This window comes from Sinohyriopsis cumingii, chromosome 10 (assembly GCF_028554795.1).
Source record: "Sinohyriopsis cumingii isolate HCF-2022 chromosome 10, ASM2855479v2, whole genome shotgun sequence".
Taxonomy (NCBI): Eukaryota; Metazoa; Mollusca; class Bivalvia; order Unionida; family Unionidae; genus Sinohyriopsis; species Sinohyriopsis cumingii.
Window position 1 is genome coordinate 90,621,462 of NC_142970.1, and position 144,179 is coordinate 90,765,640.

The 144,179-nt window shown below is 37.8% G+C and overlaps 1 protein-coding gene across 1 annotated transcript; it reads right to left on the reverse strand.

Annotated features, from left to right (window-relative positions):
- Positions 1 to 76,329: 76,329 nt before the first annotated feature.
- LOC149790570 (uncharacterized) lies at positions 76,330 to 116,879 on the reverse strand. Its single transcript, XM_089972641.1, has 2 exons — positions 116,759 to 116,879; positions 76,330 to 83,792 (listed from the first exon to the last, which is right to left on the reverse strand). The coding sequence occupies exon 2, from the start codon at positions 77,507 to 77,509 to the stop codon at positions 76,349 to 76,351; it is 1,161 nt and encodes a 386-aa protein (XP_089828767.1). The 5' UTR covers positions 77,510 to 83,792; positions 116,759 to 116,879; the 3' UTR covers positions 76,330 to 76,348.
- Positions 116,880 to 144,179: the final 27,300 nt, after the last annotated feature.

Genomic DNA, 144,179 nt, shown 5'->3' on the forward strand with positions numbered 1-144,179 from the left:
AAACCAAACCAAACACTTTGACAAAGTGACAATAGTTCAGTTTTTTGACATGGCGTCTGTACATCCTCCAGGTTTTGCGTGCATCCTGTGCCGGCAATACAGTGACTTTGTGGACTTTTGCTGTAGTGTGCAGACTGATGTATTAAGTGCTAGTAACAAAAATGTACTTTTATTTTCATTCATATTTTATGGCACTGTTATATCGTGCCTAGGCAAGTAAAACGCCTTGCCCAGGGACACATTAGGGCAGCCGAGTTGGGCTGATTTGAGCCTGCACCCTGAGATCGGATTGACCCTTACTAAGTACTGTTGTGAAAGTATAAGTGGTTTACCATTAATCTGCGGTACATAAAACTCAATCAAAACACTAACGTAAACTGTTTGTATTGCTGTTGTTTGGTTTTTACGGGCACTTTTAAGAAATTATTAGCCATATTGTGTCGAAAACAAGAAGTGCCTTTCCCAAGGGCACATCCAGGAGTGGGCAAGCGGGTATTGAACACACATCATTAATTTATTTAGACTAAGAATTTGACACGTATTTCCTAAAATGTCAGAAACACCATGATGAAGTTGGGTGAGTGTGTAGGGTGTGACGGGTTGGTTATGGGTGAGTGTTAAAAATACGCTGGAATGGCTGCTACACACCTAATACGCCCTGAACCCCGCATATTTTTTTTTACTAACACGTCACCCGAAATCAATCGGTCTATGTACTTTCAGGAATGAAGTTCCTGTGGAATAATGTACTCAGATGTGTATCTAACCCAATGATTCGTAGACAGGTTATACGCTGTATATATTCATTCCTTCATTCATATAATTCTGACGGATGGGGGACCAGTCCAGTACAGATAGCTTATCTCGACCGCCATCGACATAAATCAGTCAACGCTCTAATCATTCAGCGCACTTTGGTATGTAAAATGCACCCACATTTACATGCCTCGAAAGCTGATAACATAAAAACGCCTTACAAAAAATGGCTGTGATCCTTTAAAATATTATAAAATACTGGATGAATGGAGTCAAAATTTATTCCGTGTTGAATTTCAATTATAAGAAATACAGCACCAAGTTTGGATCTCTCTCTCTCTCACACAAACACACACACACACACACACACACACACACACACATATATATATATATATATATATATATATATATATATATATATATATATATATATATATATATATGTTCACACACACCTTATTTTTTCTTTGATCTTTCTGCAATCAAAAATCCATTCAATGATTCAATGTCTTTTCACAGTTAACACATATACGATATTCAGTATATACCATATGTATAAGTTTATGAATACTTATAAGCAAGTAATACAGACAGTTATGAGTGTCTGGCTCCCTGCCCTCCATAAACTAATAGGCAGCCGATATGTATTAAACATCGTCTTCTGTCATCATGTAATCATTAGCGATTGGCCATTTAATTTTCGTGGGACTGCGGGGGTGGGGGGTGGGCGGGGAGGGTCTGGGATGTTGGAGAAATAATTCCCGGCTCTCAACTAGCTTTAAAAACATATTCTTAATCTGACTTCATGCACAAAGACAGCAAACAACAAACGACTAATACGTCCATTATGTGGTTTTAAGACAATTAATTAACTTGTGGTAAAAGGAAAACGAATGTCCCGGTTAGATAGAAAATAAAACGATCGGTCATTTAACACATACCATAAAGCTATGTGACAAATAGTATACAGTCTTATACTGGGCAACATTTTACAACAGTATTGGTCGCTTTGGAGAGAGAGAGAGAGAGAGAGAGAGAGAGATTTTAGCAAGCTCATTTACCTTATTTTGGCGGAACACCCTTCAATTTGGTACACGACTATACTGGTGTATTCCTTATTACAGAATATCATACAATTTTATTGTTTTCGTCTTATTCTATCTGACGATAAAAATCGATCTGAATTTTCATATTTTTCACCTGTTGGGTGCCAGGTTCACATAATGTAACATGTGCTGGTAGGCACGGCCAGTTGATGAGCACTGTTGTCAAGTACAAATGCACACGCTATGCAAAGTCACTGTATACGTACATTTTCCCCTCGATATCTTCGCAGGTTCTTATTGACTACACGCCAGTTCAAATAAGCGCGTGGTTCTACAATTGCACAGATACCACAAGACAAAACACCTGTCCTTTGATGTGTGTATTCTAATGGTTAACATCCACATTTTCATTTAAATCTATGCGTAAATACACTAAATAAATAATAATTAATGAAATGCCAACCTTGTAACATTTAAGTCTCATAAATGAATGATTTGTATCAAGCTTCTTCTAGTACAATAAAAACATTAAATCTGTTTTAAACACTTTTCAGAACGCTTATTACCTGTGCTTTGATAGGAAACGTGTTTCAATGTACAAACAAGCAACAGCTGATCTCTCATGTAGTCCTTAAGACTTGGTCAGATTATACAGAATAAATTTGTCACTAGACAAACCTTAAGTCCTTTGTGAATAGCAAGGGCGAGATCCAAAACGGCTGATCATAATTACTATTATGAATGACCGTTCGAGCACTCCTTACTATGTATGAAGAACTTAAATATCTACCTAGGTGAGATAATTTGTTGTGGAACAACCCTGTTATAAAATGGTACTGGCCAGAACATTATACTTCGATTTGAACAAGGGTTTATATCATTCGTGTAGATAGGGGAGGCGCTTTATGTTGTAAATCAGCTGGTTGAGCAACTGATGTTTGACATACGCTAGTATTTATCCGATTTATATGTTTTCTCAGTCTTGAGTGGCGAGGACGTATAAACAACAACGTTATCAAAGGTTGCATTTTGACAGATTTTTTAAAACCATTAGGGGACTTGCCATATTTCATTACTAAATCGTGTTAATTGTGAAGTATAGATTATACCGTTCACGGAAGTGTTTAGTTAGGACAAAGATTTGCACAGGTCTTCTCAATTTTCTCAGTATGCAGGAAGATGAGGGAAATAAGAGAGAGAGAGAGAGAGAGAGAGAGAGAGAGAGATTAATGGCACGACGTCAGCACAATCAAAGTTGTATAGCACCAAGGCAAGAATATGTCACGCTTTTACGGGACTTATTCCTTCTTGTTAATAGGGTCAACGAAAGACAATTGTCACTGTTTTATACAGGTTGCAGAGAAAGTATATTCAGTAATAACGCGAATGTTTGAAAGATGGACGCAAATCACAAACTGATAATGCTAATACATCGTATACTACTACTATTACTACTACTAATAACAATAATAATGTTTTTCTTTTGAAGGTCATGTATACATAAAACGACTGATTATCCCGGGAGAATGAAACGGAACAGATGCATCCTTTTCTCTGTTCTCTTGTCAACATGCCATTAACCCGAGTGCTTTTTTCATTTGTACATGTGATCTACATGTTTACAATAGTCGCGTGAAGATTTTCAAATACGAGTACAGCAGGGGAAACTTCTGATCAGTTGTTTACGTGTACATATATGACTTATGTCTGAAAGTGGATTAATTACTCTTTCGTGAATGTCACTATACCTGTCAGTGCTGATAACATTCATTTTTGAGGGGACAAAATGGATCCTCACTGCAATGGGGTATGATATTTTACACTCCCCTCATTCTTTCATACTCTAAGTTTATTAATATAGAATACTGATCTTAAAGCCAACGTTGTTTATTTGAGGTTATTAATGCCTGTAAAGTGTTTACGTGTTTTTATGATCTTACATCAGAGTCCAGTGGTTAGAAACTTGATTAATTTTTACAGGAGTAGCAAACATCAGTTGATGCAGAATAAAGCACAGCAGTGAACTCAGATAGAGAATTCCATTTTTTTAATTAAATCTTTTGGACCTTTTCTCCCACATTTTCAAGACACCACATTTTTGGAAGAGCAACACAAACCTATAAATTTACGGAACCCTCTGCGCGTATAAGGGAACCTGAAATAATTTTGCTTCAGCATAAATAGCGGTGATACATTTTCTCCAACTGTACATGTCTGAATGTTCATTTTACAGAGGCGGTCGTGATAACCTTTGACCTGTACACGCTATCGTATGTTGAGTCATAGTGTTAGGTACAGATGGAAGGTGACATGGATCTTCGTTAACAGTTCCTGGTATAGATAGTGCAGAATTGCACATTTGATTAATAAAGCTGCACCTAGTACAACTGAAATTTTAGCAGCATGCATACACGTAGTCAGTAAATCGATCATGGTGTAGCCATTAATCGATCACAGAGGTATTCAAACTGACACGATCACTTACACTTATTTTCTCTCTCTCCTGAGAAGGGAGGATGTTTGTAATATAACAGACCTTGACAACGTCCAACCCCTATGTATGCTGAGAAAGGAGGATGTTTTTATAAATAGACTTTGACAACGTCCCATCCATATGTATACTGAGAAGGATGGATGTTTTTATATAACAAACTTTGACAACGTCCAATCCCTTTGTATGCTGAGAAGGGAAGGTGTTTTTATATACAATAGACTTTGACAACGTCCAGTCCCTTTGTATGCTGAGAAGGGAAGATGTTTTATATAATAGAATTTGACAACGTCCAATACCTATGTATGCTGAGAAGGGAGGATGTTTTTATATACGATAGACTTTGACAACGTCCAATCCCTTTGTATGCTGAGAAGGAAGATGTTTTTATATATAGTAGACTTTGACAACGTCCAATCCCTTTGTATGCTGAGAAAGGAAGATGTTTTTATATAACAGACTTTGACAACGTCCAATCCCTATGTATGATGAGAAGGGAAGATGTTTTTATATAATAGACTTTGACAACGTCCAATACCTATGTATACTGAGAAGGGAGGATGTTTTATATAATAGACATTGACAACGTCCAATACCTATGTATACTGAGAAGGGAGGATGTTTTATATAATATACTTTGACAACGTCCAATACCTATGTATGCTGAAATGGGAGGATGTTTTTATATAATAGACGTTGACAACGTCTAATACCTATGTATTCTGAGAAGGGAAGATGTTTTAATCGTAACTTTATCTGGTTTATTAAGATAGATCAGTGGCAATAGATGCTGACAAGAGTAGACTTGAATTTTTCTAGGGGTCCAAGGGTCAGCTAATTAGATATTAATGATAGCAAAACATTGTGGGATCCTGTGGCCTGTTAATAGCCCCAACTGACAATATAAACACACCAAGGTCATGTGATAATAGTGATACATCATGGGATCGATGGATCTGTTATTGGATCCCTGTAGCAAAAACAAAACGTCATGAGATCAATGGATCTGTTATTAGATCCCTGTAACAATAATAAAACATCATGGAATCAATGGATCTATTATTAGATCCCTGTAACAATAATAAAACATCATGGAATCAATGGATCTGTTCTTAGATCCATGTAATAATAACAAAACATCATGGGATCATATGATCTCGTATTAGATCCCTGTAGTAATAACAAAGCATCATGGGATCCAGAGAACTGTTGTTAGAGTCCCGTAGCAATAACAACACATCACGGGGTCATCGGATCTATTATTATATCCATATAGCAATAAGAAAATCATCATGGGATCATATGATCTCTTATTAGATCTCTGTAGTAATAACTAAGCATCATGGGATCAATGCATCTGCTATTAGAGCAATTTAGCAATAACCAAACATCATTGGATCATACGATCTGGCATTATATCCCTATAGCAATAATAAAACATCACGGGATCATACGATCTGTTATTAGATCCATGTAGTAATATCACAACATCACGGGATCATATAATCTGTTTTTGGATCCCTCTAGCAATAACAAAACTTAAAGGGATCAATGAATCTGTTATTAGATCCATGTAGAAATAATAAAACATCATGGGATCATAGGATCTATTATTAGACCCCTATAGCAATAACGAAACATGTATGGATCATAGGATATGTTATTAGATTCCTGTAGCAATAACAAAACATCAATGGATCATAGGATCTGTCATTAGATCCCGGTAGTAATAAAACAACATCACGGGATCATATGATCTGTTATTAGATCCCTGTAGCAATAACACAACTTCAAGGGATCAATGAATCTATTATTAGATCCATGTAGCAATAATAAAAGATCATGGGATCATATGATCTGTTATTAGATCCATGTAGCAATAACAAAACATCACTGGATCATTAAATCAGTTATTAGATTCCTGTAGCAATAACAAAACATCAGTGGATCAGTGGATCTGTTACTAGATCCATGTAGTAAGAACAAACCATCGATTGATCATAGGATCTGTTATTAGTTTCCTCTAGCAATAACAAAACATCATGTGATCATATGATCTGTTATCAGATCTATGGAGCAATATCAAAATAGCATAGGATCAATTGATCTGTTAAAAGATTCCTGTAACAATATCAAAACATCATAGGATCAATGGATCTGTTATTAGATCCCTGTATCAATAACAAATCATCATGAGACCATGATGTCGTGTAATACTAACAAATATCATGTGTCCATGGAGTCTGTTAATATACCCCTGTAGTAATAACAAAACATCATGGAATTCTGAAGTCATGTAATAATAACAAAACATCTCGGTGCCATGGAGAATGATAATAAATCCCATGTGACAATAATACAACATCATGGCAGCATGAGCTTTATTAATAGGTCTATGTGACAATAACAAATCATCATGGGTCTCTGGAGTCTTTAAATGGGCCCTGAGACAAAAGCGCAGCATCATGACACCTTTCAATCTGATAATATGCACATGTGACAATAACAAGACATAATGGAACATTAGATTTGTTGATATGCCAATATGACAATACGAAAACAGCATTGGAATATGTTAATATGCTCCAGTGACAATATGACAGTATCATTTGACCACTTGTGTCTGTTCATATGACAATGAAAAAGATCAACGTTGAAACATTAGCAATTCACTCCAGAAAATGTATTTCTCATTAAATCCACCCCCTTCCTCCCCATGAATTATGGGTCCGCTCCCTGTTTTCATTAAGTCCACAATTCATCTATAAAGTATGGGTACATACCCTGTTTCAGATTCACACAGAAATCGCACGGGTTACAAAGGATGCTAAAAGCATGATTAGAACTAAAATGACCTCAAACACACACACACACACCTCTACCCCACCCCACCCCAAAAACGTTCCATGTGCGATTCCTGTCGGAAAGGAATGCAAGTTATCTAATCGATTTTAAGTCGCCTTTAACAGTGCAGAAACTCAGACTATGGTACGTTTGTTTCACAACTGAAATGAATTGATGTCTTTACTATTTTAGAGTGGGATTTTAAGCAACTTTTGATGTCAGCTATTCACACTTTTGCTGGTTACCCGTCTTGAATTAAACACTTTAAAAGAGATACATTATTTGTGACACAATAAAATCACCACTTAAAGACAACCTATATCAATGGCTTTCTCGCCGTTGACAAGACTATTGCGTAAACCCTTTCAACAGAAACTACGCTACTGAAGTTTGGCCCACTTTTTTGCCAGCCGTCAGAGCTACAGCACCTAAAGATCAATTCTGTGTCAGATTAATGCATGTGCGCTGACGTTTCTCTCAGACACGACCTTGGCACAGTGTCGTACATATCTTAGACTGTTCTTCTTAAAGAGAAATAGTATAAATTATGAAGATTACGCCACTGTATGTAGATGTTTCCTGCTGGTGACCTTTTGGTATGAATCACCACAACCCCACCACCCCACTACACCCCACTCTCTTTATCCGCCATTGCAACTGAAATGGGAATTATGAAGGACTAAAAGAATTCTGTGCCAGATCATCTACTGTGGATATTGGCATTGTACTTTAGTTGCTTCGACACGATATAACCTTTTTGATGTCACTCTCGTACCAGCTTGACAAAGTCTAACCATTCCTGTCAGATTTAAGATGGCAATACCCTGGTAAAAGCGTTCTCGTCATACAGTGCATGCGGCAGATATGTAATCCTATGTTAGAAAACTAAACCTGTACCGTTTGCGTTTGGTTAACTTTCATTGGACAAACAAATTAAATTCATTGTCTCACTATTGTCGTTGAAAAAAAATATCAAGTTTCTTATCTGAGTGAAAAGTTATGAATACTGCAGTGTTTAGATGTTCATCAACTATTTTTTCAAAGCGATCAAGGCAAAACAAACAAAGTTCTACAGTTGAAAACGTCTAAGGTTGATCCTAGCCTTCTTATATAATCACCGAGCCTCTTCAGAATAGAAGTTCTAAGTCTGGCATTTGCTTAACGAAAGTAAGGGGCATGCCCTTTTGTTTATATCATTGATCATATATAGTGATTTTTTGGTAGGGGGATTTGGAGAGTAGTTCCAGATTTATTTAATCTATTTTCCAATGCTTGAATAAATTTGTTTATCTAAGAAGAATTGTCATATTTGTTAGGTATCAAAACAGTTAACTTATGAATAAAAGTATAATTAAAGGTTGCATGAAATAGGAGTGATCTAGGACAAAATATTTACATTGCATATAAAGTTACATACAGGAACTGTGGCCTTGAATCACATTGTACTACTTGAGCAGGCTGTCATATCTCGTCTTCAATAATTCATGTGTCTGAATATTGACATTTTAACCTAGGATCTATAGGTCAAGCCAACAAGCTCGTTAACTTGGACTGATTTGTTTGTTTAACAGTCAAATATCGGGGTTCACACTTTGACGTAGCTTTATTCAGACGATCCCCGTATATAGATAAAATACTTCTCGAAAATTACTGTAGAACGAATACCTTATGTTCTGCTTTTTAGAGATAATATTTACTTTGACAAACAATATCCGATGAATACGCATCGCCATATAAAGCTCGCCATCGGCACGAGAGAGAGAGAGAGAGAGAGAGAGAGATACAGTGGATAATAAAATATTCGCTGCGCTATTATTCCAGTTTCTACGTATTCCACACATAACAGTTTCTGAATTCATGAAACTTTCTACTCCTCTTCCATATTGTCCAAAACTCAGTCATCTAGGCCATAACGTTCAACAGTTCTATTTCGAGATAATCAGACAGTCTGTTACACAAGTGCCATAAAGTGAATTTTGTAAGGACAATAAAGAAACATAGCAGACGGTATGGGAAGAGACAAACAGTATCGTTATCTAGTGTCATTGCATTTTACGCCGGTTAATTCCATTTTCATTCGATATATGTACATTAATGTACATTAATATTCAATCGAATTTTATTTTAATATATTCTTTCTTATTAGTACATCATGAGTAACCATTCAATGCTAAGCGCCTCCATATTACAAAGTTATGATGTTATCACTGAACATAGTTTCCATTGTACAAAGATATGATGATATCACTGAGCACCAAGTGTTTCCTTATAGCAACGTTATGGTGATATAAATAAGCACTAAGTGTTTCCCAATGACAAAGTCACGATGATATCACTGAGCACTGTTTCCCTTGTACAAAGCTGTGATGATATCACGAAGCACTGTTTCCCTATTACAAAGTTATGATGACATCACTGTGCCCTGTTTCCTTTGTACAAAGGTATGATGATATCACTGAACACTAAGTGTTTCCCTATTACAAAGTCACGATATCACTGAACTCTACGTGTTTCCCTATTACAAAGTTATGATGATATCACTGAGCACTATGTGTTTCCTTATTTCAAAGTTATGTTGATTTCAATGGGCACTGTTTCCGTATTACAATGTTATGATGATATCACTGAGCACTAAGTGTTTCCTTATTTCAAAGTTATGATGATATCCCTGAGCACTAAGTGTTTCCCTATTGCAAAGTTATGATGATATCACTTAGTACTAAGTGTTTCCTTATTTCAAAGTTATGATGAAATCAATGAGCACCAATGCTTCCCTATTACAAAGATATGATGATATCACTGAGCACCAAGTGTTTCCTTATAGCAACGTTATGGTGATATAAATAAGCACTAAGTGTTTCCCAATGACAAAGTTATGATGATATCACTGAGCACTAAGTGTTTCCCGATTACAAAGTTATGATGATATCACTAATCACTAAGTGTTTCCTTATTTCAAAGTTATGATGATATCACTGAGCACTAAGTGTTTCCCTATTACAAAGTTATAATGATATCACTTAGCACTAAGTGTTTCCTTATTTCAAAGTTATGATGAAATCAATGAGCACTAATGCTTCCCTATTACAAAGATATGATGATATCACTGAGCACCAAGTGTTTCCTTATAGCAACGTTATGGTGATATAAATAAGCACTAAGTGTTTCCCAATGACAAAGTTATGATGATATAACTGAGCACTAAGTGTTTCCTATTACAAAGTTATGATGATATCACTAATCACTAAGTGTTTCCTTATTTCAAAGTTATGATGATATCACTGAGCACTAAGTGTTTCCCTATTGCAAAGTTATGATGATATCACTGAGCACTAAGTGTTTCCTTATTTCAAAGTTATGATGGTATCAATGATCACTAAGTGTTTCCCTATTACAAAGTTATGATGATATCAGTGAGCACCAAGTGTTTCCTTATTTCAACGTTATGATGATATCAATGAGCACTGTTTCCCTATTACAAAGTTATAATGATATCAATGAGCACTAAGTGTTTCCCTGTTACAAAGTTATGATGATATCACTGATCACTAAGTGTTTCTTTATTTCAAAGTTATGATGATATCATTGAGTACTAAGTGTTTCCCTATTACAAAGTTATGATGATATCAATGAGCACTAAGTGTTTCCATATTACGATGCTACGTTGGTGTCACCCACCCATAAGTATTTCTCTGTACTTATTTATGATGATATCACTACTAAGTGCTTCACTATTGCAAAGTTGATATCACGAACATCTTTTATTTCTATTCCACATGCATATGGCTAAAATAAAATCATCATTTCGAACGCACTATACTTTTTGCTACAATTTCACGTGTTGTTCTTTTAATTTTTATTGTTTAATCTTTTACAGAATTTCAACAATTTTATTTTATTCGTCATGCTTATTTTATTTGAAAGCTATCATATAAAGATATTGTAGAATTGTTTTCTTTTTATCGTTTTTAACTATACCTTTACTTTACACATATATCCATTATTGTGCTTAGGTGTCGTAAAAACTCTTACCTATCTACCTACTTACCCACACATACCTACCTACACAAATACATACATACATACATACATACATACATACATACATACATACATTCAAATGCCTCGCTGTGACAAACGATTTATATTCACTCGAATCTATTTGCTGTGGCAAAAATCTAGGATATTTATTTCCCTCTATCTTTCTTGGATCTTAATGTTTTAATCAATTTATTATGTAGGTCTTGCATTACAAAATGTTATGTTACCTGCGACCTATTTTCAGCAGGACATAATGTGAAAAGTACAGATGGACTGTGTTATAGGGAAAGGTACGGTAAAAAAAAATGGCAGACACAGACTTACTAGGCCAAAGAATTCATTGCTAGCTACCCTCTTAAGTCAACACAAGCCTTCATGTTTGCCTTAGCTATCTTTATTTTGAAAATAGTTTTCCTCTGGCTTGGTTTTGCGACCTGATCAAAAAAAAATGTACACACTTGCCATAATTAGGTAAAATTGGATATCTTAACGATTGTTCTGAGTAACCAATCCGAACGTTCTATAATTTGCAGTATTAAATCAGGAGTATAGCTGTGAGTTTTATAATTTACAGTTTTAAATCAGGCGTGCAGCTGTAAATTATATTATTTGCAGTATTAAATCAGGTGTATCTCTTTGAGTTTTATAATTTACAGTATTACATCAGGTGTACAGCTGTGAGTTTTATAATTTACAGTATTACATCAGGTGTGCAGCTGTGAATTATATAATTTGCAGTATTACATCAGGTGTGCAGCTGTGAATTATATAATTTGCAGTATTAAATCATGAGTATAGCTGTGAGTTTTATAATTTGCAGTATTACATCAGGTGTGCAGCTGTGAATTATATAATTTGCAGTATTAAATCAGGTGTACAGCTGTGAGTTTTATAATTTACAGTATTACTTCAGGTGTGCAGCTGTGAATTATATAATTTGCAGTATTACATCAGGTGTGCAGCTGTGAATTATATAATTTGCAGTATTAAATCAGGTGTACAGCTGTGAGTTTTATAATTTACAGTATTACTTCAGGTGTGCAGCTGTGAATTATATAATTTGCAGTATTAAATCAGGTGTACATCTTTGAGTTTTATAATTTGCAGTATTAAATCAGGTGTACAGCTGTGAGTTTTATAATTTACAGTATTACATCAGGTGTGCAGCTGTGAATTATATAATTTGCATTACTAAATCAGGTGTACAGCTGTGAGTTTTATAATTTACACTATTACATCAGGTGTGCAGTTGTGAATTTTATAATTTGCAGTATTAGATCAGGTGTACATCTTTGAGTTTTATAGTTTGCAGTACTAAATCAGGTTACAGCTGTGAGTTCATAATTGGCACTATTCAGTCAGGCGTACAGCTCTTAGATTTTAATTTATAGTATTACAACAGGAGTACAGCTGTGAGTTTCATAAGTGTAACCAGGGTTATGAAGACTCTGTATTGAACGTACAGTAAGAGACAATTAAAATCAGAAAACGTATTTCATGTTAGAGTTACTGTTAGCAGCAGGGCTACCTTATTGGTACGCCTATCATTAGCGTTACCATTGTTGTAAGTGATGGTTTATGAAAATAGCATATATTATAATATTGGCTTAGGGAGGCGGGTGGGGGTCAGGTGGCGATAGGGGGTGGCGAGGTATAATTTTGTTTGTACAAAATAATAGTTTATTTCTTTATCTTGATTGTCCTATTTGTAACAACGACATTATAGACTGAGTGAAGCTTAAAGAAATTTAGTTATACTAGAAACAATATGTGCCTGATACTCTTTTTCACATCACCCTTCTCCTCCTCATCCTCTTCATCATCATCATCATCATCATCATCATCATCATCATCGAAGTCTTCATTGACAGGACTATTTAGAAAAGGACACCCATAAAAGCTATTCAGTACATTTTAGTCTGTAGCGTATCACTCTGACACTTTTCTATGTAAAGGTCTAGAATATTGTAATACATGTATATACCGGTATATATATATATATATATATATATATATATATATATATATATATATATATATATATATATATATATATATATATATATATATATATATATATATATCCTTATCTGTGTTGCCAATTATTATTTGTTAGCTAGCGTCATCTGTCTCTGTTAAGGATTCTTAAGACTGGCCGGTTTCTTTGACTTGCTGTACTACCGTGCTTTGTAATGACTTGTTTGTTTCCTGTATATATTGTCCTTAGCAAAAGCAGTCTGGAACTGGTGGGGGTCAGAAGACAAATATATAAAGATATTGTATGACAGGTACAGATGTAATTCTTTTCTGAACATTAATACGTGAAGGCAATGACAGGAAATGACGGGCAGGAAATATAGTTGTTCCAGGACATCGCCTCTAGTTTATTGCGCTTGAGATTGCGTACCTGTTTGGTGATCAATGCAAGGAAAAATAAATAATACTGTATGTTATTTGCCATAGCTTGAAAATGGGATTCATTAAGCTGTGGTTGTAGCATGTCAGTGTGGTAAATCATCCTTACCACAACAATATGAGATAGAGAAACATCGCACTTAGATAACTCTTATACAATATTCCCATCACAACCATTGGGGAAAAGATGGAAGAAGATCGCACTAATCGCTAAATTATATTTATCAGTGTTTATTTTTACAAATGGCACGAACACATCTTTTCATGTGTTATTTCCATAAATTTTGGACGCCATAATGAAGTGATCAATACATAAAATTATTTTTGTAGTTATGTTCTGAAAACATTCATAAGCAACCCTCCGACTCTAAACATGTATAATGTCCCTAACAGCCAAGAGCAATACACCCATCTTGCTGGCGATTGGACAGATCAGATGTTCATTTTATTTTATTTCATGCGTTAGGTGATGGGCAATAGCTGCTGTAACAGAAAAATTCACGTTGGCTTCGGATTCCTTAATTTTTCAGTCTACAGGACATATATGAGACACAACTAAAACTTACACGGTACGCGTTAGTCATTGTGTATAGTTGGAATGAGTTCGGTTATACACTGATTGTGAATGTAAATTTCCAGTGTCCATTTGTAATATTTCCCACCCCACCCCCATCTGACAGTTTTAAATATGAGGATGAGTAAAAAGGGGTGGGGGGTGAGTAAAAACTGTAAAACCCAATAGGTCCTACTATAATCGACCATCAGTTTTATACCTTTGGGGAAGAAAACTGAAAGGTAAAGAAAAACAAACTCCAGATGTTTGTCTAAATTTGGAAGTTTTGCTTGATATAAACACCAGTGAACCAAGAATTACACCCACTTCCACTGTAATAGTTTGTGAAAACTAATTACATCTGGAATTGATTACTCAATGAACATGTTTTATTTTTTGTGCAGGCCGAAAGATTTAATAGAGTTAATAGGAGACAATTCTTATTTTCATATGCCATCTCCATCATTTTAGGAAATTATGTTAAGTGCTTATAACTTTCCAATTAATGAATCAGTTAACAAGCTATAATTTGGCCAAGAATATGAACCATGCCAGTTATTGATTTTACCTTCACATGACCTCCTGCATAGTTAAGCAATAATGTTAGCTGTGTAATTTGATGTAGATGTTTCAAAGTATCAAAGTTCCATGCATAGTTAAGCAATAATGTTAGCTGTGGAATCTGGTGTAGATGTTTCAAAGTATCAAAGTTCCTATCATAGTTACACATAATGTTAGCTGTGTAATTTGGTGTAGATGTATCAAAGTATCAAAGTTCCCTGCATAGTTAAGCAATAATGTTAGCTGTGTCATTTTGATGTAGATATTTCAAAGTATCAAAGTTCGCTGCATAGTTAAGCAATACTGTTAGCTGTGTAATTTGATGTAGATATTTCAAGGTATCAAAGTTCGCTGCATAGTTAAGCAATAATGTTAGCTATGTAATTTGATGTAGATGTTTCAAAGTATCAAAGTTCCCTGCATAGTTAAGCAATAATGTTAGCTGTGTAATATGATGTAGATGTTTCAAAGTATCAAAGTTCCCTGCATAATTAAGCAATAATGTTAGCTATGTAATTTGATGTAGATGTTTCAAGGTATCAAAGTTCGCTGCATAGTTAAGCAATAATGTTAGCTGTGCAATTTGATGTAGATATTTCAAAGTATCAAAGTTCGCTGCATAGTTACGCATTGATGTTAGCTGTGTAATTGGATGTAGATGTTTCAAAGTATCAAAGTTCCCTGCATAATTAAGCAATAATGTTAGCTGTGTAATTTGATGTAGATGTTTCAAAGTATCAAAGTTCGCTGCATAGTTAAGCAATAATGTTAGCTGTGTAATTTGATGTAGATATTTCAAAGTATCAAAGTTCCCTGCATAGTTAAGCAATAATGTTAGCTGTGTAATATGATGTAGATGTTTCAAAGTATCAAAGTTCCCTGCATAATTAAGCAATAATGTTAGCTGTGTAATTTGATGTAGATGTTTCAAGGTATCAAAGTTCGCTGCATAGTTAAGCAATAATGTTAGCTGTGCAATTTGATGTAGATATTTCAAAGTATCAAAGTTCGCTGCATAGTTACGCATTGATGTTAGCTGTGTAATTTGATGTAGACGTTTCAAAGTATCAAAGTTCCATGCATAGTTAAGCAATAATGTTAGCTGTGTAATTTTGATGTAGATATTTCAAAGTATCAAAGTTCGCTGCATAAGTAAGCAATACTGTTAGCTGTGTAATTTGATGTAGATATTTCAAGGTATCAAAGTTCCATGCATAGTTAAGCAATAATGTTAGCTGTGTAATTTGATGTAGATATTTCAAAGTATCAAAGTTCGCTGCATAGTTAAGCAATAATGTTAGCTGTGTAACTTGATGTAGATGTTTCAAAGTATCAAAGTTCGCTGCATAGTTAAGCAATAATGTTAGCTGTGTAATTTGATGTAGATGTTTCAAGGTATCAAAGTTCGCTGCATAGTTAAGCAATAATGTTAGCTGTGTAATTTGATGTAGACGTTTGAAAGTATCAAAGTTCCTTGCATAGTTAAGCAATAATGTTAGCTGTGTAATTTTGATGTAGATATTTCAAAGTATCAAAGTTCGCTGCATAGTTAAGCAATAATGTTAGCTGTGTAATTTGATGTAGATGTTTCAAGGTATCAAAGTTCGCTGCATAGTTAAGCAATAATGTTAGCTGTGTAATTTGATGTAGACGTTTCAAAGTATCAAAGTTCCCTGCATAGTTAAGCAATAATGTTAGCTGTGTAATTTTGATGTAGATATTTCAAAGTATCAAAGTTCGCTGCATAAGTAAGCAATACTGTTAGCTGTGTAATTTGATGTAGATATTTCAAGGTATCAAAGTTCCATGCATAGTTAAGCAATAATGTTAGCTGTGTAATTTGATGTAGATATTTCAAAGTATCAAAGTTCCATGCATAGTTAAGCAATAATGTTAGCTGTGTAATTTGATGTAGATATTTTAAAGTATCAAAGTTCCATGCATAGTTAAGCAATAATGTTAGCTGTGTAATTTGATGTAGATATTTCAAAGTATCAAAGTTTGCTGCATAGTTAAGCAATAATGTTAGCTATGTAATTTGATGTAGATGTTTTAAAGTGTCAAAGTTCGCTGCATAGTTAAGCAATAATGTTAGCTGTGTAATTTGATGTAGATGTTTCAAGGTATCAAAGTTCGCTGCATAGTTAAGCAATGATGTTAGCTGTGTAATTTGATGTAGATGTTTCAAAGTATCAAAGTTCGCTGCATAGTTAAGCAATAATGTTAGCTGTGTAATTTGATGTAGACGTTTCAAAGTATCAAAGTTCCCTGCATAGTTAAGCAATAATGTTAGCTGTGTAATTTTGATGTAGATATTTCAAAGTATCAAAGTTCGCTGCATAAGTAAGCAATACTGTTAGCGGTGTAATTTGATGTAGATATTTCAAGGTATCAAAGTTCCATGCATAGTTAAGCAATAATGTTAGCTGTGTAATTTGATGTAGATATTTTAAAGTATCAAAGTTCGCTGCATAGTTAAGCAATAATGTTAGCTGTGTAATTTGATGTAGATGTTTCAAGATATCAAAGTTCGCTGCATAGTTAAGCAATAATGTTAGCTGTGTAATTTGATGTAGATATTTCAAGGTATCAAAGTTCCATGCATAGTTAAGCAATAATGTTAGCTGTGTAATTTGATGTAGATGTTTCAAAGTATCAAAGTTCTTATGTTACGTGTGCTCGAATAAACAGTAACACAAGAAAGAGTGGAAACAAGAAGCTTTGGAAAATATAACAAATAATTTATTTCCCTGGAAAAATACTGTAAAAATGAAAAAAATTGCGAATATATTGCGAAATAGGGGATGACGTGATCATGTTTACGTGTAAAAGTCATAGCTTCTGTATCTCCTTGATAAGAACCAATCATTTTACTCCGAGAAAATGTTGTTTACTTGACATTCAATCAAGGCCAGGAACTATGTCCAAAATAGAAACAATATTAGGTATCTAAGTTAAAACTCAAGTCAAACTGAATTTTCTGGAAAATATCAAATTTCTTGTAAACAAAATTACATTATTTTGAGATGTAAAGAAAATAAAAAGATTCCAAAACCCCAAAACAATCAAATCAATCAAATACAATTTAAGTCAAAGATAAATTAAATTAAAAAAATATGTAACACAGTTCCTAGCATAGTTAAGCAATAATGTTAGCTGTGTAAATTTTATGTAGATGTTTCAAAGTATCAAAGTTCCTAGCATAGTTAAGCAATAATATTAGCTGTGTGATATGATGGAGATTTTTCAAAGTATCAAAGGAGCCTGCATAGTTAAGTAATAATGCTAGCCGTGTAATTGAGTGTGAACGTTTTATAGCTCCAATGTTAAGGAACTTTATGTTGTCGTGGTATCATCTGCTATTTTCTTCTTCTGAGCTCACTCATTCATTCGTATGTTTCTTGTGTGCAGTCGGTGATCTTTGTGACACATCTCATGAAAGTGCTTGAGGGAATTCGAGAAAGTTCTTTAACCTGACTGTCAACCGCTGAAATCAATGGGAATATCATCCGCATTTTCTGCGTGCAGATGAGAACGAAATCTCGCTTATAATTCGCCCCAAAGTCGAAGCTACTTTTCTTCATATGGACGCAGAGCATGTTTTTCCTCTCTCATGTTGGTGGTGATAACATGAGTTAGATTTAGGCATTCTTGGTATTGATTTAAGGAAGTTGTGCACTCTTTAGAACATGAACATTGTGGCCTGCTTGTTTGAGAGTATGTTGGCGACAGTGCACAGTAATGAGGCATTGTTACTGGTCTAGAAATGAAATCTGACACAGAGTATTCTATTTTGTATGCAGTACAGCTCCTCAAAAATTACAGCTAACCTATGACAAAAACTTCACCGTGAGTTCAACCTTGAGGATACTTAAGGCTGACATATGGTGTGTTAGAATTGGATGCACTGGAAAGTTCATTGACTAAACATGAAAACTAATTGTGATCCGAGCGCACATGAAGAGCTATGGTAGCTGAAGGAGACAAAGTCACAATCGGATCATCGTCGGCCCTTCCTGTCTTCAATGATGAGGTGCACTCAACCATAGATGACAAAGTCCAGCAACGCAAGCGTGTTCCTACAGTTTTATGGACTTATTTGGCTATGCGATGTTCTGATTGCCGCTCACATCACTGACGTATGTTTTTTTTTTTTTTTTTTTCAAGTACCCGCCAATATATTGTTTTATTATTAACTAATTTATTCAGCCGAGGAATATCGGTGCATTATAGACCAAGAAGAGAAATATTTATATTTTGTTCAAGTGGGAGACAAACAAGACAAAATGGTTATTTAATACGGACTAGCGTTCTTCAGAAGAGGTTCTATACCGTTTAATAAGCCTGAACTTAATTTTGTGGCGAGAATTAGCAGTGAATCTTTCGTAGGTGCTATGTGTAGTAACATTAATGGCAGTGGGTTTACTGACTTCTCGTTTTACGAATAAATATTTGACATAGTTATTTTTTATTTGATGAAGTTTTAGAAAACATTGCTTTACTCTGGCTCAACCATGATAATTCAAAGTATGCAATGCTGGAAATGTAAATTGTTATTACATACATTAATAAATCCTCCACACAACCAAAACGGCAACAGATACCCAAAAGAAGATCGAAATAATAAATTATTTCTGAGACACTGTGTGCACGCGTAAAAATCAGAATACCATCTCTGTTATTTAGTACAAATTACAATAGAAGAAATATCATTTAGGAAGATACCTGCCATAACACCGCTACGGTGACAAGAAATATCGTTTAGGTAGATACTTGCCATTAGATAGCTGTTAGAGATTTTGCAAACTTTTCGTACACAGATATATCATTAGGACCGCTTTGAAAGTTTTGCAATAAACAGAATTAAAAAAGTGAAGTCATATGGGAAAGTCTTTCTAACTTTACACCATGAAGGTTAGGGTGCATATATACACGAGGACAAATCTACATGATGACAAATATACATGACAAATCTACATGAGGACAAATATACATGACAAATATGCATGAAGACATATATACAGGAGGACAAATCTATATGAGGACATATATACATGAGGACAAATATACATGAGGACAAATACACATGAGGACAAATATACATCAGTGAAGGAATTCAGATATAGACAGAAGAGCAATTCACATGTTTAACACTAGACAGGAACATTAACAAATTGATTAGCCAAACAAAGATCTCTTTGAACCTAATTTTATTCATGTTGCGATGTATCATGCTATTTGTTTTCATCTGCCTTCAGATAATGATGCAGATCAAAGTATCAAAACATCAGCAGGAAAACGAGAAAAAACAGAGTCTCTTACTGAAATATCACCGATATCAATGAAATCATTGTATTGGGTTTGGGGTTGGCTGTGTTGTTTACAATCACATGTCTGTTTCTGCTTTAATATCGTAAAGCTTTTACCTTGAAATAAAAGACAAACATCAAAGCAATCTTTGTCAAGCCGACGTTTGAGAATGACATAAGAGCAGTTATCTTGATCCACTGCATTATCATCCAGCCAGTGTATGTCCGTCTCCTGTAGATATCTCTTAAACAACATATGATAAAACCACTTGTAGTTGCTAGATTTATTTTATTGGTTACTGTTAGAGGCGTATTCCTTTATTTACAAACACACCTGTCAAAAACGTTTATCGGGTTATATTAGTAACCATTATCGTCTTGTCACCTTGGAGCGGCGACGTGCATCCAAACAACCTTTGATACACCGATTGCACCGATTGTTCCGCGTCCGTTATCTTGGCATATTCAGGGCTCACATACTGTCCGTAGCTTGACCTGCAGAATGCATTACTTCTAAATGCGAAATGACGGTGTTGAAACCTATACTGTGGCGAGATCGCAGAGAATAGCACTTGCAGAAAATAAATGGCTGCGAACTAAACTCGAGTGCTCCCTCCCCCCCCCTCCTCTCTCTCTCTCTCTCTGGGCATACTCACACGAGCTTGCCGGGAATTCGATCCTGATCTGTGTCCATGGAGAATAGTTCAAGTGGATATATATTTCAATTCTACTCAGACAATACGAGGCGAAGTTGTCATATGAACACACAGAACATTGGAGAAGGTCAGAAGCAGGCCTATTTTAGGAAGAAGCTGGTCTTCAGTGGGGTGTAAACATTAGACTAGCGTGACACAAGGGATGAAACACAACACATTATGGGATTAATGAAATACAACACATTATTGGAATGAAATACAACACATTACGTGATTAATGAAATACAAAACAGTATGGGATTAATGAAGTACAACACATTATGGGATTAATGAAATACAACACATAATGGGATTATTGAAATACAACACATTATTGGATTAATGAAATAGAACACATTATGGGAATGATGAAATACAACACATAATGGGATTATTGAAATACAACACATTATTGGATTAATGAAATAGAACACATTATGGGAATGATGAAATACAACACATAATGGGATTATTGAAATACAACACATTATGGGATTAATAAAATACAACACATTATGGGATTTCCACAAGACACTAAGCGTTGCACTTCTTGTATGGAAAGTGAAACTAACAATATTACCCATGGCAAAATTTTACCATGGAAGAAATAACAGACAGTTAGATGCTATATTGTATTGTCGGACATATCAATACACAAACTCATTTATATTATTATATCCTCGGACATAGCAATATACAAAATCATTTCTAGTATTGTATAATCGGACATAGCAATAGACAAAATCATTTCTAGTATTTTTTTGTATAATCGGACATAGCAATAGACAAAATCATTTCTAGTATTGTATAATCGGACATAGCAATATAATAAATCTTTTCTAGTATTGTAAAGTCGGACATAGCAATAGACAAAATCATTTATAGTAGCGACCAAAGATAGACGGTGACACTATCTTGAGGCCAATTTCTTTCCAGATATGTTTCATAAAATTGATAAAACTGTGCTAGGATTCCAAGGTAATTAAATTAACATTACTATATTATTTGTATTCGACACTTAAAATACACAAATTATGCAACTTGTGTGGAGTGTAATAGTTTCTTTCTAGACTGTATAGTTGTTTTTATATTTTGATTTTATTTTCGTTTGTTCTTTTATTTATTCAAGCGGTAATGATAGTGTTCTCTACACAGACATCAACGTACGTTTCGCATTGCAGTTTGTTTTGTCAATTATTCCAATTTGAGAATGATATAAAATATACCAAAAGGCAAGGAAAACGTTGATATGAACGGTGCCCTAAACAATATTTGTTTTCTCTGTTAGGTTTGTATTTATTCTGATGGTTTTTTTTACGTTTTGCTTTTTTTAGATTCGAATATAATTCTCTCGCTTGGTTTGTTCGATCTTTGTAAAATAAAAATCTGTTCAAATGTCAGACTATGAGCTGCAAACATTTGTCTGATTCGCAAAATTGTCTGATTCGCAAATTGTCCAACTACAATGTTTCAAAATTCCACCTGTTGTATATTCTCTTAAATTGTCTCTGCATGATATTTGATGTCTTCTTGAGTGTGATTCATTATTCCATTTCGTTAAATATTTTTCCATATTGTCGTGAACATTTGCCTCGTTGAGAGTAGGCACTGAGGAGTACTGCTCAGACATAAACACTGATTATGTAGGTAGAGAAAATATATAAGTAATTATAACAATATACAATTAATGGATTGTCACCAGCTTTCAATATCTGATTCTTACAGAATGGTTTTAGTTGTTGCCAAAGGCCCTTGTTGTCTATAAAAATTGGTTAGGAAAAAGGCAAACGAAATTTTCTTTATCCTTAGCTGTATCACAGGGCGGGAACTTCCAGATGATGATCTTTTCCATATTTGGGTGAACGTCGATAAAAATTCCTAGTAATTTTGGCTGTTTCCGTCGTATGTTATCATCATGTTTAAGTTGCGTCTACTTGTAAGTTTTACCTGTTTTCTATTATGAGTAAAATACGTTTTAATTTTGGTATTGATGCACCATGTATGGAAGAGTTCATTTTGACTTGTTACAGAAGATATATTCAATTTTATGCATGTGTCTTTAACATTTATCCTTCGCGCCTCTTCATAATATTTTGTAAACACCAAAACTGGTCGGTTGTGAGGTTGACGGAGCTGGTTTTGATTATTTAATTGAAAATCTTGTATATGTAGTAGAGACACAAAAATACAAGTTGATGTACATCCTGGTTTACAGAGCAAAATATGTACCAACTGCATATTCTCAAATTGTAAGCCATGCTAATATGCAGGGAGGAATACAGGAAAGCTTTGGCATGGATGAGTTAATATGCAATGCAGTGCAGTGCAATGTGAAGAAAAACAAATATTAAGTACAAAACAAGATATTATGTCATATAAACCATATGTTAAGACAGTTCAAGTATCCAGCGGTTGGGATATCAGACTAATGTTAGTAAACAGCAATAAGGGTATCCATACTGCTGGAGCATTATGGGTATCGTGACTGGAGCACTATGAGTATCCAGGCTGGAGCACTATCAGCATCCAGGCTGGAGCAATATGGGCATCCAGACTGGATCAGTATGGATATTGTGACTGGGCATCCAGACTGGAGCACTATGGATATTGTGACTGGAGCACTATGGGCATCCAGAATGGAGCACTATGGATACAGCAAGTCAATAAATAGGCGTTTGAGCTGATGAGACTCGTATTCTTTCCTATTACTGATTGATTGCGTCTTGCCATCTTGCTATCATGAATGATGAAACGTATTTCATTACCAATACTAAGTGCAAACGGTAATATAACATCCTGTCTCAAGCTTTCATGGATATTAGTTTTATTAATTGAATACATAAAATCGACAGTTTTATTATCTTGCATGTTATTATGTATCTCATGGAGCTTTGACTAAATTTGCTATCCAGTCCAGGCATGTAGACAAATGCAAGTATCTCTTGCTACCTACACTGTTATTTCATTTTATTTTTTTGAAACCGTTCTTTACGCAAGTTTCTATGATTTTAAAAATTAAATATTGCTGGTCTAATGCGTTTTAATTTTGCCTTTTAATTTTCTCTGATATCTATATAGGAGTTTTAATGCAACAATGATAAAAATCCCAACCAAAGTCCACCAATACTTTTAGAAACCCAAACAATTCCCCGGACAAAATAATCAAGAGCTATCTAACAGCTGCGATATGCACCAGACCAATTACCTTCAGTTTCTAAAACTGTAAAATTACCTGTAAATTTTACTAGTCAATATCGATTTTTTGTGACTTTACCTAAGTGCACCAGTGACGTTTTATTACTTCTATTTTAATTTGTCGTACACAAATATGAGAAGGTGATATATTAAATATGTGTTGTCTAATAATTCTAGTTTTGATTTGGAAAATGTTCCAAGTCTTTTTGGTCTGGTAACGCGAAAAAAGTTAATTTTGAATCATCTCTTATAAAAGTTAGAGATACCTTCCAAAATGCATGAACGCTCCTATTGTCATATATTTATTACTACATGTATCGAAAATTGTATTATGGTATAGGAATGGATATGCCGTTTGCTGATCCTGAAGTGTTCATGGAACGGTTTCTGTGATTTCGATCTCAAAGTGCCTGAATTACAGTTACTATCTGATGAAAGTCGACAAGTAGATTTATTGTGGCGGAGTTCTCTACTTGAATACGAAAGGGTCCTCCTTAACTTTGGCATATCCATTATACCACCTCGTTATCTTCATCAGTTATTGACGTGACACGTTTAGGTGTGAATCTGACCATTATTTTCCCATCCACTATCAAAGCAGAACATCAATGTGTAAATAGGAACCCTGAATGATGCATTATGTATTGATTACAAGTGTCGCGCGTGTTGCTGTCAGATGTCAGGATCATTTGATAAATCAGACCACCCGGAATATCAGGTATTGTCCCACACTACAGGCCTCGATCAACCACTGTCATATCAAATTAGCATTCAGTCATTTTGTCACACGAAACGAAGAAAGACTGATGAGAAAAGGTGGGATGTTCACCATCTTGAATAAAGCTAAGAACCATGTTAACCAACGACGACATTGAAACTTACAATTCAATTTAATATTGGAAGGGAAATGCTGTTTTACATCTACCCAGCAACATATTATTGTAACCAGAATAGCACAGGAACCATTCAATAGTTATTCAGTTTGTTGTGTGTATTGTGTATTATATCATATATGTACAGGATATGTGGAGGTACCTATTATTGGTTTTATAGTTTTCCAAAGAGCTATTGTCTTTCTTGAGATATTTCCATTTAATGTTGTTTGTATCTGGTATAACTCCAGAACCATTCATCACTTTCTGATACACCTTGCAATGGACATTGTCTCCATGAAGTACTGGTCTGTTTTATGACTTAGTTTCGTCTGCTCCATTTTTGGACGGAATGTGTCTTATCTTCACTTGAACTCGTTCAATGTTGCTTGCAAGCAGGGTATACATATGAACTATTTAAACTATTCAATCAAGGTATCCCCATGAACTATTTAAACTATTCTGATAAAATTGGGTGAGACACAGACCCGCTTTTTTTTGGGGGGGGGGGGGGGCTTTGGCTCATCTGCTCCAGCTTTGAAAGAGCTGTGGTACTTGTCAATTGACGTTAATCCATAAATGCGATGGTGCTTGTAATCACCGTAGCTAAAGAACGTTGTAACATATTCTTATGCAATTGGATGTAAAAGACGCCTCGTAGACATATGTCGTATCAACTCCATAATATATAGTTTTAGCCCTTGTTTATCAATATCATATCGCTATCTGTACACTGGGTATTGCTTGTATTAAGTAGACCTTGAAGGAGTTGGATTGTAGGCATTCCGCATCTCCATTCGGACGGGGTTATGGTCCTTGAATGCCCATTTCCACTTAATTTGGTTTCCCAGCGCACGGTCTTCTTTAAAAAGAGTAAACTGCATTGAACGACCTTTGTGGTGCACCATTGGCTGCAAGTTCTAGTTTTTCGTCTTGTTTGCTTGTGTAAGAGATAGAGTAGGATACCTGCGGATATAAAAGTTCCTGTTTTAATCAGTCACATTTAGTTGGCTGAAGAAAAGTGTTTGTGTAAAGGAAATTTATGTCAGAGATAAACTTTTAAAGACAAGGTTGAGTGTCCGTTAACCTAATGACACAGACAAATATTCAGAAACAATATTGAAGGGTTTAAGGTTGTCAGAGAGATGGATAACAACCTTAAGTGTGAATTGCAAACCACTGAAATTCGTCTGGCTTAGCACCTTCTGACTCCCGAAAGATATCATCTGAATTTGGTACAGAGTGTCTAAATGTCAAAGGCGAAACATTTTCCGAGAAAGCTAATATTTATTCGTATCTTGCAACAAGGCCAAGTTGATGTCATCGTGGTAGTCACGTGATACAGACAAAACATCTCTTATACGTACTTGCTCTATGCATCACGAATATGGCTTTCTCTAGATGCCGATGAATCCATACTTTTCAATAGCCGCTTTGCCCTGACCCCACACCCCAACATAAATATTTAAAATGGGGTGGGAAGGGTCAGATGAAACTCGGACAACGTAAATCCAAAACCAACCTGGGCCCTCGTCACACAAAGATGTGGTTAATAATTTGTTTTAATAAAATAAATTTAAAAAAAATTAATATCTATGAAGCAGAAATAGTGGTGCTTTAATTTTTATTATTTCATGCACTAGCACAATAGCACCGGATGGAGATTCGGCTTATTTCTTTGATGGCTACATGTATTGATTTGATGCACATAATATGAATGACCTCTATGATCCTCACTTTTTATGCTGTGCCAGCATTCCAATACTCTGTTTCAGTAATTTTAATGACCGTTGTAAATCCATCCTAAACTGCACGATGTCCATGTTAGCAGACTAGTGATGCAGAATTATTCCGAAATATACCATAACACCACCTAAATCCATCAAGCAGGTAAGCCGACTATTCTGCTGCCGTGCAGTTGTTGTCAAAGTCGGCGTTGATATGGGACTAAAGCCGCATGAAATTAATATATCGGTTTAAAAGACTTAAAACATACATTATAGTTTATCGGTACACGTCTAGTGGCAATCGCATTTTTCTCCGGTGCAGGGACAAATTTTACCGGTAAAAGCCTACATATATCGGAGTAAGGAAATTTCTGCTACCGTAGTCGTTCAGCAATTTTCACAATATGATTGTAGGAGGATGGCAACCCATAGCAGATTTTCCAGCTGCATGAAGGACCAGACAGGCGTTATCATTGTATGATTTAATTTTGATTGTATAGGTGAATCATTTAAGTCGCAAGGATGTAAAGAAAGAGTACTTTTGGATAATTATTATGCATTCTTCTACAGAAGAGTATTCATTGGTATTAAAAATTTCACAAAAGCCCACTCCCCCCCCCCCTTCCACGTCAGTGAAATACGGTGCTAGTCAATGATGAAAAGTGATGTATTTGAAAAATTCACCTTGCAATTTCTTAACCCAAGCAATCAATGTTATGCTAAAAGACAGGGAAATGAAACTTACCACATTTACGCCTGAGATGCCACTCATAAAGTTTGTAGTTTCAACGGGGATGCAACGTATCAGGTTCACATAGGTCAAAGGGTGACCGATTTGCTAAATGAATCAGCACCAGTATATGGAACACTGCGACTAGGCTTAGTATAAAAAAATATATTCGCCCTATTTATCTTCCATTTAATCTAACAGGTTTAAATTTAAGGCGATGCTTATTCAGCAATAGTAATGTACAATTTTTATTGAGAAAAAAAATCACTTATATTGAAATATAGAAAAGAACTTGCGTAAATGTTCATATTTGTCTTAAAATTTCACTTTACATTTTCTCACAGAACCTGAGTTTTAAAGTATGATATAATACATTTTCCTCCCTAGGTATTTTTGACTATTTGAACACGATGACATATATATTAATTAAACCACCTTTATTTTGGTGTAAGATAGATGGGTGTATTTTGTATGTAGTTTGCCCCAGCTTCATATGTAACAAAAGACTCCGTTTGGTCATTTTTACCTCCTGGATAATTAGTAAGAATATAAACTTTTTATATTTTTGCATAATCCAATTATCGCACTTTTAGAAGATATTATTGCCTGATCTGTCCAAATTCACTTCCCTATTTTAATACTCGCTACACGTAGTGTACTTTTGATTAATTCGGGCTCATTAGTCGCACACTGGATTAGCCATTTTGATGAGCTGTCTGTTTTACTGTATGATTTCCATAATTACCAGATATAAAACAATATCAGACACATTGCATGAAAGTAACATGGAGACATTTCATCATTCTCTTCGTTGTGCACATTGCAGATGCAAACAAATTCATCGTATACACGTCCGTCTTTGAGAAGTACGTAATAACTGAAGAGCGAAACCTAAGGAATCCCAGACTGGTAATCAAAACCAAGAAAAACAGCATTTGATAACCATCATCATCATCAAATATCATTGATCGGTAATGTAAGATTCATAATTAATGGAAATTTGAGAGACTACAATACTCACTGGACGGACGCTTAGATATCGCACAGGGGGCGATAATCAAATAAGAAAAACCCAAGCTAACACACATCGTCAGAGACCGACCGTAACAGTAAGGATATATTGCACGAATGCTGTATGGAAACGATACCATTTCCAATTGTACTATCGAATGCGCGTATCCCCAAGTTTTAGTCAACAAAAACTGCAAACAAATTAGACTGTCTCCAATATAATTTTGTTCGTGACAGTAATGATATTCTTTTATTCAACTTTGTGAAACACCTTTTCAGTTATCTCAGTTTCTTTTAAATTCTGGAGCCATGGAAGCTCTGATGGAAGAGTGTCGGATTCGTGGATTGCGGATTCGATACCCGCCAAGGTCTGCCCATGTCGGCTTTCGTATTGTATCTTTTGGAAACGGCAGTTAGCTTCCATTTTCGCCGCATGATATAGCCAATACCGTGCTAAAACTATCGTTAAAACAATGAACAAACAAGGGAGTAATTCTATATTATATGAACTCTATTACGAATAGAATTGCACTCATTCATAGAGATGTGATGCCTCGCTATGTGTCTAATTGAAATGTAAATATGCTCATCGGATCATGCTATTTATTCTATGCATTACTGTACGGCTCTAGTCGTCAAGATGTTGTTGAATCAACACTGTTTGATAAAGTATACAAGTATATGATAGAGATCGATACTATAGATAATATGCCATGCATGTTTCAGCACGAGGAGACTAACAATAGGACTCGCATTTCCATAGATATTCTTGCAGACGATACTAATTTTGTCAGTACAACATTTTACGACAATTATGCTCGAGATTATGTCATGCCTCGTCCATCATGTGATACTGGTGAATTGAATGAGCACAGTAATGCTAATTCACTAACTGACCCTTATGTGACAACATTTGCAACGGGCGCATTGACTGTGATATGGGTTGGCCATGATATGTGAATAGGCGAATTCACTGTCATAATTAAAAGAAGCAAACGTTGGATCGAAAATGTTTCATGCAGTCAGTCTTTTGTTCCTTCTTTAAATTCTGTACGTTTACGTGGTCTTCATACTGGTGACAATGCTTTTAGTTTGTGTTAGACTTACATGCCTTTTAAATTCTGTACGTTTACGTGGTCTTCATACTGGTGACAATGCTTTTAGTTTGTGTTAGACTTACATGCCTTTTAAATTCTGTACGTTTACGTGGTCTTCATACTGGTGACAGTGCTTTTAGTTTGTGTTAGACTTACATGCCTTTTAAATTCTGTACGTTTACGTGGTCTTCATACTGGTGACAATGCTTTTAGTTTGTGTTAGACTTACATGCCTTTTAAATTCTGTACGTTTACGTGGTCTTCATACTGGTGACAATGCTTTTAGTTTGTGTTAGACTTACATGCCTTTTAAATTCTGCAATTACTTAATCATGAATTATCAAGAATACAAAAATACCGTTGTTCGATAGTGTATCAAATGTTCTTCTGATATGATGATGCCTTTGCACGTCTGTTTATTCAATATAACCTTTGACGCTTTTGATTCCGGTCGGATAACTTGAAGGAATAATTAGATCAAGATATTGGAGGAAAAGTGGGGACACAGGCTTACCTGATATATACCTATCATGATTTTGAACATTTTCAAACAAAACGTTTTACATCTGTACCTGAATATATGCTGATAATTTTCACGAAGTTCTTAAAGACAACCGATCCGGATTCAGGCCACGATATTCAATTGCAGATCATAAAATTTTACTGAAATTTGAAGAGAAAAAAACAGCAAAGTTTTAAAATGAAACTGTGATGTGCCTTACCTGATTTTAATAGTGCCTTTGACAATGACGGATACAGATGAACTATAAGATAGCAACGTCAATTGGTACATCTTTAGAATAAGATACAGTAGGCCTATGTGTCATAAAGTCAAATCTTGTGTCGGTGTTTCTGGGAAGCAAAACGCATTCTTTCAATGCAGTAGGGTGCGAAGCAAAGAGAAAATCTTTTCCCGGTCTTATTCATTATGTAACTGCATTGAATTAGGAAGGAAACCGATGGACATAATAATCAGATCCCGAATGACAACAGTCTGCATCACTATTGTTAATGGCTAATTGGATACACTGTCAAGATTGCTTCATAAAATACTTTATTTCCGAAAAAACCGTTAATGCTGGTACCTATAAATGGACGAACAGAATGTTGTTTCTTCATTCATCTTAGAAGGTAAGATGTTAATGACATCACTTGCTGTTACAACTCTACTGTCTAAAACTTAGTAACATAAAGAAGAAAAACCAACAAGTTTAGTAAAATCAAGAAACACTTTGATTCTCTAAATAATAAAACGAATATTCAAGAAGAACTTACAATATTGTGATTTAAGTCCCAAATTATCCGAAGACTTAGGTCACAAGTCCAAAACATAGAATGATCCGCGTGAATTTCAATAGTCCTGAACTGCATGATGTGTCATACTGTCTCTGAGTTTACAATAATCCAAAAATAATTTTAATCCAATGAGGATTTTAGCAATTCTAATTAATGATTTAACTAACGCATCTAGAATTATATTTGAATAATAATTCCACATTCTGATCTTAGGATAGAAATGAATAATTTTTGTTGATTTAATACATAAGACAAAATATGATGACCATCATGTGGGTCATACGTTTTCTTCCAAAACATTATAAGGCCATAAGGATATTTTAATATGCTCACAAATTACCATAATCTTAAATTACAATCTGCAATCGTGTACAAAAGTGAAACACACCATATATTTTTGGTTTGTGTAAGTACATTATTGCCTGTTCAATCCAACTTGAGTCCTGAACTGCTGGACAGGAGATGCCGCCTAGGGATGATTTAACCATTGATGACGTTCTACAGTTCTAGGATTTACTCTGCTCGCGCTTCAGCACGTTTCCTCAGTTCTAAGTATGTAGATCCAGTATAGACGAGACTACGCCAGGTGAAACGATCCTGTGCCATTTCTTGCCAGTATTCAGGGTTAATGATGAGATGTTTCAAAGGTGACCTGAGGAAATCTATAAATCTGAAGACCCAAAGATCACGTTCACTGTTTCCACTCGCCGTATAAGATCTTCATTGGGAGTCATGTGACACCCTGCTGGAGCGGCCTGCCTATCTCATCTGTGATTATATCAGCAGAGTGTGGATGCTTATAATGCCTTTCGGTATGATCACCTCGGTTTCTGGGATGCTTATAATGCCTGTCGGTATGAGCACCTCGGTTTCTGGGATGCTTATAATGCTTGTCGGTATGAGCACCTCGGTTTCTGGGATGCTTATAATGCTTGTCGGTATGAGCACCTCGGTTTCTGAGATGCTTATAATGCCTGTCGGTTTGAGCACCTCGGTTTCTGGGATGCTTATAATGCCTGTCGGAATGAGCACCTCGGTTTCTGGGATGCTTATAATGACTATTGGTATGAGCACCTCGTGTTTGGGATGCTTATAATGCCTGTCGATATGAGCACATCGGTTTCTGGGATGCTTATAATGCCTGTCGGTATCATCACCTCGGTTTCTGGGATGCTTATAATGCCTGTCCGTATGAGCACCTCGGTGTTTGGGATGCTTATAATGCCTGTCGGTATGAGGACCTCGGTTTCTGGGATGCTTATAATGCCTGTCGATATGAACACCGCGGTTTCTGGGATGCTTATAATGCCTGTCGATATGAACACCTCGGTTTCTGGGATGCTTTACAGCCTTCCTATCCTCATCTGTGTTATCTTGCAGCCAACTTGAAAATGGTTCAGCTTTTCGGCATAGCATCATTACAGTCTAGGATTGGCAAGCAAAGGCCACAGGTGCAATATAATTTTGGCTTTGGTTTCATTATCGATGTATACTGCACGTGACTGCCACGAAATCTTGGTCATTTACTGCAAATTTAATCCCTACATAAGATGCTTATAGTGCAGGTTCATGCATCACTTCTGTCTTATTTAAATTGATTGCGAAAATGAATGCTGTATTTATGAATCTAAATCGTCTCACATTTTCTCCAAATTGTGGATACGTTTGCTCTGAATGTAAACATTCCGAATGATGTCATATGTTTCACCATAGGCTTGTAATGTCACGTTATAAAACTGCAACAGTTTTGTTTTGTTTTTTAATTTTGTTTTGCTATTCTCCTTTGCCACCTGAGTGTAGCCCGATGTTTCCTTTCATTAATTAAAGATTTGTGGTGCTTTGTTCTGATCCACCAATCTGCTGGCAATGCAAAGGTATGCTTCTCACCTGTCAAGCAACGTTTGGCGGATGAGTTTTCTCAAAACTGGAGGCACCAGATAGAGGAATCCCGAAAACATAGACTATCTGTAAATTTTGTCATTGTTTTTCTGATTAAAAAAAAAGTATTTTAAAGTTGGTGAAAATAAAAATGGCTTGAAAATCTTTCTTTCAAACAAAAAAAAAAACAAAAAAAAAAGACAACAAAAATTTGGGTATTTTATCACGTAATTTGCATATTATATTAGGATTTGGAGCAGACTACACTGCCAACTTAAAATAGACTGGGTCCTTTTGTAATGTACTCGAAGATAGTCTGTGTCGTTTTGTAATGTACTCGAACATAGGCTGTGTCGATTTGTAATGCACTCGGAGATAAACTCTGTCCTTCTGTAATGTACTGGAAGATAGGCTGTGTCGATTTGTAATGCACTCGAAGATAAATACCACTTTATTACTAACTGTGAGCGATAGCCTCTGACTAGAATGAAACATAAAGATATTGATTCTGAGTCGTGCGAAGTATGTACAAATTCAGTGGATTATTAAATTATCAGCATAGCCATGTTATCGTAAGTCTGTGTAATTTTGTACACAGTGTTTCTTACAGATTGGTCTACTGACGCATGTGTAATTTTGTATTCAGTGTTTTAACTACAGTATAATCTACTGAAGTCTATAATTTTGAATAGTGTTTGTTACAGTACGATCTACTGAAATGTGTGTAATCTTGTATGCAGTGTTTATTACAGCATGATCTACTGAAATGTATGTAATCTTGTATGCAGTGTTTATTGCAGTATGATCTACTGAAATGTGTGTAATCTTGTATGCAGTGTTTATTGCAGTATGATCTACTGAAATGTATGATCTACTGAAATGTGTGTAATCTTGTATGCAGTGTTTATTACAGTATGATCTACTGAAATGTGTGTAATCTTGTATGCAGTGTTTATTGCAGTATGATCTACTGAAATGTGTGTAATCTTGTATGCAGTGTTTATTACAGTATGATCTACTGAAATGTGTGTAATCTTGTATGCAGTGTTTATTACAGTATGATCTACTGAAATGTGTGTAATCTTGTATGCAGTGTTTATTACAGTATGATCTACTGAAATGTGTGTAATCTTGTATGCAGTGTTTATTACAGTATGATCTACTGAAATGTGTGTAATCTTGTATGCAGTGTTTATTGCAGTATGATCTACTGAAATGTGTGTAATCTTGTAAGCAGTGTTTATTACAGTATGATCTACTGAAATGTGTGTAATCTTGTATGCAGTGTTTATTACAGTATGATCTACTGAAATGTGTGTAATCTTGTATGCAGTGTTTATTGCAGTATGATCTACTGAAATGTGTGTAATCTTGTATGCAGTGTTTATTGCAGTATGGTCTACTGAAATATGTGTAATCTTGTATGCAGTGTTGATTACAGTCTAATCTGCTAAAATCTGTGTAATTTTGTATGCAGTGTTTATTACAGTATGATCTACTGAAATGTGTGTAATCTTGTATGCAGTGTTCATTACAGTATGATCTAATGAAATGTGTGTAATCTTGTATGCAGTGTTTATTGCAGTATGATCTACTGAAATGTGTGTAATCTTGTATGCAGTGTTTATTGCAGTATGATCTACTGAAATGTGTGTACTCTTGTATGCAGTGTTTATTGCAGTATGATCTACTGAAATGTGTGTAATCTTGTATGCAGTGCTTATTGCAGTATGATCTACTGAAATGTGTGTAATCTTGTATGCAGTGTTTATTACAGTCTGATCTACTGAAACGCGTGTAATCTTGTATGCAGTGTTTATTAGAGTATGATCTACTGAAATCTGTGTAGTCTTGTATGCAGTGTTTATTACAGCATCATCTACTGAAATGTGTGTAATCTTGTATGCAGTGTTTATTACAGTATGATCTACTGAAATGAGTGTAATCTTGTATGCAGTGTTTATTACAGTATGATCTACTGAAATGTGTGTAATCTTGTATGCAGTGTTTATTACAGTATGATCTACTGAAATATGTGTAATCTTGTATGCAGCGTTTATTGCAGTATGATCTACTGAAATGTGTGTAATCTTGTATGCAGTGTTGATTACAGTCTAATCTGCTAAAATCTGTGTAATTTTGTATGCAGTGTTTATTACAGTAATAACTACTAAAGTCTGTATAATTTTGTAAGCAGTGTTTATTACAGTATAAGCTACTAAAATATGTGTGATTTTGTATAGAGTATTGTATACAGTATGATCTACTGAAGTCTGTATAATGTTGTATGCAGAGTATTAATCTTACGGTATACGTTATTGAATGCTAGGTCATATAACTGAATATGTTGTAGATTTATTCTGGGTTTTATATATTTTAATAAATATTATGCTAATTAGTGTTTGTTGTACTCAAAACACTATCTTAAATATTTTTGGCATATATATGACTGATTATTTACTGTATTAACTTGGAATTAAACACGTAAGTCTAAAAGACGTATATTGATTTTAAAAACGCCTGCCATTTCTCTCTTGGAATTTGAGTTGGAAACAACATTATTTTATAGACAATTCGGTTCTGGATGTGAACTCACATATAGAGGACGGTCATCATTACGTATGCTATTAAAAGTGGTGGATGACCTGTCATAATTTCAATGCAATATGATACTTGATTTATTTATTAAATATTATATCCGGTCTCCAGTCATTAAAACTCACACCTACATTAACAGTACTCCAAGATCCCTCCCACCCTTTTCTTACAGCGACGTATCGGACGTCTGAACACCATTCACATATTCAATAATGCAGATAAATTTTCCAACACAATACTTAAATCTGGGTCAGGGGTCATCACGCTCTAATATGTGCACAACTTACTAAATGTCGCACACCTTGAACGAAAGCGCCTTAACGTCATCTAAAATTCATAAAGTGGTTCACATCTGGTTAAAACATAGATCACAAAATATTTTTTAGATGGGACACTGGGATTTACATCAGATACCATATGATGCGATAATTCTCAATACTACATATTTAGAGATGTGAAAAACAGCTGACGTAGCTGTTTGTCGTCGGCCATCCCACAGTGTGTTACATTCATGTTATCATGTTTCGCATTAGACAGTGTGTCCGTTATATACATCGACATATTCCACAGGCTTGGTTATATAATAACGTCTGCTGGATTATAATTATATAAATGGCTACGTAAATGGCTTGCTTTACTTTACCTATATCAAATGTCACTCCTGTCTGAATAAGGAATCTTAAGCGTAGGTTGTGAGTATGTACTAGACGATGAGGGTTAAAGTAAATTTCGAAAGAGCAGGCTATTTAACTACTTTAAAGGGATGACAAAACGTTTTTTATGTTGTTTAAAGTCTTTTATAACTAAGAGACATTATCCAGTATATTATATTTCTGACTGACAAAATGCCGTATTCAATAGAATCCCGATTTAACGGGCATACAACTGGCTCGGCAATAGTAGAAACATTTCGTAAAAATGTTAAAAACAAAACAATATGTACAATCTTTTAAATCAATTGAACATTTTTCTTTAAAGCATTATGGTTGGATTACACGGATCAAACGTACTTTTCTACAGGGTTAAATATTTATCTTTGTATTGTATGGAGATATAGTCTGAATGGTGTAAAACAAAGCATGAAACACTAAACGATTTTAAAGAAAGATAATTTTCATGTGTCTGAATGACTTGCCAGGAGAGAGAAAATACATACCGAAATTTTAATGAAATCCAGTGAGCATATTTAAACACATGATCGACAAATGAAAAATACTCGCGTCAGTAGTCTTTTTCACGAAAGTCGCCAATGTGGATACAGTTGTAACCATTGGCAACTTCGTATCCTAAGGATCATGCCTCGAATGTATTGCTGATACTTGCCATTCGAACAATCTTGGCTATTTACGAAAAAAGGATTGATTATAAGCTGCGAATATGTCGAACTTACTATTTCATTTGCAATTTTAAATGGAGCTGAAGACGTTTATGCTGCCTTTTGACAAATCCTCGATGTAGTCGGACTGTCAGGGGAGTTTTAAGCGTATTTAATTCTTGAAGCTAGTGTCACATGACATTTATATGCCTTGAAAATATAGTTGTGAGCACTACCCAACCACCCGTCGACGCACCGATACATGAGGTAATCATCTACTGCACGATAACGCACGCATTCTGACACTTCCTGAAGGGCATCCAATTCACACATCACTACGCGCCCCCCCCCCCCCCATTCATCCTTATTCTATCTCCAGGTGATTTTTGGCTTTAATCCCATTATAAGGGAAGTTTTCAATTGTATGAACAACTCTCCCGAAAGTGAATACAAAATGGTATTTAATGACAGGATACTCTGTGTAATATTGATAGACGTAACATATTTATTGTTTTATTAATGATTATACAATGCATCTCATGTCCATTTAGAGTTATTTGTTTTGTGTTTATTTTCGATAAAGTGGGCTGCGCGTAACGTTTGTTTGTGTTGCTTGAAGACAATGTATCATTTTTTAATAATAGCGGTTGCCTACCAAACCTTTTTTAAAAACATTCTGATAAATTTTAAAACCGTGTTATAATATATAAACCAAACATTTTCACACTAATTTTGTTTTTTATTTCTGTTTCATGGACACTTTGTTTTAGAAAAAATAACATCGAACATGGGCATATACATTTGAAATTGCAGAATATCTACTCAATTCAACAATTTTAAAATCGTACGTTTTGAAATATAAACATAGCATTAACGGATTTAAGGTTAGATTCATAACACAAGGGCCATTATACAATGATCCGTACAATAAAGATGTTTGTTTTAAACTCTTCCATATCGTCTTGTTTAACGCATGTTTTTTTCTAAATTTTTTTTTAGTCAGCACAACCTAGATTCGTACATTATAAATACATCTTGTTCAGATTATTGCAAAACAGCATTATACATATTTAGCAAAGATTTAGTGAGCGGATCTTTCCTGATATCATTATATTAATTTCAACAATATATATCAAAGTACAAGACAGCAGACTGTCTTCAATGTCATGCAGGGCTGTAAACACACTTTGTATCTTTGATCTCAGGTGAGGTACACCAGTGCTATCAGTTCCAAAGGTAACGTGGCTGCCCGCCACACATGAACCACATTGCTACTCACGCACTGTGATAATTGTGTATGGTTTTATAGTGCATATGGTGACAACCTTGACATAAAACTTGAAATAGTTTTCTCATGACTGGAATTTCAATGCTGATTCTTTAGGAACGATTCGTTAAACCGTAATATACAGTATGACACACAAATATTTACACCATCATTTTAATTTATTAAACAATGTATGAATTTGACCATCAGTGAGTAATACAGGGAAAGATTCTCAAACTGCAATGTCTTCTTGTATCTCGTTAACACATGCATACCCAGCACGTGAACATATACGTTTATACCTGAAATCATATAGGATGATGTTTATTCAGTGAGATTTAAAATGACAATCACATCATTAGCTGGTTTACTTTATGTGCAAACCCGAGTGATTGATCAGTCAAATTTGTGATCTGAACTGTTTGAGGTACACCTAACAGGAGATACAACTTTTGTTTGTTTGACGAATCGAGGAGGTGATGCAGTTTCTATATTTACATGCACATCTGCACTGCGTCTACAAGACTGTCCCAGGTGCAGAGATCCTGTGCCAAGACCCAATGTCAATGTTGAAGTTTTTCAAGGTTAACTTAAGTGAATCTTTGAAGCTTTTCCTGTAACTACCCGGAGAACTATCCATCCTTCGGCTTGCCGTAGATCTTATTTGGTAGTTGCTGTTCTGAAATCCTGGTGACGTGGCTTGCTCAACTCAACTGTGATTTCATCAGCATGATTGGAATGCCTCGGTCTCTGGGACCCTGTCCTGCCATCTTATTATCATCAGTTTCCTCCGGCAATCTATGTGAAAAAGGTTTAGCTTCATGCAGTGTAGTCTGTACACCATCCAGGTTTTTGCATACATACAGAAGGATCGGCTAGAAAATGTCATTACAGTCTTTAAGTTTTGTTTATAGACTGCTGCATCTGCACTCCCACACAATTATTTGTAGTCAGTCAAAGGCCACGCATTATTGAGCAATTCTGGCGTTGGTCTCATCGTCAATGTGGACTGCATGTGACAGTGTGATGCCAATATAGGCGAACGTGTCCATTGTCTGACCAATCAGCCATTGTCTGTAATGGTAGGCTCTCCGTAAATCATTCCTGGTGCAGGATGGTGCATCACGTCTATCTCGCTGACACTGAATGTGAGACTGAAGTTATCACAAACGGAAGAGAAATGGTCCATACTCTGTTGCATGTCGGATTTGACATTTAGAGAACATTCGTCATCAAATAGGTCATAGTCACTTTCCGTAATTTCGTATTCGCTTGTAGTTTCGAAAGATTTAAGAGTTTGCAGTCAGTATGGTATCTGATGTCAATCCCAGTGCCATAGTCACTATATAAATACGTAAGCATATCAATTTAATCTACGCCTGACCGTAAATGTAGAGTGTACTACCTGTGACTGAAAACACAGAGTGTACAGCTACATCTGGCTTTAGCCGTGAAGTACATTTTGATGAATCAGACGGCCGAGCAGATACACGTAGCCGCTGGCTGTGACGGCATGTGAAAAGAGAGGTGTGGATCGCTCAGGGGACCCGCTTAGGTGTATCCATTACATCAGGGCTTATCTCCAGACGTCTCGATATTGTTTTGCCCCTAGAATGAGACAGGCCTGGACGAGAGAGCGTGAGTGGCTGTGCCCTCTCTCTCATGACATTAATCCCCTCCACCACCAGATACCTTCTACTCCTGTGGCGATGGTCGAGCAGAAAAGCAGCATGTGTGTATACAGAGAGACTTTTGAATGAGAAACATCTCCAATACCGAGTGCTGACAGCGCCACACTGCTCATTGACAACGGAAATGTACTTCAAACATTGACAGAACACTTCAATGACACCCACATTCAACAAACATATATCAGTGAGGAGGCAACAGACCGACTCTCCAAATGGGAATGCAATGAGTTGCCGATCCTTCAGCGCTGATTGAAACTGTGAATGCGATTGACCAGATGTAAAATTGCCAATCACCTGGAGCAGATGCAATACTATCATAAGTGTACAAAACCGGAGGCTCGCACAAGTTACAGAAGATGATTGAGTTTTGTCCAATCAATTTCAACTAAGGGAACTATTTACCAAAACTAGAAGGATATATTCATCGTTCACTTGTACAAGCGGAAAGACATAAGACAATATTCTGCGACTACCATTTGGGTCACTCCTTGCTATTAATAGCTTGCAAAATCATCGCCATAATTCTGCTGAATCTTCTTGTGTATCACAGTGATCAAGGGCTCCAGCCTGAGAGTCCATGTGGCTTCAGGAATGGACTAGAGACCACATGCTTGGAGGTTGCAGCCCTTCAACTCCAGCAGAAATGCCACGAGGAGCGCTCAGAAATGTACACGACAGTCATCGAGTTGACAAAATCCTCTGATGTAGTCAGCCGTTAAACCCACTGGAATATCGTAGCTAAATTTAATTACCGAGAGAAATTCATCGCGATGGTTCGGCAATTACCGCCACGGTGCAAAATATTTTTAAAAACTCTCGGGCTCATATTTGGTAAACAGGGTAAAGTTTGCGAGAAAGAGAATTTCGAAAGACATCTTATTATTTGTTTTAATTTTAGGAACGTCGATGATAAATAAATTTAAAATTGGCGACGTGACTAAAAATTAAGTTGCATTGTCGTTGTCATCTCCCATAGTCAGTGAGTGCCTCATCTTACGGATCATAGATGTGAAAAGTAGAATCCTGACACTAACTGTGATCCAGCAAATACCATTGTGATCCAGCAAATACCATTGTGATTCAGCAAATACCATTGTGATTCAGCAAATACCATTGTGCAACTTCTCATTGGCCAAAGTTTAGATCACTGATCTACTACTAGCAGTTTAGATAATTATATGAGATATGGCCTTGGTTCTAGAAAAAGTCTGGATGCGACTCAAATATTAGCTTTGTATCTCAATGATTTAATTATTTAAGGAACTCATTTACCAATCACCCCATCGAAGCTTTGAGTTAGGAGATTCAGATAACGAACATGCAGGCAATCCAATTGAAATTCCTCCAGCTTCGACTAATGGGGAACTGTGAGTCAAGAAGTAAGATTTTGATGAATAAGATGTATTCAAATATTTTTTATTTTTTTATTTAGTTTACATTTGTTGTTGTTGGGGGTTTTTTGAGAGAGAGAGAGAGAGAGAGAGAGAGAGAGACCAATACCGGGGTGGGGGAGATGGTGATGGAATCGAATGGAGGATAATGTATCCCTACTTCACCTACCACATACACTGGCTTTCACTTCGAAATTAAACCGAGACATAAGAGATGCAACACAAAAACGACCGTCGAATCTGATAATGACTTGTTGATCGATTTGGCAATGACAAAGATATAAACATAAATAAACGACAGCACACGCCAAGGTATTGGACTCATGTATAAGCCATTGTCAAAAAGATAATGTAATAGATATGAAAAATTCTGCCTATTCATAAGCGTTTGTTATAAATATAACAAAAAGTTTTTTCAACGTTGTTTGAAGTCATCTTAAGACTAAATAAGTAGTTCCCCCAAAGTGTGATCTATTCAACACCATTATTAGCAGCATATATATTTTTTTACAGAGATTACAAAAAATATAACGTGCTCTACAATACAATTTGTGAAAGACGAAGATCATATAAAAGCAACACAAAACGGATCCACAGCTGACAGCAAGGATAACACACCCTGCCAGTTCAAAGCGACATAACTCCTTAAAATCTAATCCTCTCCCTTCAGCAGTTAGCTCCATTGGTATACAAACGGAGATATCTAATACAAAACTGACTTGTAATTGTACACACAAAATAGGTTCTACCTTCCAGCATGGCGCATACAGGAAACAAATTTCCTCAAGTGCCGCCTTATGAAAAAGGGTTTAGATAATTCACAGGTTTATAGCTTTTAACGTATGACACATTAATTTGATAAAATAATCATCGTGGAAAACAAAGAACGTCCGAATAATAATATCAGTCATATTATCACAGCAAAAGTTAAAAAAATCCGTAATACATTAAAAGTCATAAGAATCAAATAAACCAAATTTCATTTGTCAAAAACTACAAAAAAAAAAAAAAAAAAGAGAGAGAGAAAATTGATAGTTTGACCACAGTGCTTTTAGATATTAATATATTATTTTAGAGCATATACGATTTGATTTGAAATGAAGATAATGTAAACTGAAATAAAGCATTTGCAATAATTGCAACATAAAAAAGATAAAGGCAGCAGCACAGTTACGTTGAATTAACTGTACCTTTCTGAGAGCAGCTGACATGGGTATTATAAATGTGGTAACATACATAATCTTCATCAAAAATTGACACAGCTAAGAGGTAACTGACCCAACCCTTCACATAAGGAAAAAGGAATCATTATGTAGCACACTGCTTGCAGGATAAATCCATAAGGTTGAAGAGAGCGCTTGAGTCATTATGTAGCACACTGCTTGCAGCATAAATCCATCAGGTTGAAGGGAGTGCTTGAATCATTATGTAGCACACTGCTTGCAGGATAAATCCATCAGGTTGAAGAGAGTGCTTGAATCATTATGTAGCACACTGCTTGCAGCATAAATCCATCAGGTTGAAGAGAGCGCTTGAATCATTATGTAGCACACTGCTTGCAGGATAAATCCATCAGGTTGAAGAGAGTGCTTGAATCATTATGTAGCACAAGGCTTGCAGGATAAATCCATCAGGTTGAAGAGAGCGCTTGAATTATTATGTAGCACACTGCTTGCAGGATAAATCCATCAGGTTGAAGAGAGTGCTTGAGTCATTATGTAGCACACTGCTTGCAGGATAAATCCATCAGGTTGAAGAGAGTGCTTGAGTCATTATGTAGCACACTGCTTGCAGCATAAATCCATCAGGTTGAAGAGAGTGCTTGAATCATTATGTAGCACACTGCTTGCAGCATAAATCCATCAGGTTGAAGAGAGCGCTTGAATCATTATGTAGCACACTGCTTGCAGGATAAATCCATCAGGTTGAAGAGAGTGCTTGAATCATTATGTAGCACAAGGCTTGCAGGATAAATCCATCAGGTTGAAGAGAGCGCTTGAATTATTATGTAGCACACTGCTTGCAGGATAAATCCATCAGGTTGAAGAGAGTGCTTGAGTCATTATGTAGCACACTGCTTGCAGGATAAATCCATCAGGTTGAAGAGAGTGCTTGAGTCATTATGTAGCACACTGCTTGCAGGATAAATCCATCAGGTTGAAGAGAGTGCTTGAGTCATTATGTAGCACACTGCTTGCAGGATAAATCCATCAGGTTGAAGAGAGTGCTTGAATCATTATGTAGCACACTGCTTGCAGGATAAATCCATCAGGTTGAAGAGAGCGCTTGAGTCATTATGTAGCACACTGCTTGCAGGATAAATCCATCAGGTTGAAGAGAGCGCTTGAATCATTATGTAGCACACTGTTTGCAGCATAAATCCATCAGGTTGAAGAGAGTGCTTGAGTCATTATGCAGCACACTGCTTGCAGGATAAATCCATCAGGTTGAAGAGAGCGCTTGAGTCATTATGTAGCACACTGCTTGCAGCATAAATCCATCAGGTTGAAGAGAGCGCTTGAATAATTTTGTAGCACACTGCTTGCAGGATAAATTCATCAGGTTGAAGAGAGTGCTTGAATCATTATGTAGCACACTGCTTGCAGGATAAATCCATCAGGTTGAAGAGAGTGCTTGAGTCATTATGTAGCACACTGCTTGCAGGATAAATCCATCAGGTTGAAGAGAGCGCTTGAGTCATTATGTAGCACACTGCTTGCAGGATAAATCCATCAGGTTGAAGAGAGCGCTTGAGTCATTATGTAGCACACTGCTTGCAGGATAAATCCATCAGGTTGAAGAGAGCGCCTGAGTCATTATGTAGCACACTGCTTGCAGGATAAATCCATCAGGTTGAAGAGAGCGCTTGAGTCATTATGTAGCACACTGCTTGCAGCATAAATCCATCAGGTTGAAGAGAGCGCTTGAATTATTATGTAGCACACTGCTTGCAGGATAAATCCATCAGGTTGAAGAAAGTGCTTGAGTCATTATGTAGCACACTGCTTGCAGGATAAATCCATCAGGTTGAAGAGAGCGCTTGAATCATTATGTAGCACACTGCTTGCAGGATAAATCCATCAGGTTGAAGAGAGCGTTTGAGTCATTATGTAGCACACTGCTTGCAGGATAAATCCATCAGGTTGAAGAGAGCGCTTGAGTCATTATGTAGCACACTGCTTGCAGGATAAATCCATCAGGTTGAAGAGAGCGCTTGAATAATTTTGTAGCACACTGCTTGCAGGATAAATCCATCAGGTTGAAGAGAGTGCTTGAATCATTATATAGCACACTGCTTGCAGGATAAATCCATCGGGTTGAAGAGAATGCTTTATCTGGCTCAAAGTTCTATTCTGTTGCTTTAAACTGTGTTCGCATCTCCTTGACCTTAGGCACCACAGATACAAATCGTATGTGCATTGTTACAATAAGGCTAACACGATTGTATAAAGAACCATGCAATATCAGTCGTAACACTTACACACAATATTGTCAAAGCCATATCGACATACCAGCTGCTTCAAATATGATACATCGCACGTTTTCCGCATGAAGCTAGTTCCTGATCTTGAGGTACACGCACTTATATGCAACAGCAAGAGCAGAGACGCATGCAATTTTCCAGTAGGCTAATATTGAACTTATCAACCGAGGAGGCAATGATATTGTCAATTGATCTGCATTGAAAAGTGTGGGTAAAATGTTTATGATCCTGCAGAGAAGAGAATGGAGAGATCTAATTCTGCAAAATGCCATTTCTTAAAGAAAAGGGCAAACATTTACATGTTTATGCAGAACGCCATGTTTTGAAGAGAAATCAGGTGTTTCCTTTTTTAAGTTGTGAACAGACGACAATACCAAGTTTAGTATATATACCTGAGCCATCACTTGTCAGGAGCTTTGATAGCAAGTAAACAAAAAACAGATAGACTTTGGGTTCATATAGTAGAATTATGAGCATTGATGCATGAATTTAAGCCCTTAGAACTTGGAGAACACTATTATACATTATGAGAATTCGACAGGAGCTGGAAGAGTCCAATCTATATATTTCATTAAACACATGCTTCCCTATCTCGGTATACTGTATCGGTAAGTTCTTCTAGTGGCCTAAACTAACAGCTTTATCGCCTTTTGTGCCGGATTATCATTTATCACTTTTTGTGTTTGATTTTCATCTATCATAATTTCTATTTGATTTTCTTCTCTCACATTTACATTTTGATTGTCTTCTATGTCAGTTTGATGGTCATCGATGCCATTTTGATAGTCCTCAATGCCATTATGGTTGTCTTCCATGCCATTTTTATTTTCTTCTATGAACTGTTGCATTAGAAAACGCCAATTTGTCCCAACCTTTCTGCCTGCAAACACCCGGGTATTACTATGGTGACGTGTTAAAAGTGTTGCAATATGTTGCTGTCTTGATAGTCTTCCGAAAACTCCCGAATAATAGAGTGCTTGTTTGTGCACAGCAGATCACGCGTGATCCAAAATGCTGACTGCAGAATGTGTTTGCCCAGCACTGGCTGCTTCGTATTTGGACTTGCCATATCGTCTGGATCCTTTAGATTTTGTATACACTGGTATATCAGCATTGTCAGATCTCTGCGCTTCTCTCGGACTTGCCTTTCCTTTGTTTCTGACTACGAGGACGACACCAGCGCAGTTCGATTTTTTTTCTTTGTAGGTGTTGTATATGTGGCACCCAGTTTGCATCGAATAGGTGCTAGACACAAACCAAGATCCTTCAAATCGTTCCATCACGCGCTAGAGAAAATAAAAATTGTACACGGGTATTTCACAATAGTATGTTCGTTTCCAGTCGATGGTGGTCTGTTTCAGGAACAAAATGGTGGGGTGTGCCTTGAAATATAGTTCTTATATAGTTGTAGCACATGTATTCCCATTCATCGACAATCGTGTAGCAATTTACGTTTAGCATTGATTCTGCTTTCTGCATTTGGATTACCAGTACTTCTGCAACATGCTCCACCGAGTCCCCCGTTGTACTGCTGTATTGAGTGCTTCTGAAAGTTTGTATATATTTTCCGATTCCGACTCGTTTGGTAATTCTAGGGATATGTATCTTTTTCCAAACTATTTACCTGTCGTTGTAGTTGTGGAACTGTTATGTATATATAATTTGCCTTATTTGTTAGTTAGTTTGTTTTATCATTAATTGAGTATACGTTTTGGGTAATAAAACATTGCATCTAGAATGTCCTTGTCCAAAATCAATGACAGGTTTGGTAAATAACTTTTCTCTCAGAGTGAGCATCATTATCTTATGCCGAGTTAAGAACATTATATTGTTTTTATAGTTATAATTGACTACGTGATTATCGTCACGTACCTTATGGTATCAAACTTTCTCTTCCTTCTAGAACGTTTGACGTTTTGTCATACAAATTGATGTTTTACTGAAAGTCTGTTTTACGTTCTTTGACATCGGAGCAGAATCAAGTTATCATTGTTGTGTAAAGTATTTGATTTGGAATTATTCAAAAGTGCTTTAATGACATTATTGGAAATATACACCAAAATTACAGCGACATTTCAAATAAGGATTTAATTTATGGTTTGCATTATTGCGCTCTAATAATAATAATAATAATAATAATAATAATCACGAGGACTTTGTATAGCGCCTAATCTTTAGAAGTTCTAAGCGCTTTACAACATTAGACAACACCTATAAGGTAAAAAAACATATAATGATATCATTACAAAAACAAACACCATGACATTAGAAAACATTAAAAAACATGCTGAGAATATTTAAGGTAGGAAACATTATTAGGTCTTTAAGTTTGTTCTTGCAGTCGAAATAAGTGAGTTTTGAGAGCCCTCTTGAATGTGATCAATGTGTCTTTGTGTCTAAGTGAAGTGGGCAATTCATTCGACGTTGCTGAGCCCTGGTGTTCAAAAGAACGTTGTCCACATGACTAATATAATAGTATTGACCCGATCTGCACGTCTCCTAGAGGTTTTGATACTTTTTATTAATGTTTGGTGCAACTCTGCACTCTAGGGGTGTTCCCTTCAGACTAGAGATATGAGATATGTCCTTTTTATCCACTTTCGGTGCTCTAAATGTAAATGAACTGTAATGCAATAATCGTGTTAAACAATGTTGTTTCTCTGTTTACTTCACATCAGTGACCATTTTAGGCATCTATAAGTTTTGCATATATTCTCAATGCACACCTTATTACTTGTTTTATTTGATGCCATTGTAATGTACATTTACATGAATATTTTTCTATTACGTATCAATTCGAGTATGTTGCATTTGCATGCTGAATAAAAACAAAGTATTAAAGCTTTATTGTTTTTGTTGTGTTTATTTAATCTGGAAATAATAACCAGTTAACTCTTTGTTCCATATACAACAAGATTTTATGTTGGTAAATAGTTTGTATTTTAACTTCAAACCTTTTGTTTATATGTGTCTGACAAACCACTGGCTTCCTTTTCCTACTCTCTGTCGGTCTAGCAACCACGACACGGTTAAGTGACACTGGTTTTATTTTCGATCCCCTTGTCATGGTATGCTTGTGCAGCTCAGCTGGTCAGGAACAGTGGTGAAGGTACGTAGTTTGAAACCCTGTAGGAACTTAATTAGCCCTACAACATGTGAGCAATGCCCACTGACCCTGCAACAATACATTTTTTTAGATATCATACACATTGATTAGTAACATAAATGTTATCGGTGCATATATCTGAAACATACCGCTTACACCACTCCGTGAAATGCCAGAGGAAGTGTTTATACAAAAACAGTAGGTTTCCAAACAACATGGGTCAAAGTTACAATTGTATAAGTAAGTTAGTAAGTCCTCCCAGTGACATAAATAAAAAATAAAACATGTCAGATACTGAGTTTTGTGTTTGTCTTTAGTGCTGCTGCCTGAGATTCCTGACATACGTGAGCTTAGTATTCTAGTATACTGTATGTCGGCATAGTCATGTAAGTGAATTTACTCATCTGAAAATAAACATTAATTTTTCTAAAAATGAATAGTAATATAGTTTATGCAAAGTTTATTCAATCATAACTAATGAAGGCTTTTCATCTTAAATGTCATCAAAAAAGCTTCCAGAGGCCGTCCATATATGACGTTGTACACCGAGGGGTATCGAACAAGTATGATGATGGGGGATGGGGTATTTAAAAAATGTGACGTCACAAAACGAACACCAGCGACATCGACCAGATATATAATTTAGAATCCAGTGCCATATTGTTTTTCTAATGCAAATGGATTTCAAACCAATTTTAATTCTGACAATTTGTATAGGTTGGGGGTGTCAAATCTTTGTGACAATGATGGGGTAAAACAAAATCAGCTAAAATTACGTGACGTCATACATGGATGAACCCCGACTAAAATTATTGATCTTTGTTGACATTTACGAAGGTGGCCAAGTACTAAATTAGGTCAAGAGAAAAGGACATAGGGTGCAATCAACATCTAACATGATAATACGATTTTTATTTTCAACGGCTGCATCTTTCTTTGTGAGATTACAGCACGCTAATACCTTTAGGTTGACCTCATCCAAATATATCCATTTACGTAATTTAAGATTTGTTTTTGCCTAATTTACTTCTCGAACAGTGTGTATATAATGAATTTCTAAAGGAATATGAATGTATGAGGATCCAAATAAAGTGAATATACATCATTTTAAAGTATTTGCAATCAAATTGTAAAACATAAAACACATTACTGAAATAGTCAGTACCGAATGCCTACATGACGCGCATCACTTATACTATAACAGTTGCCATTACTTCAGGGTATTAAGCAGTTCAAACATTCAAACATTAAAAATAGTGCATAAAAATACAAAACATTAAATCTTACCCCGCTTTACATGAACAGTATGCATCTTCACACTTTTCCTCCGTAATTTCGATGTGCAGACGGTGCGGTGGCTGGTTCTTCTTCATAGGTGGACAGCATTTTGCTTCTACGTGAATCTTATTTTCAAACCCCGAAACGTTGATCTCGTGTATATATATCCTTACGTAAAGTAGTTCAAACCCTTCTGCAACACATTACTAGAAAGTTTCTCTTGATCAGGAAGGTATTTAAGTTAATTGGTATCGGGAATACTGGAGAGAGAATCTGACATAGTGCCTGTATTCTGTGCTGATTCAGCCATATTAACGGGAAGCTTGAGGTTCGGAGTAACAGTTTCTAAGGGGGGGGGGCGCGGGGATTATCTAGATATTTCGGATCTATGCATTACTCACCAATGTCAAGATCACAATATTGCTATATTTAACATTTGAAAAGCCAACACACAAGATGATTTTGTCTTCGACAGTTCCAATGTTTTGACAGTTAGTAGGCATCGTCGTACCGATGATGTGGACGGGAAAGATGGAAAGTGTGCAGTGTCCTCGAAAGCTTATAATTGCCCAATCACTGAGCAATGCTGCTAACTATAGCAACAAGCCATCAAGGAATGAGTCTCAGAAGGAGAGGAATCAGAGCTCATTCCTGACGGACAACTCCTGTCCTCACAGAAGAAGGATAACATATTATCCAAAAGACCCTTTTACAATTTCACTCATCAAGCCACATGAACCGAATTAGAACCATTCTTACAAATATTACTTTATATGTACTTAATAAACAATAATTCTACTTAAAATACGTTAATAAAACTTCAGTAAATAAAATCCGAACGATATAATGTAAACATCTAAGGACATCTAATTTTTTTTTATAAAAAAAAACAGTTTTAAAAGTACACTGTTTCTCCGATAATAGTCACCAAATCATCTTAGCTTTAGGGATATTAGCCTGCTACCTCACGAATCCAGCCCAACTAAAATACCAAAATCGTCGTTTTCTGTCTACTTTATATAGACATAGGGCAATAACGTTTGACATTACATCCTCCTCCCCCTTGCCACAGCCGGGTGTCGCTTGTGTTTTTTGATGAGCGATACTACTAATGAGGACGTTCACGTGGCGGTGTGGTTGGGACGGTTTTTCAGCAATGTGCTTGGGTAAGTATTCTCAGAGAAATACAATTTAATTAACTACTTGATTTCTCCTTCAAATGCGTCCCCCAACAACATTAGCGTTAGGAGAAGATATAATAGGGAGAGGTAATGCTGAGCATCCGACCTCTATTTCGGGAATACATTTAGGGAGTGATAGCTGGATTCCTTTTTTCCTAATTACGTAAGCAACACAGCCTAGGGTCACGTGATCTGTGACCTCTGCATATGGTGAAGAAGATAATTATTGCATTCTTACACAGAAAATGTCACTTGCTAATCCAGCGAAGCTAATATGCTGTATTGATTGTTTGAACCGGGTATGGTGGTCATCTGAGCCGCTTGCACCGGACCAACCAGATCCAGGTTTACCTCTACAATGCTTGAGGAAAAAAAAGCGAGAAGTTTTACTATGCATGCCAGTCAAGAGCTTCTACTATATTTCAGACCGAATTTTTACGTTAGAACGCGGGGTTCGCATGGATCGTTCTAATCTCATGAGCAGGTAATCTGTATGAGGCGACACATATCTTGTGAGACCTCCAATTACTCCGAGCGTATAACCCATTTCAGGCACGATGTAGGGGCTTGTGGGGTGATATATAGAATCTAAGATGGGGTTTGGGCCGAGACAAGGAAATCCAAGTCAATGGTTTATATTATTTGTCTCCCCACGAGGCTTGCCCGAGTGGGGAGACATGTAATATAAACCCGCGACTGGGATTTCCTTTTCTCGGCCCAAACCCCAACGTAGATTATTTTTCTCACCCAATATTTTCCTTTAAAGTAAAAAGAATTCTGCACTAGTGTTCACGTCCAATGTTTACATACGGCGCATTAATATAAATATGTTAATGAGGGCTGTGGTGTGACCGTTGCGTCCGAAGTACACAGTTTATACGCGTGAGCAAAGGAAAATAACAACATTAAACGTCGCGTAATAATGAGGTACTATCACATTTAATATATGGATGTTATATGAAATAGACAATAAATAATTTATATTTGTTACAAGAAACTGTTTTATTGTCATCAGTTCCAATTTTGAAAAGTTACATTGTAAATAATAAAACGATATTGGCTACCCAGCTCTACTGTGGTTATACTTAGTACAAGCTGTAACAAAGAGTAACATCTTTCTTTAGATTATTCATGGGTAATTAGAGATCTGTGTCACTATCGTATATAACTATTGTTTTCTTTGGAGGAGGTGAAACTGTGTGTGACATACTTGTATTAACCTTAATATTGATTGTAAAATTACCCCCGTGTATAATAGACCCTCCGAAAACGGACTTTAGCGGATAACCATGTGCTAAACTTTCAAGTTCACGGATTCTTTGAAGATTTATTTTTCTGTCCTGGAAATATGGCAAGTGCTACAGTGAAATTTGCTTATGGAAGTATGTGTTGACGGATAAATGATTCCTTCTGGCTGGTAAGTGTATCATTTGTCATTAAATTTATATTTAAAGGTAAATTTTTGATTCAACTGGGGCACAATGGAGATGCTTAACAAAATTAGAAAAAAGCATGTTTTATATAACACTTTTCTGGCTGTTATTAAGTTTTCCGTAGTTGTTAAGAGAGTTGGGAGGCTATGAAGTGTATAGCTCTATAGTCTATATGCATGGAGCAGTGTTTTCTATTATATTGTTTATTTCACACAACATTGAGAATTTTATCCTATCTGGGTAGCACAGTCATTTTCAGGTCAGCGTCATTAAATGTAGCTAACAGTATATACTTTGTTTCACAAGAAGTATTTAAAATTAGTTAGGTAGCTTTACCTACATTTAATGACGCTGATTTAAAATTGTGCTGAGTTAGGACTGCATATAGGATAAAACTGATCATGCTGTGTGGAACGAACAAGCATGATACCAAAAAACTCGACATGATATACGTTTGTCTTTGTCTCTCTCGAAATGTTTTTGTATGGTGTGTTGTCAAACATGGATTTAACTTAAGTTACTATGTTTTTGTTATATATTTGTTGCTGTTTTTGTTGTTGTTTGATTTTAGTACAACTACGTCAGGCAGAGCAGAAGACAACAAGGGTGTCTTTTTTAAACGTAGTTCTGAGCGCTTGGACACCTTGACTGAGACGACTGGTCTGAGATGACTAGACTGAGATAGGAAAAGTAAGGTTAGCAAAATAAGTAGATTGTTCTGACGCATCGGTGAGAAATTATGTTTCTCCGCTTGCACCGAACGAAAGAGGGACTTGCGATTGCCACCACATGTTTCTGTGTGCGTTTCAACTAACTAGTGCTTGAACGCGCAAAATGGATCTTGATTGGCCACTGCCCTCGATCTGTCTATGGAATAGAGCTGGCAAACAACGACTATTTGATTGCCGACCGAACTATCCGATCTGAACTGAAGATAGGCCTGGTCGATGGAAAGGGCATGTAGCTTGGTCACTATGCATGCTGAAGCTAGGCTTGTCAGGAAACATATTTTGTGTGGTAGTAACTTTAATTAAGTGTGGCTAAAGGCTCGAGTTTATTGGAATTGAATTGAGTCATCTTAAAAACGAGTACAGATTCCAGTTTGGAACCTCTCGGAGTCCGTCTTCGGGAGACGATGGCGTAGCTTCCGGTTGGGTATCCTATCTGCACCTTTGCGAGTGGCTAAAGAGTCCGACCCTAGAGTGACAGTCTCTGTTGCACTTGCTGAAACTGAGCGTTGATGCTTGTTGTGGATATTGTTGTTTTGCCTTCCTCCTGGATTTCTTTGCAGCGAAATTTGTGTTTCTAGCCTCCTCAGCTTTCTGAACACCCTGTCTGACAGCTAGGCACCAGGTGGAGCGGTTGTCAGCACAGCTCTCCCAGTCGTTGACGCTGATGATGGTCGTCTTCATGTCCTTTTTGCTAATATCTTTGTAACGCGCCTTCTGATAGCTCGCCGTATAGCAGGTCCTTAGGAATGTGGCCTGGGTCCATTCTCTTGACGTGGCCGAACCAGCTGAGGCGCCTTTCGTTGAGAATGGACAACTTGCTGTTCATATTTGCGAATTCCAGAACCTGTGTCGAGTACTTTGTCCTGCCACTGAATGTGCGGAATGCGCTGCAGGCATCTCATGTGAAAGATGTTTGAGTTTCCTCTCGTGGCTCCCATAGGTGGTCCATGCCTCGCTGCTGTAGAGAGTGTGCTTGGTCTTCTCAATGAGGTTCCAAGTTCAAATTTACATAGAACTGTCTTCGTTTATAAGTTAACATTTTCTGGTTGCTTTATAATGCTATAGATTTCTTCAGTTTAATTTATCATTGCTTAAATGGACGTCAATTAACGTCAATACCATTTTAAGCTAGTTACAATTAACGTCAATTTTGAGCTAGTTACTATTAATGTCAATACCTTTTTAAGCTAGTTACAAATAAATCAGCACAACATTGCAGTTAGTATGTTTCAACTTGATTTCCTTTTTGGATCATAGTGAAGTTAAATGTAATACAATTTTACTTGTACAGTTTAATTGTAAAAGTTTCCTAAATAACAAATGGTGAAAATGCAATGCAAAATTGTCATTAAATCAATCACCACATTTAAAGTAGAGAAACATATAAAACAAATAATGCGAATTATTTATAAATTGGAGACAACATAATACGAAATATATCAACAAATGCATAAATCAAAGGTTACTCAGAGATAGAAAATACAAAATAGTTCACTTGGCATGAGTAAAAAGTTCTAATGATTTACGATAAAAAGTCCTATGATACATTAAAATGTTTGGTGTTCATCGATTAAATTTACTAATTATAGGTTACTGCATTTGTATGGGAAATATGAACGAGTTTTGGGATGGAATACTGCACGACCATGGGAGTGAAGTATATCCTTCCTACAAAACGAGTTCATATTTTCCCATACAAATGCAGTAACCTCTTTATTATATGCTCATTTTTTTAATTCTACCTAAGGTTTGATTATATAAACAAAATACACTACAAGAAACAACGTAAATGAATGTATGCCGCATTCCAAACTTAATACACAAGCTCATATTCATCATTACACAAATCAACATTATTACTGCGCACATAACTCCAATCAATCAATCAATCAATCCTCTCTGCGCCGTCTGGTGCTTGAGGCGACAGCATGGGAGCACCATTTTTGTCTTTCAGCTGCTGTTATGGGGGCGGTCTGCAGGGTGAGGCCTCTGGTCTTGAGTTCTCGCTCCACGGTACGGCGCCAGGTCTCTTTGGGTCTGCCACGGTTCCTTTTCCCCTGTGGAGTCCACCTCAGTGCCACCCTTGGTAGTGAGTCAGGGGGCATTCTGCAGACGTGGCCGAGCTATCTCCATCGACGAGTTGCAATGGTCTCAGCGATGGTGCTTGCGCCCGCTCTGTACCGGAGTTCCTCGTTCGAGATCATGTTTGGCCAGAAGATCCTCATGATCCGTCGCAGGCATTTGGTCTGGAAGACTTCGAACTTACGTTCTATGTTAGCAGTGGTCTTCCAACACTCTGACCCGTACAAAAGGACGCTCAGCACGTTGCTCTTGAAGATACGGATCTTCGTGTGGGCGCTGAGGTTTGTTGTCCTCCAGATGGGCTTCAGCATTGCGAAGGCCTGGTTGGCCTTGCTGATTCTTGTGGTGACTTCCCTTGTGCAATCTCCATCCGTGGCGACCTTGCTGCCCAGGTACGTGAATTCGTCTACTTCTTGCAGAGGCTGGTCGTTGATGGTGATTGGGTCGCCCACTCTAGTGTTCTTCCTCAAGACTTGTGTCTTCCCTATGTTGACTCGAAGACCTATGGTGCTTGCTGTCTGTACCAACTGTTGTGTCTTCTGTTGGATATCCTGGTGTCTGCTTGAAAGCAACCGGATGTCGTCGGCATAATCCAGGTCATCCAACATTGAGGTCAGCGTCCACTGTATTCCTTGCCTCCTGCCCTCTGTGGTGCGGCGCATGATCCAGTCAATGGCCAGTGAGAAGAGGATCGGCGAGAGAACGCATCCTTGCTTCACTCCGGTTTCCACCTTGAATGGTTCAGTGAGTAGGTTGTTGTGGATAACTCTGCACTCAAAGTTCTCGCACATAACTCCGCCCAGATAAATTTGAACTTAGTCGCGCGCTCGACATAACTTTCCAAAGAAAATTGCGTGTCTACTTAACATTGAAATTTGGAGTCATATTGTGAATGAATGTGCACTGCAACAACTTTTCCATTTGATCTGGAATGAATATCTTTTGGTATTTTTCTCGATTCTAGGAAATTTCGTGATTATGGACTGGATTTGTACGTGACGATTCCACATGAAGTACATGAGATTGAAGAAGCTAGGGAGAAGCGTGTTCACATCTGCAGATATGTTTCTGTTTCTGTCATTGAATGTTTGAAATCATAATGTGGGGAAAATATGCGGTCTTTCAATTGCAATTATCAAAAAGACGCTATGGAATTTAATGCTTATTTCATTTTGAGTGCTGTAAGGAGGATGCACTTGCACTTATCATCGAAATTACAACACAATTTCGAAATGTGTAATCCAGGTTGAAAACCTGACATGTCTCATGTAATTCGGATTTGCAGAATTAAGAAAATACATTTTGAGGAAATTCAGGATGCAAAACTGTAAGTATATTTATTTTGCCATTCTTATCACCAGCTAAAGAAGAGAGTATATGACTTGTCACTTGTATGTTATTTGTAAGGACCTTATCTTGCGTATGTTATATACTTTAGCTAGCCTAAATCCGTAACATTGCATCAACGCGGAATGTGCCAAAGCAGCTGGTATGTGGCAGTCGACGAAACATCTGTTTTAGTTCACTCAGAAACAAATTTAAACAACCACAACCTAAAGAGCCTCTGAAGAGAGTGTACAAGATTTGTGTACAAATCAAAAATGCTGGCGTCTGCGTCGACTATTTGTTTACAATAGAAAGTAGTTCCTTTATGCATGTGAATGCTATATGTGTATTGACGCGGATTGAATATCGGGTAATACTGCACGATTCTGACAATGTAAAGTTAACGGAGAAAAGATGAACATATAATAAATGTATTTACATTATACAACGTGTGAAGGTGCTGATGTAACAAATCTAGAGAGAGATCATGTCATTCCATGTACATCTGTTTTCTTTCTTAATCAAGTACAACATAAATATGATTTTGCTAGTCAGCTCAAGGTATTCAAAAAACATTGGAAACATATATATAAAATTGATACATGTCATGATCACAAAGTGAAACAAAATAACAAAAGATAATGTAGAAACTCTTAAAATTGATAACTGGGAAATGTATTACTTAGTAATAAGACTTAATTACTAGGTCGTCATGCGAGTGTGCCTGCTATACACGAGTGTACATACCATCGACTAACAGCGTATATATATATATATATATATATATATATATATATATATATATATATATATATATATATATATATATATATTTAATCTATGTCACATGGCTAACACGTTAGGGTGGAGTGTCTCAACAATCTGATATTCAGTCATCTTCTTTATTACCATTCCTAACACGATCTTCATACCACATTACTATATCTAGCATCTAGATGATGAGGACGTTATTATAGATTATGATATGGTTTTGCAAATAGGTACCATAGCTTGTGGGATTTAAAGATTGATCATCAGATACATATAACAGACAAATGTTGTCTCATCTGAAAGTAGACGCGGAACCATCCTTAAAATTGTAACTAATTTTGTTTATTATAACCCATTGTTGTCATCCATACCGATAAATTCAACTAAATATCTACTTGTTGTGTCAACATTGTCAAATATCAATGTTTGACTGTCTAGAATGGTCAATGGCCTGTACACAGCATAATTGTGTTTGTCGTGTTATTGTTTTATATCTTGATATAGGTTTGCAAATTAAGTTGCGGAACAACAGTAAGTCGAGAAATTTGTTAGTTTGGATGTTTTTTTGGTAACAGTCTGAAGTGTAAAGTGCGTGTGATCATTCATAGCTATGTTATGGTTCATTTGTGCAGAGTCTATGTACAAATGCAATTCTCATCTGTACGAATGTAAGAAATCCAAACCTATGCGTGCGTATGGGTGAAGCACATATACCCTTCGTGCCTGTATTTTTATGTAGTGTCAACAGTGTGTAAGCACGCGTGTGTGACTTTGTGTGTATAAGCACTCATAGTCTCTGTGTGTGTGTGTGCACTCCTAACCTTGCTTGTATTAATTATAGCTAAACAATTTTACACCTGATTTGTCCAGTTTCAGTAAAGTCCGTGTTATTTTTAGAACTACTATGTTTACTACTATGTTTAGTCGAAGCCATGAATGTTACATTTTTCCAGATTTGTTTTTCAAACGTTTAGTGCTACTTTTAGACTAAGTCATTCGTATGTATATCTTCTTGGGTTTTCGACTGTACGCGAGTTTCAGAGACGCATTTTAGGATTACTATTAGTCTAACCGATAATAGTGTTGTTTCCTGCCATTAAGCTGTTTATACCATCAGTTCAAACTATCAGATCGACGTCACTTTTTACTGTTAAAAGGTTGAATGCTGGATGGTCATTGTGAGTAATCGCCGTCTACAATTAGGTGCTAATTCTCATTACTTTACCCGTATATCTACATCCCAGTGTTACGGATATCTGTATCTTTTAATTTATAATGTAGTTTTTTCGTAAGTAATTGGCGTTTAGGACAGTTATACTTCAAACAATTTAGTTCAGTACCTGCCTAGTAAAGTACATGTACACTACACTTTAGGAATCTCATTCATAACCAACTATTTGGGTTACAAACACACATTTAATTTGAATTTGTTCACATGGTTACATTGAAGTAAAAACATTTGGATTTCAAACTGTGATTTTGCAGTGGTGCTAACACGGTAGCAAGGTAGCGCGATAGCACATAAATGCAATAGAACATTCACTAGACAGTCAATAGGTGGTGATGTTGATCAGGAAATGTTGTGTGACTCAGTTAGTGTGTGTTAAGCCTATGACCAGTTTTGACATTACTATTCCCCGAGTATCATATTAAAAAACAATATATAGGTAGCAATGGAAAGTCATGTTAACGACAAATGTTAAATTCCCCTTGTTCGCCAAAGATCATCCTTCCAAGACGGAGGCCTATTGTAGATTTCTCTTTTATCCATACCATCCAAAAGAAGATAAGGACCTAATGTTACCCACACGGTCCTCACATACTACTGAGACTGCGTGTTATCAGTGTCATGCTACCAAAATAACAAAGTATTTCAACAATACCAATAAACAGCTGATATATTTTATTAACGGTAACATACTAACGTAGAATTTTCAAATATGCAATAAATACAAATAGTTCATGAGACAACGCCCTCATTGTTTACAAGATATAAATATAGAACAATTTTGTAAAAACAGTATGAGGAGAACGTAAACATATTAAATATGTTGCAAAACCAATGTTCAAGGAGAAAGTATGTTAAGAGAAATAATACATATTCTGTACATGTTATAATTCTACGACATTAGGTAAGTAACCGTTTATTAAATTATTCTATGCATCTGCATCAATTCGATTGTAGCAACACTTATTTTGAAAATCATAATACTCAAAGTTCTACACGTGACCAATACATATAGATGAATTAGAAACATCCATTTGACTTGGCAATATCGATGATAAAGGTTATGCACACAAGTTCATGAGGTTTATTTATTTTCCCAGTTTCAGAACACACATTCTTTCTCCATGTTCCGAACACTTTTCACTGACATACAGGGAAAATATTCATAAATTAGATATAATTCTCTAATTTCAAATCTTACAAGTAAACCTACTTTTTTTTTTATTTATTTTTTTATACAATTTCATCAAATTATTAGCTACTTGGACGATTTCTCCTTGGTTTTGTTTTGGTTTGTTTGTTTGTTTGTTTGTTTTGTTGGTTTGTTTTATTGCAACATCAACACTTTTCATTCTAAATTCTTATTTCAGCGATTTGTAGTTCATTGAAAGAAAGTGATATTGCTAAAGGTACTAGTAACTAATATTTGATTAAAAAACATTCAAACAAGTAGTTTGATAGATTTTTAAATCGAAATCTCATTGTTAAGAAATGCTTCCAAGTATAAGTGTTGAAGCGTATTTACTATGAGAAATAACATCTTTTGTACAAAACATATATTGCTGCATTTATATTAGACGTTTTTTTTTGTATATAATCAAGACCTTTCACTCGAAAAAACTAGAACTGGCACATTTTATCTTGAACATTGACAATAAAGCAGCGAGGTAGGCGAACAAACTACCGTGAAGTGCACAGTAGGGCGGCAACCTGTGGAAATCCTTTTGTTGTCCTTTTCGTTTTCATTCCTGCTAAAACAGTGTTTATCTTAAGAATAATGTGTAAGGTCTCGTAAAGCTCAGGCGTTGATATACATATTTAGACACATCTATTAAAACGCGTTGGGGGACAAAAGTTTGCCTGCGCTTTACAATGGGAAATACTGGGAGGTGTGGTGAGAGTTGTATAAACGAATACTGTAAAGTAGACGCATTTTGTCTTTGCAGGAGCAGATCTAACCCCTGCATGGATTGTAGTTATGGTGAGCGCACTTTGCAGGGGTTATGGCTCAAAGACTTTGCTTGCACGCCTTATGAAAGAAGAAAAAGGTCGGCTAATCCTGCATCTTGTTCCCATTAATATCTAAATATTTAAAAAGCTTATCTGCCAAGATGTACCCATACATAATGGCATGCGCACAATGTGCACGTGCATGTTGTAACGAGTGTAAAACATTGACCGGGGTCCTACCCCCTTACTCCAGGAGCCGTACATCACTACATCAGTTCCGGGAACAACTGGTCTGATATAATGCCTGATGAGCTTAGTCGGGGCTAGTGCGTAGCGCAGGCCCTTCAGTAGGAAGGTAACCCCTTGGGCGCTATTTAAATCAAAGAATTTTGCTACACCTGCACCCGTTTCCCTAAGAATATACCTCGATTAGTAACGTAGTCTGTTTGATGCCAATGAAGAATGTGAAATTGACACTACGCACTTCTTCAGCACGTTTCGCATAAAAAAAGAATACCCGTAAGTACTTTGCAACCTTAGCATTTTACTGCGATACCAAATGCGAGGCGATTGCCTAATCTTCAATAGTCAAATGACCGACAGCCGAATAGTGTTGTATTTGCATCATTGCATTAATTTGTCTACTATGACGAGGTGAAAGAGGTGTGGGTGTTATTTGACTAAGCTAAACCGGTAAAGAAAAAACACCACTAGGGCAAAAAGATTTTGAGATTTCGCGTAATACGAAACCTGTTCTTCTTATAGGCATTAGAAAGCCGTGTCCGAAAGACAAGATAAATCGCCATCAACGTGTCCCATCTGGAAAAATATTCTCAAACGTGCAATTATCTTGAAGGACGTCTCTGTTGGTGACATATATACCAGTGCCACCTATCACACGTGGAGGGTAGTAGTAGCACTCAACTCCTTAACTTTGCTGAAGTACGCAGCATTGAGAGCTCTTCGAGGGCGACGCCTGGGACTCTATTCAAACGGAGATCCAAAGGCAACTTGTGTTGTTGAAGGAGGAGACGGCAAAGAACTGGACGCCAGAGTTGTGTTGTTGTTTGTGCTGACCGACAGTCAGTGCTTCAGAACAGGTTAGAACCACCAGTAGATTATTGCCGACATAACCGACAGAACCAAGTTCACTGGCATTCCCGATAAATCGGCTCGGCTACTAAATTTTCGGCGAAACTTATGCCGATTCAAGTGTTACACGAGAGCGAAAAGGGTTCGAAACCGAGCCCCCAACAGCTATATTGGAGGTCATCCAGCTGTCGTGTGTTCATTATGGATAGCAGCAGAGAGGGTGAACAGACCATAGAATTCCGACAAAACAAATAAAACAAACAAATAAATCATCTCGTAGAAAGGTCCAGATTTTACAAATGAACTTTCCTTGAGATGTTTATTTTTGCAATGACCGATTGTGCTAATAAAACCTCAGTTCGAAATAGTAGCTGAAAAAAAAAAGTACTCTACGTGTTTATTTATTTCTTGTTTATTTTTTTGACGACCAACGTTGGTAGGTACCCTCTCTGCTGCTATTAATTTACCACCATACCAAGTTTGATGAATATTTTTCAACGCGTTCTCGCTGTCGTTTTTCCTCATCTGTTTCATCTTCATCTGAATCTTCGGAATTTGTTCTATGTTTCAAGTAATATTCAAGTTCTGATGGTGGGTTTTCTATTTTGGGATTTATGTTTTTTCTTTTTCTGTAATAGTTCATCAAACTTCGATATCGATCTCCACCGCAATTTTTGCAAATCTGATATAATCCTCTAACGCCGTTGTTACATCCAACACAACCTCGTGGACCAGCATGAAGGTTTTTCTTTATAAGATAATTATGTTTCTTGCAATATTCTCCACGGCACCTTTTGTTGCATTTATCTGTTGTTCCTTGACGCAGCCACGCACAGTTGTTCATTATATTAATGATATCTGTTTAATTAAATTTAATTTTATCATCACCACTGTTACCCAAATATTTTATCAATACCCACACGATATCTTGTTCTTGGATCATGTAAATTTATTGTTATAAATCCATGCGGGGTAGCTTGCGCTCGTGAGAAGAAATTTTTGAATTTAATTATATCCATGTCACCACCACACTAAGTTTGATGAATATTTCGCAACGTGTGTGTGTCTACGCCATTAAACACAACTAAAATGTTGCAGTTGTCTCTGATCACCTTCGGAATTTGTGTATATCGTTGAGTAACATAGATCACATCTGTATTTTTATGTCTCCCTCGGGAAAATATTCTGGCTGGATTTGATTGTTTATCTAGCATCACATCGTCGTATACAACTAAATTATTAATAAATCCGTCTATGGAATCTACGGATGGTGCTTCATCAATATCGGTTATAAACTCTATAACATCATTATCTTCATCCAGTAATCGCGCGTTTTCATTGAAATCTTTAAGTACATCATAACATCGCTGATCATCAACGGATGGTGCTATTAAATACAACTTATCCCATTTCAACCATCTCATTATCAGATTAAGTAATAATTGCGTCTTACCCGATCCAGATGGTCCTATGATAATCATTCTGATGGAGTTCGGTAGCGCAGGATGATGCTTAACTGGCTCTCGCTGCCGAGTTGCTGAGAAATCAATTATATCCATATATATTATAACATGAATTTATATTGTTTACGCTGTAGAGTTAAAACTCCAACTATTGATTTAGCTACAGTTACAACAAAAAACAAAAAAATAGCGTACGGTGGAAAATGTTCTGTATGCTGTAGAAAGAAATTTTCATTTTTACCTAATAAGCGCGGTGGTGATATTGCTAATTTGATGTCAAAGTTTCCAGGTGCTCCATGGGCTAAATACAGCGGAGAAAAACATCTACCAGGATATAATTATTGCGGTCCTGGTACTCGACTCGATATCAGGCTCGATAATCAAGATCAACCAAAACCAGGCGAGGAACCAATAAACGCTATCGATCGAGCTTGTCATGCTCATGATGTAGCTTATAAAAGTAAAAATCTACAAGATAGGCATATTGCAGATGTAAAATTAATTCATTCATTAAATTCTATAAAAAATAAAAATATTAGAGAATTATTAGCTAATTGGTTAGTAAGATCCTCGATGAAAGGTAAATTAGCGATTGGGGCTGGTAATTAATAATGGAATCAATTTATTATTCACCGAGAGGATACTGGAGAGGCAAAGCAGCAATTGGTAAACTCGCTGATGCAGCATCGGTTAAACATTCTACTGCTAGCGCGTGGTTGTCCAGGTAGGCAATATGGCAAATTTATCTACCACGTCCTAAACAAATTCAGTACGCGTATTTCGATGTCAGTGTTCCTAATGAAGTTCATCAAGCTGATATTCTGTTTTTACCGCATGATACTGTGCGTGGAAAAACGTACAAATACGCGCTAACCGTAGTTGATGTTGCAAGTAGATATAAAGAAGCAGAGCCGCTATCAGCGAAAACATCATCTGAAGTAGCCGATGCGTTTGAACGAATTTATCAACGAGGACTCGGACCACAAGGTGGTCTACGATGGCCGCAGCTACTACAGGTTGATCCTGGCAAGGAATTTCTTGGTCCAGTATCATCGCTGATGAAACAACATAATACCAAAATACGACGAGGTCATACTGCAATTCATCGTGATCAAGCAATTGTTGAGCGATTTAATCGAACACTTGCTGAACGGTTATTTGGATATCAATACGCGAGGGAATTTATTCAGGATAAAAGATCTCGCGAATGGGTTGCAAGATTACCAATCGTGATAGCTGCATTAAATAATGAGATCACACGAACAACCAACATGAAACCCATTAGCGCGGTCACAAAAAAAAATATACCAACACAACGAAAAGATGCTGGAAAACAAAAAATATTAGGTGACGTCACAGTCAGATATTTATATGAGCCTGGTGAACTTGAAGGTGGTAGCGCGAGAGCAACTGATCCTATTTGGAGTGTTACCACACACAAAATATCTACCGTGACAAGATCCACTGGAAGAAATGTAGGCGTTTCCAGACCTGCAATCTACAGATTAGATTCTGCTGCTCCTCAACGTGGATTTACACGTGAACAACTACAAATAATTCCCGCGGATACACAACTACCACCGCGATCACTCCGGTGATTTCGATCACTTAACTAGCACTAGTGCCAGCACTCAAGGCGCTAGCGCCTCTACGTCGATTACACTCAAGACAGGTTAACATGGTATTTTCTCGTGTATGACCGCGACTATTATCTTTTCTATCTACGGTAAATTGTCTTGAATCATTACTCGAATACCGCCATAACATTATACAATTACAACTTGCGCAATGATTGTTCTGCTGCTGTTTTAACTTAATAATAAATTCAACATCAAGATCAAAGTCACGTTTATTTTTTTTGTCAGATTGTTTGTATCCGATTAATTTTTTTCTTATTATATCATCATCGATGATGTTAAATTTATCAACGATTTCAGGAATTATGATTCTACGTAATTGAGATATATTTCTGACCCTCGATACCGCCAAATAAACTAAATTTGACCACTCGATGCGATCGTCTACAATCCAGACTCGTGTATCAGAAATAGTTAATCCCTGTGACGAGTGGATTGTCATAGCGTATCCCAACACCCATGGAGATTTGTCAGCGTGTATTGCATCTTCAACCACACTGATATCAACGGCGACAATATCATTTAATACGAGATTCTGTTTCCTTGACTCTGTCTGTCCTGGAATATCAACATTAATATTCTGTTTTCGTGTATCTGATGGTCTATAACACAACGGTACGGGTAGTTCTGAATATTGTTCTTTATGCAGCTGAAATAACTGTTGTTGTAAAGCGTCTCTGATTATTTTTCTACTTGCTACGATCAAATCGTTGGGTCTCCATGAGTTCAAAAAATCACTCATTGATGTCTCTGAGATCACTCCACGTATTATTTCACACTGAATTTTGTTTGATTGTAATCTGATTAATTTTTAAAACTCCTTCAAATTTGCATCAAGAGCTCTATGATCATCATCTATTTCTTCGTAATAATCAACGAAATTTTTTAACCAATCATGTGGAGATGGTCCAACAAAGGGCGGCGGTTGACCATGATCGCCACACATTATTATGGCGGTATTTTTTGTCAACAACCAATCAAGAAACATTTTTAATGTATCCAATGACACCGTGCATATCTCATCCCAAATAATTATTTTAGGTATATATTTTTCTCCCATCCGTTCAGGAGTCCATGTATCCCCGCGCCATCGGAAGAAACTATGATACGTACACGATTGTACTTGCCGCTGTTTCATCTCACGTGCAAGTCTATGTGTGGGTGTCAGCACGATTATATCTGAATTTCTAAAAACATTAATCGTTCGAGTTGTTTTGCCGCATCCACCAGGTCCATTGAGATATACTGTCTTATATCTGGTTATTGGATCACTCAACGATGGTGCCTTTGACATTTCTGATATTTTATTACCCTCACGATAAACATCTCTCACTGGAACATCTGCTGATACTGTATAATTGTGTAATAGTTCCTTTTTTATTCTCCACGAACCCCATCGTTCATCATTACTTGTAAATTTCATAACAGGTTCTAAATATTTACTTGAAATATAAAACGAATCCGTCGCGACTCTGACTGCGGTCTCAGGAAATCTATTAATCATCGATAATAAATTTATAGAAACATAAGCCAACATGGAAGATCTTAGATGAGTATATTGCGGGGATACGTCATTTATGTAACTAACGATCGTACCCAATTTTGTTCCGTCGGATAAATAAACACTTTCTCGATTTACAAATATATTTTTCGCTGTTGTGTCAGCGATTATAAAATCGTACTCGGCATCATCTAAAATTAATCGTGCGTGATGTCTTTTATAATCATATGCACCACCTTGAGTAAATTTACCTATAATTTTTCTGCCGAGATCTTTTGCGGTTTTGAGTTTATTAGGAATATCATCTTCGGAAATATCAGGATATTTTTCCTTAAACTCGCTAATAACTTCAGAATCTGACATGGGCAACCAAACTTTGGTCTGTGCATGATATTATATAATTGCCTCACTGACCACCAACGATGTCAGTATCGCACAATCTAGCATATATCGCAACAAAACTATAGGTGCCCAACGTTTTTCACAAAAATGTCTGCCAAACCAAACATAACAAATCTTGTGAAGATTTTCGTTAAACTCGAACGACTCAATACAAGCAAATCCAGTCAGATCAAAATCAGGTAATGGTCCATTAATTGCCACTCGCGTCATCTCGTTTGTAGGGTGACCAAATCTTTCAAAGTACACAGAACAATCTCCGTATCCCAGAAAACTTCCTGGATAACATGCAACCATATCAACCGAAATAACATCATTGTAATTGTATTTGGTATTCCATAATCCGCCATGTCCGTATTCGACGCAACTTGCGCGTACATCCTCGAGTAAATCAAATCGTGTTGGTTTCCATGAATTTCGTTCCCTGGCGAAATGAGCCGCAACAGATGGAACGGTAAAACAATTAGTTAGTAATTTGTCAGTATTTTCCGCGTGCTTGCACTGTAAAAACGTCGCAAGATTTTTCATCTCGTCATGGAGGGATTCTGTGCGATATATTTCACCGTTCGGTTTGACAAACTGATCAAATTCACCCTCCTCATTACTTTTAAATAACCATACCGATACAGGATCGGTTTTACTTATTTCGTTGATAAAATCAAACATACTATCTGTGGGGTAAAATCTAACAGTTCGATCACGTGGAAATATTGTTACTGCGTTAGTCCATGCGTGCGCGTTATGATCGATAATATTTATTGGAGCTCCTTTCGATTTATATTTCGACTGGTACAGTACTTCTCCCGTTATTGTCGCTACGGTTATTGGAAATTTTAATATTTTTCCTAACTCAGCAACATCTTTTATTGTAGCACCGGTATCCCTAACTGAATCAGCCCACGAGTTTATTTTTTCACGCCTTAAATCAGTTAATCCATTTCCACGCATCGCGTTTGTAAAGTGTTCTATTACTCGTTCAGCTACACAATTTAATCTTGAAAATTTCATCGGCGCTAGTTTATCAACGTTAGGTTTTTTATTTATCTCATAAATTCCATAAATAACCGCCGTTACAGGATATGCTCGTTCATAATACGGTTTATCAATACCAGTCAATAGACCCGGTCTGGAATTTTTACTTAATATGATAGTTTTATTATTACCAAGGACAGGATCATATTTGTCACGGATAATCCAACTATCTGTTTCTGTTAATACAATAAATTTTACTCTGAAGAAATATTTTTGATTGCCCTCGTATTCAGCGATGTAGTTAATGATAGTTGCCGCTCGCTTGTCGTTCATTGTAGCGTCCGTGACAAAGTCAGTGTTTCGTATAATCTTGAACGTTGACCATGTATGAGATGCACCATCCGTGTAAAATTCTTTCTTGGCGTCGTGAATTTTCGAGATCAAACTTTTATTTTTCGGATCAACCAGATCTCGCACTGGCAAGTCAGAAGATAATCTGTCAAGGTTGAATTTATACTTAACAGGCCTAGTTTGGGATAATCTCTCAAACTCGTTCATATAATTAAAACAAATATTTAAATAAAGAAAATTATATATATATATACAATGTTCCAATGTAGATGGTTGATGATCGGCTCAGTAAATCGATGCAACAAATCCTGTAGAAAGGAATTTTGTTGGATGCACTCACAAAACATACGACGAGGAAGTCTAGGACCAATACCATGTCTACGGTGTGGTATTGGAGTGCGAGGAAAGACAAAATTATGTGGGAAGTGCGGCGGGAAATGGTTCAGAGAACTTAAAAGATATTATGACAAAAAAAATAATAGCGGTGAAAACGCTATAAAATCCGTGGAGGATTATATATCAAGATTTCAGACAAACAATGATTTAAACATATAATATTATTATAATGGAGCAAAATATATTTGTCCCACATCCTGTCATAACAAACTATGAATCAAATATTAATGGTGTCATCAGACACTGCAAGTTGAAGAAACCAGTTGGCGTTGTTTCTAATACTGGCTATCTAAGGTTCACATGCGAGGGGGGGGGGAAGAAACATTATTTGTGTCATAGATTTACATACGAGTGTCACAAGGGTTTGATCAATGACGGTCTTGTTATTGATCATATTGACGGGGATACTCAAAACAATAATTTATCCAACCTTCGTGTTGTCACATACAGTGAGAATAATACACGTGGAAATACAGGAAGATATAAGACAATCGGAAAGAGGGCGGTAATTTCTACAAACATAGAAACCGGTAAAGAAATTATGTTTCAGTCTATGAACGCGGCTGCGACATATTTTGATATTAACTCGCGTGTGGTAAAATACGTCGCAGATAATATAACCAGATCTACTTTCTCGAAAAAATATAAACAGAAAATTATCTTTAAGTATCAATAACTATCATCACCACATTATTAACTATCATCACCACATTATTAACTATCATCACCACATTATTAACTATCATCACCACATTGAATTAATTTTTTAATTTATGTCACAGTAGGTCCTCCATACACTACTGAATTTTTGATTACATAAGGGAGATTACTTTGTAATATATAGTTTTCTTCGTAGATGGTTGGTTTTTTATGATCGTAATTAGTCAGTTTAACTAATTACATCGTATAGTGCCGACGAACCTAACTCATTAGACTCATAAGTATTATTTATGGTTTTTAAATATTTTCCCATCATACAACACATGATAATGTTATTGATCCGTAGGAAGCTGTGTGTGAAACAGAAACCGTTGCTCATTGTAATCGACCTGCAGTTGTGTGTTCACTGAACTTACATTCTGGAAAGTTCTTTGACTGGTGCATTAATGCCACTGTTATTATTGATTCTCAGTCTACTTGGGAAACCCGCTACAAATACAGAAACTATTATTCAGAAACTGTTATAAATACAGAAACTGTTATTATTCAGAAACTGTTATAAATACAGAAACTGTTATTATTCAGAAACTGTTATAAATACAGAAACTGTTATTATTCAGAAACCGCTACAAATACAGAAACTGTTAAATACAGAAACTGTTATTATTCAGAAACCGCTGTTTAGTGTAAATATTGGTTCCTTAGCTATATATTAACTTCCGAAACATATGTTCGTAACAAGGTTTGATAGCTCGATCAGTATGGTATTGGACTGTGGCGCTCGCGGTCCAGGATCAAACCCCCATGGCTGACAATTTGTCGGTGGTGCGCATAATTGCGATTTTTATAATAGTGGGGGGAACCGCAAGACCCCCCCCCCCCGCTCAGCAAATTCACAACCACAATATTGACTTGTGGTTGATACATATTTTCGTATCACCCACTGGATTAATTATTGTGGGTGTGATTTTGCTGAGCGTATATGTTTGTACTGTCCTTAGTTAAGTTATATGTTTGTTCCGTCCATGCATAATCTGAGCTCGCTAATGCACTCGATAGGGGCTCTTCATTCATTGTATATAACCATTTCATTGTATATATCCATTTCATTGTATATATCCATTTCCTTAGTTAAGTTATATGTTTGTTCCGTCCATGCATAATCTGAGCTCGCTAATACACTCGATAGGGGCTCTTCATTCATTGTATATAACCATTTCATTGTATATATCCATTTCCTTAGTTAAGTTATATGTTTGTGCCGTCCATGCATAATCTGAGCTCGCTAATACACTCGATAGGGGCTCTTCATTCATAATCTGAGCTCGCTAATACACTCGATAGGAGCTCTTCATTCATTGTATATGTTGTGCTGTCCCTGAAACATCCCGACGAACTCGCTAATACACTCGATAGATGTTCTAGGGATATTTTTTTTATTTTAAAGATTTATATATTATATAATGAACCATGAAAATATCAATGATGTAATTGTCGCTATTAAAAAATTGAAAAAAGATGGAATTAATATATCTGATGAACTTAATCCTGAAAAAATAGTTTCTGACTTTGAGATTTTACAAGAACGTAAAACCATGGGGACACACACACTATCATCTGAATACAGGCTCATGAAACGGATTCAATCGGCAATGTTTCAGTCGCTAGCTACCGTGGAAGATGATCATGTGAAGGAGTTCGTTCCTCTTTCTACCGCCGTAGAAAGAATTAAGTCGTTATTATCCCACGAGTATGAGGCAAAGAAAACGATTAGTACTCGCATAAGACTATTAAGAAAAATAATGTCAGAGAGTAACCCCGTTACTGGTGAAACGATCCAGAGTAACCTCGTTACTGGTGAAACGATCCAAGGTAACTTCGTTACTGGTGAAACGATCCAGAGTAACCTCGTTACTGATGATAATGAAAATGAAAGTTTTGGTAACTGGGGTCCATGTCAACGCTGACCACGTGTATTGGTAGTCAAAATCAAGAAAGTTCTAACCTTGTCAAATTTGTTCCTAATAAATTTTATTTATTATAAATTTTATTTATTATAAATTTTATTTATTATAAATTTTATTTTTACTGAGGATTTATTTTTTTTACTAAAATCAAGAAAAATGCACGAACTACTTGATTCTGACGGGGTAGTTGGTAGTCAAAATCAAAGAAAAATGCACGAACTACTTGATTTCTGACGGGGTAGTTGGTAGTCAAAATCAGGAAAATTTAGCAATTTCGTTGCATTTTAGTAAAAAAAAAATAAAAATCTCAGTAAAAATAATATTATTAATAAATAAAATTAATTTATAATAAATAAAATTTATTAGGAACAATTTGACAAGGTTAGAACTTTCTTGATTTTGACGGGGTAGTTGGTAGTCAAAATCAAGTAGTTCGTGCATTTTTATGTTTCTGAGGGGGTAGTTGGTAGTCAAAATCAAGTAGTTCGTGTATTTTTATGTTTCTGAGGGGGTAGTTGGTAGTCAAAATCAAGTAATTTGTACAATTTCAGTAAAAATCAGGAAAATTAATAAATATTATTTTTTTTTGTGATAGAAATTTTAATTTTACCTTCATCGACTAGCTTTTTTAGTTGCCTGGGCCGATTAATTTGTACCAAACACAAATTTGTGCTAGTAATAATAAAATATTTTTTTAAGTTGATCGAATTTGATTCTGAAGATCTACGACAAAAGTCCTTAGACGGAAGTCCTTACGACGGAAGTCCTTACGACGGAAGTCTTTACGACTTTACATACAGATTTATTACAAGCTCTTCTTCACGTATGTCAATCAAGCGATTAAGGTGGTCTGTGAGTTTAAAATTGATTCGCGTTAACATATTATTGTGACACCGCAAATACACGGGATTAGTTGGTTCTTGCACGATTAAATTTCCAGGGGGAACTTGTGGTGTGAACGTGTACAGGATGTATCCTTGTTGAGCCTGATTTGATCTTCCGAGATCTATTTGATAGCTGCCATCGATTACGTCACAAACCAGATTGACCGCGACCGTCGATGTTATATTAACGATCCGCGGGGATACGTGTCTTCCGCCGCCATGTGGATCATTATCATGTCTAAGAACAGTTGGAGGTGGAATTAATTTTCTCCATGCATCGAGTAGTTTAGGAAAAAACTCATCAATGACATCATTGATAGATTTTCTTAACTCGGTTACACTATACCCGGGAAATTTATAATTTGGTACATCGGCTTCTGTTAATTTATATTTTTCTAACCATTTATATACATCAGGATTTTCAGGTGATTTTAAAAGACTAACCGTCGCCTGAACTATTCGGTTATTAATATATTCCATATCTGATATAAGCTGATTTAATATTTCCACACGCGTGATGATTTTTTCACGCGATGACGCTGATATGTCAAAAATATGTTCGTTAAAATATTGATTTAGTTGATCTAGTTGTTTTTTACACTCTTGATTGATTTCCTGAAAATATTCAATAATCGTTTCTCGATAAAAACCCTTAAAATGTCCTGTTTCTCCCGGATTTTTAAAAAACCATGCCTCAATTTCACCGAAGAAGGTAAAATCGTGAAACATTGATTTATTTTTTATAATACGTAGTTGTTCCCCGTATGATGGATTAATTTCATGATATGATTGTCTATCCGTGACATAATCAGACTTTTTCGGTTCTGGTGGTATCGGTGTTATCGGTGGTGATATTTCAGGCCAACCTAGTACGGATCTTATCGTGGACTGATAAATATCAACGGCATAATCAGGCGAGTTTATTTCAACCGTCGAGGACAACGTCGGCTCATGAACATTAATTGATATTTTTGATTCTTTTCCTGTTATTGATTTTATTCTACGCGCAAATTCCTCACTGATCTCTTCAATCTCGTAACTGCCGGTTGGTATTCCAACAACAACCCAGTCAGGTGTTCCATCGGGTTTGTTCTTGTTAGTAAATACGAGCGAATTATTTGCTGGTGTACCATTAAATGATTTTGATCTGATATTTGGCCAGCTGTAATATACTCGTAATTGTGCTAGTGCTATTTCTTTTACTGGAATTGCAGTAGGAAAATTAATACTAAATTCAGGATTAATTGAACTTACCGAGATCATCGTTATCTTTGGCGGAGTTGTGTTGGTCACGATCTGCTGGAGTAATTCTGTCATTATTGATACTTGTTTCTTTAATACCTTCGTCGTATATTTTGGTTATCATTGAAAATTCGAAATCAGATATAATTCCATCACTGAGACTCGCTGATAACAACGAGGATAATTTCGAGTATGCTACCGTCGCTGTATGTAATTTTATTTTGTAATCGGATAATTTTTCGTTCGTACAAGTACATATTTTTTTTGTGATGATACCAAGCACACCTGCAATAGTTGTTGCTGCTGAAATACAGATAGTTACAGCTACTGGTGCCATCGTTGTCAACGCTGATAATATTACACCGGTTTCAGCAACAACAGCGGATACTGAATAAACAATCACATCAACGATAACCAATCGTCGTCGATATTTTTTTACTTTTACTGTATATTGATCAACTTGATCTTTTAGCGCCGCCTGCCATTCACGTGCTTGATTGTACCTGTATTGTGCACCGTCCATATATATTTTTATGCAGTAACCAATTGAGGTGTTTCAGCTACAAATTCCAAACACCACCAGAAGGATGTTGCGGTTAATTTCTTATCATCTGCTTCCAGAATAAATATTTCTTCGGTTCCGCTATTTAATACAACAGATACAACCCCGGAAAACCTGTCTGTGGAATGACGCCATGGAAACGTTGTAAATATTTCAAATTTTGCAGCACTGAACACAGATAGCCTGTACACGCCAGTGACTGTTGCGGTATATTTGATAGTATTATTTTGCTGCGACCATGTTGCAAATCCCGATGATACCGTGCATACGATGTTTGTGATATGCCCGGGAGTTATTGCAGCTGGAATTTTAATCAAATTGGTTTTGTTGACAATCTCAGGAATTCCCGCTACGATGTTTTGCTGTTTTTGTTTGATCGTGTCTAGGTCAGTTTTGATATCAACGAGTTTCATGTCAATGGCGCGTGGAGTACCGAAGAATTTATCTATGGTATCATCGGTTTTTTGAAAATTTCTTCGAAATCTTCCAAAAGCTCCTGCGTGAACGTCATACTCAGCCCGTAACGTGGATAATTTACCGTCTACGGTGCCATAGTTGACATCGACGTATTTTTTTGTTGCTGCGTCTTCGTCAGATGTTGGATCTCTTAAAACTACTATTTTATTTCCGTTCATGCTAAGTTCACCTGTCATTGTGTCACCGGTGTTTCTCACGCGATTAGCAACACTTTTTGCAATTTCATCTCTGATGGTTGCTAATGATACACTTGAATCTCTGATTTTGCCGCTATCAGTAAACACGGGAATATTATCTGTAACTGCACCAAGTACTCGCCGGACTATATCATTCCATTTGATATTGCTGGTTTTTAGTTTACCATATCGATCTTGAAAAATAATAACTTCATCTGGGTCAACTCCAGCAAGGTTCATAATATCAGCAAGGTCATCTTTAGTCGCATACTTTGACAGATCAACGTCGGATTTTATTTTCTTACTAGTAGAAGATCTTCCGTAAATGTCAACCATTATAATAAGATCCGTTGTTTAAAATGCTTTACGCGCAACATATCGGTTGCTTGTATAATCGTGCACGACTTTATGTGGCGGCTTGGATGATTTTGATATAGCGTCGAGTACATTAATTATTTCACGGCCGCATATTGGCGGATCTGTCATTGTTTGTGTGGGTAGCGTTGAATACCAAACTTTGGAACCTCTGGTTGTTGCGTGGAGTGGTGCGACATACTTGATAAATTCAACAGGTGGAGCTAACCCGTACGAATCAAAATAAACAATTCCACGCGGATCAATCGCGTATGATACCCAATGATCACCGGGTCCGGAACGTTTGTCAAGATTAATAATACCTGTTTCTAGTTTGTTTGGTTGTTTCGGTAATTGATCTCGCATAAAAACACCTCTAAAGGCAGATATTTTTAATTTTTTAGCAGCATCAAGTAAATCAAAATTTGATGCTGGAACGTTTAACGAAATGACCCTGGAAGCCTTAGGCCTCTCCCCCAACGAGATCCCGGTAATCTTAGACCGCGTCCCTTTTTTTGTATCCCTTTCCTGCTGCTTTCTTTAGTGCCATTCCAGCGGCTGTTCCAACAGCACCTAACGCGGCCGCTTTTGCTACGGCTGGAGCAGCTGCAGCTATTAATGCCGGAATGGCCGCAAGTAGTGGAAATATACCACCCGTTTTAACCATGTCTTTGATGGCGCTCGGGGAGAGATGGAATTGAACTCCAGTTTTTGATTCTAGGGCTTTATTGAAATGTTTAATCTGATTATTTGTCAACGATAATTTGTTTGGACCACCACTAATATGATCTCGTTTTAGTGATATTTTAGTTCCGCATTTGTTGGCGGTTTTTGATTGAAGCTTTTTTACCTGACCCGGGGTCAGAGTAACATTAACATGACTATACGACATTTTTATATAAAATATGTTTTTCTAAATAGCACGATTAAAGATTTTCCACCGGTGCATCAACGACCCTCATTCGACCACTGCCACCTTCAAGTAACATGGCCTTGTCGCTAAGTATGACCGCGATCGCTCTGTAGAAGCCGGGAACAATTGGTGGACCGGGTATATCAGGAGGAGGGTTAGTAACATGAGCTCGAAAGTGTATATCAACAACAGATTGTTTGGATAAATCAAGATGTTCTAGTGAAAAATAATAAATCGGATATAGACCTGTAAAATCTAGTTGTGATATTTGCAACCCGGTATCTATATTTTGATCACGTCCCATGAATGACATTAAACGATGATATGCGCGCGCTACATGATTTTGTGCATAATTTAGTTGTATATCCTCGGCTGGTTCTTGATGTCCATTTATCCGTAAGGAAACTTCATTAACTCCAAGGTTGTCAAATATCATATGTGAACGTTGTTGATTATTCGTCCGAGCATTATCTTGTAGTGCAATAAAAATATGTCGTGGTGCAGAAACACCCTGTTGTGATGCTATATGCCATGTAAATAAACCATTAATATTGCTTTGAGCAGCATCTGTGGTTACTGTTAACCATGATAGCAATGATTTACCGCCTTGATCCATAAAAGATAGTAATTTTTGTTCCTCAGTAATAGATGGAGTCATTACTGGCATCCACAATGAAAGTTTTGATATATTTACTTTACCCTCGGCAACACCAGCACCTCGCCAGATTGCATCATTATCATTACCTTTTCTTACGAGCACAATTGTGTGTTTAGCTCCAAAGATGACTTTTCTAACATTTCTGCAAAATCCAAAGATGTGAGATAATGGAATTGCACACGAAAAATTTCTATTATCTCCCGACAGAGCTGATCGGCGTGTTGCAAATCCCAGGTTGTAAGTCGCATTAACGCTTTTTATAATATCATAATCAGCACCTGGTCTGTCTACGTGCTCAAAATCAGCCGTTTGTGGATTAACTGCAGTATTTTGTGTTACCAGTACTTTGGTATACTGAACATGATCAGCGTTGTCAGTAATATCCTTGGCAAACATCATTGTTGGACCGGCTGATCTTGTAAAGTCGTCAGAATATCTCGCCAGACCAATTATTGTTGTAGCAACGTCGACATCATTCTGAATTGATTCAATATTTTTTCCATCAATCATGTATGTGGCGCCACTAAATAATGCCATGATCCCGTTGTTGACAAAACCAACACGCAAATTAGCAGCATATGCCGTATTAGCTACAACATTCGTTACAAGTCTACCTTCTACTTCAATAAACGCTTCAGCGGGCAAGAAATATCTACTTGTATCATGAACCTGTAATTCGATTCTCCCCTGATGATTTGGTTGTCTTGCGTCATAAGAATAAAACTGATAATCACGTACTGACTCGTACTTAAGGACAGGTGCCTCCATATCAAATGCTGGGTCTGATTCGCGCCTGAACATTTTTATTATAGTTACCATTTTTCCAAATGATGATCATCGTCGACGAAGACCGCTTCCTGCTATTAAATTTGCTGTTATATTTTTTTCTGCTTCTTCAGATATCGCCGCTAGTTTTTGATTTGCAGCCTGATTTATTATTTTACTTACGTCTGAGGGCATCACCTCAGTACTTGCCAGTTTCACCGGTGGTTTTTCGTCGCAATAATCGTGCTAGTCTTTCCTTGATCGCCGAGAACGCCTTACCAGCAACATTGACAATTGCTCCAGGAGCTTTATCACGAACAATATCAATAGCCTTCATCGATAATTGTTTTGCTACAGGTGCTACTTTTGGAGCTATCCTCGTGAATAATCCCCGAATGACATCACCAAGTCCATTTCCGTAAATAACACTATAGATTGGTAATCGTGAGTTTACCGCTCTAACCTGTGTGGGTTTACGATGATTATCATGCACAATCATCTTATTTTATTTACCATTTATCTAACAACTAGTCATCAACGAGCTCATCAATAAGTTCTCGGTAAACGCCAATATCCATGATACCACCTTGAAATAGTCGCCGACAAATATCAGCTGCTTCATTGGTTATTTCTGGTGAATTATTTCCAGCTCGTTTTCCTCCTATGAGAACCTCTAACCGTGACACGTCATTGATGATATTATCAGGACATAAACCACGTCCTGTTTTAGGTTCATCTTGAGGTGTTTTAAATACTGGTGGTTGCATTACCGGAGTAAGTACTTCAGTGGTGTCCGGGGGTGAACCTTCTCGAAATCCATGTGGTGAACCTGTCGGTGTAAATGTCATTTTCGGTGCAGGAATTTTCTTCGAGGAGGGTGATTTAAGTGACTCTTTAGCCTTTTTAATTTCCGACTTCAACCTTTGCTGTGGCGAAGAAGATTGTTGTTGTTCTATTTGTTGCAGAGGTGGAGGAAGCTGATACTGGGAGGACTCTCCTTGTCCTAGTTGTTCCCGTCTCTCTCTATAAAGTCTTTTTACTTCTTCTTTAAGTCTTTCGTATTCTAGACCTCTAGCTTGTTTTTTGTTGTAATATACGCGATATATCCATTTAATGAAATTATCATCATTTGTTTTTTCATAACGGGGTTTTAAAATACTAGATTTATTAGATATACTATTTAATATTGCTTCAGGTAATCTCTCTCTTTCAGTTTTTCTAATTTCCTCAACAACTCCTTCGTTAAATTTTGCAATTAATTCTACGTTTTCTCCTGCTGGTTTGGATTTAGATGCAAGTTTTTTTCTCACATCGGCGACTTCAGTACGAAGTTCTTCAATACCTTCAAGTATTTCCTCACCAACAGGTGGAGGTTGAGCTGGAGCTATGTCAGTTGGAAGGTCTCGTAAAATCTTCTTTGTCTGTTTGGTTCTTCTTGCTATTTTTTCAGCCTGCACCGCAGTTTGTTTTGATACCGGAAGAAGATCTTCTTTGATGACAGTTGTAACTTGTTCAGTAGCTGCAGTGACGGGTTTAAACAGTTTTTTAGTGTCTTCTTCAAACTCAACTTTTGATTCTTGCTGCGCTTGCAGATTTTTTCTAAATGAGTCTCTGACAGGAAGAAATTTTTTAATTGTTTCTAATCGTTCTCGTGCTGTTCTTGCAGTATGAGATTCTGGATGTACCATTTTTATTATAACATAATAATTTAATTAATATCAGCAGAAGGGGAGCAGCAGAGAGGGTACCTACCAACGTTGGTCGTCAAAAAAATAAACAAGAAATAAATAAACACGTAGAGTACTTTATTTTTTCAGCTACTATTTCGAACTGAGGTTTTATTAGCACAATCGGTCATTGCAAAAATAAACATCTCAAGGAAAGTTCATTTGTAAAATCTGGACCTTTCTACGAGATGATTTATTTGTTTGTTTTATTTGTTTTGTCGGAATTCTATGGTCTGTTCACCCTCTCTGCTGCTTGGATATGTGGTGTCTGGAACAACCCCGATGACTCCAAGATCACTACAGTTGTGAGTTCTGACGTTGGCGGTCTGCAACTAAGGACCTTTTACGGTATGGCAGTATGTAATCCATACTGTGACCGGTTATTAGTTACCAGCACAACAGGAAGACCCAGGTGGTTATTAAAGGAAGTAACGGTATTTATACAGACGCGCTCATGGGCTGTTGCCAAGGCTGCCATTCAGTTATTCGTGATGATTTGGCGTCATTTTAGCAAGCCTAAAAATAACGACTATACTCAGTGACTTAACCTGTACTTCTAATTCACTGCTGAAGTTTGTGGTCAAACCGCGCGTGCTCATACACATCGCGGTAACTAAGGTCATTATTTCCCACAAGAAACAGACCAAAGTCTGCGTGCAGGAGATAAAGAAGATGAGTCGGATTCTTGTCCGCATATTTATTGCCAATAGTGCACACGGATACAAGTGCATGACGTGCCGACTAAATACCGACCAGGGCGAGCTGGGTTTTCTCCTGCGTAACTTACGCAAGACCAACTAGCTGTTGGTTATGACAAAGCGAAATGGAACATTGGCAACTCTTTCAATATATGTTAGCAGATTCAGATTGGGGTAGAAGAGGAACAGATATTTATCAAGCACTGGGGCTGCACAGAGGGTACTAAGCTAACCGCGAACAGTTTGGATTAACTGTTCTTTCTTTGTCGGAACAACATATAAAAGTATTGCCCTCATGGAGTCTTGGGCGTGATTCCTACCACAGTGACAACAAGGAATTTGGCGAAACGCTTCCACCATCACCATTTCTTCGGTGTATGTTGACCCTTCTAACAAACGCATAGGGAACTGAAAAATAAACATGCATTATTTCGAAAATTGCTCTGCCACATCACGGCAATTGGCTAAAAGGTCCTGCTGACAGAGGGCATAATATTTGTGACCGTTTGTGAGCGTATTGAAAGGTATGCTGTCGACCGTGATCTATCCAGATCTAGTGATATCAAGCATACAAATCACTTCATTGGCATCAACGCCGTATTACCAGTAAGGCACGGCCAAATGTTAGAGGTGCGTGTCCGCGGGGTAGCTAACACCCCATCCGTATTATACTGCTTAGATATGAATTATACTGTCGATATTTCCATGAAGTCGAGATCTAAAACTATTTCAGCTTCAGCGAATCTGCGTGACTGAAATATTCCTGACAGTATAAGCAGAACTTACATCGCGCTCTTTACCAAAGGCACAAGCGCGCAATAAACGTAGTGGATGGTGATGGCAGCACACTGACGGCGGAGTCTCAGGGCACCGGTCTGTTGGGAATTGGAATAGTTTCAACATTCATTGATGCTTCCATTGAGATTGCACTTGATGACATAGCCTTAAGATGTAGCCTGATTTCAGTATGTTGAGAATTTTATAAGCCAGGGACTGTCCATGGAAACTAAAGTACCATGAAGGCCGAGGCATGGCAGATTCAATTCTCAACACAATCGCAATTCACAAGAAGAGCTTTTGCTTATTCTCGATGAATGCGACAAGTATACAACCATAAAGAAAAAGAAATACCAAATGCATTGCACAAGGCATGCACTTTTCTTGTTATCGCCGAAGTGGCGATAAACTGTGAATTGGGCGCGGTTTGTCGATGACAAGTCCTCGCAACAAACACTGCCTTACTTTGTGCCATATAGATACGCATTTATTGTCACTAATGGTACTTCATATTAGAATATTTCATAGTGTTTAGCGATCCGAATTTATTTTATTATATTTTACAACTGATGCACATATATACGCAGTAACATTATTGCTGACTAACGCTCACATGATATACCCATTGCAAAGCATTGATGTAGTGTCGTCTAATTTCTGTGACATTTGTGTTATTCAAGCGGAGTATGACACAGACAAATTAGATCAGTGTTTAGACCGCATCGTGTCTGAGGAAAGAATAATGGATTTCCATCAGTACTGAACAGTGTGAAATAAAAATTAAAGCGACAATCGCAAATACAGCGAAACCCGTTTGCCGGCCTCAACAAAAGGGAGAGGACATCTTGGTCAGCCTAACAGCCTCTATATTCTCTCCCGTTTCATTGAAATATGGAATTTGTTTTTAAAAAAGCGTAATGGATCAGCCGATGTGGATGAATAATTACAGCGAGTGTGAAAAAAAAACTAGCAGGGCTGAATCGACAGAGTTTATAGTTCACCCAATGAAATAGATGCTGGTTTTAAAAAAATGTAATCCAGGCAATAAAGTAGTAAATCGCAAGCGATAGCTTAGTATAGGCTTGCAAATAGTTGCTATGCAGACGTCGGTGTGCTACATTTCTTAGAAAGAAAATTAAATTTGATGACCTTCATGTTCAGAGGCTTCTTACTCCATCAGTTAAATGCAAATTAAATCAGTCTTGTGGCAGCCATAATTTATCGACCGACCTAAAATCTTTCATTTAACTACATGACACATGCTGTGCTACCACGGACTTTACACGCTCTCCTTAAGAGAAGCAAGTATAGTCTCGTTTTCTTCCATCTAAGGCAAAGAGCGAAAAGGACAGCCAGAGAGTTTTGCACGTCGCGGCTCTATCACGCTCTCCCTCATAAACTGTTGGCCTGCCCTGCTGCTAAGGAAGATTAATTTCCTCTGTTTGTTGGATTTGTTACTAATTGTACTGATAATTCTTCACCTGCAACTAGAAGTAACCGTACTCATCTGTAAAAAAACTGAATAGTGTAAAATTCGACAGATTATGTTTGTACAACAGCGATCCTCTCACATAGTACATATATCTTCATATTTCAAAAGTTATTCATCAGATGTAACTATCGTAACTATGACTAGCACTGAAAATGACGTAAAACAAATAATGTTGAACTGAAATAAATCAGTAAAGGACAAGAATATATGTGTACAATATGTATGTATGTATGTATGTATGTATGTATGTATGTATGTATGTATGTATGTAGGTAGGTAGGTAGGTATGTACGAATGTACGTATGTACGTATGTATATATGCATGTGTGCACGTATGTATGTACGTATGTACGAATGTATGTATGGTCAGTTCATTTTTCGCTTTTTTGTTCTTTGTTTCTAATTTCGCAAATTATTTTTTTGATCTTTTCAGTCAGGAGTAGTCACTGTTTGTATATGTAGTGCCGCGCTGCATTTTCAAGAACCATGGCGTCTCTTCGTCGATGATGTTCTGCTTTCAATCTGAATGCACATTAGGCTAATCCTCCTCTTGAGCAGTGATGCATGTTCGAATTCATGCGCACCAAAATCTCACTTTTGAGAAACGTATCTGACATTATGACAATTAAACACATGCTGGAAGAGACCATTCTATCTATTATATACAACAGTTACGCTTAACTACATACATATGCTCTCAATCGACGACTAATTTGTAGTCGGAACTTTTCTTTTCATTTTATCAAATATTTAATCACTTCTTCCTAATTAGATAGTAAGTTATTCCTTACAAAGTATGTATCGTCAGAACAAGCCGAAATAAACGGAGCATGTTTTGGGATCCTTGCTTCAGGGATAATCTCCATTAGGTTCACTAAAATACTGTTGCAAACTGCAACAGCGACTTCATTAATAATTGACTATGTTGCCTTTTCACCAACAACATTTGCTTTTCTTTTCTTTATTTTTGTTATCTTTATACCTTTCTCTTTCTAATAGTTCTTCATTTTCTCTGTAAATGTTACTAATTGCGATAGCCAGTTCTTTTATAATATTTTCTTCTTTTTGTTCATCCACAACACCTTCCTCATCAATCGGGAAAGGCCACTGTTTGTATGTGTAGTGCCGCACTGCATTCTGCAAGAACCTTGAAGTTCCTTTGTCATTGATTTTCTGTTTACAGTCCTGAATGTACAATAGAATAATCCTCCTCTTGAGTAGCGATGCATGTTTGAATTCATACTCACAAAACTCACTTTTGAGAAAATTATCAGACATTATGACAATTAAACACAAGCTGGAAGAGACCAGTCTATCTATTTCATCCAGTATATGCTTCCCCACCTCAATATGTTCTCCAGTGGCAATTAATTCGCTGTCAGAACTTTCGCTTGTATTTATCAGAGGTTTTACCTCTCGTTCGAGTTTAGATAATAAGTGATACCTAACAAATTCGGTATCTTCCGAACTAGCCGAAATAAAAACGGCATATTTTGGGCTCCTGACTACAGCATAATCACCATCGACGTATTTCTTCTTCCTGTTCCTTCGTAATAAATTTCTGCAACATACTAAAGTAGCTAAATATCCTATGCATATACAGATATATACTGGTATACTAATTTCTAGTATTAGTGCTACGTGGTCGCTCTCGCACTTCTCATTCATAATTTGACTATATGTAGTGTATGTTGTCAGAACTTTAGACTCATAATTTCCACAGACAATAGTATCTGGAACCAGCTGTATAGAATAATTATTTCGACTACTTAGAAACCATTCCATAAACCTTGCAGAATCAGTGGAACAGTCACAAATAATACTGTTGTTCGTTATGTTTATCACTGTAAGGGTTTCCTTGACTGTATTTTCCATGTACGCAGACGAAAAATATTCTGACAAATCTAAAGTTTGTAATTTGTTGTAAGATAGGTCAATTGTTGTCAAAGCAAAATTTGTACCTAAATTTAACGAGAATGATTTCAATGCATTTTGCGATAAATTCAATGTCTTAATCATAAAATTATCACTAACCATCGTCAATGGAAAGCTGTCAAACCTGTTTCTTGATAAATCTAAAACGCTTAAGTTTCCATTGAGAGTAAACAATGTTATATCGATTTTATGAAGATTGTTGTTGGATAGATCCAAATATTTAAGAGACGGCATGTATCGGAATGTTTCGGAAGAGATTATTTCTAAACCACTTCCGCTCAGGTCAAAGGTTTCGAGCTGAATTAATCCTTTAACTACACTAAATGGCCGTTGGGATGACCACCCTAATCCGCGTAAACTTAGAAACTTTAAGACATTACTTGGATTAAAGCACATATTCGATGAAAAGCTAAAATATACGTACTTCAAATTTATGTTTTGCAGATACATTACTTTTAGTCCTGGTGGTAAGTTATAGCAGCTATCGGTAAAATAAACTCCAGCATAGGATGAGTTGCAAGGTGGACCAACACTTGACCGAGTGGACCGCTTGCTTTTAACTAAATATGGCCAATTGTTGCATTCCAACTGCCGCAAATTTTCCAACAATAAACCGCTACTCATACACGCGCTATGACCTGTCAGAAAAGTACCAGTCATATTAATCACTTCTATCTTAGGAATATAATACGATATTGGCACGGTAAGCAGAGAAGTTCTTGTCCAACTAAAATCCAGTATTTTTAAACATGTATCCTTGAAGATATTGAAAAATTCATGACCCATTATAATGTAGTCCTTGTCTTCCCTGCTCTGAATCAGACTAATATTGAATTTTTTCAACTTTGGAACCGTAGAATTTTCAAACGCAGCTATAACATGGCCAATTAAAAGATCTCTATTTCTACTAACGTCAAAGTCTTCCAAATAGAACATGTCACTTAGAGTTCCTGTCTGAATAGAAGTCAAACTCATGTCACATAACTGCAGAACTCGTAGCTTTCGAAAGCATGACAAATGTTCTTTTCTTAGCATCCATGGCGATATGTATTCATGTCCTTCCAGATGAAATTCCGTTAAACTCGTTTCTGTTACATTTGTGCAGAAGGAAACATTAACTTGAGTTACATTGGGTAAAAAGAATACATGGAGACTTGACGCGTTTAATGGAAGCGTCATCTGTAGAATTTGCATCGCTTCCATGTCGCTGTTAGCCGAACACACAATTCGGATACCTTCAGAATCGCAATTGCAAAAGAAAGGACAGCTCATTGCCGAAAACGACTGTAGCATCCAGAATATGTTTAATGTGAGAATATAGACTAACTCAACTTGCATATACCTGAAATAGAAAAAAATTAAGATAAATAAACCATTGTACAATGTTAACTGGACTGCTATGTTAACGCTTATTCTTTTCGAAAACACAATAACAGATACACGAAGGTGTGCAATAAACAAACAAACGGATGTAAACAGGGTGTTTTAATCATTACGTGTACTACTACGAATAATTACCAGCCAGAGTATACTTTAACGTAGATGTCAATCGCTCAAACAATCTCTCTCTCCCTCCCTCCTTCCCTCCCTCTCTCTCTCCCTTTCTCTGTATATATATATATATATATATATATATATATATATATATATATATATATATATATATATATATATATATATAGTTCTCATATATATACGAAAACACTTTTTTATATAATGAACCGACTCAGATTAACATATTAAATGGTTAACTATAGAACCGGTATTCACACAAAACGTGAATAGAACTATTACTATCATCTGAATGGTTACTAGTAGTAAGGTGACTATTTATTGTACTCGACTGTACTGGTGACTGTTTATTGTACTCGACTGTACTGGTGACTATTTATTGTACTTGACCGTACTGGTGACTATTTATTGTACTCAGTTGTACTTACATGTTAAATCTTAGTTGCCTATTAGAGTTAATTTCCAATTTGTCAGGGCGGTTGTTTCGATCTCAACAGTTGTACAGGTTTTAATAACACATATTAGCAATTTCAGCTGTCATTCATGTTATAAACGATTGTATGTTTCTATGGACGTTTCCCTGTTCTACCCTCATAACTTACGCGTTAGTAGTGTATAGGGACGACTCAGCCTCAATGGGACTGTTTAGCCTCAATGGAAATTTAACATTAACCACCCTGGGACTGTTTAGCCTCAAGGGAAATTTAACATGGACGAAAACTCGTGGGACTGTTTAGCCTCAAGGGGAATTGAACATGGGAATATGGGAATAAACAGGGTGGGACTGTTTAGCCTCAAGGGCATATGAACAATGGTAAAAAAGTCTTGGGTCATTCTATTTTTTTTTTAAAAAAAAATAAAAAATAAAAATAAAAAAAAAGTGGGGTAGGCAATGGAAAGTCAATGTCTTTTCGAGAAATGTGGGTGGCCCTGAAAAGGGCCTTTGGGTTTATGTTAATGTATCCATTAACATAAGGGGCACCGCATTGGTCTTCTTCTTGTCCTTAGGCTGCGCCTCACTGTAGGACCGTAAATCAGGACTCTTTTGAGGCATCCTTGTCTTTCTACGTAGATCCTACGTATCCACAGACTGGTGTCTGTCCTGTGGACAACTGTCCACTTGGACCGGACATACATGGGTATGTCCGTCCGGAACATCATCGAAGACACAAGCGTAGAAGATTGCACATCGGTCCACATCTTGAGGCGCCGAGAGTAGTGAATGGGGTCACCCTAGGGACAATGGGAATTACCATTAAAAACACCCTTGGGTCACTCTGGGGACTATGTAAATTTAACATTAACCACCCTGGGTCACTCTAGTGACAATGGAAATTTAACATGGGCAAAAAACCCTGGGTCACTCTGGGGACAAAGAAATTTAACATTGGAGAAAGGAAAAAAAAATGTCTAGGGACATTCTAGGGACAAAGGCATTCGAACAATGGAAATTTAACATGGGAGATATTGCTGGGTCACTCTAGGGACAATGGGAATTGTACATGGGGAATAGAGTTTGGGCTTGTCTAGGGACAAGGGGAATTGAACATGGGGAATAGAGTTTGGGCCTGTATATGAACAAGGGGAATTGAACATGGGATTTTTTTTTTTTTTTTTTAAATTTGTTTAAAAAGGGGTAGGCAATGGAAAGTCAATCTCTTTTCGAGAAATGTGGGTGGCCCTGAAAAGGGCCTTTGGTTTTATGTTAATATTAACATAGACGGCATCTGTCACATCTTCTTCTTCTTAAACTCCTTCTAACTGCAGGTCCATACACAAGTACCCTCTTGAGGCATCCTTGTCTTTCTATGTAAACTCTTCTCATCCATAGACTAGTATCTGTCCTATCGACAACAGTCCACTTGGACCGGACATACATGGGTATGTCCGTCCTGAACATCATTGGTGACACAAGGGTGGAAGATTGAACGTCGGTCCACATCGTGAGGCTCCGAGAACAGATGAGTGATTGCGCTGAACTGCGCTTATTTATAGGGAGAGGAAGGATTGAAACGGATTGAGTTCATTGACCAATCCAAACACGCGTGACAAAATTCAGTCAGCCCGCATCCAATCCGAAGAGAGCAGTCTGTGACGTCACGTGGTCTATATAGATTCGCTAGCGCCTGTGTGCAGTCAATCTATGCGACAGTGATTGAACATGACGGAAACTCAGAAAACGATTCACTGGGGTGCACCAGCAGTGGAGACCACCCAAGGGAACCCGGACTTACTTTCAGAAGAGGTACATTGGGATTTTGTGGATTTTCTTACCTCGCAAGAATTTGTTCCGGAACCTTCGTCTCATTCTTCATGACCGCAAGTGGAGTGAAGACCAATGCCCTTTCTTCTGACAGATATAGCAAGTATCTTGACTTTTATCTCGAAAGGAAGGAGAGTAGTCCGTGGGCTGGTCTGAAGAGAATTTTCTAATGACCCCTCGCAAAGCTCTGATGAAACGTTCGATTTGGCTAGTCTCTTCCATCGTTGTGCTCGGTTTGAGAGTGAAATGAATAGTGAAAGGACAAGACACACACCCTTTTATATACGCTGGTTTGCCATGATTATAAATTAGTCTATGGTGTTTAAACTTGAGTCATTTGACGTTTTCCACTTAAGATGAAACAATCCTATTCATTCGAGAAGAAAGAAGAAGAAGAAAATAAGAGGCAGAAACGTGATCTATCGCCTCGTACCAGAGCTGAAGTCTTGGCACAAATTCATGCCAGTGATTTTGAAGAGGCCATGAGTGAACCAGAATCTGAACCCTCTAAACAAAGTTCACCACCCTTAGTCAACCCTGAAAAGTACTATTCCATTCGAGAGACGGAAAAGCGCTCCTCTAGAAAATTTAGAACCACGGCTTACACCTACACAGTGAAGTTTAAAGATTTCAAGTCGGACGTACCATTGGAGAAAGCAGAAGGGTTTATCACCGAGATGTGGGATTCTTTGCTCACCGCACTCAAGCGACAATGTCAACCCAAAGAACACGATCGCTGTTTGGATCGAGTTTAGCAGACCCGCAGAACTAACCCCTTCCAAAGTCATGGACAAGATTCAACACGTACAACAATCTAATGACCAGTTTGACATCACCGATGGTAAAGCCACACTGAAAATGGCCCACGTCTCTCCTCCTCAAGGGACTGGACGCAAAAAGGTCTTATTGGTGGACGACCTTCGCAACACCAAAACAAGTCTCGTCCGAATTCACAAGTCTCAAGACCAGATGTGTTTAGCCCGAGCCATCGTGGTGGGACGAACCTATGCCAACAAGAACGACACGGTAGAATGGAAAAGAGCCTGGGAGAATATTCGAAAATCGGACCTAGCCAAACAACGAAATGAAGCAGAACTCCTGTTACAACAAGCCGGACTGTCCAAAGACACACACCCTGTGGCATTCCTGAGATGCAAAAATTGCAAGATGTCCTAGCTCCATTCTACACCTTGAAAGTGCACCCTCAAGAAATGCGCGGACCTCTGTTGTTTCGAGGCCAAGACTTTAAGGACGGAAAATACATTCATGTCTATTATCACGATGACCATTTCGATACCATTACCAGTATCACCGGATTCCTGGGATACGTTTATTATTGTGAGAAATGTGACCATGGACATAAATATCGAGAACAACACAAACATTGTGGATGGAAATGTTCAGGATGTTTGGCCTCTCCACCCTGTCTGAGCGAAGGACAAGAAAGAGTACATTGTCCTGCTTGTCTGCGCACGTTTGTCAGCCCTGCCTGTTACCAACAACATCTGAAGACGCAAGGTTCACAGCAGAAATGTGCTTGTCAACTGCTGAGATTGTGCCCTACGTGTGGACAAGGCCTACGTACCAACAGTACCAAGACACACGTATGTTCAGGAAAAAAAAATGTCACATTTGTCACCACATCGTGGACTTGGAACACGAATGCTACGTGCAAAAATACCAACCCCCACCAGAGAAAGAGGACGGTCACAAGAAGAAAGGCAATTTCATCTTTTTCGATTTCGAATGCATGCAAGAGACCGGCATTCACATTCCTAATTTCTGCGTGGCTCATCGAGCGTGCGAGAAGTGCATTCAGGAACCTATCTTCAGTCATTGCCCTCACTGCAGTAAGATTCCTGGAGGGCGTGAAAAAATCTTTCGAGGACCGAACACGTTAGCCGATTTTGCCCAATGGGTCTTAGACCCCATCGACAAGACGTGGAGCCAAGAGGACATCGAACGTTACGGAGATTGTCATCGTCATGCCACAGTGATGGCTCACAATTTCTCCGGATACGATGGACAGTTTCTTTTGAGATACTATACGGAACAAGGCACCGAACGTCCTAAAGTCACTTTGAACGGAGCCAAAATCATTTTCATCCAAGTGGGACAAGTGCAGTTTAAAGATTCGATGAGCTATTTGGCCATGCCTTTGAGTCGAATGCCTAAAACGTTTGGAATGACAGAAATGGCTAAAGGGTACTTTCCACACTTTTTCAATACGGAAGCCAATCAACACGCCGTTCTACCCCATTTACCTGAGGCTCACTATTACGACCCTGACAACATGCGTACCGAACAAAGAGAAGCTTTCTACGCTTGGTACCAGGCTCACGCCTCGGACCCTTTCGACTTTCAGGAAGAAATGTTAAAGTATTGTCGTTCCGACGTGGACATTTTACGGCGTTGCTGTAGAAAATTTCGAGAACTGTTCATGGAACACGGAGGAGTCGATCCTTTGAAAGAAGCTTGCACCATTGCCAAAGCGTGTTCCTTAGTGTATCGACAACGATTCATGCCTGAAAACACCGTGGTTGTCATCAGTCCTCAAACGACCAACTTTGTCAAACGTCAATACTCGGTCAAAGCCCTACGTTGGTTACATTACTTGTGCGACAAGGAAGACAAGTGGATTCAGCATGCCCGCAACGGAGGGTGTGAAAAGACCATCGGAACGTATTCGGTCGATGGCTGGGACTTAGAAAACCCCAAGATCGTGTACGAGTTTAACGGTTGCTTATTTCACGGATATCCCGTCTGTTACCCTGATCGTAGCACTAAAAATCAGTTTTTACAACGAACCATGGAAGACTTGTACCAGGACACTTGTCAGCGACGCCTAAAGTTAGAACAGCAAGGATACCAAGTGGTGGAAATGTGGGAACACGAGTACGATCAGCGTATGAAAACCGATCCCGAGTTTAAACGTGTCGTGGAAAGTTACAAGCTGATGGACCCCCCCCCCCCCCCCGAACCCGAGGGATAGTTTGTACGGAGGAAGGACCAATGCCACCTGTTTGCTGTACCAAGCCGACGAAGAGAGAGGAGAAAAAAATCAAATACTTGGACGTGTGTTCGCTGTATCCCTACGTGTGCAAATATTGTCGCTTTCCTGTAGGGCACCCACAATTGTTCACGGAACACATCGACCTGAAAAACATTCGACAAAACGAAGGCTTGATCAAGTGTAAAGTTTTGCCTCCCACGAACCTATACCATCCCGTGCTACCTCACCATTGCCAAGGCAAACTGATGTTTCCTTTGTGCCGTACTTGTGCCGAAACGTGCAACCAAGACCAACCTTGTCAGCACACCCAGGAAGAACGTGCCTTGACGGGGACGTGGGTCAGCGTGGAATTGTTCAAAGCTCTGGACATGGGATATCAACTGTTAGAAGTGTACGAAATTTGCCACTTTCCCAAGACACAACAATACCACAAGGGTGACCCCAGTCAGAAAGGCATTTTCGCCGACTACGTGGATGCCTTTTTGAAACTGAAGCAAGAAGCCAGCGACTATCCGTCCTGGTGTCACACTCCCAAAGACCAAATACAATTCAAAGAGAAATACTATGAACAAGAAGGCATCTCTTTAGACCACATCGAGAAAAACGAAGGCAGGCGATCGTTTGCCAAAATGATGTTAAATTGCTTGTGGGGTAAAATGGCACAACGCCCGTGTTTACCCAAGACGGAATATTTGACAGAACCTTCCCGCTACTTCCAGATGATTCACGACAAAACCAAATACATGAAACACGTGGACGTCGTTCGCGAGGATTTGATCTTGGTCAATTACGAAGAAGATCTGGACTTTGTACAAGACGACCCCTTTGGAAATGTCATCATTGCGGCTTACGTGACAGCTCATGCTCGCTTAAAATTGTACGAAGCTTTAGAACTGGTAGGGGAACGTGTCCTGTACTTTGACACGGAGAGTTGCATTTACATCCATCACCCGAGTCAACAGCACCCTGACATCGAAGGAGACCGTTTAGGAGCCTGGACAGACGAACATCCCGGCGACAAGATTCTAAGTTTCGTCAGTGGCGGTCCCAAAAATTACGGCTACGAATACCGGGACCCACAAGGAGAAGTGCACACGACGTGTAAAGTGAAAGGATTGACTCTGAATTATCGTACCAGTCGAGTGGTGAACTTTGGGGTATTGAAAGAAGCCTTGCAATCGGGAGAGGATGAACACTTTAAAGTGACTACCTACCAACCGAACAAGATTGTACGTTTACCCACTCACCACATCGTCAGTCGACCCTTGGAAAAAGTCTATCAAATCGTGTACCAGAAGCGAGTGCGACTTTCCAATCATTTCACCTTACCGTATGGACACGTCGGTATTGGTCTGTATATAAAAAGGAACCCTAGGCAAGATCGATAGTTCATTGTGACTACCAAGACCAAGTGAACAAGATGAATACTTTCAGAGAAACACAAAACAAGTTTAGAAAGGCACAATTCAAGTGTGGGGTTCTGAAGTGGAATGCGATTGTGAGCCTTGCGACTTTTCAACCTGTGTTAGTGACAGTACCAGAAGAACCCGTCACCCAGGACAGGACTGTCGTGGACATCCCTGAAAGACCCTTTCGGGAGGACACTTGTGTGACCTTACCCCCTATAGAACTGGTCAGAACATTACCCAAAACATGTTGTACAGACACTTGTGTTTATTCCACGTTGATGGTTATCATGTGCCTTTTATCGTTGTACTTAAGCCTTTGGCTTTTATGTATTTTTGTCTTTCGTATTCATGTTTAAAACATTCAATAAACGTGTCCTGAAAAAAGTATATAAACTCTCTTCTTGTTTGTTTCCGTGTCACAAGTGACATTCCTAACACTATGGCTACCTCTGCTGTCTTTGTTCCCTCTTCCTCTACTGTCAAAGTCATAGACGAACACTTAGATCGTGCCAGTTGGGAGGCTTTGTATCTTTGCCATCCCTTTAACATGTTCATTGCCGGACCTAGCGGTTCAGGCAAAACCGAATTCGTCAAACGTTTGATCGAACATAAACATCATTTGATCGATCGACCACCTCAGCGGATCGTGTGGTGTTACAAAGAGTGGCAATCGGCGTACAGCCTCTTGCGAGAAAGTCAAGGCGATTCCATCGTGTTTGTGGAAGGCATTCCTAAAGAAGACGACGGCATCGTCTCTGACTCCCGTCAAACCCATTTGGTCATTTTTGACGACATGTTAGGAGAAGACGAAGAAGAAATTAAACTGTGGTTCACGCGCAAAAGGGCATCACCGTAATGCCAGTGTCGTTTACATCACCCAAAATTTGTTTCAACAAAGTAAAGCCCATCGCACCATCAGTCTCAATGCGCATTACGTAGTCTTGTTTAAAAGCCCTCGAGATAAATCGCAAGTGCAAGTCTTAGCCAAACAGTTAGGGACACCTTGGCTGACTCAGGCGTACGACGATGCCACTCAAACTCCACACGCCTATTTACTCGTCGATTTGAAACCTACGACTCCCGAGGATTTGCGATTTCGTACCCACTTGTTTCACCACTGGTGCCAAGACGGAGGGCCTGTCCTGTACACGTCTCCGTCCTCGACTTAATTTCGCTCTACAAAAAAAATCTATAAAAACCTCAGACCATTTTCGTCTGTCTCACACATTTTGAACATGACGTCCCTTCAGTCGCATCTTCCCGTCAAATTGATTCGTGCCTTGTATGGCATCAGTCGAGGAAAAAATCCACAAACACGAGCTCGTGTCTTAGAAGCTAGTCTCAAAGAAGTCTTACGATGGTTCACGGTGACGGCACGTCAATTACTCCAAGGAATCATTCAGATTCCTCATCAAACCAAACGCTTTTTCGATCGAAACAAAGTCGCTTTGGTCCAACTGGCCGATCCCCGCATCGACACTCAAACCAAAAAACAAATCATTTTGAAACCTGGAGGGAGCGGTACTCTAGGAGGGGTCATCATTCGCTCTCTCTTAAGATGGGATCCTAATGCCCCCAAACTTCTCCCCAAGAAAAAAGTCAAACGAAGCTCCAAGAAGAAGAAAAAGACCAGGTCCCCAAGGAGAACTTCTCCAGTGGCGGGACCCTCCTCTTACCAGACGCCACCCCGGAAAAAGAAAAGAAGCCCCCAGAAAAAGAAAAGTCCACAGAAGAAAACTAGTCGCAAGAGAGGCACTTCGGCCAGGACGCAACTTTACACTCGCAAACCACGACCTGCCACGGCGGTTACTGCGTCTCCGGCAGCCTCAAGTTCATCCACTTCTCCGTTGATGACACCAAGAACTGAGGAGTACTTGGAGACGTTGATCACACCAAGAACATCTCCGTTGATGACCACAAGAAGAACTTCCCCAGTGGCAGGACCCTCCAATTTAGTGGCAGTGGCTGCTGCTCACAAAGTACCTTCTCCCAAAATCAAAGTCCAAGAAAGATCGGGCATGTTACAAAATTTACTGGATTTGTCCAAGCAAGAACTGGCTCGATTTAGTCCGTTACGTACCCCTGCACGACGTGTCATGCCTATCCTCAAACTGATACGACGTAAAGACAATCACTGGCGACGCGTTCCAGTATAAAAAAGGTGTGTGACCAAGTAGGGTATCAGTGTTTTTGGTGCTCCTGAAGACTCAAAGATGTCACCCTCCAGAAAACATCCCTCTTCTAAACAACCCCAAGGAAAGAAAAGGAATGGACTGCCTCCTCGTTTAGTCAAACATGGGGACATGTTATCTGTCCTGTCCAAAGCTTCTCCACCTCTACGAAAAAAACTCATTCAATCAGCCTCCAAAGAGGTCATCGATACCGTGTGCGAATGTTGTTTGAACGTCTTGAAAGGCACGATCCCTTTGTCCAAACACCAGAAACAATGCTTAGGCAAACATCGTCACGTTCTTCGCCAAATGGTTCAAAAGAAAATTGCCCTTCGTCAAAAGAAGAAGATGTTGGTCCAACGTGGAGGCATTTTACCCCTCTTGTTAGGTCCCTTACTGAAAGGAGTCTTGGGAACCATGTTGGGAGGACTGGTGGGAGCAAGATAAAAAGGCCCTCGGAAGTCCCAAAATCTCAGAATTCCATGGAAGGACGAAAACTGGCTTTGGTGCCTTACAAACAATGGATGGAATACTATCGTTGGCAAGAACAACGCACCCTGCATTTACCTCCCAATCCCCATTTGAGCGAGATGTCCCAGTTACAACACGAATTGCAGTCCTTGATGGATCGCCAAGATTTGTCCGAAACAGAAAAATCGCAAAAGTACGGTCAACTCTTGCAACGACTGCAACTCTTTCACCAGAAAGCTTTAGACGAAACAGCTCTACCCACTCTGAAAGATTTTAAGACCTTGATGAAACGTCTAGCACCATCACCAGTACCAGTACCACCACTACCAGTGACCAAGACAGAAAAAGGAGAAGAAGAAGAAGGGTTTCAAACTCCACCAGAAAAAGTACGCAAGTTAACAACACCACCTACCTCCAGAATTGGATGGATTAAAAAGATGATGGCCACCCCTTCTTCATCACAAGAGAAAAAGAAAGTGAAGACAGAAGTGAAGACAGAAGTGAAACAAGAACCGATATCCCTTGTTCACACATCCTCCTCTTCGACACCTATTGCCGGTCGCACACGCAAAGCATTGCAATCCAAGAAAATACCCCAAGAGAAAAAGAGTAGCATCCTCCAAGAGTGGGTGTCTTATTAACACACAAACACAAAAAAATGGAAAAAGTCTTAGCCAGCATTTACTACGATCCCTCGCATCCTGCAGGTTACGCAGGAGTTCAAAAATTGTATCGTGCTGCCAAAACTCGACTGAAAAGTCTCCGTTTACCTCAAGTGCAACGATGGTTACAAGAACAAGCTACCTACACTTTACACAAACCCATTCGACGCAAGTTTTCTAGAAGTCGCACCCTAGTGGAAGGCATCGATCATCAAAGGCAAGCCGATTTAGCCGATGTCTCTCATTTGGCCAGCTACAATCGTGGCTATAAATATTTGTTTTGTGTCATCGACGTCTTTTCCAAATTTGCCTGGGTCGTGCCCTTGACTTCCAAATCGAGCAGCGAGTTAGTGCGAGCCCTGCAAAGAGTGTTGAAACAAAGCGTCGTCACCCTCTTCGATGGCAAACGGACAAAGGTACCGAATTTCTGAACCAAGCTTTCCAAAAAGAATTAAAGAAACGTGACATTCATTTTTTTTACCACCGAAAATCCCGAAACCAAAGCCAGCATCGTGGAACGTTTTCAACGTACTTTGAAAGAACGCATATGGAAATATTTCACGCATCACCACACTCTGAAGTACATCGACATCTTACCGCACCTGGTGCAAGCGTACAACCAATCTTACCATCGAAGCATCGGACGTGCCCCGCAAGATGTGACTCCCGACAACGAAGTGTTGGTGTTTGAGCGCCTGTTTGGTACGACCCCGACGAGGGCTGTCCCCAAGAAAAGTGGAGTGTTGGCCGTAGGAGATTGGGTGCGCATTGGCAAAACCAAACGCACTTTCGACAAAGGTTACTTACCTAACTGGACGACCGAATTGTTTCGTGTCACTGGCCGTCATCCTACCGTCTATAAATTGGAAGACATGAACGGAGAAGTGCTCAAAGGAACGTTTTTTTTGCCCGAGTTACAACATGTCACCAAAAACGAAGACGACGTGTACGACATCGAAAGCATTCTCGAACGCAGAACCCGTAAAGTGGGCAAACGACGTGTCAAAGAAGTCAAAGTACGTTGGAAAGGATATCCACCCAGTTTTGATTCTTGGATCGACGCTTCGCAAGTCATCGACTATAAAAAGAAGTGACCATCATGCCCTTTCACACAGACGCAGCTACGTCGACCACTCCTTCACATAGTTCTTCTGTGCAAGATTTACAAAAACAACCTTTGTGGGTGTGGTGCGGAGAACGTGTGCCTGAGACGCAAATCGTCTTTTTCTGCCAAATCTTCGTGGTGTATTGTGTCATCGGGGCAGTCATCGCCAATTTGAGTTTGCAACAAGGAGACAAACAATTGTGGACCATTTTATTGAGCAGTTGCATCGGTTACCTGCTTCCCAATCCCTCCCTGAAATTCTCCTCGAACGGGAACAACGGAAACCTTGTGTCCAGTGAGAGTGCCAGTCACCACTCCAACAACAACCACAACCAGAACCCCATTTTGAGCGGAGACACGGCTCTGACGTCCAGTATCTCCTCGGACAGCCACAGAACTCTGGAATTATGAGTCACCAAAACCAATTTTACTTAACCTTACCCAGTGACAGTTCCATGGAGGTGTTTCCCCACAACACGTTGTGCTGTTACACGGCCAAATTACCTCAGGCCATCCCATTAGATCACGAAGCCCATTGAGAAGTGGCTTTGGTAGAAATGATTCACCCAACACAAATCAAAAAACATCACTGAAACTCAAAACACTTTTGACGTCGAAATTCTGGACCCAACAGTGCAGCAAACCATGATGACCACTTCTCAACATAAATCACTTCCCAAGACCCCAATACCCCGCAGCAGCAGTGACCCTTCTCCTCCTTTTTACGTTTATCACTTTAAAATTAACTCAGGCCATTATTTTAGTGGTCAACATCTGGTGGAGGTCATCTCTGACAAATTCTATGCAGCATTTGACAAAGTTCTGACCGGACTAAAAAAACGTGTCACCATTGAGAACCACAAACTGTCTCACCTCTGCTCATCAAATTTGAAAGTGAGCATAGAAGTATACGTATTAAATTTTGCCCTGAATTGTATGACATTTTGGGTGGAGACCTCAATATGGTCATGGATAAGCACTCCAAAAAGATTGAGAAAGCAGAGATTGACAACAACGGGCATTTTGCGAGGTATTTTCGTTTCCCGGTAGAACTGAACCAGGGACTGAATTTGATCTTTGTGTACTCCGATGTGGTGGAGTACAACGTAGTGGGACACACCTCCGTGCCGGTACTGCGTGTCATTCCTTTCAAAGTAAATTCTGTCACGGTCACTGACGAGGAAGGTGGAAACACTTATCACGTCGACCGCGAATTTGTACATCCTCATTAGTTGCCTGTCAGCAAGTTGTATTTGGACACGGTCAAAATTGCTATAAAAGGAGATTTGGGACAAAATATTTCATTCACCAAAGGAAAAGTCACGGTGAAACTCCATTTTCGAAAACGGTTCTCTCACGACTCGTAAGTCATGTATCCAGTGTACCGAGGGGTTGCTCGACAGCGAGGACACGGTTTAGGAGATATGTTGAAATCGGCCTTTCGTTCGGTGGCTCCAGTGTTGAAACCGATGGTGACACGCGGATTGCACGCCTTGAAAGATGCAGCACTGACGCAAGGCAAAGAATTTCTCCAAAATGTCATCATCGACAAACAAAACCCCAAAGAAGCCTTCATGAGAGCAGGCAAAAATGTCTTGCTGCAAACGGGTAAAGACCTTTTGGGCCGGCGAGACACACCTATAAATGCCCTGCACGCTACCGAGTCAGGCATTCAGCAAGGACAAGGCAGAAAGAGACGACGAAGAAAACACCCTTTCACCAGACTTCACACGTCTAAAGCTAGAAAGGCCAAGAAAAGAAGAACCGTTCGAGACTTAGACGTTTTCGATTATTGAGAAACAGCAACAAAAAAAATGATGCACCGAGAGTCATGTGCCTGTTCCAAGTCGGAACTGGATCTGTTTGCCATGCCCCCCACCATGATGACGATGCAAGAATCCCAATGGGTGGAATTTCACCCCGTCTCCTCATTGACAGATTCCGCTCCCATTGAGTTGGAATCAAGGGACAGCCCGAAGATTACATCGATCTGAATAGCAGTTACTTGTACTTGAAAGTCAAAGTTCTAGATAAGGATAATTTTGGAATAGATACCACTGAGAATATAGCTCCCGTCAACAATTTCATGCATTCCTTGTTCAGCTCAGTGGACTTGTACTTGAATAACAAACTGGTCAGCAGCAGCATGGATACTTACCCTTACCGTGCCTGCCTGGAAAATCTCTTGACGTACGGAATAGATGCCAAGAATACTCATCTCAATGCCTGTGTGCTATGGGAACCTGACGAAGCGACCAAGTTTGACATACTAGATAAAGACAATGACGGCTTTGAGGAAAGACGAAGCAAAATCACAAATGGAGAAAGTTTAGAACTGATGGATCGTTTGCATTTGGACATGTGGTTGCAAGAGAAATATTTGCTAAACGGGGTAAATCTTCGCCTGAGACTGAATCGTAGCAGTACCGCTTTCCATTTGTTGGCTGAATCTGGTGCTGGCAATCCTAAAAGCAAAATCGAGGAGGCCAAACTCTACGTACGACGCGTGGACGTGTTATCTAAAGTGGGAAATGACATCAGTCAAACGTTGAGCAGAACGACCGCCAAGTATCCCATCCGACGAGTGGAAGTGAAAACGTTCACCATTCCCCGTAACCATCAATCCATAATCGAAGATCATCTGTTCCAAGGACAGTTACCCAAGCGTTTAATCCTTGGTATGGTCCTGAATTCAGCCTTCAACGGAGACTTCAATGAAAATCCTTTCAACTTTCAACACTTCAACGTGAAGAAAATCGAAGTCAGTCGCGATGGCAAAACCTTGTGTACCCGACCCTTTGAGCCTAACTTTACCCAGAACAATTACTTGAGACCGTACTTGTCCCTGTACGAAGCCACCGGCCAATTAGGAACCAACACCAGTCACGGTATTACGTACGACGATTACGCAGGAGGCTACGCTTTGTGGGCTTTTGATTTCACCCCTGACCAGGGCAGCGACGAAGGACATTTTCACCCTATAAAATCAGGCCAGATTCGTGTGGAACTTCAGTTTGCAGACCCACCCCCTGATGTAACGGTGAACGTCATCCTGTGTGCAGAATTCGATAATGCCATAGAAATCAACAGTTTGAGAGAAGTCATTCTAGACTATTAGAAGCCATGGAAGACTGTTATCCCTCTTTACCTAGTGGAGAAACTTTGGAGATGGAATGTAAGGAGATCGTGGAAGAAGAATCCCAAGACAAAGACGAAGAAGTTGTCATGATGAAGTCAAGATGGCCAGAACAAGAAGCCCATTTAGTCTCCTGTTTTGCCAAACACTTGGACGACAAAATGACGGAATTGATCAAAAAAGATTGCTAAGGATGTCAAAACGATCATCCCAGTCAAATTCAACACGATAAATGCCTGATGTTGAGTCAAGAAGAAAAATTGGACGAGTATCTGGACGAAGCTTGGAGTCTCATCTCGGACGAAGTCGTGTTGCATCAGTGGTATAAATACTTGCGTGAACATTCTTGTCCACCATTAACCACTCAAGAGATCCATCGTATCGAAGCTCTCCTGAATCAGAGTGAGGAGACGAAATGAAGAAACGGTTATATGTCAGACATTTTCAAGCAAAAAGTCAGGATCGAATTGATGACCTATTATTACCTGTGAAGAAGAAAGAAAAACAAAACATGGATACCTGGGAACTTTATTACCTTTTGAACCACAGTTCGTACACGGCTTCTTGGAATCCTGTCGTCTGTGCTAAAGATGAACTCCCTCATCGCAAACCTAAAGACCATCAAGCTTACGTGATCAACACGGACGACAGTCATCTCCCAGGAACCCACTGGGTAGCCGTTTACTTTCCTCAAGAAGGATGTGTGGAATATTTCGATTCGTACGGATTGCCCCCTTTGGAAGACGATATCATCGACTTTATGAGAAGAAATGCTCAGACCACCCGATTCAATAATGTGAAATTACAAGGCACAGATTCCTTGGTGTGTGGACAATATTGTGTGTATTTTCTGCATCATCGCAGCCTGGGCTATTCCTTAGAACATTTAGTGACTCATTTTGATCCTCGTTCTTCTTCAAGAAACGATGTGAAAGTAGATTGATGGTTTTGTGACCATTATGCTTATCTTTTGTCTCAATCTAGGAAACGTAGTGTCCATCAATGGCCTAATGATTTCCAACAGTGGAAATCACAATTTCATTCACAACGTTGTCAGCCCTGTTTAAAGTAGAGTGTGAATTGAAAAAAATGTTTGTGATTTGAAAAAAAATGTTTGATGTTATATTGTTGAATTATTGTTAAAAAATGTTAGAGTTGTTCGTTAGTGTTAAGTGATTTTTGAATAAAAAATGTTGTGTTTTGAAAAAAAAATGCCTTTGTCTTTTGTTTGGCTATAAGAACGTTGATTCATGCTCTTTGACTTCTCTCTATTTCTCTCATGACACTCATTGAACGTTCCGGCTCGAAAACCGTAGAGGGATGTTTTCCTTCACGTCCGCGCTTTGACTTTAAGAACCGGGGCAGTTTCCAGTCAAACCATCCATTGTCGACTCATCCTCCTACGAAGATGTGCTCCAAACTAGCTAAGCTAAACGAAGCCTACGTGAATTTGCATAGGGTCAGACACAGTCTGATACCGAAGCCAGAAGAGATAGAGAATGTGAGAATGTTAAAAGTCACTGAAGACCTGATAGAAGAGCTCTTCAGAGAAGAAGTGAACAGGGAGAAAGAAGAATGGACAGAGAAGTACAGACTTCAGAGACAGCAGCAGCAACAGCAGCAGCAGCAGCAGCAGCAGCAGGAACCTGAATCTGACAGAGGCTTTGTCGATTGTCGTATCGTCACCAAAGAGTTCTTCTTCTCTTTCCGAAGAAGCAGACCTATCGTCAGAAAGTCTATCCTCAGAGGACGTCGCATTCTTAGAAACTAAAAGATTGCCATAGCAAACAAAAAAAAAAAACCAGCCCTTTTCAGGGCTACCCCAAACTCTAGAAAAGAAATAATCGATTTGCCAATGTGTGTAGGTAGAGTAGTGTGAATATAAACACTAACTGTTTTTTATAGTGTGAGTGTATGTGTTTGTGTATAGGATTGTGTGTTTGTAAGTGCTCACGTACGTTGGTGTGGATAGTAGATTAAGATCATGGGTTTTTTTTGCTGTTTGAGGTGTGGGGAGAGTAGATTTGGGGTTTGATTGCTTTGCGTATGTGGATAGTATATTGAAGTGATTAATAAAATTTTTAAATTAGTAATGGGTAGTATAAAAAGTGAGTGAGTAAGTGTTTCTTTTAGGTCCGCGCGTTGTTTGGTCGTGAGTTAGATAAGATCAATTTTGTTTTAGGGGGATGTTTTCCATCACGTCCGCGCTTTCAGTATAAATTGAAACTCGTTCGGCAGTCTAGCTACCCTTGTTGATTGATCAAGAAAATGAACACCAGACTAGCAAAACTGCTTGAACTTCATGTACACCTGGAATATGCCAGGCGTATAGTGAATGAGCTGGCTGCAGAGGCCCTAGTAGAAGAGGGAAGGATGAAAGAGGAGGAGAGAAGAAACAAAGAAGAGGAGGAGAGAAGAAACAAAGAAGAGGAGGAGAGAAGAAACAAAGAAGAGGAGAGAGGAAATTTCAGAATCCCAGAGACAGAAAATTGGGATTCTGAAGCCACTTATCCCGCCTCTGCTCTTCCCCCAAAACGAGTGAAAAGAGACTGGGGAAAAAGATGTGTGTGTGGTGCCAGGCCTGGAAGGTGCCATCATTAACCAGGTGTCATGGAGTTAAAAAAAAAAAAAAACAGCCTTTTCAGGGCTACCCAAAACTCTAGAAAAGAAATAACAATCGATTTGCCAATGTGTATATGTAGAGTAGTGTGAATATAAACACTGACTCTTTTTTTATAGTGTTTCTGTTAGTGTTTGTAAGCACTGACGTAGGTTTGTGTGGATAGTAGATTTGGGTTTCATTTTAATGCTTTGCGTGTGTAAATAGTAGATTAGGGGTTTGTTTATTGATGCTTCACGTATGTGGATAGTAGATCATATGAAATGAGAAAAGTAGGGGATGTTTTCCTTCGCGTCCGCGCGTTTTAAGTGATAATCTAGGTAATATCAATTTTGTTTTAGGGGATGTTTTCCATCACGTCCGCGCTTTAACTATAACACTAACAGTGTTAGCCATTAGAACCCATTCCACGGAATAAAGACAAAGAAAATGGTGGTAGCAACAGCGTTACTGAATCATTTGATAGGCATTTATTATTGGATAGTAGATGTTACGTTTGTCATGGAAAAGATAGAGAAAGAATTCAAATTAGAAAAGTGTCTCGACTGTTTTAATAATTTGAAGGAAGCAAAGGAGATAGTAACAGGAATGATGGAAGAAGAGGAAAAGAGACTGAGAGGATTGATTGACCCGCCTTATGTAAGAGTGGGAAGTTTAAAGGAAGCACTTGAAAATGTCATCGAAGTCAGGTGCTTCTTAGAAAAGATATTGAATTGGACGGAGTGGCGATACGTAAAATGGGGGTTGGACCAGCTGACAAAAACGGAAGAAGTAATGAGGAAAGTGATGACGGAAGAGGTAAAGAACGTCAAAGAAAAGTGGACTAAGGAAAGAAAAGAAGAAGAAAATAGAAAGAGAAAAGAAAGCTTTGAGAAACTCATCAATAACTGGATACGAATACAGGAGAAATTCCGAGCGATAGGTCATCCTGACTGGATGCCTGAATCAGAAATAAAGAAGAAGACAGGAATAATGGCAAAAGTTAGAAGATGGCTACAGAAGTGGAGGAAATAAATGAAGATGATGATGATGAAACCAAAGGCACTTTTCAGGGCCACCCATATTTCTCGAAAAGTGATTGACTTTCCATTGTCTACCCCATTTTTTTTTATTTTTATTTTTTATTTTTAAAAAAAAATAGGGTGACCCAAGACTTTTTTACCATTGTTCATATGCCCTTGAGGCTAAAGAGTCCCACCCTGTTTATTCCCATATTCCCATGTTCAATTCCCCTTGAGGCTAAACAGTCCCACGAGTTTTCGTCCTTGTTAAATTTCCCTTGAGGCTAAACAGTCCCAGGGTGGTTAATGTTAAATTTCCATTGAGGCTAAACAGTCCCAGGGGATTCTGTAATGCTAATTCCCATTGAGGCTGAGTCGTCCCTATACACTACTCGCGTTCAGTGACTCTCCAATCTCTACTGGAGAAACGTAAACTATTTATATTTCGTTGTCGCAGATAGAACGAGACTATTGCTCTAGTTTCGACATATCGGTTATAAAAGAACTTCTTGTAAAGGTATTCCTACACGATTAACTCCCCTTTGGTACTCTTCTTATAAAAGAGGAATAACTTTCTTCTTAATATACATATTGTTGTCTAGATATTATTTTTTAAGCAACGGAAACTTTCAAAAGCGTAAGCAAATTTGCTTCAGCAAGCCAAGATAGCTATATACTTTGTTTTAAGACAACTGAAAAATGAGTTTAGCAACTGATCTACAGTTGCATCTGTCTGATCATATGATTGGCCATATTAATTTATGAACCAAAAGTCTGTGTATTTGACAAAAAATGACATAGGGCATTTCGTGTGGAATTTTCTTACAATTATTGAAAATTTATACTTGTCAGTGTCTATATCGAATTAGAAACATGATCTATATTAAGGCAAGAACTGTTGGCATATCAATATGTAATCACGTGCATTCTCTGTGATATCTACTGACATTTTATTAAGGCAAGAACTGTTGGCATATCAATATGTAATTACGTGCATTCTCTGTGATATCTACTGACATTTTATTAAGGCAAGAACTGTTGGCATATCAATATATAATTGCATGCATTCTCTATGATATCTACTGACATTTTATTAAGGCAAGAACTGTTGGCATATCAATATGTAATTACGTGCGTTCTCTATGATATCTACTGACATTATATTAAGGCAAGAACTGTTGGCATATCGATATGTAATTACGTGAATTCTCTATGATATCTACTGACATTATATTAAGGCAAGAACTGTTGGCAAATCAATATGTAATTACGTGAATTCTTTATGATATCTACTGACATTTGCATTACAGAGATATATTATTTTCCTTTCATCCGTTTGATCTGTGTTCTGATTATTCTGAGAGGCCGTTGGCTAATGGAGTTATGGGATTAATCATGTGTACGTATAAATGTTCACATATATCAAAACATATCACCTATACTTAGAGGGATGGTTTTGTACAGGCATGGAAACCTGAAATTGTATTCACAGTTTTAGGAATAGAGATGAATCTGTACTTCTGCATTTGCTGAGTAAACTGAAACTGTTAACTTTGCATGACCAACATCTGTATTAGCTGACTTAGCAAAGTTCTGTCTTCGTTTTGTCAGAGGTCTAGTGATGAAATTATTTAACCAGCCTGTCACAAATGTACACATTTCATTGTACATGTGAATGCATCAGTGTATACTGACATTCCCAAAGTGAGGTCATTAATTGTAATACGGAATCTCAGGAATATGTCACAAATATGAAAACGTTGTTTTATTGCTACGAAAAAGATTATAAATATGGTCATTTCAGTTTTCCTTGCGACCATAGCTTTTACTGTGTTCTTTGTTGCTAGGCTTTTTTCCATTTGTTCAGCGCTTTGTGTATAGCGTATGAGTAAATATTATGACTTCACAAACGAAAACATTTTCGTATAAATTGAGTCACATAACGGGCGTACTTGGTCCTCCCGAATGTATTATATGTTGTCACCACCAAGTCCGCCCTAGCTTATATGACTGGTTAGAGCTTTAAAAATAGGCCCTAATTAACGTTCCAAATACCTTAAGGCCATATTGATTTAATTTTTGGGAAAGAATTATGAATGCTGCTCATCTCTGTGTTATTTTCCTAACTTTCCAAGTTTTCGAATGCATAGAGTTTCCTGATTAGTAAACCCCTCCCTCGTGTATTTCCTGCTGGGAGGGTTTCATTTAGTGGTTATTCTGGTTTTTCGTAATAGTCCATAATAGTTATGTACATGGGCATTTCCCATTTTCATGTTCTCGTTGTTGTTGTCTCCGGCTGTAGAGCTCTCTATTGCATTTTTTTCTGTTACAGCCGGGTGCCGGTATTTCTGTGTCAGCTTTATTTTTCTGATTAGTCCTTTTCTTTGTTATGTTTGCTGTCTATCTTAGATTGATTCCCTGTTAATATTCTGCTTGGTTTACGTACTTTTAAGCCTTTGCTTCTTGTTTCTCTGAATCTTGGGGCATTTCCATTCTCTGTTTCTGTTGTAATGTTTGTTTTTCTTCTGTTTTCTCGTTTTAGGAAATATTTTCGTTTCACTCCTTTGTACCTCTGTATACACTATGATTTTATTTTATTTTCTCTGTTCGCCTGACTGTTCCTCTCCGTTTATTTAATTGCTTTCTCTTACGGGAGTACAGCGTTTTGGGATCATGTGATATTAGTCCGCATTTGTGGCATTTGCGATTGAAATTACGTCATATATGCCATGACTAAACTTGGACGATATGCATATAGAAAAGGGTTTTTAATCTCTTGGCATGCTCTCTATGTTCAGAATTCTTCCGGATGCTGGATGAACGTGCCAATATTTTATTCCTTAATGTCCATGTTGAGCTTGACCTTGAACATTCAACTTCGGCCGCCAGAGAAATATCTATTAAAATTCCAGTGAGCAAGAATTATACATATTTCAGTGATATTTCCCGTTTTATCCTTGGTGCACCAATCAATCTTGCACTTCTTTCTTTCATTTGTATTGTGACCTTGATTGGTAGCAACAGGGTCTTTATTTGTGTGTGTAAGATATATGTCTTCCCGTTGTGCGTGCGTGTTTGCATTTGCTCAATATCTACTCCTTTTACCATTAAGGAGTTGAGTATTTATTCATATGTTACTCTCATCCATAGCCGAAGCTGACAGGTCACGTGCCTTCCGGCAAGCCGACTTGCCACCGGGAGTTTGAATGATTCTATATGATTGGCTTCAGTCGCAAAGAAATGCAGTGACACTGGCATGCTTGTGTCAATGTATATGTTAAATGCAGTAACACTGGCATGCTTGTGTCAATGGATATGTTAAATGCTGTAACACTGGCATGCTTGTGTCAATGGATATGTTAAATGCAGTAACACTGGCATGCATGTGTCTATGGATATGTTAAATGCAGTGACACTGGCATGCTTGTGTCTATGGATATGTTAAATGCAGTAACACTGGCATGTTTGTGTCTATGGATATGTTAAATGCAGTGACAATGCAATGCTTGTGTCAATGGATATGTTAAATGCAGTAACACTGGCATGCTTGTGTCAGTGGATATGTTAAATGCAGTAACACTGGCATGCTTGTGTCAATGGATACGTTAAATTCAGTAACACTGTCATGCTTGTTTCAATGGATATGTTAAATGCAGTAACACTGGCATGCTTGTGTCAATGGATATGTTAAATTCTAATGTTAATTTTGTTTTCAATAATTTCTAATGTCTAATATTCCACGTTGATTAACACGTACATTAACCATGTAAATTCCATATACCATTACTAATATTAAATAATTAGACTTAGAAGCAATTTGCTCGTGCACGGCTTGAGCTTCATTCGGTCAGTAAGCAGTAGGTTGCTTTGGAAGCAAAGTACTGCATGCAGAACAGTGTGATTCAATTTTTGATAAAACCGATGTCTCTGGCGTCCTACTCTCACCGCCCCAGTTACATTATGTTATACTTAATATGTTTCTCTTTTTCACTGATTTATATCTATCACTTTTTGCGTTCTGTCAAAGCAAACAACGTCTCTCTCTCTCTCTCTCTCTCTCTCTCACACACACACACACACACACACACACACACAAATATTACTGCATTTCTTGTTTCACGAACAGTCCTTTTTGCAAATTCCTTACAATAATTGATAAGAACTTGATATTTGTCTCACTGGGATTTGTAACTGGGAACCAGAATGAAAATTGAAGCTCGCATAGATAAACACAAACTTAGGTCGCATCTGCAAACTTAACCACCTAAAGGACTTTCCTCTGGACTGTTGGCAGTCTGATTTTGACCCCAAACATATTTACCACTCTTTTGTATATCATATTTATATATACTGTGTTTAAAAAGTATGATTTAGATGACTGTCCCAAGGGCTTTATTTTCACTGGAAGATTTCAAGACAAACTAACATGGAAAAAGTTAATTGGGACAAGAATACATGTTTTCCATGAGAGAAAACATGAAATTAGTATTAGAAGTCCATCAGATGGATTCAGCTGATTTAAAAAAAATAATCCAGGATTAAAAACGCTACATAATAGAAACTCGCTTATGCTGACTCAAGCAGAAAAATTGGAATACATGACATTTGCTTGTATTGCCAGAATATAGGAATGTAACTGACTGTGTCACGATGTGACAAAACAAGTTACACAATTTGATGAAGTGCCACTTCACCTTGGACGATATAAATAGTTCGATGGAGAACATATTTTGATCTTTTGCTCCAGAGATTTACCGTGAATTATGTGATCAACTAAACGATAACATACTTACGCTGGCTGTTTAGGCGGTTTAAATGTTTTTTCAGACCGATTGGAACTCGAATAATGGATTAATGTGATAAGATTTTCTAGCAAATATTTCTTTGAAATAAAAGATATTATAAATTTGATTGGTTAGGAACTTATACATAATATAATGCAAGATATAATTTTATTGAACTGTAGGATATTAAATATTTTTGTTGTGCAGTTATATCTTCAGAAATTGCAACATTTTGTAAATTTGCGAATTTATTACGCAATCCTGATAACAATATGTCTGATGAATGTTACATAATTTAACAGAAAACATTATATCTCAGTTGATAAATACTAGAAATAATTATTTGCCCAATATGTATGCTACAAGTGTAAAATTTGAATGTAATTATTAGTGTTTGAAGTAACTGATCTATCAGCTATTTTCGTTTATAAAGAATTAACAGTGCTTTTTAATTACTGAATTGACTATTTTCGTACCTAATGAAATGCATTTCTTTGAATTATCTTAAAATCTTCAGAAACTGGGTGAATAAAAGAATTTCAAATATTGATCAATCACTTCGTCTCTCTCACTTTTATGACTCTGTGATTTTAAACTAAGTAGCAAAAAGATCCAAAACCAACAGGTTGTGTAAAATTCTGGATCTAGTTTAGTTTCCAAAAATACCAGTTGTATAAAGGTAACAAACAGCATGGTGAATGAAATCCTAAACAGTCCAAAATGTTCTATCAAGTCCAAACGCATCGACTGATCCAATGAATGATTTCCAGCGGTATTACGAATGATGTTCACTTTTGTAATGATGTACCAATAGTATTGACAAATCACATTATAGAGTTCCAAAAGGTCTTTAAATGAACACATTGTAATTCCGAAACAATTATAAATCCAAATATTCTGAGCATGCCTGCGATCACAACACTTTATTGATCTTTTAATAACAAAGATAAGATATTAAATGTTGTAAAAAAAACCCCAGAGTGAACAATTTTTCCCATTACTTGAAAATAACAGATCTAATTAAAAACATTATGGATAGATTTGCATGGAGAAATGTTGTAAGTAAACCATTTTACAAAGTTGATAATAACCTACGTGACGATATTAGAACGAAGGAGAGTAGTGCAAGATATCAATTTAGAAACAACAAGTTGTAACATATGGCCTAGTGATTAGAGTGTCCGCCTCAGATGCGGGAGGTCGCGGGTTCGAAACCTGGCCGAGTCGTACTAAAGAATTAAAAAATGGTACGAGCACCTGCCTCGCTAGGCGCTCAGCATTTAGAGGTTAAGGTTAGAACTGGTCGGCCTGGTGTAAAAACAATGTGACTGGGTGGGACATCATGCTACATGTCTACGGCATGATGCCCCTACATCACTATAAACTGCCACACTATATACATCGTAGCGATATGACTAAAATATTGTTAAAGCTATGTTAAAAGTCCAAATCACACACACACACACACACACACACACACACTATAACATACATGATAAAAAAATTGTTTTTACTTATAGTCTGCCGTGCCCGAGAAACAATCTATAACGTCTGATTGCCCGCAAGGTGTTTGTGTGTCAATTATAAGGGAAATATATTATTATATAATTTCCATAGGATCGATCCTGTTAGTCATTCAATTTGTGGCCAATACATTTTGGTGTGTTTCGTCCTGAGCTCAAAAAGTTTCATATTACAGACGTGGGGAATGCCTTTATAGGTCTAATATTATAGAAGAGGGGAATGCCGTCAGTTTAAGTCATGCCTGAGCAAGCTTTTAAAAAGCTGGATCATACTTATGTGTGAGTTCTTTAGAACTAGACTCAAGGCGCGACTGGCTGCTTTATAATTTCACTCGAACCAAATACATTATTGATCTGATAACCTAAAGTCAGAGAAAACAACATATTGCTTTATTCAGCTTGTAACATAACTTCAATTCGGTGGGCTGTTGCATCAAAAAGAGCCGCAAACCTGGGATGTTTCCTTACAACATAGAATTGTCCAAGGAGATTCACTAACATAACATTTTGCATCATTTCCACTGCGTGGGTGCTAAAGTAAACCACAATGCACGACATAGTCACAATTGAAAGACAAAGAGTTTTGTTAGAATCTCTTGTTAATTATTTGTCACCCTGGCTGAAGCAATGCAGAAATAAAACCACGATAAGTCAACAACAACTTTCGACAGTGAGAACATGCAAAATGTGGAATCGCCTTTTATTTGACCACACTAAGAATTAAACGCGGCAAACGTAAGAAACAAAAGAACAAATGTAAAACTGGTCATTCAAAAGAAGCAAAATTACGAGGTTCCATACTAGATGCGTTGTTAGAATCTCAGCGATACAAAATCAGGCATACAATCGATAACGTGAATTTACAATAAATGGCTAGGAAGAAAAACATAACAAGTTAATTGTTTATGTCTATCCAAGGTGACTCTCCAGGCCTGCTTTTCGATAGATTGAACGGCGATCGAAATAAGAATGTACATTCGATAATTTCATGATATCATCCTTGTTGCAACCTATTTGACCTTGCAGCATATGCTTACTTTATGCCAAGAAGTTATTCCAAGTACTGCCGCCATTTTCTCGGAGATCTTATTTTATCCCCTTGTTGCTGTTCTAAAGGACGTTTCCATTACCACCATGTTTCGATCACGTGATAGTATTTCATTAGCATATTGATATCGCTCAGAGCTTGGTATTATAAAACTATTCATGTACATTTACATAGATACATTTTATGAACATGTAGGTGGTGATACGAATTTGGTGGTGGCGTACATATCGAATGAATAATTCATGAACATTGCTTTGTTTTTTGACCGAGTGTTTTGCCACAAAAAATGTTGTACGGCTATTCAAAAGCACTACCAGTGTAAGAGAAAGATAAATATTTCAGGATGAGGGAGTGTGGGTTTGGGTGCAAATTGTTACGAGTCTATGCTCTTAAAATAAGTAACAGAAAAGAGTGAAATACAACAAACGCTGTAAAATTTAACAAATATAATTTTTTTTCCCTAGAATACAAAGTGACAATTAAAAAAAAGAACTTACGGTATTGCGAATTAAAACCCAAAATGATCCAAGAATTACAGACCCAAGTCCTAGTAATTTAAAGACCGGAATAAAACTCGGTAAAAGTTCTGAAGAAATTAAAAAAAGGTCAAGTCAATGACTTTTCTCTTATCGTTTATAGTGCTGGTGTGATATTTCCAGATGTCTTTGTAGGTGATGAAATCATCGATGTAAGCATCACAATTATTTAGACCCGATGTAATCATGTTTATTAAAGGTTGAAAAGTTCTAGGCGAACCTTTCATCTCAAACGGCATTTCTTTACATTGATAAAGACCATCTGGATTAACGAATGCCGAAAGTTTCTTTACCCTTTCCGTTAGTGAAATTTGCTAAAATCGTTTCAGAAGGCCAAATTTGGTGACATACTTTTCATTTCCAATTTTATCAATGTAGTTATCGTTTCATGGTAATGGAAATGATTCTGTTTTAGTCACACTATTCATATTTCTATAGTCATTGCACGTGCGGAAAGTATCATCTGGTTCGGAACAAGAATATATGGCGAACTCCACTTCTACTCATCTCTATGAAATCATTCTCCATTAAATACGGATTTTATGTTTTCAAGCATTCCTGTTGGAGAGGGTTCATTCTGTACGGGAGCTGTTTCCCAGATGTGGAATTTACAATTTCAACGTCATGGCAGATTGCAATTGTTCTTGTAGTATCATCTGGAAGAAATTATTCAAGTAATAACCGTTCTAGCTCTTTCTTTTCGTTTTGCTGCAAATGGTAAAGTTTCTGGTCCAGATTATTAATAACTTCTGAATTCTGAAGATTTGTTCCTTCCAAATCAATTGAGTCAGATTGCATTCCATCGATTAAATCCTTAGTGTGTGGGACGGGTACAATTCAATTAATTCCATGATTAACATGGCTATCTCTATCCGCGTGAACCTTCAATATATTTATATGGCACAGCATGTCCAAACCCTAGATCAAAGGGACTAAACCCTAAAGATTCTTGACCAGATTTTGTAACATCTAACAGTAAATAAACGCCTTCACCCTAATCTTTACCCGTATCAAAACAATATGACGATCATATTTGTCAACGTTTGATGACATCTTTATAAACGCGCTTGGCCCTCAAGGTGATAGGCAGAGGACTTGAATTGTTGGATGCCTGATTCGTACATAATTTGCTCGAATATTCCAGTCATAAAATGTGACCATTGATCAGATTGGACAGATTTGGGAAGGCCAAATTGTGCAAAGTAATTTATCAACGCTTTTACTATTGTTTAAGATTTACTATTTCTCAATGTTAGGGTCAACAAGTATTGGTTACCTGACGTGACCTTAGGTAAGGGACCGAAACAAACTACCATTATTCTGCTAAATGGTGCCTCAAATAAAATGCAGGAATAGGTTGCATATGAGCCTTAGGCATCGTCTGTTTGGGATTTCCCACCATTTGACAAGGGTGACTAGATCTACAGTATTTGTCAACATCAATTTTAATTTTTGGCCAATAGAAGTGATTCAAGATCTTGTCATAAGTCGCATTAATCCCTAAATGACCAGCCAAATGAGTTTCATGGTCCGGACTAAGAATTTCATATCTCCACGATTTTGGAACTTCAATTTGATAGTTCACTGACCACTCGTCACCAGCAGGTACAACAAGTGGTCTCCATTTTCTCATAAGAGTTCCATTTTTAACGAAATAACAAACAAGTTCTTCTGTGGCTTCAGTTTCACTATTGGCCCTTTGAAACAAACAGGAGATCACATGACCTTTTTCCTGTTCTACGACAAGTGATTGTCGTTTATCACCTTGATTAGAATAAAGAGAATGAGTAGTTAAAATAAGATCACTGTGATCAGTACCATTTGATTGACCCAAACGAGGAGTAAACGTGGCTTCATAGAAAACCTGGTTAATACATGTGGCAGCTAAAGGAATACTTCCCTGATCGACATCATTTTCAAAAGCTTTCTGACATAGCTCCAGTAACTGCACGAGCGCGTATAAATCAGGGAATTCTTTTTCAACAGGATCAACTTTCTGATCCAAACAAGGCTTGTCAGCTACAAGTGGATTAACCACAAACTTATCTTCAGATAGGACATTTTCTAGCAATAAATGAATGCCCTTAACGGATAAAGACGACACTATTCAGAAATTCTGTTACGTGTTTTGGCTCGAATAAACAGTAACACAAAACGAGTGAAAACAACAAGCTTTTTCAAATTAAACACATAATTTATTTTTTCTTGAAAATTCTGTAAAAATGAAAAAAGGAGATGAACTTACTGTCTCAAGAATCAAATCCAAAAATAATCTAAGAATTGTTGTTGTTGTTGTTGTTGTGGGGTTTAACACCATTTCTCAGCACACGATAGGCTATGCATGGCGGCCAGTATTAATGGCGGAGGAAGAACCCGTGAAAACCCCGGAAAGAACCACCGACTCACGAGAAGCTACTGGCAAGCTTTCTCACATACCCACATTAGCCGAATCCTAGACTCGAACCCACGCAGACAGAAGTGAGATGGCAGTGATCCGTAACTGAGAGCGCTTTAGACCACTCGGCCACTCGGGGCCCCTAATCTAAGAATAATCAACGAATTAATTTTGATGAATCCTACTAATAAATGTTCTAATAATTTCAAGTTCGAATCTTGATGGAGAATCCAATATGGATGACGACGTATGATGTAGGCAGTACTGTGCTTATCTACAGTTCCTTGTAGAAATACAAATAATGGCACTCCGGTGTTGGAAATCCAAATTAAATCTGTAAGCAATGTCTTTCCAAAAATTCTGTGTGAGCACTCCTCAAAATATTTCCAGAGAATAAAGAATTAATCCTTTTGAAATCCAACTGATCTGAAGAATTATTATAGCTCAAATCTGTCTACAACACAATAACTTGACAGCTGTATGAAAAGCCTAAAAACAGAGAAATCTCTATCAAAACAATGATTGTATTGCATCATAAGACGCAGTTTCGAAATTTTCCCAAGTTCTGAAATCAGAAGGGGAGGGGGTCACATGATCATGTTTATATCACATAAACAAAATGTGGCCTTGATTAGACCAATGATTTCATTCCCAGAATAAAAATTAAACAAGTTTTTACTTCTTAACCCACGTAGTCCCATCATGACCTTGACAACAACCAATCATTTTAAAATAAAATAGAACTTTGTTTACTAATTCTGAACCCAGGTCAAAATTTAGATCAACATCTGTTGTTTATAAACTAACAGTCAAGGTCAAATAATTTTCTGGAAAAGTATCATCTCTAGTGAATAAATTTACATTACAACAGCATGTAAGAAAGAGAAAAATTTAGAACTGACAAACAAACAATTAAATTAAAATATTAAATCAGATATACGTAACAATTCACGCGTACTGAAACTAAGTCTGATAGCAAATCTAGACAATGGAGAGGAACATTAAAAAAAAAAGGCCGCACTCTATTCCCTGAATAAAAACACTCTCATTAGAAGGTGTCTTCTCAGAAAAAGGTAAAGTACCTGATAATCAAAGACTCTTAGTAGCTCCTGCGTCCCTTACATTATTAGAGGGATATGATTGGCCAAATCACATATGAGTGATGGTAGAACCATTCGAAATTAATGGTTCATAATTCTCGATAATAAAATCAGACTGGGGTTTATTGGACCCAACAAATGTAGAGCATTTGGAACAGGTCTGCCTTGATTTTGTTGCTTATTTCTCAATATGTCGCAATCAGAATTAATGTCATTTCTTCTTGCAATAGGTAAACGTCGGGAGAGATAAAAACTTCTGATCAATCTTATCAGAAACTTGATTTCTAAAACGTATGCCAGATTGACATTTCGAAGGGCTCGTATTAGGCTGAAATACTTTTTTTAACAGATGACTAGTGAGTGGAAGACTTAATGACAAACGAAACTTTATGAGCTAAGGAATACTCGTCAACACTTTCTTGAGTTTTGACCTTATGCTCATCAATATAAGTCTTAATTTCATATCGACGCAATTCTTGAACTCTTTTAACTAATATGAGTTGTCTGAGATTTTCGTAATCTTGATCAACCTTGGCTAAGCACAACATATCAAGTAACTGCTCTTCTCCTCTTGCAAATTAGACACGAGTTTGTCCATCTTCTACTTTTAGAGTTCCTGAATTTTTGTCGATAAGCCTCAGGAACTAGCTCATAACCCTTTACGATGCATTCCTTAACCAGATCATAGTCAGCACTAGGCTGTCCTGACTGGTAAGCATAGATATCTCGGGCTTTGCCAAAAACGGCACACTGTAATAATAGAGTACAATGCTCTCTCGGCCACTTCGAAGTTTCAGCAATGTTTTCAAAATGAGGAAAATTTGTATCGACTTTTTTCCTCAAAAATGGGGCACTAACGTAATATTCTTAGTAACATCAAAACTTGAATTTGTATGTAAAGTGGAGCGTTGCTTTCACTTGCCAGCTCTAATTATTTTAATCTAAATTGATATTCCCTTTATTCCTTTTCTCTTTGCATTTGCATTTGTCTCTCTCGTTCATCTTTCTCCAATTGCATTTGTATTTGTGTCTCTCGCTCCTTTGTCCCCAGTATCATTTTTTCCTTGTTTCTGTAACTGCATTTCTCTTTTTCCCTCAATATCTTTCCCTCTCTCTCTCTCTCTCTCTCTCTCTCTCTCTCCAAATGAACTTGCATTCATTTGTCGTCTTCTTTAATTGCATTTTACTCTCTCCTTTCTCTTTGCTAACTGCATTTGCTTTTCCTCTTTCTCCAGTTCCATTCTCTTCACTTTTTCCTCTTTATCTTATTGCATTTGTTTCTAGTCTTTATCTTTTTGAAGCTCAGGCTTTCTTAACTATAATTCCATCTTGTATTTTAACTTTAATTCCTTTACGTTTATGTTAAGAGTCTGATACAGACTTACTTGTAAACCCAAAGCACTTTTATCCAAAACATTCTTTTCTACCAATTATTCGACCAAAATATTTTTATTTCTTACATCGTTAGAGTAGCATTTGCATCCAAAAGTTAATATTTTATGGCAAGCTGAAGTTGTTCATCTTTTTCCAAGAAGTCTATTTGTTCCTGGGTAGGATTTTAAATAAAGATCCCCACTTTAGATGACATTGCAAAAAGCTTGTTGATTTCACAAAAGATTTCGTAAATGTGAAATAATGCCCGGGGCTTAGAACATTCCAAAAACAAGGGCAATCAAAATTTCAAAAACAAAGTTTTCTGAAATATTTTAGAGAAATTGATATCCCAAGGACGAGCGCCCTGTTTTCTGTTACGTGTCTATGCTCTTCAAATAAGTAACAGAAAAGAGTGAAAGACAACAAGCTTTGTAAAATTTAACAAATATAATTTATTTCACTAGAATACAAGGTGAAAATGAGAAGAAGAGGTTCTTTTACTGTATTGCGATTAAAACCTCCAAAAATCCAAAATTTACAGACACAAGTCCTAGTAATTTAACGTCCTCAATAAAAAATCAATACAAGTCCCAAAGAAATCCAAAATTGAAGGCGACGACGTGTATGTTATAGCTTATAGAGTGTTGATATGTCAACAGTCTTTTGTTGAATCACAGTAGTATAATTCCAGGTGCGAATTCAGTTTAAATTACAGTGAATGCCTCTATCCAAGACTTTTAAGGGAGTACTTTTGTATTTCCAGAGAAAATATTCACTTCAATTCATTAATTTGAAGAAAATAAAATTCAGCCCATCTGGTCACAACATAATACAACTTTAAAGTGATAGATGTTAACACATTATTTACCAATTCCTCAGAATCACAAGGTTATTTAGTTTTCTATTTGACCTCAGGTCACAATTAGCACTTTCTAAAATTAAAAACCTTTACCTGTTGGAAAATAACCTTCCAGAAATATTTTGATGTTTACAAAACAAAAACCCGGATTATGTATAGTTCACATAGGAAACTCCAAAACTTTGACCCAAATAAACATATTTACATCTTATATTATAATAATCCTGATATTAAGTCCATACACAGAGATAATCATTTAGCTATGTATTAGTTGTCTACAATCAATGAAATAAAAAAGTCAACTTTGGTCAAGCAGAAATGAATTCAGTTTTTGACAAGCTCAAATCCAACATAAAATGATATGTGACAATAGCATGTACTTAAGAATTAAAATATAACTAACTAACAATTAAATTAAATATACATAACAAAATGTTTAAGCAAGTTCCAGCAACGCCTATGGGCTAGGCAAGACATCTCCTAGGATTATCGGACCATACTCGTTTCATTGGACATTTTCCACTCCGACCCCACCCGCTTCAATTTTCTGACGATTTCCATCCCTATGTGAGGGTACATATTCCCAGGTCATGTAAAAGCCATCTAGTTTCTTAAAATGGATGTTTGTGGGAATAGATCATTTCTCTAGGAAACCTTATGTCCCCACCCCACTCGAAGTTACTGTGTATTAGTTTTGGCCCAATCAGGTTGAGTTTCTACAGGAAATCAATTCCATCCTAATTTCCGCACTAATACATCACACGCTAAATACATCGATACATGCCTTCCCTACGCTCGTATGAGGTAGCAGTGATTTCCAGGGACGTCTATCCACTGCACCATGCCAGGCTTCTTTTCTGTGAATCGGATTCTTTGTAAGGATTTAATTGTATAACTACAATTTTAGGACCCTAATATAATTCCGTTTAAATACTGTTCAAAATAATGCATAATGTTGGTGTCAACACACGTTGTTTCAAAGGGAATGTGCATGATTTATAACTAACTGGTTGTTTTGTTTCCTTTGGCAATAATATAGTCTTAATAGATTAAATAGTTGTTATTCATTTTATTTCACCGCAAGTATCTATGTTTACTCTGTGTGTGTGTGTGTCTATGTGTGCCTGCTCGAGTGTGTGATTTAGATTTTTACGGTGCTTTAACAACAAAGCAAGCATTTCGAAACTTACTTTGTCTGAGGATCATAAATTATGACACTTATAAGAAAGCCACATTCAACTTAGAATTCGCAGTAACCGGATACTGATTTCAAAGCACTGCGAAACAATGCGATAGTATTAGTTCATAATTCTGTAAATTACTCACATATTCAGATGTATCAGGCAGCACACCTCCTCCTGGAAATTTACATCAAGCTCAATCTAGCAATTTAAGACACAGGCGATTCAAGCTGAAAACATTACACTAGTCCTATCCGGTTAGCTAAACTTAGATTTACCTAATGCACAAACTTCGTTCAGTTAGTTATACAGCAGCTTAGTCATGCGTATAACTATTGAAATATATAATTCTTCCTACTGAGTCAGTAGTGACGTAGATTCTTGCACTCAGTGAAGCAAATGACCTTTGGAATGTCTTAGATGAATACGCGGAACATCAAAAAAAAAAGGATACCATTCTCCCTGTTGTATTTTCACATGTGGCATAAATCAGAAAAGGGACTTCTAAAAAAGTACGTGGATGGGGGAGCACTCTTGTCCTAAACAATACCCCAAGTTAGGAAAAAACCCAGTTTCTATAAATAGAAAAGCCGTCATTTACTCACAATACTGTTTATCTTCAAGTCACATTGTTGACAGAAAACAGAACAACATAGCGTAAACAATAGTGAAGTCATATCTTATAATTTTTGTATTTCAGAAGTCTGCTGTAATAACAGAAATAGTCGTATTGATACTGGACTTGTCACGGTGATAATAGCAGTGTGTGTGTGTGTGTGTGTGTGTGTGTGTGTGTGTGTGTAAAGTATTTGGATTTTGAACGTAGCTTTAACAATTTTTGTCATATCGCTACGATGTCTGCAGTTTGGCAGCTGATAGTGATGTCTAGCACTGGGGCATCATGCCGCAGACATGTAGCATGATGTTCCACCCAGTAACATTATTGTGACACCAGCCCGACCAGTCCAAACAATAACCTCTTAATGCAGAGCTCCAAGCAATGCAAGTAGTGAATGGGGCCACCGTTGCCTCAGTGGGAATTAACATTACAGACCCCCTCTAGCAATTATAGTCTCAAAATGTATAGCCTCAATGGGAATTAACATTACAGACCCCTCTGAGCATGTATAGCTTGAAGGCTTTGAAGTACACCCTAGGCAACTCTAGCCTCAAGGGGGAATTTAACATGGGAATATATCGTGGGACTGTATAGCGTCAAGGGGAATGGAACATGGGAAATACAGGACCGTCACTTTGGGGACAATGGGACTTACCATTACAAACACAGTCCCGGCATTCTGGAGACAATGGGAATTGAACATGGGAGATTTATATAACACAGACAAGATACAAACATCGATACAACACACTAAAAAATAATTGTAAGGCAAGAAAGTCATTTCTTTTCGAGACCTATGAGGGGCCCTGAAAGGGCCTTTGGCTTCTTCTTCTTCTATTTCTTCCACTTCTTCAGCCATCTCCAAACCTTTCCCACTATTCCTATCTTCTTCTTCTTCTTTTGGGACTCTGGCATCCAGTCAGGGTGGTACATGGCTCTACACTTTTTCTCGATTTCGATCCAGTTATGGTTCAGCCTCTGAAACTCTTCCTTTTTCTTTATATTTTCTCTTTCTTTCCTCTCCTTTAACCACCTGTCATTGATCTTCTTCACTTGAACATCTATCACCTTTCTCATCTGTTCTTCCGCCTTCTTCAGTTGTTCACCACCACTTTTGACAAAGGGCCACTCTGAACATTGCTCTGTCTCTTCCAAATAACATCTGACTTCTATTACCTTATCCAGAGACTCTTTTATTGTCCCCACTCTGACATAGGAGGGATTAATTAATCCTCTCAACCTCTTCACTTCTTCCTCTTTTATCCCATCTGTCATCTCCCTGTCTAATTTTAGTTGGTTGACATAGGCAAGACTGTTAACCTCCATTCTCTTTCAATTCTTTCAACAGCATATTCCCCATCCACCATCCAAAAGTAAGTATTTCTTAAATCATTGAACAAAGCTGACACAGCCATCTTCTCTGCTTATTCCGTAGAATGGCGCGAACGACGAACGCTTTGAATTTTTATATCTAAAGCACGGACGTGAAGGAAAACATCCCCTATTTTTTCTCTTTTTTACTATCCACACAAAGGTGAAGAGACAAAAAACATAACCAAAATCTACTATCCACACACGCGGAGAAGCCAAATCAAACGCCAAATCTACCATCCACACACGGGAGAAGCTAAAAACATAATCATAATTTACCATCCACACACGCGAAGAAGCCAAATCAAACCCAAAATCTACCATCCACACACGCCAAGAAGCAGAAACAAACCCATCATTTTCTATCCACACACACGGAGATGCCAAATCAAACCCAAAATTGACTATCAACACACGCTGAGAAGCTAAAAACATAACCACAATCTACTATTCACACACGAGAAGAAGCCAAATCAAACCCAAACTATACCATCCACACACGGGAGAAGCTAAAACCATAAGCATAATTTACCATCTACACACGCGATGACGCCAAATCAAACCCAAAATCTACCATCCACACACGCCAAGAAGCAGAAACAAACCAATCTTTTACTATCCACATACGGGGAGATGCCAAATCAAACCCAAACTTTTTACTATCCACACACGCTGAGAAGCTAAAAACATAACCACAATCTACTATCCACAAACAAGAAGCCAAATCAAACCCAAAGTATACCATCCATACACGGGAGAAGCTAAAACATAACCACAATCTACTATCCACACACGAGAAGAAGCCAAATCAAACCCAGACTATACCATCCACACACGGGAGAAGCTAAAAACATAATCATAATCTACTATCCACACACGAGAAGGAGCCACGGAGAAGCAGAAACATAACCATAATATACTATCCACACACGGGAAGGTTTAAAAAAACATACTCTCTACTATCTACACTAACTTACTTCACCACTTACAAAACCCAATAATCTACCATCCACACAAACGTACGTTAGCGCTTACACACACACACACACACACACACACACACACACACACACACACACACACCACACAATCACATCAGGAAAGGAGTAAGGATTTATAATCACACTACTCCACATTCACACATTTGCAAGTTAAATAGTGTTTCTTTTCTAGATTTTTGGTTAGCCCTGAAAAGGTTTGTTTTTCTGGAACTCCAGATGCACCTGTCGAATGGCGGCACCTTCCGGGTCTGGCACCACAGACACAACGTCTCCTCCAATCATTGTTCCAATTCACTCGAGTGGTTGGAAGACCAGAAGGGGGTTGAGTGGCTTCACTATCCCACTCCTCCGTTTGTGGAATAGTGAACACTTCTTGTTCCCTCTGTCTTCTTTGTCTTCTATGCCACACTCGAGGATGAACAACTGGCCTCCTTGCCTCCTGTGGGTCCTGTACTGGTTCTTGTTGTTGTGCCTGTGGTGCACCTACTGGTTGTGGTGCAGCCATTGCCTGTGGAGGTTCCCTCACCATAGGCTTCACCTCGCAACTTGGTCTCATGAACAGGTGAGGTCGGATCCTTCTCTTTTTTTCCTCCTCTTCTTTCATTTTTCTCTCTTCCTCCTCCTGCTCTATCCTGGCTTCTTCCACAATAGCCTCCGCTGCCAGCTCGTCCAGGAATCGCCTGGCATATTCCAGGTGCATCTGAAGTTCCATTAACTTAGTCAGTCTGCTGCTCATTCTACTCATTCAGCACTGTTGATCAATCAACGATGGGTAGCCAGACTGCTGAGTGTTTCCGTATATATACTTGAAGCACGGACATGAAGGAAAACATCCCATAAGACCCAAATCTTATATTACCTATATCACTACCCAAAAAAAACGCGCGGACCTAAAAGAAACTCACTCACTGTTTTGTACTGACAATTAATATTTTAAATTTTTTTGACTAGTGACGGAAACGAAGCACTTAGATTTACACTTATTGACCAAGATAAAGAAATCATGTGCTTATAGACGCACTTCTATTTTTTCTAACTGACTAACATAGTATAGGCTATGAAATGATTATATCTTTTCTAGAGGATTGGGTAGCCCTGAAAAGGGCTGTTGTTTTTTGGGGGTTTTTTTTGTGAACGAGGAATGATGGCAATCTTTTAGGAACTAAGATTGTGGCCTCGTCTGGTAACAGACTTTCGCACAGGATAAGGTCTGCTTCTTCGGAAAGAGAAGGAGAACTCTTTGGTGTTGACAGGGAAGTCGATAAAGCCTCTGTTAGGTTCCTGTTGCTGTTGCTGTTGGTGCTGCTCTCTATGTTTTCTGTTTTCTCTGTTGTTTCTGAGGTCTGTACTTCTCCGTCCATTCTTCTTTTTCCCTGTTCATTTCCTCTCTGAAGACCTCTTCTGTCAGATCTTCAGTGACTTTTAACATTCTAACATTCTCTATCTCTTCAGGCTTCGGTATTAGACTTTGTCTGATACGATGCAAATTCACGTAGGCTTCGTTCAACTTGGCTGGTCTTGAGCACATCTTCGTAGGAGGATGAGTCAACAATGGATGGTCAGACTGGAGACTACCCCCGCTCTTAAGGTAAAAGCGCGGACGCGAAGGAAAACATCCCTACACGGTTTAGAGTTGGAACACTCAAAATAGTTCGATGTGAGGGATAGAGAGAAGTCAAAGTGCATGGATCATGATACCCATAGCACACAAAAAAAAGACAAACGCATTTTTTTCAAAACAACATTTTTTATTCAAATAACTCACAAATAACAATTCACAGTTTTTTTTTTTAAATTAACCATTCAATTCAACAACAAACATTTTTTTCAATTAACCATCCATTTTGGACAGGTAGACAACGTTGTGAATTAAATTGAGATTTCCACTGTTGGAAGTCATTGGACCATTGATTTCCACTACGTTTCCTAGATAAAGACAAAAGATAACCATAATGACCTATGTAAAAAGGGATAACAGTCTTCCATGGCTTCTAATAGTCTAAAATGACTTCTCTCAAACTATTGATTTATATGGTATTATCGAATACAAGAGGACGTTCGCCGTCTCAGGTAGAGGTCTACCAAACTGAAGTTTCACTCGAATCTGGCCGGATTTTACAGGGTGGAAATGTCCCTCGTCCCTCCCTTGGTCTGGAGTGAAATCAAAGGCCCACAAAGCGTAGCCTCCTGCATAATCCTTGTACGTAACACCATGACTGGTGTTGCTTCCTAACTGTCCCTTGGCTCCGTACAGGGACAAGTACGACCTCAAGTAATTCATCTTGGCGCTAAAGTCAGGTTCGAAAGGTCGGGTACATAAGGTCTTGCCATCTCGACTGACTTCGATCTTGGACACATCGTAGTGCTTAAACTGGAAAGGATTTTGATTGTGGACTCAGTTGAAGGTTGCATTGCTCACGATACCAAGGATTAGTCGCTTGGAACAGATGATCTTCGATCTTGGATCGGAGTCCAGTGGTAATGGTGAAAGTTTTCACTTCCACGCGTCGTATTGGATACTTAGCCGTCGTTCTGCTCAAAGTGTAACTGATGTCGTTTCCCACTTTTAGTAACACTTCCACACGTCGCACGTAGAGTCTGGCTTCCTCGATGTAGGTTTTGTAATCGGCTGGACCAGACATCAAATGGAAAGTGGTACAGCTGCGATTCAGTCTCAGGCGAATATCTACGCCGTTCAGCAAATACTTTTCTTGTAACCACATGTCCAATTGCAAGCGATCCATCAGTTCTACACTTCGGAGTCCAGCAATTTTCTTTTGACGTCTGTCAAATCCCTTATTGGTACAATCTTTATCTGCCATCTCATCGAACTTGTTCGCTGTGTCAGGTTTCCATACCACGCAAGCATTAAGATGAGTGTTTTGGCTTGTTTTCCGTACGTCAAGAGATTTTCCAGGTACGCTCGATAAGGATAAGTATCCATGCTGCTGCTGACCAGTTTGTTATTCAAGTACAAGTCCACTTCGCTTAACAAGGAATGCATGAAATTGTTGACGGGAGCTACTGGCTCATCGGCATCTAGATCGCTACCATCCGAATCGTTCACTTTGACTTTCAAATACAAGTAACTACTGTTCAGGTCGATGTAATCTTCGGGCTGTCCCTTGATTTCAAACTCGATGGGAGCTGAGGCTGTCAAAGAGGAGATGGGGTGAAATTCGACCCATTGGGATTCTTGCGTCGTCATGATGGTAGGCGGCATCGCAAACAGATCCAGTTCCGATTTGGAACAAGCGCAAGACTCTCGGTGTATCATTTCTGTCTCTATAATTTAATAATCAAAAACGTCTAAGTCTTGAGCACTTCTTCTTTTCTTTGTCTTTCTAGCTTCAGAAGTGTGAAGTCTGGTCAAAGGGTGTTTACTTCGTCGTCTCTTTCTGCCTTGTCCTTGCTGATTGGTCAGGGAAGCAGGAATTTCTGACTTGGTAGCGTTCAGGGTATTTATAGGAGTTTCTCGTCGGCCCAAAATGTCTTTACCCGTTTGCAGCAAGACATTTTTGCCTGCCCTCAAGAATGCTTCTTTCGGGTTTTATTTGTCAGTGATGACATTTTGGAGAAATTCTTTGCCTTGTGTCAATGCCGCATCTTTCAAGGCATGCAATCCGCGTGTCACCATCGGTTTCAACACCGGAGCCACTGAACGAAAGGCTGATTTTAACATATCTCCTAAAACATGTCATCGCTGTCGAGCAACGCCTCGGTACACGGGATACATGACTTACAATTCGTAAGAGAATCGTTTTCGAAAATGGAGTTTCACCGTGACTTTCCATTTGAAGAATGGAATATATGTCACAGATCTCCTTTTATAGCAATGGTGACAGTGTCAAAATACGACTTACTGAAGGGCAAATAGTGAGGATGTACAAATTCACGGTGTACGTGATAGGTGTTTGCACCTTCCTGGTCATTGGCCATGATACTATCCATTTTGAAAGGAATGACACGCAGTAACGGCACGGAGGTATGTCCCACAACGTTGTACTCCACCAGATCGGATAACACAAAGATCAAATTCAGTCCTTCGTTCAGTTCTTCCGGGTTTCCAAAAGCCCTATAAAAATCCATATTACTGTTGATCTTGGGTCTCAAATTGTTTGCTACCATTTGTGCATGTCCACCCAAAATTTCAAACAAACTACCATTAAACCTCAGGGACAATGTGTCCGTATCCTGGAATTTGATCATGAGGAGATGAGCCACTTTATGTTACTCAATCTTCACAATTCTTTTGGCTCTGTTCAGGGCTTTGCCAAAGGCTAAGTCTAACCTGTCCACAATAGTGTCCACCAAATGTTCACCACTAAAATAATAACCTGAAGGAATTTTCAATGTATAGATACTGAAAGATGGATTGCTGGCTGGTCTTGTGTCCCCTAAAATCCCGATTTTATTTATTTCTTCTTGCAATTGGGCACTCAGGATTTCCACCTGGAAAGTGTTTTGCTTTTCGGTGATGTTTTTGATTTGTGTCGGGTGAATGATCTCTACCAAAGCTACTTCCCAATGGGCTTCGTGATCTAATTGGAAGGCCTGAGGTAATTTGGCCGTGTAACAGCATACAGTGTTGTTTGGAAACACCTCCATGGAACTGTCACTGGGTAAGGTTAAGTAAATTTGGTTGTTATTGTTCATAATTCCAGAGTTATGTGGCTGTCCGAGGGGTTACTGAAAGTCAGAGGTGTGTCTCCGCCCAAAATGGAGTTGTTTTTGTTGTTGGAGTGGTGACTGACACTGGACGCCAAGATTCCAGTTGTTACCGTTCGAGGAGAATTTCAGGGATGGATAGGGAATCAGGTAACCGATGCAACTGCTCAATAAAATGGTCCACAGTTGTTTGTCTCCTTGTTGCAAACTCAAATTGGCAATGGCTGCACAGATGGCACAATACACCACAAAGATTTGGCAGAAAAAGACGATTTGCTTTTAGGCACACGTTTTCCACACCACACCCACAAGGGTTGTTTCTGTAAATCTTGCAGAGATGAACTGGGTGAAGGAGTGGTCACTGCAGTGGTAGCGGTAACTGAGTCTGTGTGAAAGGGGATGATGGTCACTTCTTTTTATAGTCGATAACTTGCAAAGAGTCGATCCAAGAATCCAAACTGGATGGATATCCTTTCCAACGTACTTTGACTTCTTTGATACGTCGTTTGCCCACTTTTCGGGTTCTGCGTTCGAGAATGCTTTCGATGTCGTACACGTCTTCTTTTTTGGTGACACGTTGTAACTCGGGCAAGTAAAACGTTCCTTTTAACACTTCTCCGTTCATGTCTTCCAATTTATAGACGGTAGCATGACGACCATGCACTCGTCCAGTGACATGAAACAATTCGGTGGTCCAGTTAGGTAAGTAACCTTTGTCGAAAGTGCGTTTGGTTTTGCCAATGCGCCCCCAATCTCCCACAACCGAGACATCACCTTTCTTGGGGACAGCCACCGTCGGGGACGTACCAAACAGGCGATCAGAAACCAGCACTTCGTTGTCGGGAGTCATCTCTTGCGGAGAACGTCCAATGCTTCGATGGTAAGATTGGTTGTACGCTTGCACCAGGTACGGCAAGATGTCGATGTACTTGAGGGTGTGGTGATGCGTAAACTATTTACACATGCGTTCTTTCAAAGTGCGTTGAAAACGTTCCACGATGCTGGCTTTGGTTTTGGGATTCTCGGTAGTGAAAAAATGAATATCACATTTCTTTAATTCTTTTTGGAAAGCTTGGTTCAGAAATTCGGTACCTTTGTCCGTTTGCCATCGAAGAGGGTGACGACCACTCGGATGACGAGACTGTCCTTGTCTTTTTCCTTTTTGGACAGGAGAATGACGATAGTGACGGATTGCACTTCTTTGAGGTAACATCTTTTGGGAGTTCAGGAGCACAAAAACACTGATACCCATGCTTTGTCTCATGCCTTTTTTATATTGGAACGTGTCGCCACTGATTGTCTTTACGTCGTATGAACTGGAGGACAGGCTTACACGTCGTGCAGGGGATCGCAACGGACTAAATCGAGTCAGTTCTTGCTTGGACAAATCCAGTAAACTCTGTAACATTCCCTATATCTCTTGGACTTTGATTTTGGGACCAGGTAATTTGTGAGCAGTTGCCGCTGCCACTAAAGAGGAGGGTGTCGCCACTGGAGGAGAAGTTCTTGGAGACACGGGCTTCCATGGTGTCATCAACGGAGAAGTGGATGAACCTGAGGCTACCGGAGACGCGGTCACCGTCGTTGCAGGTCGTGGTTTGCGAATGTAAGGTTGCGTCCTGGACGAAGTGCCTCTCTTGTGGGTAGAAGCTGTTTTCTGTGGGCTTTTCTAGCGTCAAGGGGAACTAAACATGGATGGGCTTGTCTAGCGTCAAGGGAAAATGAACATGGGAATTTATCGTGGGCCTGTATAGCGTCAAGGGAAATTGAACATGGGAGATGGATATAACGCAGACAACAGACAAGAGACAAACACTGATACAACATGAAAAAAAAGGTTTTGAGGCAATAAAGTCATTTCTCTTCGAGACCAATGAGGAGCCCTGAAAAGGGCCTTTGGCTTTATGTTAACATCCTTCCATTAGAAAAAGGGCATGGCATTGGTCTTCTTCTTTTCCTCAAACTTTGTCTGACTTCTGGTCCCTAGATCATCACTCTCTTTAAACAGCCTTGTCTCTCCACATAAATTCTTCTTTTCAAAACGCTTGTATCCGTCCTCCTGACAATGACCCACGATGATCTGACATACATGGGTAAGTCCGTACGGAACAGCATTGACGATACGAGAGTAGAGGATTCTACGTCGGTCCAAATGTTGGCGACGAGAACAGGTGAAGGAATGCAGGAACTGCGATTAGTTATAGGGGAAGGGAGGATCTAAACGGATTGAGTTGGTTGACCAATCCAAACACGCGTTACAAAATTCAGTCACCACACGTCCAATCCGAAAAGAGCAGTCTGTGACGTCACATCCTCTTTATAGACGGGCTAGCTTTTGTGTACAGTCAGTCCATTCGACACCGTTTTCAACCATGAAAGAAACTCAGAAGACGATGAATGGGGGGTGCACTGGTCGTGGAGACGAGAAGCGATGAAATAGCAACGAATACCCAAGTGAACACCGGCCTACTTCCAGAAGAGGCTACTTTTAATTGGGATTTTGTGGATTTTCTTACCTGGCAAGAATTTGTTCCGGTACCAGTACCTTTGCCAGTACCCTCTCCTTCTTTACCACTCAATGATCATTTCAAACAGAGACAGAAAAAAGAATTGGAGAAATTTATTCAGCAGAAAACGGAAGCATAATAAGCTTTTCTTCTTCAACAACAGCAATAAGAAGAGGCAAGAAGCAGCGAAGAAACAAGGGTGTGAGAGTCAAACGGTCACGGTACTTTTAGATCTTTTAGCAGAGTTAAGAAGTCTCAAACAAATGTATCAGACTTCTTTATTACGACCGAAGAGAATAAGACCTTCCCGAGCTAAACAACCAAACCCTGTGACTACACTTGTCGTACCACCCTTAGTGATTTCTACCCAAACATCATCGACAGGAGGCAAACCACAAGTAGGCCTTGGCCGTGGTAAAGGCTTAGGGCAGTTAAAGTTGATTTAAACCAACAAAGACCCAAAGGCCCTTTTTAGGGCCACCCATTTCTCTCGAAAAGAGATAGTATTTCAATTGCCACCATCAATTAAAACTCAAAAAGCCCTCTTTTTTACTGCTATGGTATGTATGAATGTATGAGTGCGTGAGTGTAGGTTCTTATTCTAAAAATCAAAAGTAAGAGACACTTACGTCTTAAGCCTGGTCTAGTCTAGTCAAGGTTTTTATTTACAATCCAATTCACATCATAACATATCACTTTTAAAAAGTTCTTAAGCTTCGTCTTTGTCTGTCTTTACTCTCTCTGTTTTTTAAATTTCTTCACTGTTACAGTTTTTTTCCTTCACTTTCTCCATGTCTTCTTTTCTTCTCCTGTTTCTCTTTCTGCACGTGTCTGGGTTCTTCCTTGGGGGGAGGGTACCTCTTCTTCTTCCTGTCCATAACGCCTCTCTTCTTTTTCTTCTTGCTTTCGTTGTTTGTTAGGGCAATCTGAAGACCAATGTCCTTTTTCTTGACAATGATAACAGGTATCTTGACTTTTGTCTCTTCTAGCCCCTGTTTTGCTTTTTGACGGTCGGGACACTCTGAAGACCAATGTCCTTTCTTCTTACAGATATAGCAAGTCTCGACTTTTATCTCGAAAGGAGATAGAGTAGTCCGTTGGCTTGTCTGAAGAAAATTTTCTAATGACACCTCGCAAAGCTCTGATCAAACGTTTAATCTGGGTAGGCTCTTTCATCGTTCTGCTCAGTTTGAGAGTGAAACGAATAGTGGAAGGGCAAGACACGCACCATTTATATACGCTGGGCTGTCATGGATATAAAGTGACCCATGGTGTTTAACAAGTAGTTATTTGACTTTTTGCAGTCAAGATGAAACGATTGTATCCATTCGTGAAGAAAGGAGAAGAAAGTAAGAGGCAGAAACGTGATCTATCGCCTCGTACAATAGCTGAAGTCTTGGCACAAATTCATGCCAGTGATTTTGAAGATGACATGAGTGAAACAGAATCCAGGCCCAGAGAGTCTGCACCTAGTCAAAGTTCACCAGTAAACCCTGAAAAGTACTATCACATTCGAGAGACGGAAAAGCGCTCCTCTAGAAAATTTAGAACCACGGCTTACACTTACAGGGTGAAGTTTAAAGATTTCAAGTCCGACGTACCGTTGGAGAAAGCAGAAGGGTTCATCACCGACCTTTGGGATTCTTTGTTAACCATACTAAAGCGACAATGTCAAGCCAAAGAAGACGATCGCATGAGACTTTCACGACAGCTTGAAATCCCCTGTTTGGATCGAGTTTAGCAGACCCACAGAATTGACACCTTCCAAAGTCATGGACAAGATACAACAGGTACAACAATCCAATGACCAGTTTCCTTCGTGAAAAATGACCTTGAAAGGTCGTGAAAATATATATTTTACTCGAGATGTAGAGACGGTCTCCAAACAACTCCATTTATCTGTTTCCAAAGATTTCTTAATTGACAAATTGTTAAACTATGGTATCGAAGTTGAAAGCAAAGGACAATGCAGATAAAGATTTACTGGACAATCATTGGAACAGTTGGCAAAATAGTTAAGTAATGCAAATTCTGAGACACCATAAAGCACTTTAATAGTGAAGCAAGTATTTTAGGAACGGCATCCATTCTTAGGAATGGCATATATTCTTATGGTGGGCATTAATTCTTTTTAATATATTAAAACATACATATATTAGAGAGAATCGAAAGAAGACACTTCATTTCGGAAACATTTATATTTGGGAATAATCTTGCTACTGAGCTAATGTGTAAAAGACGAAAATATTGTGTGATATAGTTCGACATTATGCTGCTGGCATATGCAATTTTAAATGGCTCTTTTTGGGGCCGCGAGTGGCCGAGTTATCTAAAGCGCTCTCCGTTACGGATCACTGCCATCTCACCTCTGTCTGCGTGGGTTCCAGTCTCGGATTCAGCCAATGCGGGTATGTGAGAAAGCTTGCCAGTAGCTTCTCGTGGGTCGGTGGTTCTTTCCGGGGTTTTCCCGGGTTCTTCCTCCACCATTAATACTGGCCGCCATGTATAGCCTATCGTGTGCTGAAAAATGGCGTTAAACCCTAAAACAACAACAACAACAACAACAATAAATGGCTCTTTTTTAGTCAAAATAAGTATAGGACACAATGATTGATGGTTATTTCTGTTATTCTCTTCTGCTGAATGCATAGAGATTAACATGTAACACTTGGCATTGTAGTGGGGTTTTTCAATTCCTCTAAACGTAGATGTAATTGAATATTTCAAAACTCTTTTATCTGTGGACAAATTTTAACACCGGTTCAAGAAAATGCATGATAATTTTAAGAACGTTTCATAAAGCGAATCGTAAGGTTAGATATATCTGATAGAAAACCTGAATTGTTTGCTTACCCCTTCACATGGGATGAAATGTATTATCCTTTTTCAATGTGAATATATTGCTGAAATAGGAAAATAATATATACGTACGAACCACGTAACAAATATAAAGTGAAATCATTATTTTTCTGTGATTGACAAAGACTACTGGCGATAGCAGTCATTGAAACCTAATTTTTCACACTAGATTTGATGTGGTCAACTACCCTGTTGTATTATTGATCGTTTTCTTTCTTCGCATCGTTTATTTTTTTTGTGACTGGGTACAACTTGGATTGTAAAGAAAGGTAAGGGGCTCTGAGTGGCCGAGTGGTCTAAAGCGCTCGCCCTTCCGGATCACTGCCATCTCACCTCTGTCTGCGTGGGTTCGAGTCCAAGTCTCGGCTAGCGTGGGTACGTGGGAAAGCCTGCCAGTAGCTTCTCGTGGGTCGGTGGTTCTTTCCTGTGTTTTCCAGGGTTCTTCCTCCACCAGTTATACTTGCCGCCATATATAGCCTATATGTGCTGAAAAATGGCGTTAAACCCTAGAACAACAACAACAAAGAAAGGTAACTTTCAAGAGATTTCTGTTTCGGAACTGACCTTCTCTTGCGACAAATAGTACAGCATGTGCCCTTTATGCGATACGTTGCGACTATTATTAGATAGATCAGGCAGGTCTTTCTCTCACCATTTGCAAAGCCTGTACAGTACTGAACATAGGTTCTTTTTATATCTCCGCAATACATATAAAAAGGTAAAATGTTTGTTTTGCAGTTTAATTGTTGTCTCATTACGAGTTATTTCATTCTTGTCAATTTACTGACTTCTCTACTTGGTTTAATAGTTTTCAGGTTGGCATCACAGGTGTTGCGTAGCAGAGCATTAATTCGTTTTGTGCACAACATTCACTAGCTGCATCAATTTGTTTTTGTATCTAATCTGCTAAGTGTTAATATGGTAGTTGTTTGACGCTTAGTCTGTGGTTGTAGTTATCTAAGTTCTTTCTTTGTATTGGATTGAAAATATCAGTTGGATCTTTTAAGGATGTCTCCTACTATAATTTAATACGAGACAGACAGATGCAATAGTCATATCAGAAACATACTTTCCCTTCTTCGTCTTTGATGTCCATGTGTAATCTGTTAAGTATACCTCTTTGCAATCGTGTGTATGACAAGAAACGAAGTGAAAAATAAGACTATTTTTAACTGATTTAGCTCATCAGGAAATGCATGCAGAATGTTGCATATCAAACACCTGCATCCTTAAGCAGATGCATTAACTTCTAACCAATCAGAAGAAGGAAGCAAACTTTGTATCCATAACTGGTTATCAACGGCCATGATGGGCAACACTAATGATCGATACTCTGAAGTGTGGATCATTATAAGAAGCTTCAGATATGGGCGAAGATGACACCTGTATCAGAAAAAGCAATTTTTTTCCAGGATAAAGTCCCTTCTAACACATGTACCACTGGTGTCTTCCGCATACTGTATTGGCCTAATTGTCGAGAGGAAACCGTGATCACAAGTAATCATGCAAATGACAAATTTACGTTCACAACACACAAGTAATCATGCAGATGACAAATTTACGTTCACAACACACAAGTAATCATGCAAATGACAAATTTACGTTCACAACACACAAGTAAACTCGTCACCAATGAACCCCAAAACGAGATTTAATATATTTGACGTATTGTTATGTATGAGTTCAAAGAACCTAACTGTTATAATGTTCAGCTAAACACATCGAAAAATCACATTTAATTTCAAAAATACATGGCGTACAAAAAGAAGATGGCTAACAATATCTTGATAACTGCAATATTAATATTATGCTAAAAAAATTAATAATATGACACGAAAAGTAATATTTACAAAAGTAATAAAACATTGATTCTTTTCACAATTTCTCATCAAAAGAATTATTTTGTTCAAATTAAAGACCGCAAATACATATTATCGCAATGTCATTCGACATTAATGTAGAGAGAAAATTAAAATGAGAAAATTTGCAATCCGCAAATAAACAAAGCACTAATAATATCTGCCGCTGAAATTAAAGGGAGTGCACTCAGGAGCAGATTTACGGTGAATTAACTGCCTTCTTCCGAGAGCTCTTAAATAGTACTAGAAAACTGGGAACACGTTTACCCTTCCCCGAAACTGACATGGCTTAGAGGCGACCATCTTAGTTATAACACATACAAATACACAAAATTGCCATTGTAATGGAATTAAAATTGACCTCAAGCATCTGTGCATTGACCGAGTAAATGAACTACAAAATGTAGTTCCATGCCTTTTGTGGTGGTTCATTCATAAGTTGATTGTTTGTTTGTTTGTTTTTTCGTTTTTAGTTTATAATTGTATTTACATTGGTTAGATTATTATGACAGCCCTTATAATTTGTCCATGAAAGATGGTTATAATGAAGAAAGCAGAGAACTACAAACACTGAACGCTCAGTCATTAACGTACCGGCGCATGGAAATAAGTGTAACGTAAAAACTAAGCGAAATGACAAACTAACCAGATTTAATTAAAATATTTAATACATTTACATTTTATCTAAGTCATTATTCTGCTTTAATTAACATTACTATTGACCATACTATTGACCATAAAATTCTCTCTCTCTCTTCTTTTGGTCAGTTTGATTTAACATAAACCATCATTCATAGGTCCAGGTACATCTCGGTATGAAACAAGCGAAAATCCAAATCAAAATGCTCTATGCTTGTCTTTTCCTGGATTTTCGCCTGCATTTCACTACGATGGTCGGTGGGGGGGGGGGGGGGTGCGGACTTTGGACATTTTCATATTTGGTTAATAATAATCTATTTTAGAGCATTATAATAGGTTTAAGAAACAGCAACAATAAGGCATTAAATACATCACAGTATGTGTGCCTTGTAACCAAGAAATTTACCGTAAAATGTGGACAGCCTATTGCAACTGTTTTCATTGTTTATACAAACATGGTAGATATAGCCCAAGGAAAGTGTAGACATACCGTTACGAACCATATTCTTGTCGGTTTCCGCGCATTTGTCCATTATGCATGAAAGCATGAGATAGGAGGGGGAATGGAAAGCAGACATGATTGCGATGAAATTGTGTACCATTTTAAATTCATTTAGAAAACGGGAATTATTGATCTGGTTCTAGTTTTTTTTTTCATACGTCACTAATGATTAATCAGTGAAAATTCATCATTGATCTAGAATCATCAGCACACAGTTGCAAGAATGTTTATATATGTGTATTATTGTGCCATGGGCGGAACAAAATTTTCATATACCAATAGTATTGATATTTGAAACGTGTGTGTGTGTGTGTGTGTGTGGAGAATTTGGATATTTGAAAGAGTGGATATAATTCTGGAAAATAACTGAAACATTATACTAATACAGCTGAATATATAATTTATAATATTTCATTTAATGTACGTTTAACAGTCTCATTTTTGTCCCGAGTTTTGATAGTAACCAAGCCAAAAGGACGTATGTGGGGTTGGTTAATTATATGATCTCTCTCTCTCTCTCTCTCTCTCTCTCTGTGTGTGTGCATCGTAAAACACCATACTCAAAATCGATAAAATCTACAACTCTTCATGCCAAAATTCTTTACGTTTAAGGTTAATATCACATTTTTATTGCAAACAAGTATAAATTGATATAAGTATTGATTTATCGTAGATAGTGGATATAATATGATCATTTTCACGTTAGAGAAATAAACAGTTACAAAGAAATCCTAATGAATAAAGCGTTGTAATGGTGTATTATACAGAAATCCTAATGAATAAAGCGTTGTAATGGTGTATTATGTAGAAATCCTAATGAATAAAGCGTTGTAATGGTGTATTATACAGAAATCCTAATGAATAAAGCGTTGTAATGGTGTATTATACATAAATCTTAATTAATAAAGCGTTTTAGTGGTGTATTATACAGAAATCCTATTGAATAAAGCGTTGTAATGGTGTAGTATACAGAAATCCTAATGAATAAAGCATTGTAATGGTGTATTATGTAGAAATTCTTATGAATAAAGCGTTGTAATGGTGTATTATACAGAAATCCTAATGAATAAAGCGTTGTAATGGTGTATTATACAGAAATCCTAATGAATAAAGCGTTGTAATGGTGTATTATGTAGAAATCCTAATGAATAAAGCGTTGTAATGGTGTATTATACAGAAATCCTAATGAATAAAGCGTTGTAATGGTGTATTATACATAAATCTTAATTAATAAAGCGTTTTAGTGGTGTATTATACAGAAATCCTATTGAATAAAGCGTTGTAATGGTGTAGTATACAGAAATCCTAATGAATAAAGCATTGTAATGGTGTATTATGTAGAAATTCTTATGAATAAAGCGTTGTAATGGTGTATTATACAGAAATCCTAATGAATAAAGCGTTGTAATGGTGTATTATACAGAAATCCTAATGAATAAAGCGTTGTAATGGTGTATTATACAGAAATCCTAATTAATAAAGTGTTGTAATGGTGTATTATACAGAAATCCTAATGAATAAAGCGTTGTAATGGTGTATTATACAGAAATCCTAATTAATAAAGTGTTGTAATGGTGTATTATACAGAAATCCTAATGAATAAAGCGTTGTAATGGTGTATTATACATAAATCCTAATTAATAAAGCGTTGTAATGGTGTATTATGCACAAATCCTATTGAATAAAGCGTTGTAATGGTGTATTATATAGCACTGTCGAGTAGATATTAACTCTACAAATTTAATAGTCAGAAATGTGCACCGATTATACAATTTGCCATTTATTCGCAAATTTAAGCATCTCTTTACTTGACGATCAGAATATTTACTCTCCGTATTATTCTTGTACTATTCTCTGAAGTTAAAGAAGCTGCCAAATTTATTTTTATGCAATATTTCTTATGGATTTTAATGGTCGATGTGGATATCTTAGTGATTCCTTTTATGTGTGCATCATATATGTGAAAATCAACTCATGTTATTTATATGGCATACATTTAAGTTTCCTGAAATAATCGTTTCAAAGGTTTTGTAAAATGGAAAATATTTACGCTTCCAGAGTATCTACGTACTTGATGTGACAACAAAACTCTGGAAAATTGTTATAATTAATCCAACAGTCCATGTGATATTCCTGATACGTCAATACACGTTAACTCCAGGAAAACGCTGTAAATGTTTTTTTTTAAAAAAAGGTTTTAAACACTTAAAAAGGTCTCTTTGACCTGATATGAATTACCACTTTCTCTTCTCTTTTTTTTTTTTGTTCAGGAAAGACGGAGGATGCACTACTTTGCAAGGTAGAGTAATGCTTGGTCCAAGTTCTCTCCCTTGGAGATTTCGTTCTAGTAACGTATCATCCATGGTGAGAATGGACACAGTGAGGTTATAGACTATAACTCGAGATTCTTTGCTGGATATACCATATTTTCTCAGCATGAACTTATGATCTGAAGGACCTAGCATCGCCGATAAATACAACGATAATAATACTTTGAATTAATCGTCACTGGAGAGTATTTTGAAATAGGCAATTATGTTATGGGTGAAATTAATAAACCGGTCTCCAGTAGTTTATGTGTAATTTTCATACTGCCAGTAGTATAATGGGATACCCTAAGGACAATGGGACTTTAATGTTAAACTGGGGGGAGGAGGGTACCCTAGGGACAATGGGGATTTAACATGGGAAATTTTAACATGGGTGGGACAAAAAAGTATTAGGACTGTCTAGACCAGAGGTGGGCAAACTTTCCAGTGCAAGTGCCGCATACACAAATTTACACCTTGTCGCGGGCCGCATAATTCATTAAGTAAAATAATTAATATTTGAAATAGTAAAAACAAAAGGTTTTTCTAAATGACATCATAATTAATTTTCAGTTGTTAATATGTTGTTAATATTTGAAAACTTTAACTTAAACTTCAAAAGAAGCACATTTATTTGATAAACAGAGTAACATAAACAGAGTCAGTGCGAATGATGACTTGTCCCGCGGGCCGTTTTTTCCAACCAATTTTTCCACCATATCCTCACTTTGTAAATCATTCCTTTCTTCTTCTTTTCTCTTTCTTTGGCATCAAGTCAGGATGGCCCATCAATCTAAATTTCTCCTGCACCTTCATCCAGTTTTCATTTAGTCTCTCAAACTCCTCTTCTTACTTTTTGTTTTCTTTTTCCTTTCTTCCCTTAGACCATCTTTCTTTTATCTTCTTCACTTCTTCTTTCATCACTTTTCTCATTAGTTCTTCTGATTTCTTTCGCTGGTTCAGCCCCCACTTCACAAAGGACCACTCTGTCCAATCCAATATCTGTTCTAAAAAAAAACACCTTACTTTCATTACATTAGCAAGGACCTCCTTCAATGTGCCCACTCTCACTTATGTTGGTTGAATGAAGCCTCGTAACCTTTCGACTTCCTGTTCGATCATGCCTTGTACCAGATCCCTGGCTACTTTCAGGCTGGTCACTTGACTTGTCATAAAGTCTTTGGTAACTGGATACCTCCATTCATGTTATAGCCTTTCCACCACATAGGAGGCATCTACCATTCAGTACCAACTGTCCTTCACCTAGTTAAATAACTCTATGGTCATCCTCGTTTATTTATTGTTGAATGGCGCGAACGACGAACGCTTTGACTTTATATTTGTCAAGCACGGACATGAAGGAAAACTTTAATTACACTCACTTCACATATTATCTCCTATCTACACATGGGAACGACAAAAAACAAGCCCTTGCTACACTATCCACTAAGTCAAAATATACTATCAACACACGGGAAGGAGAAAAAAAAAAACCTTCCTATACTCTCCACAAAACCAAAATATACTATCCACACACGAATAGGAGGGACTATCCACAAAACAAAATATACTATAACACAGGAGAAGGAGAAAAAACCCACAATATATACTATCCACACAAACGTACGCGAATGCTTAGAAACCCCAAAATATACTATCCACACAGGGAAGGAGAAAAAAAACACAATATATACTATCCACACAAAACGTACGCGAACACTTACAAACCCTAAAATATACTATCCACACACGGGAAGGAGAAAAAAATCACAATATCTACTATCCACACAAACGTACGCGAACGCTTACAAACCCCACACTATCGTATCCACACACGGAAAAGAGAGGGGAAAAAAATCTACTATCACACAAAGGAGCAAAATACAAACCCAAAATATGCTATCAAAAACCCCAATATCTACTATCCACACAAAAGGGAAGGGTATAAAACCAAAAAATATCTACTATCCACACCGTCGAAGAAGAAGAAAATCAATCATATAATATCCACAAATCCAAAATATACTCTACTATAAACACACGGAAAGAAGAAAAACACCAAAATATCTAATATCCACACAAACGAACTTGTACTCATACTTAACCCCAAAAATATACTATCTACATACGGGAAGGAAAAAAAACAAATATACTAACCACACACGGGAAGGAGAAAAAACGAACCTAAATCTACTATCCACACACGGGAAGAAGAAAAAACAAACCCAAATATACTATCCAAACACGAGAAGGAGCAAAAAGCAAAACATATACTATCAAAAACCACAATATCTACTATCCACACCCTGGAAGAAGACGAAAACCTATTACATACCATCCACAAACCAAACATTGTGTGTGAATAGACCACACACGAGAAGAAGAAAAACATAAAAATATCTGATATCCACACAAACGTACGTGAACTCATACTAACCCCAAAAATAGTATATCTACACACGGGAAGGGAAACAAAAGAAAGATACTATCCACACTCGGGAAGGATAAAAAAAAGAAACCATAAATATACTATACACACACGGGAAGGGAACAAAATATACTATCCACACACGGGTAGGAGAAACAAAAACCAATATTTACTATAAAAAAACCACTATCTTTTATCCACACGCGGGAAGGGGAAAAAACAAACCCTAAATATACTATCCACGCACGGGAATGAGAAAAAATCCAAATATTCTATCCACACACGGGAAGGAGAAAAAACAAACCCAATATATACTATCATAAACCCCAATATCTACTATCCACACACCGGAAGAGGAAAAAAACCAATATACTATTCACATAAACTTACCCTAACCCATACAAATTTTTACAAACACAACACTCTACTGTCCACACAAACGTACGCGAACTCCTGCACACACACACACACACACCATAGAGTGGGAAGGAGAGATAAAAACAAACATGTAAACTATCCATACGGGGAAAGAGGAAACTAAAAAAAAAATATACTATCCGCAGAGGTGAGAAGAAAAAAGCCAGTATACACTATCCACACATAGTGAAGACGAAAAAATAACCCAATATACACTATAAACACAGAGGGAAGGAGAAGAATAAAACATAATATACTAACCAAACAGAGGAACGAGAAAACCATTATATACTATCAACACAGAGTGAAGAAATAACCTACTATATATACTATCAACACATAATGAAGAAAATAACCCATTATATACTATTAACACAGAGTGAAGAAAATAACCTATTATATACTATCAACATAGACTGAAGAAAATAACATATAATATATTATCAACACAGATGGGAGAAGAAAATGATTTTTTAAAGCACTTAAGTCCTCACCTACAATGTCCACCTCTACCAAACAGACACACACGCACACGCACACACACACACACACTCCAAAACCCATTTAATCCATTATTCTATGACGTCAGTTTGTGATTTTAGAATCAATCAAGACACAACGTAGTGGATAAACGGACTGCTATATTTTACCCATATTTTTTTGTCATGCCTAAAGTGCCTACGTGAAGGAAAACACCCCTTCCATTTCAATTCTAACTAAAAAAAATGACCCAGAGGGATAGAGAGAGGTGAAAGAGAACATATTCATGCATTGTCACTGAAAAGAAAACATACCATCGTTATTATAAAAGCTCAAGACCAAGAGACACTTATGTTTTCTTTCTGGTCCATTCTCTTTTAGAAGTTAGTATGAAATTTCACATCAGAGCCAACGCATCGGCTCCAATTGCCAATGTTTCCATTTCCACTTCTTCGCTGGCACATCTTCCTCATCTTCAATTTATTCTTCTTCTTAACCCCTCTTCTCTTTCTCTTGTTTCTGTTTCTTCTCTTTTCTCTTAGGGCACTCTGAAGCCCAGTGTCCTTTATCCTGACAACGATAACAGGTATCTTGACTTTTGTCTCTCTTTCTTTGGCGAAGCAGGTATTCTGGAGACAAATACCCATTTACCCTGCAGATATAGCAAACTCCATCAGCACTTATAAACTTTTGTATGACTCTCGTCAAATCTAAGACCTGAAGGGTACGTTTTGTTGCCACTTTCGCCTGTGAATTAGGATCTCTTATGATTCTTAGCAAATCTTTGACCAGCAGGTCGATCCGTGCTGACTCATTCATTTTCTTGATGGTTTGAGAGTTGAATGAATACTCTTCAGACTATAAGACACTCTCCCATATACAGGGACCTGCTGCGTGTGAAACCTAGTCAAACCTAGTCAAATGAAATATTGCAATAAGATGAAACGATTTCTTTGAGTAAGAGGCAACGACGTGCCATATCGCCTCAAACACGAGCTGAAGTGTTAGCTCAAATCCGTGCCAGCAATCTCGAAGACGACATAAGTGAGCTTGAATCAACGCTCTCCCCTATGCCACAAAACCATGAGTCTTGATTCAGTACCATTTTTGTAAGTCTTTGGTATGACTCTGCTTGGGATCGAACCCACGACCTCTGGCATCTAACCACTAGGCCACCGGAGACGTCCCCTTTGGCACAGATTCCGAGTATTAATTCCAAATTATCACATTTACGATCTGCAGTCAGTTGGTCCATATGATGCATGTATTATTGATAATTTTGAACCCTAAGTCCCATTGTCCACTATACTACTACTATCCTCTATAGTGGCTTTTGTGAGTGTGAATTCCGATGTTCATCCCTGCTCAAGTGGAGGGTTTTGCTACTGTAAATCAGGATTGTAAACAGAACAAAAATAACAAAGGAACGTCAAGGTCCTTGAAACTCATGTAGTCTTCAAAATCGCAAAATGGATTTGAGCCAACACTTCATCTTATGTGTGAGGTGATATGTCACGTTTGTTTACTTTCTTTTTCTTTCTCACTGACGTGTTGCGATTGCTTCATATTCATTGAAAAAATGCGTTTGACTAGATTCTACATGCAGGTGGCATCTTGTATATACAGCTAGTGCCTTAGTGTCAGATTATCCATTCAGTTATCAAACAGTGGAGAAGATGGAAGAGTCGACACAGATCGACCTTCTGGTCCGAGCTTTGATACAACTCATTCGAAAGTATACTTACGAGAAAACGAAGGGCTACTCTTTCTCACGAGTTAAAAGTCAAGATACTTGCTATATCTATCAGGAAAAAGGACTTTGTGCTCCAGAATGTCAACAACGTCAAAGCTAAGCAAGGACAGGAGAAAATAGAGACAGAGGTCAAGATTTATGTTATCATTGTAAAGAGAAGCGACATTGATCGTCTGAGTGCCCTAAAAAAACAGAGAAGAAACAGAAAAAGAAGCACGATGAAGAGTTGGAGAGGTCTTCAGAAGGAAAAAAAACCATTCCCGTCAAGAATGGCGAAATATCCAGACCACGAGAATAAAGGTAACACGAAGAAGAACCAGTGCCGGAAAAGAAAGACATAGGAGAGGCATAGAGCCAAAGAAGCAGAAAACTGAATTTTAATGATGTTGTCTGAAATGTTCATCGTGATTTAAAAATAAGAATATGCCCCCTCCCAAAAACAAAAACAAAATTGTTTTGAGGTTTATATACTATGGATCAATACAGGCGCAATCACACATGTATACCATTCAAATATGAATTGTACTGCCTTAAGCCGTTACACGATCAAGTCTTACTTCTTCCCCTGCTGCAGTGGATGCTTTGGTAGTGGTTACTGTTGCTGATGTCATGTCAGTGGTAGAGAATGCAGATGATGTGATGGTTGGTTTGGAGTGTCTGGCAAGGGAAAGACTCTGTCTCTTGGGTCTGATTAAAGGAGTATGATACCGTAACTCTGCCAAACTGTCTGGTAACACACACAACGTTTAGCTTTCATCGTCATTCTTTTGTCATTTTCCTTTAAACTTTCTCTTCTTTTTCGTCTTCTCAATCTTCTTCTTCTTCTTTCCTATTCTTGATATTAGTGAATCAGAAATGCTTGTTCTGCTTCTTTCTGCTAATTTAATAATTTCTCTAATTTTTCATTCTGTCTCTGTATAAAATCCTCTATAAAAGTTAACTAAGGAATAAGCGATGAAGATACTGGTGTCGGTTCAAATTCTTGCGAAGACGAAAGAAAATCGGCTACATCCAAATTAAAAGCATTCTCTTCTGGACGTATGACCGTGGTTGTTATCGTAAAGGCAATTCCATCACTTCTGCTATCGCCCATAGGCGTACCCATATAGATCGTCTTTTTAGTTTCAATCATCTTCAGATTATGCCACATCGATTCACTGCGGAACGACGCTGGCGGACCAATATAATACATGTGACAGAATATTGGAAGAGAGACATCGCGCGCTGACTGAATTGTATCATTTCGATTTGGATAGGTGAAATACTTCAATGCATTTCGATCTGACCTTAGGCTATAAATAGCTCCTTGCCCCCTGGATTCAACTGTTTTCAACCACGATCAAGATGCACAGAAAGTTGCCAAGTGGAGAGCCCAAACTATGTACCATATTAGCAGCCTTGAAGGCTTCCACACTTATATCGTGGATGCTGTTCAACTTGTACTGTCTGGTGTATCTGAAATCATCATCTGCTTTTCGAATGCATGATATATGTTCTATTTTTAGAGTCCATTGTGGTATGTCTGCATTACCTTCTAAACGAAATTGAACCAAATTTGTTAACTGTTAGTACCATTTATATAAATCTTTTGTTTGACTCGATGGGGGTCGAACTGGCGACCTCCCCATCCAAAGCTGACGATATAACCACTAGGCCACCGGAACGGTAGACGCCTTGGAAGACGATAAGATAAATCAATTAATAAAACGATAAAAACATGTTAAACACTATAGAACCTGATTCAACTGTTAACGGATTTTTTTAAAAAAAGTGAATTTCTAAGAATAGGTATGCAATGTTTCTGAAAACTATATTAGGACGATGTATTATTAATTGAACTTACAATGAATTGCATATAGAAAGATTTCCTCTTTGCTTTTATAGGCCTTGATTGAATTCAACCGCCAGAGCCTTATACATGAGTACACATTTCAACATGAAAGCTTACAAATGAGTACATAATTCAACTCTAATGCTTATAACTGAATAACAATTCAACGTAAATGCCTGTGAACAGTCTGCCACTCAGATACCAGTTATCTGAAACTAGGAAAGCTACTTTCAAGCAACAGAATAGTTTATTTTTTCTAGCATTTCCACAAGAGTAAAACACAGTCAACTATTTATATGACGGCATTGGATATAACAAATGCTGGGAATTATGAATTGTATGGTAGAGTTCCTTCAGAAGAAAACTATAGTAATTTTCATCGGTTTTAACGAATTTCAGATGTAACAGTGTGATTTAAATATCTTCGTAAGTCTCAAAATATGATGAGGGTGTTTTTTTACTCGGTAAAGCATTTTATGTCATCAAATATTGTTTTGTTTTTTTTTTCAAAATCAACCTGTTAATAAAATGACCTTGAGTATATTACATTTCTTTTTATTGGTGTCTTCCATCAGAAAACGATTTGCTATGGTTAACATTTCCCAGGTTAGAACAGATTATAAGCCAGACGAACATCTTTGTGTGGCTCGAACGTCCAATAAAACGGTAGAGAGAGAGAGAGAGAGAGAGAGAAATGGGTACAAGCATATACTATTGGCATAGCAAGGAAGTGTTTGACGTACCCTATTGTCAATGGTAACTTTCGTTTCAACTATGGACATCATGTGACTTTGCTGTATCACATAATCATGGTAGGGTGCTACATTTAAACAATGATTCGGTGATGAATTTTGGTATCTAACTTGCAGAGCATCACAATTTATGATAAACCTGCCAATGGGCAGCACATTTCATCCCTCTACAAATGGTCAGTTATAGTATTAAAATGCCTGTCAGATGTACTCTTATAACGTCAACTTTTCAGGACAATGACTAAACACCTAAATGACTCACGCAAAGTTACTTGATTAGGACGTAATAATTCATCATCAGTCAATTAGAATTAGAAATCATGTTACAAAAATAATATCTGCTACAAGTTGAAAACAAATCTAAATTTGAAATGCAGACTCAAGATCCGGAGCTTTCTGATCACAGGACTGGACATACGTTTACTATTGGTATAATAGGCGTGAAAATAGGACATAATATCGTGCATTCTGTAGAGCTGTATACGCAGTTTACAATCATGGTCTGCCACAGTCGATAACTTTACTAAATCAGTTTTCTTTTTTCTAATGAACCAAGCACGATCTTACACTGCCAAGGCATGCGACTAGATTTATGGGAGCGTATTATACATTTTAGTCCTTAACTTGTTGAGCGTGAAAAAGTAAAAACTTTGGTTTCAGCACAGATAAATGAAACGTCGCTAGAAACTAGTCGCATGTTAAAACCATCCCATGACCTGTCGGGGGCCTCGAGTAGCCGAGTGGTTTAAAGCGTTCACCGTTACGGATCACTGCCATCTCACCGCTGTCTGCGTGGGTTTCAGCCATTGTGGGTACGTGAGAAAGCTTGCTAGTAGCATCTCATTGGTCGGTGGTTCTTTCCGGGGTATTTCTGGCTTCTTCCTCCACCATTGATACTGGCCGCCGTGTAAAGCCTATCTTGTGCTGAAAAAATGTTAACCCCATAACAACAACAACAACCCATTATCTGTCATTATCTGTCATGCTGAGCAGATGAGCGTGACATCATAAAGACCCTTATATGTCTTGTAACTGATATACAAGTTGGTGTATAGGATTTTGTTCCAGCATTTCTGTGAAACTCATATTAGATCCAAGTAAAGAAAATATAAATCTTAGCAGACAATGCCCCACTTTCTAAAAATGAAATGAAATAAATGCAGCTAAGTACAAAACTCCACTTCCAACCTTGAGATCAAATATGATGGCTGGATTACAGCTTGATCAAAACAGACTTGCTGTTTAAAAGTGAACCGTGATTGAAGAAGAGAAAAGTCTGAAAATTAATAAACTAGTTTATGATTTCAACATTTATTCCAAATGAAGTTACAGATGATTCAAAAGCATAGTAATTTGAGTTCAAGCTTACGTTTTGTTCTAAGCAATGTTGTGAGAATATACTGATAGTATGCATCATCAAACCGTATTTTATGCATATAAGCTAAATCCCATGATCTTGAAATCAGATATGTCAGCTAGGATATATCCAGTATTAGTATTCATGATATTTGTATTATTTGTATGTGATACGCAGTCATAATGTGTGTATACATGTATTCATACTATTTGTA

Excerpts from the sequence above, each read along its gene's own strand:
- LOC149790570 (XM_089972641.1), bottom strand. The coding sequence starts at position 77,509 with ATGGTACATCCAGAATCTCATACTGCAAGAACAGCACGAGAACGATTA.